Here is a 115095-nt window from a genome sequence, read left to right on the forward strand (position 1 = left end):
ATTTAGGTTTAGAGATCAAATTGAAAAATGTTGTCAGATTCTGAAATTAATGTGGATAAAATAGTTTAGGGACCTTGGGAAAAATCTTTAAATAATACATTTTGTTGAAATAAGTTCCTTTTTCTATATTTTTAGGCAAAATGTTTTCTTTTAATTAAATTTATTTTCATTTCATTAATACAGTAAACATAAATCAATTAAAATACAAAATTATGTAATACATTAGTAAAGTTTTTAAACTTATTTCTTGTTTAAAGTGCAATAAAAAAATAAAAATGATTAAAGATTTAAAACAATGGACATATGACTATCTTTAAAGTCTATTTGCCGAAATGAAATAGTGTCTCAACTTTTTTTTTCCAATAGAAATACATAAATATTTTCAAAAATTATAAAAATAAATTTAAAAATATTTTTTACAAAAAATAATATATAAATTTTAAAAATATATAAAAATAAATATTTTCAAAAAAATATAACAATAAATTTAAATTTTCTATTAATATTTATATTAATATTAAATAAATAAAATTATATTCATATTAAATAGAATAAAAATTCTCACCATTGTCCTCCCTTTCCCCCAACCATCCCCTTCTGGCTCTATACTGTTATTGTTGGTTTTCTAGTGAATGTTGCAATATACACCTTAGATGACAAATAACATGTTGAAAAATTTTGGTTTAGAAAATGATTTTTTGCGATAGGGGAAAATTAAAAAATTAAAAACTAAGTCGATTTGTAATATTTATAGTAATAATTTTTTTCTCAAAAATATATTTGTGCTTTATGCGAGACGTAACCTAAATGTTCCCAACTTTCAACTAGACTTTCTTCTCCGCTATTCTCTTCTCCTCTATTCTTGTACCACAAATTGCTTCGAATATGGATTCGAACAATCATGAACCAAACGCAAAATTAGAAACGATTTATTACTTTTAATAATAAAATAATTATCTCTCAATACAATTTGGTAGAATTGTAATTTCCATAAAATAATTATTCTAATAAAATAAATTCTCACTACTTTCTGGCAGAATAACAATATTTTAAACTTGACTATAAAGTAAATAGCTCTCTCAGTGCCATCTAATTATAGGGAGAGATAGAATAATCCTGATTAAATTAGTAAAATACAAATAATATTTGTTTAATAGAAAGTAATATTTTACTCTACGTAAAATAGGGTGGGCGACACACCCTTGTAAAACTATAAGGGTTGATGCCCTATTATCTTGTATGAGAGGATTTGGGTCTCTCTTGTAGTGGGTTCCGTTATATGTGTTTCATTAACCTTTGAACATATGTAATTAGGGCTGGTGGAGGAATCATTTGGACATATGTAATTAGGGCTTAAATAATTTATAATTAAGTTCCAGCTTTTCATTGATTAATTATAATATTATTTAGTCACGAAGTTATATCACTATAGTACCGTGACCGAGCTCTATTTAATTACATACCACTACAAAAGTTACTTAAACAATGCTCGTCCAATGACCTTTTCATCAGTGTGTTACCCTCGTGGGATAACATTAATCTCTTTGGGATAAATTTGTTCTCCCAATATGATCTTATTTTACCTCATGGTAATCATTACATCTTCATTTGTATAAAGTCAATTATTATCAAACAGTAATTAAATCATTTATCACAAAGACAAGCGCACCGTGACCACATATATTTTTCATCTATCATGTAATGCCGATGAGATGATATCATTTACCTATTAATTGGGTTATAAATTCCACTATTGTGAATGATGCTACATATTGCAAAAGTTGTATACCTAACGCTCAACTTTCGGTTCATTATGTATTTGAACTTAGGCTTTTACTTAAATTAAAGTATACGAGGTACACATACATAGTCCATCATCCACTAAATATTAAAGGATGATAAACTGTGAACATCACAAGTGAATAAATCTATAAACGAGTCTAGGATTTATTTTTTGAGAATCATTCGCTTTGATGCCCAAGACAAAACATCTCTCAAATTGGACTTAATAGATGATGTGTAAAAGTTGAGGGTTAAATTTGTTATATACCCATTTTTAACTGTTACATCAGCTTATTCTTTCTGATTTTAATGAGAGTGACCAAAATCACCAACCATGTAATGCGGATGCTTAAATTGCAAACATTTTATTTTGAGTACTTAAAATAAAATTTTTTGATAATTGGGTGACTATCTATGTGGTTTATTTTTTTTTTCAATTAGCAGTAAACAAGTTCAAACACAAAAAATCGAATTATGGGGCGTCATTTATTTGAAACACATCATAGCATGCCACGTGGTAGGTGGCGTGACGATGCTCTTTATAGCGCGAGTTGAGTTTAATGAAGTAACGTGTGGTGCATGCCCCACAGTGAGTTGGCTTTCTTACCCAACTAACCCCTAAAAATAAATATTTATGAAAATGACCCAACTTGAAAAACTATAAAGAGAATGGTCTAAAATCTACAGTGTCAACACCCCGATGGCCAGCACTCAACTCAATCACCCTATAATGATTGCCTATTGATTGGGTTGGGGTTTAAAAAATATTTTTTTGGTGTCGACACTGCAATGGCCGGCATCCGTATGTATTCTTTTTGAAAAATATGGGTATTTCTGGGTTCAAAACAATTTTTTTTAGGTGTCAGCATCTACGTGGCCGGCACCATAAAAGAAATTTAATTTTTTTCTGTATTTATTAGTGCCGGCACTGTGGTGGCTAGCACCTGTGCTAAATAGAAATACTTTTTTTTGTTCCCATGTTTCTTGTGGCCAAGACTTGAGTAAAAAAATTGGTGGCAGCCTTCACCATGCCGGCACTTGAGGATTTGTCAGAATTTTTTTTGGTGTCGGGCATCCCTATGTCAGCACTAGTGTTTAAAAAAAATCAATCCTGAATTTTTCTTTGTCGGCACCAATAGACTGTATATACCCGTGGTGGTTGAACATTGGTTTTGATAAAACAGGAAGGGAGAAAAAAATTATTGAGATTGTCATGATGAAGAGAATAAAATAGGAAGAGAGGTTGAAAAAATGTTTTATCTATTTGGAGTGTACCGTCAACTGGAGATTTCATTTATGTATTGGTAATTATATATTAACAGGGTTGAATTATATAATGTCACGAGAACCACAAAGGTTATACTATCAAAAGGCGGAGGTGTCGATTACGACTTACATGAGTAGATGGCAGTCTTTGCAGACCGAACCTTGCATCACGAAAACCCCAAAATTGGGGCGCAAGATTCTCTGTGGATCCCTTTTAAGCTCGAGTCAACGTTGTTTGTTCGAAAGCTTGAATAAGAGAAGTCATTACGTTAAGGGGCGGAGGTGTCGGTTACGGTTTACACGAGTATATGGCAGTCTTCGTGAACTGAACCTGGTATCATGAAAACCCCAAACTTTACGCATGAGATTCGTGATAAAGCCAATTGAAGCTCAGATTAGCATTGTTTGATCATAAGCTTAGATAAGCGAAGTCATTTCAATTTCTGTGAATTAATAATAAAATTAAGCAACATCAATGTATTTGATTGAGGTCAGTCGAACCTAATATTACTAAATGCACTGTTGGGTCATCAGATTCATAATGAAAGAAAATTAAGCAAGGCCAATTTTTACGAGATTGTCGATGGACCTGATTCAAGTAAAAGATGAATTAGCTGAAGAAAATACATTTGAAAATACATTAGCAACTGTGTAGTTTGATTGATCCGAAAAAATGGTTACTATTATTGCACCCAGAGAATTTTCATAAATTATGAAATTAGTTAGGTCAATTTTGTAAAAACAAAAACAGACAATAGTAGAGGTAAATATTTTTTGAGCAATTTTTAATGTAAATATTAGTATGATAAAAAGGAAAGGAAACTTTTTTTTTAAATTAGAAAAAAAAAAATATTGTTCTTAAGTTTGAAAATTTTATCCACAGTCGAACCGATATAAAATCAAGAATAACAAAAGAAACCTTCATGCAATGTTTTAAAATTAAAAAACGGTTTGAAAATTAATCATCCCCAAGTTTTTTATTCTTTATAAGTATGAGCCATAATCATAAAAACATATTCCAGTAATGAAAACGTATAATTAATAGAAAAATTTGTAACAATTTAGGAATAAAAACTTATAACAATTTAGGAATAAAAACTTATCTAAAAATGACTAAATTAAAATCTAATATTATAATAAAAGAATTCAATATTAAACAATGCTAAATCAATCAATTAAGTGAATTAAAGAAATTAGTGTTATGAACAAAATTAGAAGAAATAAAAAGGGAACAATTGCTTTGTGATCGTCGGGTCACATCAACATCAGCTGGCAGGTCAATGCCGGCAGTCTACTGGCGGCACCAACCTGCCATCTGACACCGATGTGACCCAATGATCACACAGCAGTTGTTCCTTTCTTTTTTTCTTTCCTCATTTTATATATGTCAATGGTCCCTCCCCATCCACCACCACACTACATCTGCCGGTCGACACATTCACCTGAAATTTGTGTGTGTATTAAGATTAAAGTTTTAAGGTAAGTTAGTATATTGTTAGTTTGAATTCTTTGTTCAACTATTTATTGTTATTTTGAATAGTGGTTGATAATTTAATTATTAACTATGCAGAAATCACAATGACTTCTCTTATCCGAGCTTCACTGACCACACAGCGCTAATGATTGACGAGCTGGTAAATGTTGTTTGAGTTAGTTTTTAAATAAAACCATATAATTTGTTTTTTTTAATGTTGTTGGAGTCAGTTTGTAAAAAAAATTCATTAGTTGTGAAAATTGAAGTTATCAAAATTAACAAATATCGGTTTTATTACGTGTATAGGATGAGTACTGGGTCTTGAGGCCTTAACTCCATGGTTCGGGATATATTCTCGACCATCAGATTATACCACAGTTGGATGCCATTGGATTTGGCACAACGACATTCATTCAGATGTTCGACTTAAAGTCGGACTTAATATCTACCATGATTGAACGACAATGCCTAGAGATCCAAACTTTTCATCTTTCATGTGGGGAGTGCACGATTACGTCGAATGACATATCGATTCAATTAGGGCTCTCGGTTGATGGACTTACAGTCATGGGGCCAAGTAAAGTGGCTGATCCTTGGTGCCTTTACTACTGCCCAGATGCGTCCCCGGTAATGGTGAAGTGATATTAACCAGTTTGAAATTTTCTTGGTTAAAAGAAAATTTTGAAATGTTATCAAGCAATGCCACTAAGTCTAAGGTCATTTGTGCTACTCAAGTGTATATTCTGCAGTTGGTAGATAGGGTACTAATGTCGGGCTTAAATCAAAATAGAGTCCACATTATTACTTGCCCTTATTGGAAGATCTTAACAATGCCTGGTCCCACAATTAAGGCTTAACAATTTTAGCGACATTGTACCACAAGCTTTCTCAAGCGACAAAGCATGAGATGCAAGACACAAGCGATTGCCTTATTCTGTTGCAATATTGGACTCTATACAAGATGTCATTTCTGGCATTAGTGAGTCACCAACCACCCATGTGGCCACTTGTTAATAGGTATTTTTTTGAAAACTTTGTTGCAATATAATTTTATTTTATGTGTGTGAACTAACTAAAAAATTGCGATTTATTTTTCAAATAGGCGATGACTACGGGTATAGAAAGGTCAAAGACAATGGTCATATACTACCAAATGATTGAGGCGTACTTTGGGGACAACGTAAAATATTAATCTGAATTTTACTTTCTTAAATTACAATATTTAAATATTACACATTTTCATTTAAGTACAATATTTCAAATGGATTTATTTAACTATATAAATTGCCAATATTGTGTAGCTTGAGTAAATGTAGTATTCGAGGAAAGACGTTGCGACAATCATTCCAACGTGGATCAACCAGCAACAACTTTTGTGGATCAACTAACACACTATTGATTAATTTTTCAACGGTGGAGTGGCACAATGATGTTCTTGTGCTGAGACAATTTGGGAGCATTCAACATGTCCCGGACGGTCCACAAATGTTTGACAATGTACAGCAAGAATTGGGCAGTCGAACATCGACGATATATCACATTGTAGAACGTTCAGCTTGAGAGGCGATCTCATATATAGTGTTGTATGTTCAACTTCATGCTTTCGATCGAGTACCAACGTTGGTACGTGGAGAACAGGAAGCCATATCTATTTGGTGGTCAGTTTATAAAGTTCTGCCATACATGTTGTTAAAGTTAAACGTCGATAATAACAATGAATTGTAAAGAAAGAGAGGAAAAAAAACAACACACAAAATTTTACATGAAAACCTTTTCGAGAAAAAACCACGGGTAGTGGAGAAGAAAAATCACTATGTCGAATTCGAATGATACAAGAGGATATACGATTATATCTATTTATAGGCTTAAAAACCTTATTCTAATCAAAGTCAAATAAAAGTAATGCAGTAAGATTAAAACACCTTATTCTAATCAACATCAAATAGAGGAAATAAACTTCTATACAGATTAAAACACCTTATTCTAATCAACATTAAATAGAAAATTCACTTTGCCCTTATAGATCCCCCTATTGTAACACCTCTAACCCGTATCCGTCATCGAATTAGGGTTAAGAGGCATTACTAATCAAAACAGAACTTAGAACAGACATTCAGTATAGTTCAATAATTTTAACGGTTACATATAAAATGCTAGGTCTAATATTAAACATGTAAAATTTTAAACTTCTCTTTAAAATTACAATCCAGTTAAAGCATAAGAATATAAGTAATTTTCGTATGACTATTAATTTCATATACGATATATCAAAGTACGATTTTCCAAAACATTTATCTAGCCTGTACATGCCACAATTAAAATTTAAACAGTTTAATACCGAGACAGTAGATAGAGTGATGATCTTGTTGACAATCCCCGAGCTTGAAGCTTAATCTTTAAGTATATAAAACATAAAGACATAAACAAACAAAGTAAGCTTTTATAGCTTAGTAAGTCTATTGCATAATGAAATATATATATAGAAATAATATAACTTTTTAATTTAATTTACTGAGATTGCTATTAACACATATAATTAATATTTATACATTTACTGTACTCAGACCATTTTATTTATAGTCAAATATATGTACCTGTCGAAATGCGTTCAATTGAATATATATATTTATACCAAACAACATTACAACCAAATGAATATAACCGAGCATATATGTATGTTATACACATATCATATCCAACTGTGTATGTATACTCATAATAAACTTATAACCAAATACAAATCTAATACATGTGACCAAATGCATTCATCTTCATCAAATAATTACAAATAGAGGTGTATACATTTCAAATGCATATGTAGATACTTATCAAATACATATACCGAATATTTATACGTATAAATTTATCGACTGCATAAATCGAAAGCATGTATGTATATTTTTACTAATGCATAGACCGAATATGTACATATTCATTAAACACACTTAGCCGAAGGTATATATGCTCATCAATTAAAGATAACCAAAATCATATAACTGTACACTTAATCACATTCTTTAAACAGATTCACTGGCACTTAGCCTGCTAGACTTAAAGCTTGATTCAGTACACTGGCATTTAGCCTGCTAGACATATAGTCTGAAATGTTTCACCGGCATTAAGCCTGCTAGACGTAAAGTCTGATATTGTTTCACCGGCATTAAGCCTGCTAGACGTAAAGTCTGAAATTATTTCACCGGCATTAAGCCTGCTAGACGTAAAGTTTGATATTGTTTCACCGGCATTAAGCCTGATAGGCACTGAGCCTAAAATCTCAATTCACAGAAGTTATATCTCATATTTGTATATATTATCCACATAAAATTCAACTCAATAATTTATAAACTATATCTTTAATCCACATAGGTATATAAAGTTCAGACATCAAATTCAGCTCAATAACTTAATTATACATCCGAACATATATATATAACTTAATACATTAAAGCCTACTACCTAATATCATGCATTCGAACACCTTATGATATTCCAAACTAATAATTTCATAACTTCAATTCCATTCAAGAATTTTTACATGAATATACATACATAATCGAACCTCCCTTATACATATATAAATTCCATACTTAAACTCATTACAGAACATATATATATGCATATTTGCATAATTGAACCTCATATAAACTCGTATAAATGGCATAGCTGAATTCAATACAAGGACATATACATGTATATTTGCATATTATAGATCCAATACAAAGTTTTATACCAATATAAACCTATGTTTATTTCCGAATCTTAAGTACACACACACACACACATAAATATATCCTTTTTATTAAACCAATACTTTATACTTGTATATACATGTATAAATTCAAAACTTGTACATATAAAAATATAAAACTTTTATACTCCAACTAAATTTGATAACATTTATAATTGTATATCCTTATATACCTTCATACTTTAACTAAATTCAAATGACCATATAAGTATATAACTATGATTCGAACATGTAACAATAATGCATATAATTCACTCATGCTTTTAATTATTTCAACCAACATATTTTGAATTATAATTCATCAAAATACATCACATATACATACCTATATACTGATTTTTATGACATTAAATAGCTAATAGACTTACCTCGGACAGTGTAAAATCGAAACCAGACGATTAGTCGACGACTTTAACTTTTCCTCGATCTAACTCCGATTTCTTTCGTTCTTGATCTAAATATATTCAAAATGAGATAAATTAAATATTATTACATTCAATTTAGTCCAAAAACACATAAATGGGAAAGTTACCATTTTACCCCTAATATTTACATTTTTTTGCAATTTAGTCCCTATTACATAAAACACAAAATACACAAAATTTGCCCATACTATACAAGGGCCGAATGTCCCTAGTGCTCATACAAGTCCACAAATTTCATTTATTTCAAATTTTAGTCCCTCAAAATTTTAATTTCACAATTTAGCCCTAATTACTCAATTTCACCAAAAATTCAAAGACAAAACACGTTAATCTTTCACATATCTTTCATATTTCATCATCAACTATCACAAAGCTCAAGCATTCATCAATGACATATCACAAAATCAACACCAAATTCTAAAATTAAAGCATGGGTCTTGTAGTACACAAAGCAACGATCTCAAAAACGTAAAAATTTTCAAAAACCGAACAAAAACGAACCTTTAATTAAGCAAGGATATGGCCGAACTTTAGAAAGCCATAGTTGAGCTTCTTTTTGCTTAACATTCGGCTTGGAGAAGATGATAAAATCATCTTTTCTTAAGTTATTTTAACTAATATATATTTTAATTACTTAATGACTACTTTAACCTTAGTTTAATTAATTATAAAACATATAACTTAAGGGTAATTTAGACCATTGCAGCCCACTAACTATTAAATGGCCTAATATCCATTTATAAACCTTATTTTTAAAAGACAACAACAATTGGGTGCTTTTAAATTTAACCCTTAAATTTTTATTTTACGCGATTAAGCCCTTTTTATCAAATTGTGCACTCAAACGATCAAATTTTTATAAAAAAATTTTACACATAGTAATTCACATACTGCAAATATCAAAATTAATTTTAAAATATTTTTTGATTTGGATTTGTGGTCCCGAAACCACTTTGTCTGATTAGGGTCAAGATCGGGTTATTACACCTATCTTGCCACTTGTATTTTATTTTTAACAGGAATTTGGATCACACAACTTCTAACGCATGCGCCGACAAGGGTCTCGACAAGGAGGCTCGACTCAAGTACGTCCTCATCAAGCTCAATCGTTTGGTGTAACCTAACCTATCTCGGTGCCTGATCCAAAGCCCCAACATTTGGCCTTTAGAACGTACTCATATCATCCAGAGATGAGCATTGAATTTTAGTTATCAAGAATAAAAACCACCTTCTTTCAAGGATTTCTTTGGCTCGATACCTCTGGCGTCGTAATACCCCACCACCCCTGATAATGGGAAATACAATTTTAGTAGTTTCTTTAGTATACCTCAAGGAACACCATATATAGAGTATGTCAGTCCAAGTGCATATGACTTGCACAACAAACATGCACCCCTCATTGACGGAGGCCGCCACAACCTTACATGTCGAGGACAACGCATGGGTCCCAATAATTTTGATTTTTGTGCAACTTTTTTTTGAACTTGTAAAATTTAGTGGAATGGAAAAAAATTCGGATGAGAATTTCAATATTTCGTAAGATGGTAAGCAAATAGCATATGAATAAAAAAATATTTTTTAACACGGTAAACAAATATTATACGAATAAAAAAAATATTCTTTAACATGGTAAACAAATATTATACCAATATTGAAGCAATATTTTATCAGATGATAAAAAAATAATTTGTAAGATGTTACGCAAATATTTTATGAATATCAAGTAAAAATTTGGTTAAAGACGTAACAAATATTATACGAGTAGAAAAAAATACAAGATTTATATTGTAAGCAGATATTACACGAAAAAATATGTTAGGAAAACTAATAAATAATAAATAATTCAGAGATACTAAATTAATCACAACGAATATTATATATTATCTTCCCTTCCCCTCGATCGAGATGATTGACCAACATGGTAGGTACGATGTAGACAAGTGGTCCAATTGTGGCCAATTGTTCTGCACACCCCACAATGCTTAGGTTCACCCATCTCTCTGACTTTCATGTCATCATGAATCCTCGTCACATGCGGTTGACTTTTAGGATGCCTACAGAGTCCCCGATCTTGTAACAACTCAAATGTAGGCGGAGGTACTTCATTATTTGAGACATCCGACAATACGAAAAATTCATTCCCCGAAATACGCAATGTGCGTTGAAGCGTGTAGACTTCATCTATGAATTTTTCAATATTCAGATTGGTGGTCACACATGCTGTGTGCATATGTGTACACAAATATCGAAGGGTCTGAAACTTCCTACAATCGCAGCATCTGTTTCGAAGATCAACTATGTAAGACTTCGACAGAACCCTTGCACGAGGGCAGATGTACTTTTGCACCTAGAAAGTTTTCATATCCCGGGAATACAGTTTTGTATTCATCAACCACGCCCTTTGAGTGTTGATTTCCATGGCCTTATTAATCTCCACACCGTACATGTTCATGGCCTCAATCTGCTCCGCTTGTCTCAACCTCATTCTAGGCATCAATATGGTTAGCTTATAGAACATTGCTGAGAAAACAACTGAAATTGGCAAATAATGTGTACGCTTCAAGACAGAGTTAACTGCTTATACAAGGTTGGTCGTCATATGACCATATCGATACCTCAAGAAAAATTCCCATGATTCGAAGTTCTCAGACTCTACAATGGTGAAAGCTATGACAGTACGTTCTGATTGTCATATTCTACAATCACAATCAATAGTATTTTCATATATTTACCATAAAGTTAGGTACCATCAACCTGTACTAACAGTTTGCAATGGGAAAAGGTCTTAACACAAGGATTGAACGTCCAAAATAATCGGTGGAAAACTCATCTCCCTAATTATAGTTCGTCGTCCGAACCTTTGTAAGACAATGTTTACAAATCAATCATGGTATTTGGCACATACTCATGTGTTGCGATTATCCACCCTTAAAGTTCTTTGTATGACGCATCCAAGACATCATAAAATTGCTCAATTGTCATCTGTTCTGCTCACCATGCTTTTCTACAGCATACCCTGTAGTTGAACCGAGTTTGCATGTTGGTAATAAGGACCAGTACATGAATGGTGGATTTGCCTTTTACCGGTGACATGATGCAGTTGTATTGTTTCTGCATCAAGTTTTTAGTGGTATTGCATCATACGTGCAACTATGTATGTATGAGGCCCTTTTAATTTTTTGATTGTCCACATTTGAGTCATCTACATTAATGCAGCCCAAACCCGCCAATTGCACCCACTATCAGCCCCCTAACATTCCCTAACACATAAAGTTTATGTAAACTTCGATACTTTGTAGTCCACTGACAACCTCGTGTTGTATTGCTTCATTGCATATATGTAGTCTTTCTTTTTATCGAACATATTGGCTTACGAACAACTCTTTAACCTCTGAATTTACCCCAATTAGGTGAACAATTACTATATCTGGGTATTCAGGAAACTCGCGTGCAAACACCGGATCAAGATCTACTTTCGACATGTGGGTCCCAGGATCATTTCATATAACTATACCAAATATTGTGTTCCCGATCAAAAAGGGTGTACATCTTGACCCTCCACCACGTCTTTATCGTCTATATCTTTTGGGACCTTATCTAAATCGGGGTCACTAAATTCTTCAAGACCATAGTGGGATTGATCTTCATTATTAGGCCCTTTTATCACCATTTGCTAAGGTGCCCAACACCTCTGGATATATCTCTAGACGAGGACCCGGGATTGGGTTGTTATACGAACATCTATCGTAGTTTTGATTTTTGGACGTTTGTGGTGTCCCTCTACAACCTGACTGATCTTCCCAACAGATATTAATATCAAAGTCAAATATGTGATATTGATTTACTAGAGGGACAATTTGAACAAGTTTGGGATCGATTAACTCTGCAAATAACTCAATCGGTCGGGGGTTCTCGATCTAAGGTGGGCAATAAAATTACGATCATTGTGGCCACATCATCATCATCATCATCTACAAGTTCCATATCAGAGAACTTCAACGAATTTATTGAAAATGAAAATTTGTAGAACAATCTTGACATCTGCTTCCCACAACGGGTAACTATTTTTGCACTGATCTTACGTTTCAATTCCGCCAATATTACATGCTTATTGAATCTCATTCCTATTTTTTGGCGACTTTGAAATGCACAACCTTCTTAACTTGTATTTACCATTTATCCATTGAAATGAACATATACTAACAACATCTAGTTATTCATCTTCAACAAAATTTGTTTCCTCCTCAATAAAACATTGGTATTTCTTTTTTTCTCTTAAACTGTTAAAGAAAAAAAAACAACCAAAACATAAAAAAATCAATATATAGCCTGTTTGTGCCGACAACGAGATAACCGACACCCAAAAAATATCATTTTTTTCGAACATGGGTGTCGAAAGATAAAGGTTGACACCAAAAAATTTATTTTATTCACAAAATATCAGTGCCAACAACTAAAAGGTCGAAACCGAAATTTTCTTTTAATTATTTTCCCCCACTGGTGTCGGCATGGGGAAGGTCAACACCAAAAAAAATATGTTTTACTTGACATAGGTGCTGACCACCATAGTGTCGGTACCAAAAAATACCAAAAAAATTGTAATTTATTTTGGTTGTGTCAGCTATGTAGATTTCGACACCTAATAAAAAATATACTTTTTGAACTGAAAATTACTCGTATTTTTGAAACAGTATAAAAATATATATACAGGTGCTGGCCATTGCAGTGCTGGCACCAAAAAATTATTTTTAAACCCCAAACTAATCAACAGAAAATTATTACAGGGTCATCGAGTTGGGTGCCAACTAGACCTGTCCATGGGCCGGGCGGCCCGGCCTGGCCCGAAATATGGGAAGGTTTGGGTAAAAATATAGGCCCGAAATATGGGCTTGGGCAAAAAAACGAGGCCTGTTTAAAAAATGGGCCGGGCCTCGGGCACCACTTTTTTGGCCCGGCCCGGCCCGAATATAATAAATAAATATTTTTTATTTTTATTTTTTAATTTTAAAATACTTTTAAAATATTTTTTATTTTTTTAATTTTAAAATAATTTTTAATGTTTATTTTAAAAATGGGCGGGGCTCGGGCTTATGATATTTTTCCTGGGTCGGGCCTGGGTAAAATTTCAGGCCCATATTTTGGGCCGGGCTTGGGCCTAGGAGGCAGGCCAAAAAATTTTCCGAGCCCGGCCCGGCCCATGGACAGGTCTAAGTGCCAACCATCGGGGTGTCGACACCATCCGACACGGTAGATTTTAGGTCATTTACACCATAATTTTTCAAATTGGGTCGTTTTCATAAATATTTACTTTTGGGGGTTAATTGGGTAAAAAAGCCTAGTGAGTCATATCATAACTCATAATTGCAACGGATGAATGAAAGTTTTATTTCCTTTTTCGAATCGGGGTTTTATCGCGATACTTTGAGTATCTCCGATCACGACATGATTTTATGTCTCCGCTTTTCTTTTCTTTTTTGTATTGTTTGCTTTTTTCTCACCGAATTCTCTTTTGGCTGACCAATGAGAAGTCGGCATGTCAACCTCAGTATGGAGGATTCAACATTGTTTTCTTTTTTTGGTTAACAAAATTTAATGTTTGGACACGATATAATTAAATTATATATATATATGAATAATAAAAATTAAAAATATAAAATGAAAGTGATTTAGATAGATATGAAATGAATATAACAATCATAATTACTTTGTTGACTCATATTATATTATATACACCAAATTAATTAATGTTTAAATAAAAATTTATTAAAAGTATTTTTAAGTAAATCAATATTATTTAGAGGGTTCATGTATTTTTTGTGTTTTTGATAAGTTTAGAAAAATAAATATATATAACTAGAATCGTTGATACAAAGTACAGTAAGGGTGAAGGACAAAGAGAAGATCACGGTGGTGTAAATAAGGTCGGTTCACCTAAAGAGGTAGAGAACAGGAATAAAGACAATAGGATATGGTGATTAGGGAGATAAGTGCTCAAAATAACTTTAGGGTGTTAGGAGATTATCCCTTTTTCATCGTTCTTTAGAGTATTTATAGAAAAGGTCTGCTTATCTACTGATATGACGTGATCAAATAAGCATTTAACCATGCTAAATGCGTAAAAGATGTTCATAAGCGTATATCATAAGACTTTATTAGTACGAGGTTATTGTGCATAAATGAACTCCTTATACAAATATGTTGAGGGTAGATGGTCTACCAAGACATTATTTTAAGATTATAATTTTGAGTCTTGCCTTATACAAATGCATGAATATTAGTGTAGTTAATTGTTGAGGTACTTATTTAAGTGAGAACTTGTAACTAAACATTGCTTTAGTTAAATGTGGATAAAAGTTTCATAGAAGCCTATATATTAAGAAGTAAATTGCATGTTGCCCCATTTATTAAAAAATAGATAAATTAGCTCTTGTATATTAAGAAAAAAGTGTAAATTGGTCTTCCCGTTAAAAATTTCATCAATATGTTAAGTGATTATTTGGAATTTTTAAAAGTTTTTTTTAGGTATAATGACTTATTTGACCCTTAAACTTTACAAAAAAATGACTTATTTGACCCTTCAACTTTACAAAAAAAAAGTTATTTTAGCTCTTCATTGAATTTGTCGTCTCTTTTAACCCTTAACCTTCTGTTTTTTTAATATTTTACTACACGAGCTGATTGCACATAATGAAAATTTTCAATTAATTTTCAATGAGAAATTTGATTTCTCTCCATAGGAAATTGATTTTTTTTTAGCTTTGGAAGAAAATAGAATTTATTCTATAAATAAATTGCGATTACTTTCTTACAAATTAACAATGCTCAACTGGTATGTCATTTATGTCATTCCATAATTAAAATAGGAAAAAGTTACAAGAGTTTTACTTTAACAATGAGTGTTTAAATAATATTTTAATTAAAAACATAGTTTCATTATTAGGAAACCTCAGGTGGCCGTCACAATCCTTAGTGTGTCATGTATTGGGATGGGCTCTAGAGGTGTCCATGGGCCGGGCGGCCCGGGAAATATGAGAGGATTCGGGTAAAAATATAGGCCCAAAATATGGGTTTGGGCAAAAAAATGAGACCCGTTTAGAAAATGGACCGGGCATTGGGCACCACTTTTTTGGCCCGGGCTCGGCCCGAATTTAATAAAAATATATTTTTATTTTTATTTTTAAAATATATTTAAAATACTTTTATTTTTATTTTTTATTTTTAAAATTATTTTTTGGTGTTTATTAAAAATGGGCCGGGCCGGGCTTAGGATTTTATTCCCGAGCCGGGCCTGGACAAAATTCCAGGCCCATATTTCGGGCCGAGTCGGGCCCGTGCCTAGGAGGCGGGCCGAAATTTTTATGGGTCTGGCCCGGCCCATGGACACCTCTAATGGGCTCTCGGGCTTGTCTCATATACTAGATATAATTATGTGTTATTTAAACTTTTAACTAACCCAATAATTATTTTTTATTTTCCAAAATATTAATTAATTTACCCAATTAAATTATTTTTCAATCAAATTCTAATTTCGTTAAAGTCATGACAACTTTATCATATTAGAATCTACAATTAAACATATTTAATCTTCTCGTTCAATAAAACTATGATGACTAATTAATTTAATTCACACTTTAAACTTTTATTTTTTAATTCATATAAATTAAATAATAATTCGAATAAATTAATTTAATCTCTAATTCATTTTTTGTACTTGGGAAAACGTGTTTACTACGAGTAGTGATAAATGCAATCTTTTTTTTATTTTAATTGTCGTTTTCATTCATTCTATAATTTCGGTTCTACATGAAATCTGTTGTGTGTTATATCAAGTTAGTGGAGGGACCGATTGGACATATAGAATTAGAGCTTAAATAATTTGTATTTAAGTTTTAACTCTTTGTCCGTTAATTATAATATTATTTAATCATGAATTCATTCCACTAAAGTACCATGATTGAACTCTCCCTTATTACATACCATTATAAAAGCAACTCAGTAAGTGTTTGTTCAATGACATTTTCATGAGTATGTTACTCTCATATGAAATTTTTTTATCTCATTGGGTTAAATCCATTCACCTAGTATGATCATATGTTATATCATGATAACCTTTACATTTCCCTTCATGGAAAATTCAATTACTAACAAATGATAATTCAATTATTTGCCCTGGACAAATAACCTATGACCACATTACTTTTCCATCTATCATGTAATGTTAATGAGATGACATCATTTACACTTTACTGGGCTATGAATTTCACTATTGTAAATGAAGCTATACCATGCATAAGTCGTATACCCAACGTACCAACTTTTGGCCATTTAGTTATTTGAACTTATGCTTTTAATATATTAAAGTATATATACATGTCATACATACATAGTCAGTCACTTACTTATGATCGAGGTAAGTCACACTATGAATGTCACAAGTAAATTAATCCATAAACGAATCTACGATTAATTCAACTTGGGTTCTGTCTGATGTATTAATGTCAATCCAAATAATTACATCAACATCTCTATCTTCTGGGAGTCAACTACTTCGATACCTAAGACAATATATCTCCCATTTGGACTTGATAGAAGACACAATAGTCCTTTAATCGATTTGTTCAATTTCGATTAATAAAACTATGAATTTTTTAAATTACCTACTAATACAAGTTGTCGTCTCGCATTACGATCCGACCACGTAATGCAACTTAGTATTAGTTAAACATTAGACAATCAATGAGCTAATATTTACTTATATTTTGTTTTGTGTGCAACAACCTTCGAGGGCATTATACATGACATTAATGAGAATAATGAAAATTTATTTAACCAATTTATTCAAAAATTAAAAAATATAAATAATGAATAAACTACACTTAGAACACTAATCCTAACAATATATACTTTAAAAAAATTACTTTATACTAAATAAATTGGTCATAATGGTTAATCATTGTATATTTGGATTATTATATGTGTCTCTTAGTAAAGACATTTTATTATATTAATTAAAGAATAATTAGAAAATTTAAATTAATTCATTCAGTAATATAACTGTCATTAAATAACCATGAAAACAAAATAGTAAAATTAAGAAAATAGAAGATTTTCTAAATAAAATCAATATATTTACCCATTACATCCGAACCTAAACCTACTATTTCATGACATTAAAATCAGAAGTACAAATAATATTTTGTAGAACACTCATAATGCAAACCGAAGAAATATCTTAATCAAGCTTTCAACAAGGTTACCCTAGTAAGAGGGTAAATCGCCTTATTAACTTGCCTACTAGTTCAATGGATGTACAATGATTGAAGACGTGATTTAATCTCAAAAAAAATGTGGAGTTAGAAAATGTTTTTAGGAGCCGAAATTAAATTATAATTTTTAATAGCTTAAATATTTATAATTTTTAAAGAATTAAATCAAAATTTTATTATCTTTAAGAAGGTTAAAGTCTAATTTTACCTTTACTAATTTAAAATTTTTAAATTTGTAAGTGACTAAATGTATAATTTTTCAAACCGCCCACCCCTAAATACGCCGCTGTCTCGTAGCAATCCGAATTTGGAATCATCAACCATATCAGTTTTCCACGCGTTAACAGTCTGATTCCACCATCATGTTATCGAATCTCATAACTTCAATCCACGACAAAACTTTCCACAAGGCCAGCACTTCAGCAATATGAGAATCCAACTCACTTGCTCGAAAATCAGATCAACAATGGACAAATCTGCCATTCCAGTCACGCACCACCGCTGCCCAAGCTGTCGCATTATCGCTGTCGAACACAGCCGCATCGATGTTACATTTCAATCTCCCCCTCAAGGGCTCCTCCACTGCTTCTCCTGGTCAGTGCCGACACCATTAGAAGTCACCAACTCACCAAAAAGCTGTCTAGTAGAGCTATGCCATTCCTGCAGATAAGAGTCGGCATTTCCAACAATGTAGATTTCGATGAAACCGAATCGACAAAACTCGCTCGTTCCTCCTAAAGTTACTTTGATCAAACAAGACCGACTCAATGCAACATTCAAACGATCCATGTCGTTAAAGCCTGCAAAAGCTGATGCCTCTCGAGCCTTAAGACAATTAAAGAACACATGCATTAAGTTTGGATCATACCGGATTAAATGAATTTTACTGCTAGTTTGATTATTAGTGTTATTTCCATTATTATTTTTGGTTATGTTTGATAATTTTAATTATATTTATCCTACTAATAATGGATACGATAATAGTTTTATTTAACATAAATTATTAATATTAGAAATCTTATCACACGTATATACGTGTGGAAACCATTGATTTAAAACGTAAATGTGTATTAAAAAATAACATACAATAAATAATGAAACATATTGTTTAAAACTAATTAATTATACTAGCACATAAATATTCATAATATTAAAATAAAAATTAAATTAAATTGTGAGTAAACGAAATTTTAACACATAAATACATCAAATAAATAATACTAATGCACTACAATTGTTTTATCTATGGTTTTATCAATAGTATAGATATACAAATAATAGAGATAATAGATTGTGCATGTTAAAATAAAAATGTTTAAAACACATTAAAATAAAGATTTAGTTGAGTGGTAAATTTAATATTTTATTAATCATAATTGTTGTGGGTTTAAATCCCACCATATATATTTTTATTATATTTTTTTGTTAAAATAAAAAGATTAAAAGTACCTTCAAATAATATAAATTATATTAAATGTGATTAGGGTTTGCACAAAAATATAGGCTTCAAAAAATAGGCTTAAACAAAAAATAAAATTTATTTTCTAAACGAGCCGAGTCTCAGGTAAATATTTTTAGCTCAAAAAGTGAGAGCTTAAATTTGATCCCAAACAATCTCGTTCCTTCTCCCAATTATTCAATTATTTAAAAAAAAAAAGAATAAAAAGATGTTATTAATTGCGTTTAAACTTTACATTAATTTATTACATATAATTTATGTTGGGCTAAGATATGTTCGTGCAATTTTTTATATCTAAAATTAATACCTCAAATTTTATTAGTTTTGTTTTATTGATGCATAAATAGTAAATACGAAGAAAATGACTTAAATACGACACCAATAAGACAAAGCCAATAAATGAGAATACTATAACCTGCAGTAAGCATAAGTCACACGACCTAGGTAAGGGTTTGAATTTTGGATAACATAATTTATTACCCCTATTAGTTGGTCGGTTTTAAATTATTATTATTAAATAATAAAACTTTTATTTAATTTTCCTGTCAAAAAATTTATTTAATTTTTATATTAAGATAAAATGATATTTTTAGTTCCTTTCAATTTCGATATTGAGCAAATTGACTACTCTAAAAAAAACCGTAACAATTTAATTTCTGTCAATTTCAATAGTGAGTAATTAATGACAATTAATCACATTGTTAATATTTTTCGTCAAATTTGATTGGTATAATAACAAATTTAGTGGTCGTAATTTACATGTTCCATCAATTTGGTCATGATTTAACAAATTTAGCCTGCAATATTCTTGTAAATGTGTAAATGTTAAGGCTAAATTTGTTAATTTTTTTTAGAATCAAAATCAAATTAATAGAATATGTAAATATTGGGGGCTAAATTTGTTATTATACCAATCAAAATCATGCACAATTGACAATAAATATTAATACTGTGATTAATTGTCCTTAATTGCTCACTTCCAAATTTGTCAGGGATTAAATTGCTCCAATTTTCTTGTGAGATATTAAATTGCTCAATTTCGAAATTGAGAGGGACTGGAATTTTTTTTACCATGATATTAATATTTTATTATTTTAAATAATAAAATTTTGGCATAATGTCAAATTTAACCTTCAATGTTTACATATTTTGTTAATTTGACAATTATTCTTATTTGGCTAAATTTGATCATTAACCTTTTAAAAATAGTTAAAATAATTTTTTTTAATGGAAATGCTAACTAAAATATTAAAATTTTAATGACGTTGGCATGACATACCGTGTGGTAGTTTATGCATACTTCATGCTAACATGACAATATTTATTTTATGTGCATGCCAACAAATAATTTAAAAATTATAAAAATACATTAAAAAAAACATATAAAAAGTTCAAAAACTTAAAACAAAAAATAGCATGAAGTGCATGTGCATCATCATGCGAGCTGCCTTATTTAAAAAATTAACATTTTAATCAGTATTTACATTAAAAAAGTAAATTGACTATTTTTTAAAGGTTGATGGTCAAAATTGACTCTTTTTAAAAAATAGAATGTCAAATTTAGCTTAAAAAAAAGAATAAGGGCTAAATGTGACCTTATGTCTAAAAGTTATTTGTCAAGATTTGTTTAGAGCAGTGATTAAAGTTCTTCTCTGATACTTAGATAACACAGATTCAAACCCCATCTTACTCTTCTTAAAAAATTATTTCTCAAACTAATTCGATCAAATAAATGAAAGATATTTAAAAAATTAGGATAAATATATGAACTTTGATCCAATATACAAATTGATAAATGAACTTTGATTTGGTTCAATTATACACATGAAGCTTGAGCTGTGATTCAATTTTATTTTGTTTAAATCGTACACATTTAAAGAAATGAATACATACATTTATTTCCATATCGAACTAATTTTATTATTTGTATATGCAATATATCAACGTAAAATGATGTTAACTCAATAACGTTGGTAGTGATTTGTGAAAATTGAATTAAATTAAAATTTTATATATAAAATCACACAAACATTATATATTAAATTAAAATTAATGTATATGGTAACGAGCTTGTGTTCAATTGTACAGGAAAATAATCCTAATTTTAATATTTATCCCTTCAAAAATGGAGATATTAACTAAGCTAAGGTCAGATTTTGGGCCGAAGCTTAAGCAAACAATATGTGGCCCAACCTAATTGGATTTCTAACTGGTTGAGGTTCACGAGGTGCTCGATAATTTGCCCGAGAAAGAACTCCCGCCAATTTTATTAAGGCTCCTTTGGATTCCACCGAACCCACGTTTCAGTCCGATTTCAATCTATTTTTGTGCAATCGCAGCAGGTGAATCTATTTGGATAGCAATATTACGGTGCGGTGGAAAGACTCTCATCACGCCCGTTAGCTTCTCGTCTTCAATAAGTTCAGTTATTAAACAAATTTATTTAATTTCGGTGGGTTTTCTTTTTATATTGCAGGGAGAGGCAGGGATTCAAGTTCGTTTTAATAGTGTTGGTGGTAATTTAATGGCAGGGATTCAAGTTGGTTACTTTACCAGAGCTTCAACTCTCTTCTGATTTTGATTAGGAGGCTTCACTAAGAGTAACCGGAAAGTAAGAATTCTGCTAACCTTTTCATGCACTATCCCTAATTTTATCAGCACACTTCACAAGACCTTGTTTCATCTTTTGAGAGAATATGACCCAATGTACAAAAACTTGGGGGGTTAGACTAGATGTAGTAGGTGATAATTACTTGTCGGCTGCTTGAATCATGTTATAGTGAAATGAAGGGTAAATATAGTGGCTGTGGTGCTTAGCTTGTGGTAGGTATTAGTGTTCAGATGAAGGTCTATTCAGAGTTGAAGCCAGAATTTTTTTAGGAGTCAAGGTTAAGTTTTATATTTTTAGCGGAGCTAAAATGTAATTCCACCATTTTATTAACTTATCTCTATATGATTTTCAAAAAGATTAAATTGAAATTTTATTAGGTTCTCGGAGATGCCTATGTTTCCAAAGGAAAGGTAAGCGTCAACCTAGGCAAGGCAGATAGAGAAAACAAAAACGAAAGCAATAAATTCACGAACATGTCTAGAGAACTTAATTAAAGGATTTTGCAGTTGCATGTGATTTATGGTCCAGTATTTCTTACAAATAATTGCACGTCAGGTATCATGGCCTATGATTTCTTACAATTACTAATTCATGTTATTCTCTTGTCTGGATTTCATTCATGTTATGATCTCTAGTAGCAGGACAGGTCACAAAGCAATAATCTGTTTCTTTATTTTCATCATATCATCTGCCTTCAAATTTCATGGAAAAACTTCAAAATTATTAAACATACTCATGCTGGACATATATCAATATCCGACACTTACATTTGAATCGGAGAACATAGGTCCAAATCATACCGGTTTCTTCCTATTCTTGATGATTCTTTCTATAAAATATTCTCATTTTTTGTAGATCATTTTGTCTAGGGATATGAAGGGGGGCACGCAGGGAAAAGCAATAAGAGGAAAAGCAGAGTTGCATTTATATTAGAATATGTAGAATTAAAGATGGTTTAGGTGCTAAGTTAGATTAATTGTTGGAAATACATCAAAGATTTTAAAAAATTATTGAATTACACTGGTTTCCTTGATCTGAGTGCTGGATGATTGCACCATGAGTATACTATTTTTATTTGTTTCGTTGATTCTTGTGAGGTGATGTAATATCCATATAAAAAATGGTTTATTGCAGGCAATATTGCAAGCACATACTGGTAGGAATGTTGATGGTATTGCTAGTAAGACAGTTCCAAGCTGAGTGCATGTACAATGCAACCACTTAATGAAGTTTTGGATTTGAACACACTTGCTTGGGGATTTCAAGGTACTTAACTCACTACTAAACTCGTATCTGCCCTAAATAGAAAGAGACCATTTTCGGTTATTTGAATCTACGTTGTTCCAACTCTTCATTTCGTTCACGTATAGTGATACCTTAAAAATAGAGCCAAAAACTTGAGAAAAATTCAACACTCTTTTTAAGGCACATGTTTTAATAACATGACTTCCAGTCAGATAAAAGTACCATGGAGGCCTCTATACCAGGAATCAAATTACATTTTGCCCCTTACTAAAAAAATGGGCAAATTAGTCCCTATATATTAGATAAAAGAGCAAATTAGTACTTTTACCCTAGTATAGGAGCTCCATGGTACTTTTACCTTAATACAAAGGCCTCTATGGTAATTTTACCCTTCCAGCTGTGATATAGTATTTTGTCCAAAATTATGGTTAGCCCTTGTTGTAGCTTGTGTTCAAGACCTTACATCGAAACTCTCAAGGCATGGCCATCTTTTTCTTCATGCCATGAAAATACAATAGAGTAGGGTGGCTAGCACATTAATAGCCATTTCGTGTCGATTGAAGCGGCGCATGGTTTTTATTCTGCATTTTTATAGAAAATGTTTTATGTCCAACTTGTTTGATTGCCATTGGGGCTTTAGTGCTACAATCTATTAAATAAAACTACCAAACAAATAGCTTTTATATTCGAGGGCTATTCCGATGAGATCGGAACTGAGTTCAACCTTTGATTAAATTCATTTTAGGGTCAACTCCAGTCAAAGGAGCATAAGTTACCCATTAACCATTGAGACCCCAAGAATTCTTTTTTATTCCTGACGTTTCTTCATGTTCATGGTCTGAGTTTATAATATTTAATTTACTCTTTGGCCTGTATTATGAAAATTATTCAGATCTCCATGTCAGAAATGAAAAAGGGCTTCTTCTATTTTCTTCCCCAATCATCCATTGCGTTACATAAGGGGAAGTTTCTGTGAAGAAAGAGCCACAACAACCCAACTTAACTTTTCTAAGTAATCTGTTGATACAAGGCTGGAGTTTTGTGGTGGTTTATGGGTTTATCTGGCGGGCGGAGAGCAGTAGGTAATGATAGTGGCCAGAGTTTGACTTCCTTGAGGGGCCGGAGCATGAGATAGTTGAAGAGTGTGACTGTTTGAGTCTAGAGCGAGAGAAGAGAGAGTTGCCCTGTTTTGGTGTCCGTGGATTTTAAAAGGAACTCTTCTGATCATTTTCAAAGTCTCGTGTCATTTTGGTATTGATTTTCTATTGTTTGGAGTCCAATCGACCTACATATATCCCATCACACGTGATTGAGAATACATGGAAGCTCCAAACGATCAATTGGAACTATCAGTGACTATGCTTACGAGGTTATGGGTAGCAAGGTTTTGACTATGCTACGTTTAAGTTGGTAAGAGTATTTTGGATGAGTAGTTCGTTTATTTTTAGTAATATTAAAAATAATAATAACAATGATATTAATTACTGTAACTGTGAGTATTACCGTCCATCCAAAGGGGTACTTAGTTCGTAATCTTGTTTAGCGAGATGTGTAGAGTATGATGCCAACTTACGAGTCATAAGTATAACGTAATTTAATTTGTAACCATACTGCCTTCCTTGGGAAAATAAAGATGCCACATTTTCAAGCTTCAATGGATGTGGTTGCTGAATAGTCTCATGTTAGCTTTTATTGTAAAGAAGCCAATCAAGAAGCGAAAACACTACATTTTCTTCTAACAAAATCCAATAATACCCTTAAAACAGGTAGTTCAAAACTTTCACCGTCCACGCTTACCCAACAAACCAAACCAGACCAGATACAGAAAGTAAAATAAAACGGAGCAGGGGTCTATCTTTGGGTGGTGCGCCGCCATCACATGTGATCGGTGAGATCATTACGTGTGCCCTCCTGATTAGATGGAACTTACAGCTCTGTGGTGGGACCACTTGATCGTTCCAATTAGCCCACCGACTTTTCCAATCACGTGGTCTTACAGTGACACCTTTCTAACAACAATCTTTGCGTCACTTGGTAACAAGCTCATTTTCCATGTGATTTGCTAATCATACCCATACTGACCAAATCCATGGTCTTTAATCGTTTGTTTGGTAGTACATCATGATCTTCATCCATGGTGGGAAATCGTTTCTCAAATATCTCTTCATGTTTCTTTAATACCCTAATCCCCCATAAAATTGGCATGAATTTTATTAATATACTTTTTAATTTAAATATTTTCTTCAATTTGTTTAATTTTTTTATAATTAATGATTTAGATTATGAATTGTGATATAAACATTATGCCAAATTTATAAAAAAAATAAATATGGTTTTAGTTAAAATGAGATTTTTTTTAGATTTTTTAAAATATAAAAAAATATAAACATTTTTTTGTAAACTAAATAAATTTTTAATAAATTTACAATTAAATTAAGACTTGACAGAATCTAATATCAACTCAATCATATGCTTTGTATATAATATACATGAACCCAAATAATGTAATTATTATATTGCTTTCATTATATGTGAAAAAAAATTTATGTATGGGTTTATCAGTTGTATTTAATTAATTTAAATTAAATTATTTAATCCAGTAATTATAATAATTTATTTTAATTGAAATTGTGGATACATATATTAATTTAAATATATAATATTTTTTTAATTAGTGACAAATTCAAATACTATGATGTGAAGTTTTTTAAAAGGTTGGGTATTTGTCACAAAAACTCCAATATTCCGACACGTAATTAGGGATGGGGATTCAATGCCCAATGTTTTGACATAGCCGTGAAAGACATGTTATGACCGACACGAATCCAATGTATTGTAAGATTTTTTTTGGGGGGGTGGGGGGTAAGTGTGGATTGGGGCCTCTCGCTGCCCCCAAAAAAGAAGGTGATCAGTCATGCAATGTATTTTTATAGTGTGACAATTAATGGTGAATTAGCCACCACATTGCGTAGTTGGGAACGAATGGAGGACCACCATGCCTTTTTCTCACCTCCACACACTTCTTTGACCATGCCTTTTTCTCACCTCCACACACTTCTTTGACTTCCTCCCTTTCTTCTGAAAGATTTTTGTGTGTTTTCCTAGGATGCTATGCTTGAATTCTTTTTTAAAAAGAAAATTATAATTTATGTATTCGTTTCTTGGGTTTATAATTTTTTTTGTCATTAATATAATTTTTAATATAAATTTTTATCATATTTATTTTTTTAATATAATATTTAAAATTATTCATAGTTTATCGAATAATGCACTTCAACATAGTCGAACTTACATTTTTGTGGTATCTTGAGATATTTGTTGAATGGAAAGGTACATGTTTTCTACCTGACAAATTTGGTCCTTGAGAATTTGATATCCGCCTATATATTTATATATGTATGCATAATATGTAAATTTGATTGAAAAACTTGAATATAATTTTTAAATAATTATATATAAATATTACATATATTTAATATGATAATAATTTTTGTGTGGAATTAAAAATATTTCTTCTACTATCTTATAATTACTTCTCTCAATAATATCTTTTTTAAAATCTAAATTTAAATTTTCATTTTATTCTAAGACTTTTCCTAATGACTGCCGGAGTCCTCATTTGATTCTGTGGTTGGTTCCCATTTGTGATAAGCGTTATACTGTTTTACCCAACTTACTGATATCTTTATGATTTCTATTAAACTTCACGATAAGTCTTGAAAAATAAGTAAATTCCTATTCTTTCATATTCGCCATGCAACCAAACCAAATAGAGTAGTCCAAAGTCAATCCTGGACACTCACTCATAATTTTCTAAATTTGTCCCAATTCCTGAAAAAGAATTGGGTGTGCAAAATTGTAGTCACAAGGTTTAACAATGTTTGATAAATGCATTTGTAATTAATATAAGAAGCCTGGTGTTAGGTAAGGTCAAGTCTTGCCTTTTGGCACATAAACAAAAAGTCTTGCCTTTTGCATTTATTTAATTTTCTAGGCTAGCCTACCCTACATTCAATTTGCAACATTTAGATTATTAGTAGTATTGTTTAACGAATTATTGCATGGGTTAGTCGGACATATTTTCTCATGCCACTACCCAAATGGGAACTAACTAAATACTCTAAATATTAATTCATTTGACTTAATTATTTTAAAAAAAATGGTGTCCGAATATAATAATTTATAAAAATTACTTAGAAAATATGATTGTTTTTTTCTTTTCAGAAAATGACCACATCATGTTAAATTGTGGGTTTACTATGTTTTTTTAAATGAGTTGGAATATGACGTGTCAAATGCTTATAAAATTATAAAATTAGCATACGACACTCCGACCTGATATTATTATTTTTAAAATTTAAATTGTAGTATTTATAATAAACCCACCTTGTATACGTGGAATTTAATTGATTTATATATAAAAATAATAAAGGAAGCAAGCTTTTGATGGTGGGGGCATCGGATGGGATATACTTTAGCTATTTCCTAATTAATTTCCACAAGTCTTTATTTAATGATTTTCTCAAATATAGTTAATTAATTGGTTTTTTTTTTTAAGCTTTGAGTGCATTCACTATCATATCGTCCTTTGATTTAATTGGAAAGGCAATTTCAACATTCAAAGTACACATCAAATAGACCTCATGCTTCTTTCCAAAATTCCCCAAGTAAGATAGATTTTCAATACCACCCAACCACCAAAATATAATAATATTATATATGTTACCCTAAAATTCAATCCAATCCAACTAAAACTTTACTTTCGCTTTAATCATCACCATTGTTCATGAAAATTAACCAAATGCATGAAAAACACCATTTTATAAAATCAATATGTTCAATATTATTTATTTTTGTAAAAATTCAAGAAAATTGTTATACATTAGTAACCGCCGACCCGAATCATAGAAAAGATTTAGGCCTCCAACCCACGACCCGAACGGGTCCCGTAGCAAGGCGAGTTTGTAGGTACAGTTCGCAAGGAGAGTTTGTGGATACAGTTTGCTGAGGGGGTTCGCAGGAACAACCTGTAAGATAAGGTCGCAAATCTAGCTCGCAGGAATCTAGAGAAGGCCACAGTAGTCTCAGTTTGCATGCGTCTAAGGGATTCGCAGAGAGGACCGTGTGCCTTGCAGGCCACCAAGACACGTGTCCAGCAGGTACTGAGCTCGCTCAGGGTATCAACCCCAGGAGCAGAAAGGACCGCGTGCTCCGTAGACACGTGTCCAACAGGTCTGGAGCTCACAGAATGTCAGTACCAAGAGCAGGGAATGCCAATAGAGGCAATGGAGCCAATACAAAGTAGATGGTCCCTGTTATAAGTTGTAATAGTACAAGTGACGACATATATAAATACCCCGACATTCCCATCATCAATAAGACAGTGAGCAAAATATTACTCAACAAAAACCAATACATTAATTTTATTTTTCTTAAAATGCACTTAAAATATTAATAATTTAGAGTGCAGCCAAAAGAAAAACTTTACATAGGGGATAAAAAATTTTAAAAAAATATAATAAAACATCAAACCAATAGGTGAAGTATATGACCGGATTTTATTTTATTTTAATTTTTAATTTATCGCACCAACTTCTTTTAATCACTTAATTAAATATGAAAATACATAATAATAAAAAATGCAATCATAATGATTATTTAATGATGTTTGGTCTTTGAAGAAGCCATGTGTATGGCACAGCATTATAGGCAAATTAATATGTACCCAAAAAATTAAATTATATATATCTTAAAAAAAATTCACCAAAGAAGAATTTTGTAATTATATGTTATTTTTATACATTTTAAAATACATAAAATTTAAATTTTATGTTGATCACCTTAATTGATATCATTGAATATTGATTAATATATATATTATTTTTTAATAAAACCTTTTAGATTTGGACAACAAGAGTGAACTGATTAAAATAATAAGATGACATGCTTTGCTTATCTGTTAATGAATTACTATTATTTAATTTAGCGTAAGAAATAAATTTTTATTTCATCTCAATTATACAAAAATATTTGGATGTTACCAATAATTAGGATTTCAGAATATAATTAATTAATTAATTAATCATATTCCAAGCACATTATTGTCTATGGACATGCTTAAATGCTGCCTTTAATTATAGGAGCTAAATGATTGATGAATAATATTAAAATATAAAAAAATTGCATATATGTAGCATTTGAGAACATTTTTTATATTAATATGAAAAAAAATAAAAAGTGAAACTACTTTTTTTTTTTTATAATCTTAAGAGTAAACTATAAAAATAGTCATTTTTATTTGTTTCAGATTACATTTTAGTCACTTATGTTTGAAATGTTACGTTTTAGTCACTTACATATTGTTCTGTTACGAAGTGGTCACTTTACCGTTAAGTTTCGTTACCTCCTTAACGGTGGTCCTACGTGGCAGTCCAAATGAGTTTTAAATGCCAACTTGAATGTCCTATGTGGCAATCCAAATTAAATTTATTTAATTAAAAATCTATTTTCATCCTAGTAACTGGACATCCAAATTGACATTTAAAATCTTTTTTTTACTGCCACATAGGACTACCGTTAATGAGGTAACGGAGTTTAACAATAGAGTGACCACTTCGTAACAAAACGATAACGTAAGTGACTAAAACGTAACATTTCAAATATAAGCAACTAAAATGTAATCCGAGGCAAATAAAAATGACAATTTTTATAGCTTACCCTAATTTTAAATATATAGTTTAAAAAATTGGAAATTATTTAATCGTTGTGTCTACCCATGTATAAAATTTTGTGCCTTAAATTAGCTAATTTCAAGTATTTAAACTTTAAAGCCTTGTTAAAGTAATTAAATAAAATTTAAGTTTCTGTTAACACTAATTTTTTATTAAATTTATTGATACAACATTTGAAAAAAAAATTTAATTGATAATAATATAATTAAAAAAATGACGCCTTAATAAATCTAAATTTAATAAAATATTTTTAATAATGTTATCTGGAAAGTATATATATTAAATTCTTAAAAATAAAAATATAGAAATTAAATTTTAAATTTAAAAAAGTATAGAGACTTATGACATATTTTAACCTTTCATAATTTATAAATCCAATAAATGAATTTTTTTATATTAAAAAATTCATAAAATAGCTAACTTGTTTAATATAGTAAAAAAAAAGGGGGAAAATAGGAAGCTAAACCAATCTTATAAAGTTTTGACAAAAATGGCAAAAGCAAAACAAATTAAAAAAAAGAAAGAAAAAGGTTGAGTTCAGTTGTAAAAGTCTTACACAAAAAGAAAGAAAAAAAGAAAAAGAGAAAGTGCTTGCTTGTAATAATCATTATAGATTTGTTGTTTGCATGTAATTACATGGACAAAACATGCTTATGCTTTCTTTGTTATCTTCTCCATAGATGAAAAGAGCTTAAAAAAACCATAACCAAGCAAAACAAAATCGAAGGGAAGTGTGTACTGCTTTCAAACTATGGGTTCTTTTTCTGATCCATCCTCATTTTCTTTCTCTCGGTTTCTCAGCTTTTCTTTTAAGGATCACATCATCACATTCCGGCTGCTTACATCAACTTCACGGCAAACCATTTACTGTTAAAAGGTCACCATCTGTACTTTTGAAGGGTTGGTCTTGCTGAGTTTTTTCTGGAATGGCCTGTTTGGTTTCTGAGAAAGTTTTTTAGGTTTTCTGTTTTAGTTTGATTTGTAGGTATTAAACTAAATTGAGCTGCCTTGTTTCTCTTTTAAAAAAGTGTGAATTTCTTTTCTTCTTTGAAGATCAAATTTTGATTCATTTTAATGGTACTTTTTATAGTAACCTGAGATTAATCTTTAGTTTTTTTGAGGTCTTATGTTCAGAAACATGTTTAAAATTGGAAAATCTGTTAAATTTTTTTCTTTACTTTTCATCTAATAAAAGAAACTGAGTAACTTTGCACATTAAATTTTGTTTATTTTTCTTAAAATATCTATCTATCTATCTATATGTATATATTATATTTCAGGCGGTTTCTTTGGTATTCTGGAAAACAGGCCCCTAGTGAACAGAAGAAATTAGCAAAGGAAAACCCAACACTCTATTTCCTTCCATTTTTTTCCTTTTACTATAAAGGGAAATTCTAGATTTTCGTCTTTTTTACTTTTCAAGTTGCCACTTGCCATTTATTTCATGTTCTCTTTTTTCTGTTATCCTTTTCTCAGCAACCAAACAGACCCTTTGATGGGGTTTGTTTGGTAGCCAGCTAAGTCTAAAAATGTTGAGAGCTTTTTTATCCATTTTCTATCTAGTACATGTTTACCTCCTTCCCTAGATGGGGAGGCTAATGGTAATGGAATTCCATGTCATGATGAATATTCTCTGTAATACCCTTTCAGATTCACAGGTTCCTATATTTGCTGATATGTATATATTATATTGTTAGATTCCTATCTTTCTGAGTCAGATCATGTCTTTTCTTGGTTAACAGTATCACTCAAATTCAATATGCTTTAACCAAGCATTTGTACAAACAAATATATATGTATTTGTATACTTAAATGTATGTATATGTGTAGAAGGCTTCCTTGCTTGACAAATTTTATACTGTTTCCTTTACTTAAGTGGCTATATTTATTTATTTTTTCATTAGGCAAAAAACTTTGGATCTATAAGAAGGGAACAAACAAGTTGTGTTTTGATAGTGGGTTTTGGATTATAGAGGCAATGAGGCATTTTTCCTCCATGTTCAATGGGTTGGCGAGGTCGTTTTCGATGCGAAGAGGGAAGAATTCGAGCAATGGTGATGGAAGAGAAGCTGCTGAGACAATGGCAAAAGATGCAAAGAAACATGACATGATTTTGAGGTCTTCTGGTTTTGTAAATGTTGATGGTTCTAACAATTTGGCCTCAGTTTGTTCCAAGAGAGGCAGGAAAGGAGTGAACCAGGATTGTGCTATTGTATGGGAGGTAAGGCCCTTACCATATTTTTTCCGTTAGAAGATTTGATCATTTTTGTATTTGATAAATGTGGCTTCTGTTTTGGAATAGGGATTTGGAAGTCAAGCAGACATGTTGTTTTGTGGCATATTTGATGGTCATGGTCCATGGGGTCATTTCGTAGCGAAAAAGGTTCGAGAATCGATGCCTTCGTCCTTGCTTTGCAATTGGCAAGAGACTCTAGCTCAGACATCGCTCGACCCGGATTTGGAATCTGATAAAAAGCATCAGAGGTTTCATATATGGAAGCATTCTTATCTGAAGACTTGTGCTGCTGTCGATCACGAGCTCGAACAATATCGAAAGATCGATTCGTTTTACAGTGGAACAACCGCCTTGACAATTGTCAGACAGGTAACTCAAGCTTTTACTTCTTATTATGGCACACTACTGATGAAAGCTAGTGAGAATAATTCACACTTTCATATTGGGCAGGGAGACATCATATACGTAGCCAATGTCGGTGATTCTCGGGCTGTTTTGGCAACGAATTCCGATGATGGAAACTTGGTTCCCGTTCAGCTTACTGTTGATTTCAAACCAAATTTACCTCGTGAGTAATCTGTAACAACAATCTCTGAAAATGTTAAAAACATAAACAGATTATACCATCAAGAATTCTTACGTTTTTCCGGTTGATTTGTGTTTGAAGAGGAGAGTGAGCGGATAATTCAGTGCAAAGGTCGCGTTTTCTGCATGCACGATGAACCAGGGGTACACAGAGTTTGGCTGCCTAATGAAGAGTCACCAGGACTAGCAATGTCTAGAGCTTTTGGCGATTACTGCATTAAGGACTACGGTCTTATTTCGGTTCCTGAAGTCACACACAGACATATAACCAACAAAGACCAATTCGTCGTGCTCGCCACCGATGGGGTACGCATGCATTCCAAGGTTTCAATGCAACTTAAAATGTCAAACAACACTAACAATTGCAGATAACTTGTTAACTACCTGCAGGTATGGGATGTAGTTTCCAATCAGGAAGCAATTCAAATAGTATCTTCGACACCAGACAAGGCGAAGGCAGCGAAGCGTTTAGTCGAGTTCGCGGCCTGTGCTTGGAAGAAGAAAAGGAAAGGCATTGCAATGGATGATATTTCCGCTATCTGCCTCTTCTTCCACTCATCTCACCATGAAGTTAATCTTGTAACAACTTCAAAATAGTGTGTACTTAAATGAGCAAATGGTGGCTGCTCTTAAAGTTTATTACAACTATATTATATATTTAGTTAATCAGAAAGTATTCATTTCATGCTCATACATTGCTACGCATCCAAAATTTTTCCATGAAAACGGGACAATTCCTGGTTGTCAATTTGTCATATGTAAACATAGTTAAGTAAAGCCCACATGGGCCACATTCTCACACAAGATTGATTAGCATAGACTTTAGCTTAGCTTAAAGGTGAGTGCATTTGGTTAACTGAAAAAGTGGAAGGAAGGAAAGATTGAGAGAAAAAATGAAAATAAATAAATAAATAAATAAATTTTGAGTGCATGTGATTGGGAGGAAAAGTAAGAGAAGAAAAGATAAAGAGAAAAATATTTTTCATCTTAATGCATAAAAATTAATCGTTCTAAATTGGGATAATACATTTTTGAAAGTTTTATTTTATGAAAAAAAAAACATAATTTTGAACTAACATGCACCTCTCTTAAAATGATCATCTTTTCTATTTTCTTTCCTCCCACTTTTTTTTTCCATACTAAGTATACTTAAAATTTATTTTCTTTCTATTTTTACACTTTCTTCTTTTATCCTTTCACTTTTCCTCTCAAATTAATCACTTTTAAGAATAGAAAAGAAAAGAAAAGAAAAGAAAAGAAAAAAACTACCGCACAAAAAAGAAACAAAGTAACTTTGATGGGGTAACATGAGTCTTTTTGAGGCGTCTCTTTCTTTGATTCTCTTTATTTCGATATTGGATACTGTTGAGTAATATTTTCTCATATTGTATTAAGGGAAACACAATGATATTTATACACATTCTTACCGCTACTATTACAGCTCACAACAGGGCCCACTGTTTTGTCTCGGCCTTTGGGTCGAGGGTACTAACATTTCCTGTCCCTGGTGCTGACATTCTTTGGGCCTCCTTCGGCTGATTGAACGCTTGCCTATGGAGCACGCGGTCCTTTCTGACCCAGTAATTGACTCCCCTAGCAAACCTCGCACTTGCCAATCACGAGCGAGGGTCCTCTTCGCGGACATGGCTCGCGACCTTGTCCCTACGAGGCTTACGCAAGCTCTCCTCTTACGACCTCATCCCTGTGAGGCTTACACGAGCACCCACCCGCGGGCTTCCCGTGCGAGCTATCTTTGCGAACATCTTGCATTCTCGCAAGGTCCTCAGCTGACTATGCCTGTAGGCGAACATTCTTCTTCCGAGTCAAGTTCATCCTGGTCGGAGGTCCAGATCCTATCGGTCACTTAAACTATCAGTTCCCAAATCCTAACAGATACGTTAAGCGTATGTTATAAATATAATCAGAATTTCATGCTTAAAATCATATTCGAATAAAAAGAAAACACATTCAAATAACAAAAAACTTTATATATATATTCCTATTAATTTTATTTTCTAATAAAATATTTGTAAATTGTTGTAAATTTGTTGGATGTGTTTTTCAAATTTTCGTTCCATATCGAATTGACTAACAATTAGAAACTAAGAGGTGGACAACAAAGTTTGGTTACATAGTTCGAAGGCTTCTTAGTGTTTACATGACCTTATCTAGAGAGTAATGCATTGTATATCAACAAGTATAAGGCGCAGTTTAAGTTCAATGCATTTAGCAAAGTTCCTATCACTCTCCCACTAAAATTTTCCTCGTAAAACTTAGATTTAAAATGAAGAACAGAAACAATATATTTATAAATATGCATTAAGTATCAGATCTCATCTAAACCTAAAACAAGCTCTCTATTAAATAATAAATAAATGTTTAAAAGGCATGTTAAAATATAATAAATCTAAATCTCTAATTCTTCAAAAGTAACCTTTGAATGTCTTCAATAATGAATAAATTGATAGAGATTTTTTAAGTATAAATATTATTATAGATAAAATATCCTCAATAAGAGAACTTTGGATAGTATTGAATGGGTTGTTAAGAATTTTTTTCTTATTTCTCAATATATCTATTGGAGCGAGTCCATTAATTAATTCTCCGCGTTTTGTAGGTCCATTAGGTGGGTAGATGTTGGCCACAAGTTTTAAAGCTACTCTATACTTAGGACGATGATCGAACTCTTGACCACTGATTAAAGTAGAAAAGACCCTTACCATTTCATCTAACTCCCATAATCAAAATAGGTCAATCAAATATAGCAAATTCCAATGCCCTCCTAATGCATGTTGAGTTGCAATTGATGTTATATTTCGTTCTTATATTTACTTTCAAGATAGGTACTCTCATTGTTTGGAAAATATAAAGAATTTTTTTAGTAAATAATTAACCCAAATTCATTTTAGGGCTATACATATTATTTTAAATTTTTTTGAAATTTTTTATTACTTTTAATTTAATATATTTTAATTTATTAAATATATATAAATTAATATTTTTTAATATTTACATTATATAATCATATATTACTATGAATTAATTTTTATGCATTATAATATGCATAAAAGCAGATAACATATATTACAAATTTAAAAATGAATAGAGTTAGACTCGAACTTTCTTTTAATATCTGAGTCTGAATCTAATTTATATTTTAAATAAGACTAATTTTTTCTCTAATTTTTGAACAAACCTTCGAATTTAGATAAATATATTAATCAGAACAAGTCTTCCTAGCATCGTCTTCCTCTTCTGACCCAAGCCCAAAGCTAATTGTTGAAGGTAGACTAATAGGCCGCAAATTAAAAGACCCAACATTTTCTTTTTCGCTCGAATATTTATATTATTCTCTTTTATCAAAGGTTTAATGTTTGCTGAGCAAAAAACCTGAAACCTAAGGAAAAATCATAGAAGAAAAAAAATGCACCCATTGTCTTCAATTCGACAGCTTCGCCATTCCTCTACTTCAGCCTTGCTTCAACGCTTTAGCAACTTCAATTGGGTGTGTCGAGCTTCTTCCAACCGCCCTGCTTTTCTCGGTAAGTTTTCCAACAGCTCTGCTTTTCTCGTTAAGTTTTTACCTTCGCTTCCAAATTTGAGTGTGTTAAGTTCTGGATTTATTATCCAATCCTATAAATGATATAATTTGATGAATGTTAGAAACTAAACTTCGCAAACTTTGGAATTCTCATCGTGTACTTTTTGCAAACATTTGGTGGGCAGAACATAAAGCAGCGAAATAGAAATTTTTTTAATCATTATAGTTACTGTATTCAATTTCTTGGATCTAAATATAGATTTGGAAACGAAGTTGAATTTTCACCTGGGCTGATTTTACTTCAGAGGAATACAAATTCTTGTAAACATAGGGTCATTTTAGGGTTGTGAATTTTCAGTGAAATAATTTGTCTTAGTCAACAGAATTGATCAAAATTGTTATAGATTTAAGGGCATAGCATTGAGCCATATATCCCCTAGAAATTTTTTTCATTTTTCATTTGGGGTTGTGAATGAAGTATAAGCTGAAAGGCCTTTTTTACTTTGAACATTCATTGGATATATATAACCATAAGAATAAGTTGAGCAACTCTGAGTAAACAAACTTGGGATGAACTGGTCTGAATGTTGTGTGTACAGTAAGTGCGAAATTAGGGCTAAAGTGGTATATAGGTACTTGGTTTGCAATCAGTGAAGGACTCCATAGTTGAAAATATTTGTTAATAGTCTTTTCCGATTGGTATAACTGATTTTAGTTTACAGGAGGTTTAAAGAGTTTCAGTGCCGGTGCACATTCTTCTGAGAATGTTGGAACTCCGGAGAAGAATTTTGATCAACAGACAATGAAGGATAATGTCTCTGCTACATATGCTTCGACTTTCCAGAATTTTTTTCGTCCTTTAGGTGAACAATCTACTGAGAATGTTGGAAATCTAGGGAGGAATTTGGATCAACAGGCAGTGAAAGAGAATGTCTCCGCTAGATATGCTTCGGCTTTCCGGGATTTTACTCGTCCTTCAGGTCAAACAGAATTCAGGTCAGGCGGGAATTACAGGTCCATGGATGTTGTGATGGAAGCAATAGATGGAGATAGAAGGGCAAACTATAGGGGTTCTCAATTTCGGCAAGACCATATCGAGCAAAACGAACATTTTGCGCACATAAAGATCATGCGCAACAATACCTTCGTCACCGTGACAGATTCCAATGGAAATAAAAAATGTGGAGCCTCGGCTGGAATGTCAGGACTTTTAGGAGGCACGAAAGTATCTAAGTATGCTACTGAAGCAGTGGCAGAATATGCTGGGCGCAAGGCAAGGAAAATGGGGATTAAATCGGTTGTGGTAAGAGTGAAAGGCTTTACCCATTTTAAGAAGAAAAAACAAGCAATTCTTAGCTTTCGTGAGGGCTTTAAGAATCCTATTGTCTTCATTGAGGATGTCACTCGTCATCCACATAATGGATGCCGGCTTCCAAAGAAGAGACGAATCTAACTTCCTTGCCTTCTCTATCTAGAGGGCTTGATAGTGGCCGTGACGGCATATTGGTTAGGGTGTTGCCATGGTATGCTGTTATATCAACTCAAACATATTCATGTTTTTCTATTATCAGTTACTTCAAATCATCCATAAATTTACTGGTTTGTCTGATACACTGTTTGCTTGCCATCTGATTTTGATGAATTATTTGTTGGGATTATCTCTCTTATTTTAATATCTTACAAAATGGTTAATGCTTCATATGCAGAAGAGTTCTGTTCTTTATATGTCTTGTTTATGATTTTGATTTGTTGAACCATTGCCAGGTCTTTAAAGAACAATTTGGGCCTCTGATCTTTTTTCTTTTCCTTTACTTCTTCAAATTGCCATGTAAAGTAGAAGATTGAATAAAGGATAAAAAAGTAATTTTATTGAAAAACATTTTTTCAAAAATTAAAAGCTAGAAATTTTGATTTTTTTTGGCTTGAGCTAAAATTTCAATTTAAAATTAACGTCTAATTTGAAAAGCTATTTATTTACGAATTAGACAAATACGAAAATGATTAAACTCAATCTTTAAAAAAGGATTGAACAATTGGAATTAAAGTGCTACAGAGCAAGAGAAGAAAAGAAAAGTGGAAGAGTTGAATATCGCTTCCGACATAAGTACAGACTATGATACTGATACTGACTAAAGGCTGAGTATAAATTAGGTTACGTTACATTCATGATATTATCTCACTAAAAAATTTAAATAATAAGATAGACTTAATAAAAATATAATTATATTTTTAAAATGCATAATAATAAATTGAAGATTTAACATTTATATCTTTTATCAATTTGGTTTTTATCTTTTTTTAGTTAAATTGGATTTAATCTTTTAAAAAAAGTCGAATTTGACTATCAACTTTAATTTTTTTAAATTTTTTAATAGAAATATTTACTAAAATGTTAAAATTCCAAACATGATAGCTCACGTAGTTTATGTGTACTTTATGTTGTTTTTTTATATATTTTTTTGAAATTTGAGTTTATTTTTTAAAATATTTTTTTATAAAATTTAAATTATTTTTTGATGTGGTATAATAAAACAAATAGTATCATATCAACATAAAATATAAATAAACTGCTATTAAATTGTCATGCCACATCGTTAAAAAAAGTTTAATATTTTAATTAAAATTTTTGTTAAGAAAACAAAAGTTAAAAGAGATTTTCACTAAATTTATTCTTTTAGAATTCAACCTTTTGTCATCTAACATTGGGGTAAAAATGTAATTAAAACGAAAGTGGAAGGGTAATTCTGCAAAACGAAAAACCAATCGGCCAGTTTAAAATTGAATCCTAACCCTAATCCATAACCCTCATCGTCCCCTTTAAAAACGCTCTCTGCTCTTCCTCTATCGCCTCGCCTCTTTCATCTACGATACTTCAATCTTTCTCTCTCTAATTTTCGCCCCCATTTTCTCTTCTACTTTCTCTAAAATAGACATTCATTTTTTGATCTCTTTCCTTCTGTTTCTCCTTCATGTTTTTCTTTTCGCTTAAAAGTTTGCCGATGATGATAAATGTATTATCCCAGCTCATTATGAGACCTTTTTGTAGGGTCTGGGAATTGAATCTTAATCCAACATTTATCTGAGTCTAAACAAACCTTTTTCAGATTTTTAAAAATTCCTTTTTGTTGAAGTGTTAAATCTTTAATTGTTTGTGCTTTATTTCTTTTACTCATTCTAAAATTTCCAATTTTTTAAAATTTTAATTTAGAACGCATACATATATTTAATTCAATTTCTTTTCTGGTCTTTTCTTGTGATTGTTAAAAGTTCCCAATGATGTTTGAAATGAAACCATGCTAATGCTGATTGTTCAGTGATTAAAAATAATTTATTTGATTTATTTTGAGGGAACTTATTTTCATAAATGTTTATATTTTCCTATTTACGAGAACCGATTTCTGGTTAACTTGTAAAGTTGTAATTTGCCAATAAAAGAGACAAATATCAATATTATTGTGTTATCAGTACGCTTACATTGGGCAAAAAAAAATTGTTTTTGGGGATTTTTTTGGATTGGGTTTTAGGTTGTTTTGGTTTATATATTTTTACTTTCAAACTTGGTTGGGCCTTAAATGTATAGTATTATCATCATTTTATTTAATTTTTCAAAATTTTAATCAAAATAAATTTAGATGAAGATTATGATTATGATTTAAATTCAAATGGTTTGAAATTATCTATAATTATTTTTTAATTTTTAAATAAGAAAATAATGTGATACAGTGTATTCTTGACACGTTTTTCTGATCTTAATCGAGCTAGATTCAATATTCAATCTACGTTAAAATGTGGATCAAATTTATGGTTTGATAGATGGGGGAGTGTGTTTGTAAATAAATATTATGGCCCTCACTTAAATCGTGGGGGCCGATTAAGGCTTAGATTTTCATTGAAAGGAAAATGACAATGGCTTGGCTTAAGCACAATTATTGGACAGTTTCGTTTTTGTTTCTTTTATTTTTTGAAACTATATATTTCGAAATAATTACCAACCTCATGAGCTTGGCAATGGAAGACAAACTCAAAGCAAAGCAACAGATAAAGGAAAAACGAACGAGGAATGATAAACAAGAAGCTTAGGGTTATGAGATAAACATCAAGAACAAAATGAATGATCTAAGGGGTTGAGATGTTCATTTGACCTTCCTTGAATGAATGGTGAAGAACATCATACATGAAACTGAGATCGATCTGACGGCAGATGACGACGGTTCGAGTTTCTTTTTATTCGATTTTTTTTTAAAAATTTGTTCGAAAGTTTTGACCGGAGTTGGAGGAAATCTAAATCACGAAACGTGAGTGGAAAGACAAGGAGCGTCACTTTAGGGATAAGGAGGGACAGGAAAAGAGAAAAAAGAATAAAACATTATTTAATTATAACAAATTTTAAAGGGTAAATTGCAAAAATAGGTTCTTTTGTTTGCCTCATATTATATTTTAGTCACTTATGTTTAAAATGTTATGTTTTAGTCATTTACGTTATTATTTTGTTATAAAGTGGTCATTCTACTGTTAAGGTCTGTTACCTCCCTAACGACGATTTTATGTGGTTGTCCAAATGGGTTTTAAATGCCAACTTGAGTGTTTTATGTGACAGTTCAAATTAAATTTATTTAATTAAAAATCTATTTTTATCCTAGCAACTAGACATCTAAGTTGACATTTAAAATCTATTTAGACTGACATGTAGGATTATTGTTAGGGAGGTAACGGTAGAGTGACCTCTTCCTAATAAAATGATAACGTAAATGACTAAAATGTAACATTTCATATATAAATGACTAAAATGTAATTCGAGATAAATAAAAGTGATCATTTTTGTAGTTTACCCATTTTTAAAAGAGTATTATTTTTTATACTTATTTTTATTTAATATTTAGATGAAAACAAATTCTGGAAAAATTAAAATAATTAAAAATATTTTAAAAAATATATAATAGTTTTTTAAAAAAATAAAAATTTTAAAAATTTTGGTTTAAAAACATTCCATCGGAACTGAAGCCAATAAATATGTTTGATTGACACGTGGTCATTGTGTGCAAACACACGTCATCATTTGGTAGCAGCTGCTTCACATGGACAACTAGGGATGGTTTTCACCACCAATCCAATCAATTACGTATCTTAATTTTTATTAATAATCACATTTCCCTTCAATTTATAATATAAAATTTGATTTTAATTGGATAAAAATAAATTTAAAAAAATTTAAAAAGTTGAAGTTAATTTTATGTATAAAATAAACATTTAATTAGATAAACATAAACTTAAAATTTTACAATATTTATTATAACTTACAACTAATTAGCATAAATAAAATTTATATTTATCATCAGAATTAATTAAGCAATTAACTAAATAATTAAATCAACTCACAACTAACTTACAACTATATAAATATTTAAGTTAATATTTTTTAATTTTTATATTTAAAATAAATAGTTAACTAATTAAATAAAAAATTTAAAAATAAATTGTCTATTTAATTTAAATTATTTTTATATGGACGCTTTTTTACTATTGTTAATACAATTAATAATTCATACTTAAAAGCTATAAGAAATGGAATAATTGTCTTAAAAGCCCCTCTGTGTTCAGTTTTAGTTTATTCGGTCTTCGTTTTTTTCTAATTAACGTTAATGGTCTTTCAAATGTTACAACCTAACAAAAATACCCAATTTAATAATAGTTTTTTAAATTTAGCTTTTTATTTATTGTAATTTATTTATGTTTTTTCTCCGCCATCTTCCTTTTAATACCCTTTATATTTTATTAGAAGTTGGAAACAATTGTATATATTTGTATTATTTAAAACATCACACGCATACGGGTCAATTGAGTCTTAACTCGATTAGTATAGGTATTGTTACCAATGCAATAGGATATAGGTATTGTTACAAAATCAGAATGAAATATTAGATTTTATAAGATTTCATAATTCTAATATATAAAATATGATAAATGTTTAAAATTTTCTTTAAAAATGTTAAATTTTATACAAAATATTAAAAAGTAAATTATATTCATAATATTATAAATAAATTATATTTTAAAAATTTATACATATAGTCCGTGGCGGAACGTAATAGAGACCTAAGAGATCATGGTCTCCCCTAAAAAGTAAAAATTTAATTTAGTCCCTTTATAATTTATAAAATTTTAAATAAGTAATGGTAAAATTACACTGACCTCAAAAATGATAAAAATTTAATTTAACCTTTTAAAATTTAGAAAGATATAAACTATTAAAATGATAAAATTATATTTTTACCATCGTAAAAATATATAATTTAATTCTGTCTCAAAAAATTTTCACACTCCATCACTGCCTGTAATAAACCCGTGCACCAGATAAAAAAACTAATTAAATTATAAAAAAATATCATAAATTTAACCAACTACATTTAATATAAGATTAGGATAAAAGGTATTTCCACCATCATTAATTTATTACAACTATAAGACAAAAAGCATCATTATTAAAGTAAACGAATCATCCAAGTTCTTCCACACTACCCCGACACATACCCACCTTCTACCTCACCACCTTTTGCCACGTGGCTAAAATACATTTTCTTTTAAGGTTAGTATAACTTTTGTCTTTCAATCTAACAATGACATATATATATTTCACTTTAATACTTAAATTTAGTAAATAAATTTATTTTGAATTTAAAAAAAATTAAACTCGAATGATTTAAATAAATTTTTTTGAATAATTTAAGAGTTATTTTATAATTTTTTTAAAATTAAGTGACTTAATCGTAAACCTATTAATAGTTTAGTGATTTTTAGTGTAGTTTGCCCTATATTTTTTTGTCTTTTTTATACCTTAACTAAATAATTAAGTCCATTTTGATCCTGAACTTGAAAAAATATATAATTTGATGGCATGACACTCTAAAATTGCATCATATTATCACTTAAAAATAGTTGACCTAATAACATTGTATAACCTGAAAGTGCCATGTCATCAAAATTGTTACATATTTCCAGATTTAGGGACTAAAATAGACCTAGTTACTAAGTTTAGGTATTAAAATGAACATGCTTCCCAAGTATAAGGGCCAAAAATTGCATTAACCCAATTCTTTACCACCCTCCACAGCATTGTATAGAAAAACTTTCAACTACTGTTCTTCACACACTTTTATTTATTTAAATTACGGTATTATTACATTTACATGTGATGTTACTTGCAAAAAAGAAAAAACTGAAAACTCCTTTTCCTTTTCATCCATGTTTCAAGCAAAGAACAACTCTGCCATATGTCTTAATCAAAGTACCTTAAACGATGTCTCGTCGGTGCTGTCGCCGTCGATAATAAGGTGTCTCAGCGATATATCGGAGATGGACACGGTTCATCTCAGTGTCGATCTAGTGTCGGCGGCGAGACGAACTGTTGGGTTCTTGAGAAGTGTTAATGAATGTCAGTGGCTTCATCAGAGACCAACTATTATTGAAGCAATAAGGAGGTCAGCTTCTTTTTTTTTTTTTAATTTTGTTTTGCTAATTGAAGAGAAGTAATATGATCAGATGGTTGAGGTTGAATACTTGAATGTGATGATGGGAGTTATTATTATTATTTTTGATTATTTGGTTATAGGTATGATAAGGTATGGATGCCATTGATTTCTAATCTGACGGTGGTGGGGTCAACGCCTCCTTTGGTTTTGCCACCTTTTGATGTTGAATGGGTTTGGTTTTGTCACACCTTGAATCCAGTAAGTTTTCACTGTTAATTCTGTTTGGTTGACGGGAAAATGCGAGAAAATGGTTTACTTGAAACTTGAAAGAAGGAAAAAAGAGAGAGGCTTTTTTCTGTATTTTCTTTGACTCTTTTATGATCTGTAAATCAATGGTTTTACTTGTATTTTTCACTGTAAACTCTGTTTGGTTGATAGGAAAGCTTGAATTTGTTTGTTCATATTTTTTCAGGTTGGTTACAAGAAATATTGCGAGTCAAGGTTCTCAAAACTAATAGGAAAACCATCGATTTTCAATGAGGAAAATGAAGAATATGCATTGATGAGATGTAAAGAAATTTGGGTTCAAAGATATCCGGCTGAACCTTTTGAGAATGAAGTAGAATCAGATTCTCAAGACCCACCATTACTAAATGAAGATCTTTTCAATGAAGTTCAAAAGCACAAGCTTTTATACTCAAAATTTTCACAACCATATTTGTATGAGTTAGTGTATTTGATAGCTGCTAGACAAAGATACAAAGGATTTCTATATATGATCCAAAGATTTGGAGATGGGTGCTTTAGGTTTGTGCCTGCTTTTGATATTCTCCTAATGCTGCTTACACACCAGGTAGATTTTTCTTTTCAACAATTATCGTATTATTCGGATTTGGGTGAATATCTAATACGAGTATGATGAACAATGAAGCAGAGCTATCCAACAGCATATGCAGATGATTTGAAGGACATGTGGGAAAACATGGCGAAGGTGGTGGGGTTATGGGAGACAGTGCAAGAAAAAGAAGTGGAAGAAACAAACAAGATCTGGGAAAGAACCTTCGATGAACCTTATGAAAAAGCTGGAGGTGAGATAGCTATGGCCAAGCGACCAATCTATTGGGAGATTTCAGATGTTGATGTCAACACTAAATATAAGTCCATGATCCCAAGATTCCTACTTGAGGTAATTTAGTATCTTACTCGGGTATTCAAATATGTGTCAACAACGGGTACTTATAGATTGATTTAGTGGCATAACAATGCAGGTATGCATTTTTGTGAGGCTCAATGCTCGGATGAAGGCAACGAATGGGGACATGAAACACAATTTCCTCCGTCTCCGGATGGTAAGATGTCACAGGGAGTTGAAGCTTGATAAATCGATCCCCGATTTTTCGTATGATTCATGGCGGAAAGCTTGGCATTTGTACTGTGAGTTTGGAACTCGAGGATTGATCGTTGAGTTTCGTGGCCGTGGCGGTCACTGCTTCAAAGGAAGTAAATTGGTGAACTCAATGTCATTTTCCTGGAATGATTTGCTAAGGGCACCTTCTATTACTTTGACAAGAGAAATTGATCAAGTAAGAGTTCTTGCTTCTGTAACTCCCCCAGTTCAAGCACCATACCTATTGAAATGTGTCCCGGATAGAGTTACGGATGATTCTGGAGCAATGATATCCGATGTGATCCTAAAATTAAACAATTACCGGCCCCAGAAAGGTCGTTGGTTGTCTCGCACGGTTCTAGACCATGCTGGGAGAGAGTGTTTTGTTGTTAGAATAAGGTATGTTTTATCATATCCGGATAAAATAAAGCACATTTGTTCTGTCTATTTGATGCAAATTTTTGAATGCTGTGTGGCAGAGTGGGAGAAGGGTTTTGGAGAAGAGGAGCTGAAACTCCTTCTGCCGTAAATCGGGAGGATCGAATAATTGAGATTCGTGAAGGTTCTTGGTCTTATGTTGCCGGCTCTATCGGTAGAGCTCCCGGTATGTTTCTTCATCCGATTTTGTAGTATGCTCAACAAAGAAGCATGTTAGTTGTTGATTTTCTTTTGTTAACATCGATGACTCAGACTTTTCCAGTTACTTATGGCATTTTTTTCATGCTGCGGAATCTAATTTAAGCATTTGTTGCTCTTATTGTTGCCATCTAGTACAGAGAAAGTTGTAGGAACAGCAACACCGAAGGAATCTCCGGATCAGTGGCAAGCAGCATGGCAGTTTTCAACAGGAGATGAGTTACTGATAAATTGCGGATCTTCGACATCGAGTTCCAGCCTAAGTTTTAGCATGAAAAGTAGAGAATCATCGGATTCATTTGTAAGTTCCAACTTTTAGTTTCTTTGAACACCTTCTGAGATGTTCATAGTTTAAATTAGCATTATTTTGTAGGTGATGTTGTTGAGGGGCAGGAAAATGCAATATCAAGATAAAGAAACCGAAAGCAAAGTAGCAGAAGACGAACAGGAAGATGATGATGGATTCGTGACTCTCGTAAGGTTTACCGAAGAGAATCCGACAGGAAGAGCAACAGCACTGCTTAATTGGAGGCTGTTAGTGGTAGAATTATCGCCCGAAGAAGATGCCATTTTGGTCCTTCTACTTTGTATCTCGATATTACGTACGGTATCAGAGATGTCCAAGGAAGATGCCGGGGGTTTATTGGTAAGACAGAGGTTGAAGGAAGCGAAGCTCGGCGCTAGAGACTGGGGATCCATCGTACTCCATCCTTCTTCATTATCCTCCTCCAATACTTCACCTTATCTACAACCTTGGTATTGGAATGCTAGCCAAGTAATGGCACAACATGAAGATACCGGTTACACAAGGAAACCGGCACCGGTCGAGGGCGGTGATATGTTGTACAGGCGAGGGATCATTACATAAGAAATACTTGAGAAAGGATTTTAATACCCTTTTCTTTAATTTTTTTATTATTATTTGCAGATACTACCATTAAAATATAACATGAGTTATAAAATTATAGTAATTAAATTGAATCCAGGAAAAACCGATACATTGAATTCCCAAGGTTTTTAATGAACTTCTTAACTAATTAATACTTTCATATGTATATATAGGTGTAATATAGAAGCTTGTTTCATCACCAACCTCTTAATAATCTTCATGGCCATGGAAATGAAGGTTTCAGCCCTTTGTATCATATTTCTTCTCACCATTCTCTTCTCTGAATCTGTTGCTAGCTTTCCTTCTTCATCCCTTAACACAGACTCCATTTGCAAACACACCCCACATGCAGATTTCTGCAAATACCTTTTTTCTTCTAACAAGTTGTTCAACACCCTCGACTATGGCAGGGTCTCGATCCATCATTCCTTGTTGAATGCTCGTACTTTCCTCGATTCAATCAATCAACATTTCCTCGCACACCCTTCGAATTCGACGTCAAAACAAGCCCTAGAGGATTGCCGGTTTCTAGCCGATCAGAATGTTGATTTCTTGTCACAAATATCAGACAGAATCAATTCTTCTACCGACAGTTTAGACAGCGTCGAGGCTGATGATTTGCACGCTTTGCTTAGCGCTGCTTTGACTAACGTAGAAACATGTCTCGAAGCACTCGAATCGACACCGTCAGCATCGAGAATTAAGGACCGGTTTTTACAATCAAATGGAACAAAGAGCTTCAGTGTTTCTCTTGCAGTTTCAAAGCATTGGGTTCATAGCTCGACCAATCCAGAAAGAAACCATGTTTTTCACAAGTTGATTGATGATACCTACACTCCTTTATCTGTGTTTATGTCTTCTAACGATAAACAAACAATTTATGAATATGCAACTGGGAAAAGGGATGTTAAGACATTAACAAATGGGAAAATTACAGTGAAACAAGTAGTGATGGTAAGTCATAATGGAGATGGCCAATTCAAAACCATCAACGATGCCATCACAGCCATGCCGAACGTTACCGGTTACAGCAACGAATACTATGTGATTTACATACCTACCGGTGTCTACGAAGAGTACATTTCGATACCAAAGTATAAACAGAACTTGGTTTTGGTAGGCGGTCTCAGCACCAACCCCACGATAATCTCCGGAAATCGCAGCGTTGGCGATGGCTCAACCACATTCAGTTCAGCAACACTCGGTAAAAATCATAATTTAGCTTTTAAAACTTTCACATTTTATTGACTCATGTAATGTATAACTTCTCTGTACCTGCAGCTGTCTTTGGGAAGAAATTTATTGCAGTGGACATAACATTTCGAAACACAGCTGGACCGAGCAAGTACCAAGCCGTCGCTGTCCTAAACGGAGCCGATCAATCCATATTTAATAGATGCACGTTCGAGGGATACCGGAATACCTTATACGTCCACTCTTTCAGACAATTCTACGTAAACTGCCATATTTTAGGCACCGTTGATTTCATATTCGGCAATGCGGCCGCTGTGATACAAGAATCTTACATACACGCTCGACTACCGTTGCCAACACAAGACGATGTCATCACTGCTCAAGGAAGGACCGATCCGAGCCAAAACACGGGCATATCGATCATAAGTTCCTTCATTAGAGCCAATGATGATTTAATCTCAAACATGGGATTGACGAAAATATATTTGGGAAGACCATGGAAGGATTATTCGAGGACGGTTTATGTGAGTAGTAGCTTGGATGGATTGGTTGCAGATGAGGGTTGGAAAAAAAGGGATGGAGATTTTGGACTAAGTACAGTTTATTTTGGTGAATATGATAACTATGGTTTAGGAAGAGATACGGGTGATAGAGTGGATTGGCCTGGCTTCCATAATATGACTAAAACTGAAGCTCTTAACTTCACTGTTGCAAGATTCATTGGAGGTAATAAATGGTTGCCTGCAACTGGTGTTCATTATTTTGGGGGATTACGTGATTGAAACCTTTCTGCTTTAACTACGGAATTCATGTTAATAAATGATGAGTTGGGTGCCTAAAAATAAAGAGTTATTTTATTTTATTTTATAAATGAAAATAAATAGTTAATTATTTAATTGACTCTCTTGCATTGTTTTTCTTGAATTTATTTTATCTTGGATTATCATTCAATGAATAACTTTAAAAAATCGGATAATTGACTAATATTGGTAAGTAAATTATGGAAGTTTTTTTACTAGAAATCAGATTCTATTTTATTTTATTTTTGCTTAAAAATAAGTAAATTAGTTAATATATATTAAATTAAAAAATAAATTGGTCATTTTTCTTAAAAAGTTCATCCATTTATATTAAAAATTACCATGGTTATTGACTAACAAAATAACCAGACAATGATACGTGGCATGTCACGCGTACCTCCTACTGACGAACAGAGAGCAATTTTTAACAGTAAAAAAGGATAAAATTTTTAATAAAATGACTAGTTTACTTTTTGATATAATGTACATGAATTAATTTGTCCATTTTTTGAATATAGGGAACAAAATGCAATATGACTTCTAGTATATGGACCTCCATGATACTGTTACCGGCTAATATTAGAATGATAGTTCCAATAATTTAAAACCTTACATGGTGGTTTGCTAATGCAAATAATTCAAATTTAAATCCTATCATAAGCATATTTTTATTAGTTTTTTAAATAAAAAACCAAATTATCCTCGAATATATAAATTAATGTATAATAAATATTTAAATGTATAAAAATATCAAAATAAATGTTTAGCTGAGAGATAACTTAAAGTTTTACTAATGCAATTAGTTCAGGTTTAAATCCCTCCATAAGTATATTTTTATTGGTTTTTTAAATAAAAAATTAAATTATTCTCGAATAATATTACTTAATTTAATTATGAAAAGATATTTTGTAATTTTTTAATTGAGTTGGTCACCTAGTTAAAGGGTGACACTAACTTAATAAAACACTTAATAAATAATATATATAATTGATGGAAGTAATAAAATACGCATAATAAAAATTGAGATGCATATCATAAATATTTACCCGTCCGTCTTATAAAGTTTGAGGCTAAACTTACATTCTTAACACGTTTTTGGCTTGATGATAATCAGTGTTTTCAAAATCAGCCTGTATTGATCGGTCATATTAGTTGGATCGGGAATTAGGTGATATACTAGTTTAATTTTTTTTAAATTTTTTTATTAATACCAGTTAAACTAGGTTAAAAATCGATTGAACTGAATTTTAAAAAAAAATATTATATTTTCTAATAATTTATTTAATTTGAAATGCTGACAACCATTTATACGATGATTTGAATCCTGAGTGAAAAGTTTTGATAATTACCTCCAGCTGTTAAGCTGGTATAACTAAAAGTATCTTAGTTTACGCCATAATTATCTCAAAATAAATTAAAGTGCAAGACCGATTCACGATTGGTGATTTTTTATACTAAGATTAAAATAGCTTTATGGTTTTGGAGTAAAAACAAATAAAATAAAATTGGTAAAATTATTAAAATATTTAAAAAATAAATAAATCAATTTGTATATATTATATCAAAAAGTAAATCGGTCTTTTTATTAAAATTTTTATTCATTTATGTCGTGCTATGTCATATATTACTGTCTGTTAATCCTATCAATTATGTTAGATTTTAGCAATACAGATAGATAAAAGCTTTTAATAAAAAAGACTAAATTATTATTTAATTTTATTTTTTATAAAAAAATAACAACATTAATAAGAATAAATTGGTAACTAAAAAATCATTGGAGTTTGCGAAGTGGTAGGGGAACCTCAAGTTATAATACTAAAAATAACCAAAATCCAATATATAAAAGGCAAGGCTTCATCTCCAATGGAAACATGATCTTTTAAGTAAGAATCATCAAAAAAGAAAAAAAGCCAACCACACTTCGAAGGGGCTTCATTACCTTCGAAGGAGTTGGCAGTTGAATTTGCTGCCCCTCCAATTTTGTTTTCATTTTTAATAAAAAAAATTTACGATTATGTCGAGCTCGGATGACTCTGAGAGGAAGAAGCGGATCGCTATAATCGTGGTCTCCTCTTTCCTCTTGGTGGCCGTAGTGGTGGCGGTGACAGTCGGGGTTACCATCCAAGAAGAGGACAGCGACTACGACGACGGAACCACAGATGGGAATAAACACGCTCAGGTTACTTCCTCCAAGAAGGCTATCAAAATGATTTGTCAACCAACCACTTTCAAGAAAACATGTGAAGAGCAGCTCCAACATGAAGCTGGGAACAAGACCGATGTTAAAGACCTGATTCAAGCGGCGTTTAAGGCGGCCATGAAGTACGTGGAGCAAGCTCAGGCGAATTCCACCCTTTTGAGGGATCTGGAGAAAGATGAAGGGACTAGAAGTGCTTTAGATGCCTGCAAGATTTTGTTGAATTCTACCATGAGCGAATTTAACAAGTCACTTGAACTTGTTGACAAGATAGAAGTTAATACGGTGAATAAATTGTTGGGTGATATGAAGATTTGGTTGAGTGCTACCATTAGTAACCAACAAGCTTGTATAGATGGGTTCGAAAAAACCAAATCAAAAACGGAAGCTGGGGAGAAAATGAAGAAGTTCTTGAACATCACGATGCAACTCAGTAGGAATGGTCTTGCCATCGCCTGTGAGTTATCGGAGCAACTTAAACAGTTGGAGCTTGCCGGACTGTTTGAACGTCGCCGTCTTCTCCAAGATGAAGATCAACTTCCGGTTGTCGGCCATTCTGATTGGACTTCTTTTTTAGAACGAAACAAGGAATGGAATCGTCGCCGTCTTCTCCAAGACGAAGATCAAGTTCCGGTTGTCGGCCATTCTGATTGGACTTCTTTTTTAGAACGAAACAAGGAATGGAATCGTCGCCGTCTTCTCCAAGACGAAGATCAACTTCCGGTTGTCGGCCATTCTGATTGGACTTCTTTTTTAGAACGAAACAAGGAATGGAATCGTCGCCGTCTTCTCCAAGACGAAGATGGACTTCCGGTTATTGGCCATTCCGACTGGACATCCTTTTTAGAACGAAACAAGGAATGGAATCGTCGCCGTCTTCTCCAAGACGAAGATGGACTTCCGGTTATTGGCCATTCCGACTGGACATCCTTTTTAGAACGAAACAGGGAATGGAATCGTCGCCGTCTTCTCCAAGACGAAGATGGACTTCCGGTTGTCGGCCATTCCGATTGGACATCATTTTTAGAACGGAACAAGGATTGGAACCGCCGCCGGATGCTCCAAGAAGGCGAAGACCTCTCCGTTATTGGGCATAGGGACATTGATCTCGAAATTCCAGCAGGAGCTAGGAGATTGATGTCGACTGATTTGAAGCCTGATCTTATTGTGGCCCAGGACGGTAGTGGAGACTGCAAAACCCTTAATGAAGCCAAACAAAGAATCCCCTCCGGATCCACCAAGCCTTTCGTCATTTATGTCAAGGCCGGAGTTTACGCTGAGAATGTTGATTTCACCTCCGATTTGACCCATGTTGCGCTGGTTGGAGATGGCAAAGAAAAAACCAAAATCACCGGTAATATCAGTACCGGTCCTGATGGAAAACCCACTACCTACTTCACTGCTACCGTCGGTAATTATTATAAATTTATAGACTACTACAACCCTATCTCTATTTATATTTATGTATATTGTAATTGTGGTTGCATATGTTGTGTTGCTTGCAGGTGTCGATGGAGACCACTTTTTTGCCAAGAACATTGCGTTCGAGAACTCGGCCGGGCCATTGAAAGCACAAGCGGTGGCGTTAAGGTTACAGTCAGATTTTGGAGTGTTCTACAACTGCTCGATAGATGGTTACCAAGACACACTTTACGTATTCAGCAAACGCCAATTCTTCCGTGAATGCACCATCTCTGGAACAATCGATTTCGTATTCGGCGATTCGGCGGCGGTCTTCCAAAAATGCAAATTCCTTGTCCGGAAGCCACAATCAGGACAACAAAACGTTGTTACGGCACAAAAAAGATTGGACCATAATCAGCCCACAGCTTTTGTGATCATGGACAGTGAAATCATCCCAGATGCTGAGCTTGCACCAGCGAAGAACGAATTCCCAGCATTCCTTGGTCGTCCATGGGGTAAGCTATCCAGAGCTATCATCATGCAAACTTACATTGACGATATGGTACACCCCGAAGGTTGGACTAGTTGGGATCCCAAAGAACCGACAAATCTTTGCCAATACGCCGAGTTCAATAACACTGGCCCTGGTGCTTCCACTTCCCTTCGTGTTAAATGGGCCGGAGTTAGGTTGCTTAACGAGGCAGAGGCCATTAACTACACTCCACCCAAGTTCTTCGACGTCGGCGATGCCTGGATTAAGGAGTCCGGAGTCCCTTACACCCCAGATCTCTCCATTGGTAAAGCTGAAGACAAAGGGTTGATCCCTACGTCCCCAGATGTTCCCGCTAGTAAACCCGAAAACAATGGGTTGATCCCTACCTCCCCAGATGTTCCCGCTAGTAAACCCGAAAACAGTGGGTTGATCCCTATCTCCCCAGATCTTTCCGCTAGTAAACCTGAAAATAATGGGGTGATGCCTATCTCCCCAGATCTTTCCGCTAGTAAACCTGAAAATAATGGGGTGATGCCTATCTCCCCAGATCTTTCCGCTAGTAAACCTGAAAATAATGGGGTGATCCCTATCTCCCCAGATCTTTCGGCTAGTAAACCTGAAAATAATGGGGTGATCCCTATCTCCCCAAATCTTTCCGCTAGTAAAGCCGCACACAAAGGGGAGATAAAGCTGAAGAAACATAAACACAAGAAAAAGAAGCACCATGGAAAAGGGAAGAAGCACCGTGGGAAAGGGAAGAAGAAAGGGAAGAAATCCAAGAAGCACCATGGAAAAGTTGAGTTGAAATCAATAATCCAGGCTTAATTTCTAAATTATATTATACATTTCTATAATATTTTTATATATTATATATTAATTTACTGATGCAGCAAAGGTATCAGCTCCTTCCAGGGACAACTATCTCATTTTGTTTTTTTTTTTTGTTTTTGGTTAATATATAAATTAATTAATTAAAATAATTTGGTAGATAAAAGATCAACCTTTCTATGATCTTTTTTTCTATTTAATTAATTCTTTTTTAATTCAGGCTTCCAAATTCTAAAGCATTATTTTATTCATCAAATATCTCTCACAAAGGATTGTAAATTATAATATGGCACTCCAAATTTTTTATTTAGTTGTTTTATAATTTATAAAATTTTAATTCAGTAATAATAAATTGTATTTTAATTCTCTTAAAAATAATAAAAAATATTTAATAATTTAAAAAATATAAAATATAAACTATTAAAATAATAAAATTATATTTTTATTACCGTAAAAAGATACAATCTAATTTCGACTCCGCCACTTACCTACCATTAGGTAATTCAGCTTTCCTTTTTCAATTAGGGTAAAATTAGGTGAAAATTAAGGAAATGAAGTACGGCTTGCACAAACATTTTAAAAAATAATCTTATTGGACCAAAAGTTACAAATTTTATTGCCTCAAACACTAATACTATATAAACCCTTCACCTTATCATCTTTTTCCATTCAATTTCGTCCATCTTTTCTAATTTTCATCCTCAATCTCTTTTTCTCTAGATTTTCTAATCTCTAAACCTCTAAAAAAAATCCATCTTTTTTTCTTTGCAGTTACAAGTTATTAGTAATTTCTTCCTTTTTATTTTCATATTTCAAAGATCTTTAGTAATATAAGGTAATTTATTTTATTTTCATAGTTTTTATGTTAAATAAATTGTTAATTTAGAGAAAATCTAATAATATTATAAATTTTTAATCTATTTTGTTTTTTAAATTAATTAATCATATTTAATATGATAAAGTTACAAAATTTAAAAATATCAACGCCATTGATTCGTTTGGATCATCAATACATAGTCGCCTCCTAATTACAAATGATAAAAAAATATGATCATATTTTTTGTTTTAGTTAATATCATTGTTAAGTTGTTGATAATTATTATATATATTTTTTAATTTTTCATGTTTATATCATGTTAATATTATTTATTTTATTTTTAATATCATTACTAAATTGATAGTAATTATTGTATTTTTTAAAATTTTTTATGTTTATATAATTAGGACGAATATCGAATTATTGAAATATATATACACAATTTAAGTTCAAGAACACCATGTGTTATGAAATAGTACTTAAATAAGGCGAGATCCGTACACATTTTGTATGCTCGATGAGACTAAATTGGAGCTCGCACTTATTAGTGCTTTAAAGAGATGGAAAATTGAAACACATACATTATCTTTTGTGCGGTGAGTGTACAATTAAGTATGTAGGGCGGAGGTTCATACGTCATAAAATCTGGTTGGGTTCCTTCAACATTGTCCAGACCTTTACTATCAAAATCACTCCCCTCTGGTCTGATAGGAACAATGTTTGGTTTAGAAAATAATGCAATTTTCGAACCGTTGGGTCTAGGCTCCTTGATTATATATATCATTATCAGTTTCAACTTCTTCTTCGTTATCAACCCAAGTTGTTGAATCATGTATTGGATTGGATGTCCCTTCACTAGTGCAGGCGGTTGGCATGACTGTGTAACTTGATGCATACCCCCGTAAGTGTTTCTAGCATAGGGCATCAACATTTCGATGTTCAAATTAAAGGCACTCACAGAATGTCGTGTTAAAACCTTTGCTTTCTATTTACCAGCTAACCCTGAATGTATGCTAAAATTGTAATCGAAGCTTGAAAATTAGGAATGTTTTTCCATTGATGATTTCAATGTTTCCTGATATAAGCTTTACAATAAGGTCGTGAAATCACCGCACAACAGTGTGGTTGGACCTTCTACTTCCTGTTCCCGAAATAAATTAATTGAAACTATGTCAAACTCGAACCACATTTCTCTATATTGACAAACTTGACATATAACTATAATATATATGTTAAGTAATCATACATTTCAATTACCTTACTATCATAACTAATTTTACTTTTCATGTTTGTTAATGTGAATCTATAATTTTGATGTCTAAAATTCCAAAGAAACTATAGTGGTTAAGAGCTTTGTGCTGGCTTTTGAAATCTAGAGTTGAAGTCTTGGCAATTACATCTTCCTCCTCAATTTGTTATGTATTTTTTTTATCATTAAAATATAAAATTATTTCAATCTTACAATAGTGTAAATGGATTTCTCCATATATATATATAATACATAGAAATATATGAATAAATAACTTGAAAGATTTTTTTCTTTTTTATTATTCAAAGAGATGGTTTATATTGCTCCAATTCACTTACGTCGGTGTAAGTGATTTTTTGTTGTTGTAATTTTTGCTGAGAGAGATTAATTTGCTTATTTAAATTATTCGAATCTTAAAATTGAATCAGAATAAATAAACTTGGAAATCCAAAAATTTTTCAAATTGAATCGAGTTTTGCTCCCAAAAACATTTGTAAGTTAAAAATAAAAATAAAAATAAATCTAAAGAGTTTGAAATTTCGGCTTATTCCCAATTTTCGAACTTGGAATTTTGAGTTTAATTGCAGGCCCTTTGTAATTCAAAGGAGGAGCAGAATTGACATTACAATTTCATCATCCAACCCAGTAAGAACACTACACCATCTTCATGCTCACTGAATTCCAAAACCCCACAATGGGAAATTTTCCCTTTCGATAAGTTTTGAATCTCGAATCGTAACTGAATGTCAAAACCACATAATTTCAAATAGTTATGAATCCGAAATTGTAAAGACAAGGGAGTTTGATTTTCCACTATAAGTTCAAGAGCTATGCAGAGCGTAATAATTCTATTTCCAACTTCTAAATCAGTGTTTTGTCTAGACAATAAGAGACATGATAATCTCCTTTGAACAAAGTGTGATTATCAAAGCAATCCATCTTAAATTGGTGATCATTGAAGTAATCTTTGTCATTACCATCTATCATAATCTTCTTCTTTTAAAAGATTATTATTGTCGCCGTCTTCGATTTTGATTAAATGCTAAAGTTACATATTTTATGTAATTAAATTGGTTAATTTATGAGAATGCACCACTAACTTTGCCATATTTATTGAATTTTGTGTAGGAATGCAATTTGGGGGCTAAATAGAAGAAAAAGGGAACAATTGGACCAAATTAAAGAAAGAAGCAAAGAAGGAGGGCCAAAGTAGAATTTTTCCTATTTTAATTAGCTGAAAATTTTGTTGATTTAGTGGGGGAGATTATTTTGGGATATTTTTGGTCATGGAATATTTTTTTTCCTTAATTTCCTATGACTAGTTGGTTCCTAATTTAGTAAATCCTCTAGTATAAATAGTGCTTGTATTGTTCATCATTTCATCAATCAAAAAATATTTAGCTTTTATCTTTCAATTCTCTCCTTTCTCACGTAGCCTTTGTTATTTCTTAGCTAGCTTTCCTTCAATTTTCATTAGTTCTAGTAGCCTACCATCCATTTCACCTTTATTTTCAACTTTTCACAAATTTATTTATTGTCTTTAGTTTCTTTAACTTTTAATTCCTAAAAACTTCCAGCTTTTACTACTTTCCAATTACAACACCTTTTTCAAATTCCTTTTTTCAACCACCCCACTTTAATATATTCCAACTCCCATACTCAATCACATCACCCACCTTTTCACCCATTTACCTTAATTAATTTATCAAATACCAACATGTCCCAAACCTTAGCCAACTAAACCCATTTTTAGCTTTAGGCCGAAATTAACCTCGTCAAAACCCGTGAGTTACTAACCCGAGCCCATTTAACTCCTAAAATTCCAGTACTTATTACTTCTCCGGATTAAGAGTATGATTTTGTCAGCTCATAAAGTCAGATAAACACTAAGTCAAAAAAGACGTCGTTTGATTTAGTGTGATTAGACGTACAGTTGGAATTCTGAAAGGAACGTTTCTAATCGGTTTTCTGTGAACACATTGGCGTGCCAAGTGGAGATAGCTGTTTGGCTCCATCAAGGGAAGTAGTAACCGGATTTGAATGCCCCACGCGGTTGAGGGCACTGGTTCGAGCTAGGCTCTTTTAGAACGCAAAGCTGCCGGAGTTCTAAATCACGAACGTTTCGTGGTTGTTCGATCGGTAAGAGTTAGTTATTGGACGTTCCATAACTAATTTACACAAGGAAGAGTTGGTGTCCGAGGCGTCCTTGGTAGCTATAACTAGCTTATTGGAAAAGAGGAGTTCATCCAATTTCGAGGATCGGTTCAAAGACGAGGAAAATTCGTGCCTAAAGCTGAGCTTATTCTAATTAAATTTTTCTTAATATTTATTTCACAGTTTTTATTATTCTGTTTTCAACTTTTACTTTTGACGTTATTTTTCTGTTAATTTTAGGTTTTCGAATTTTTATCCCCCCGAACGTCTTGGGCACGACAGCTGCCCCGACATAAATCTGGTCAAGAGAGCAACAATTTACAGTAAACCAGTCTCTGAGGGATCGACCCTACTCCCTATACTGCATAATTTGCAAACTAAGGCATAGGTTTATATTGGTGGATTCGACACCCTTCAGATTTCTTCTGAAAAATCATCTATACTAATAGTATTATTATCTACGGATAATATAGAGAAATTTAATTAAAATTATCGGGTGATTTGGATCGTGAGATGTTTCCATTGTAACAGCTTAAAAACATTATTTTTGTAGAGAGATTTAAAAAGTTAAACTTGATTCTAGAGGGTTTATATGCTTAGATGGTCGAAAGAATATGAATGCAAGGAGAATACGATTTTCCAAATCATAGGAGGAAGGTGATTACTTTGAATTTTATTTGGACATTAGTCGTGATAGGTGAGGACAAAGTGAAATTGGTAACTTACTTATTGTACAAGGACTAAATTGGTATTAAGCCAAAAAGAAATTAGTGGAAAATATTTAAAAAATAAAGCAAAGGGGAATGGCTTGCGGATTGCCCTTTGCCTCCCAAAAGTCTCCCAAATCTGAAAACCCTGAAAATTATTCTCTTTTCTTTTTTTGGTGCGTCAATGGCGGCCTCGTCGTCCTCAGCCACCTCGTACTCTTCCTCGGATTCCTTGTTGACACGTCATCCTCACACGGCAAAAGACGTCGTCATCGCTCTAACCGCCGCGACAGAGACAGAGATTCTCTCAAGATCCGAAAGAAGAGTCGTTCGCTCGGTAAACGACGTCGGAAGAAGCATAGCCGTCATTCTTCCGATTCTTACTCTTCTTCCGATTCTGATTCCTCCAGGTAAAAAAGAATAAAAATATATATTTTTAACATTATTTGTTATTAATCGCTGTTTTGGGTTAGGTGTTATATCTACGAACTAAGATAGTTGGAAATTTTCTTGAGGAACCTTTTCGTGGTTTTAAACTATATATTTTGTGTTAAGATCGTAATGAATTGTTTACTCTCGTTTCTAACTTTAATTTTGACGGGTTAAGGTAAGATTAGGAGAGGCTTGAACCTTGAAAACTAATCCAAGTTATAGCTTCTCTTGTATATCTAATGTGGGTGATCATGAATCAAAGGATAGAATTGCCTATTCTTATTGCCATCGAATGGAATTTGTTTATAGTACATTGGATAGATTTGTCCAACATGTATTTTATACCAATGGAATTGAAGGTATTTGAATTAGCCAAAAAATTTTGAAAACATTTGGAGTTTCCAAGTGAAGCACCTTATATTAGGCAATTCTGGGCAAGAACAAGTTACCATTCTTTTTAAAGATTTTGTTTAAGCACCTTTTATGCTATACATGGATGTTTGTAAAATTATATGAAACTGTTTTTTCTTTATTAGTTTGCCTACTAGTAACCTTCACACAGATAGGTTTCTTGATATTCTAAGACTGCTTAATTATAGCAGGAGTAACAGTTCTTCGGATAGTGATAATGAGTCCAGCCATTCAAAGAGGCACAAGAAGAGTGAAAGGCAAAAGAAGGTGAGTTTTTGGTGCTCCATTTGTGCTTCTCGTTTTAATGCAGTCACCTATAAGGCTCACTTTGTTACTGTTTTGCCTTTAGTCAAAGGAAAAAGAACGGAGCAAGAGTTATCGACATAGACGTCAGAAGAACAAACTTAAAGAGGTAGGCCACTATTCACTATGTTTGCATCCATGCATCTTTCCCTCCACAAAGTGTGTAATAATGAATGGTATATCTAAGTTGTGATTCTTCGAACTGTTGCTTTTCTGGTGATTTGGTTTGTTTTCCTTGCATATCATCTGGTGGGACTGTGCTGAAGTTTTTAATATTTTGGTTCATTAGTTTATTCTTATGGATATTGATTTGAAATTTCCAGTATTAATTTACCTTTGAGAATGCTTATAACATGACATTTCCGAGGTGCTTATAATACGTTTGCCTGTTCTATGGATTGGCTCTTTGAAATTGGAGCTGGGGTCTGTGACATGATGACTGGGTGCAATTGACTTGGATTATTGTTCTGGGTCTGGTTTGTCCTGGCAATTGGAGTTATATATAGAAGCAGCAGGATGAACAAAGTAGCAGTCCCGTACAGCTTTCTAAGGTCCTTCTTTGCTGTCTAGTGGTTCATGATATTGTTCCCCCTCCCCGGCTCTCTCTCTCTGTGGCCCATACTAAGCTTCATATGCTTTATACAGTTTCTTGGGCGTGACAAGGATGATGGTACCCGTCGCAGTGTGGTCTCTGGCAAAAAGGTAACCCGATCTTGCTGCGGATGCAGAAAGGATTTGTTTGTAGTCTCAATGTAACGTGCAGATGTAATGATACAGGCACTCATGGTAATTCATACTCTACTATTGTTCTTGTTATATCATTCTAGATTCTCTTGAAACTCGACAAGTCTAAGGAAGATAAAGCGGCCGAGAGTAAAAGAAATGAGTTGTTGAAGTTCTTAAATGCTAGTTTTGATTGACTTGGTAGAGCCCAAATTTCAAACTGCATCATGAATGTAAGATCAGCGGAACTATCATTTTGGAGAACATGTTATCATGCTTCGCAGTCACATTGAAAGGTCGAATTTTCCTCAGTCCTGAGGGAATGTAGGGTATTGGTCACTTCAGCTTGAAGCCGTGTGATAAATACGGTCAATTCATCAGAATTTGGTGTGTTGTATTTTATGGGTTTGGTGTTTTCTTTCATATTTGAGATGTTTATTTGATGGTTGATTATAGGTTATAGTTTTTGTCAGTGTTGAAAAAACAAGATTCAATTGTCTGGTCTTTCTTTTATATTTGATGGTTGATTATAGGTTATAGTTTTTTTCAGTGTAGAATTTTAATCGGAAGCTGGTAGTTTTTATGGTCGAGAAAGGATTGTATGAAATAAGGATATTATTTTTTTAATAATTTAATGCCACATCAGCAATTTTATCCTTAATTTCATGATTTTCATTTGGATTTTATTTTTTTAGGGATGAAAATCCTAAATTTAGGATGAAAATGTCGATGTGATATTAAACTATTGGGAAAGAGTTATAGATCATCCGGCATCATTGTTTCATACAATGCTTTCTTTTATGGTTTGACGCATTTTCATGAATGAATAAGAAACCGGTACAAAGTATAAGGTTGTGTTCATTTTTTACTATATTTGGATTTGGTATTTGAGGTTTTTACCTCATATTCATGTATTGAAGACCATACTATTAAGCAAAATATATGTTCTTTTAACTAATTATAATTACTTATTTAATATTAATAAAGTTTTAAATATTTGTATTTTAATTGAATAAATTGATTTAATAGCTACAATTAGTTGAATTCATGAATCATGATTCGTAGGTCCCATTTGGTTATGGAAATGTACATTTTGTTCTTCAAATTCTTCAAATGTGGGAAGAAAATATTCAAATTCACTAGCAATAAAAAAATTATTTATTCTAAAAAAATGATATTTATGATTTTACTTCTATTATTTAAATTTTCCATTTTCTTACTATGCTTAAAAAAATTCATTTTTTATCTTTGTATCCTTATTTTTCTTTTTCTTTATTTTCCCCTTTTTTCTATCAAATATAATGTAAATAAAAAAATATTATTACTTCAAATTAGAACCAGTGACAAGTTATTGTTTGCAAGAATATATTTTTCAGTTACCTCAAATATATAATGGATTAATTGAGCCAAAAAATATATAAAATTGATTGATGAATTAAATATTTAAAAAAAAGGATAAATAAGAAGTTGGCAACGAGGGTATTATCGTCATTGAAATTGTATCGCTGTATCTATTTAAACGCGGTCAGTCCGTCTGTTCCAGGCCATTGGGGTAGGGTTTTCACAAAATCTGTTGAGAATCTAGGCGCCGCTATCCATGTTCGCTACATAATTCGATCTTTCTTTTTTGAAAAATTGATTAATGTTTATTGATCGCACATAGTTCTTCCTGGGAATCCACTGTTGCAGTGAATGGTTCTTAGGATTTTATCTGTGCGTAAAGCGATGCTTTAAGTTGATCCTTTCTGCTTGAGCTTTCTCCCTGTTTATTTTTCCATGGAGATGTGCTCCAATGTTACTGGATTACATATTTCTCTTTGAAAAATAGGTTGTTTTATTTATTTTAGTTTCTTGGTTTCTGGAGTTACTGAAATTATTTTCCAGGGAAAATGGATTATTGTTGTCAAAATGCCCAACCGATATGCTTGGAAATGCCAGAAAGTATAAACAGATAAAGAAGTAAAGTAGGGGAAGATTGATGGCAATTAAAAGACTCTCATAGCTCAAAACTCAACCTGATTTTGTGATGGTTTGAGCTCCATTTTGAGGTAAATGAAGTCGGCAGCTTTTGACATATAGAAGGACTGAACTGTTAATCTTTAACGCAGTCCCTCTCGCATTGAAATTTATGGGGTTTTACGCGGTGGTAAAGCATCATCAAAGACATGGATTATGGTGCTTTACTGCAACAATCATTTATACATAATGTTATTCAACTTCAATCGGATTGATTGATGAACCGATAACCGGTTGATTCATTGGTCTAAAAAAGATTTCGAATTCCTTTCCAATGAAACTGTTTAAAATTGCTTTTGAATTGTTTTCGACCAAAAGAACCGGAGCTGATTTTTTTGCCCAACTAGAACCAATTGAATCGGTCCAAAAACCACCAAATTTGCGTTTATTAAATTCTTTTTTAGTCTAATTTTTAACCCAAAAACTCCAATGATCCAATATGAATGAAAATAATTAAAAATACTAGAAAATTATAAATTTCATTCTAATCCCTAAATTACTTGTTTGTGTTTAGAATTTTTTTTTTGAACTTTTTTTTTATATTTATTCCATGTATACATTTTTTTGAATTTTAGATAATTTCATTGAGTTCAAATAAGTTAAGATTATTTCAGAAAAATCATTTTAGGTTCAAATAATTTGAGGTTAAAATCAACTCTACGTTTGAGTCTAATTAAACAGATTCTTGTGCTTTTTTAAGATCAAATAAAATAGGATCAAATTTGCATTGAAATAGATGAACTCAAAATTTGAATCAAAATTGAATGCTCAAACATGCTCCACTTTATACCATAAATACGAAAGATGTTCACACCAGAAGTGAACAATCCATGCACACGTAACAAAAGCCAGTAAGCATCTGCAGGAGAAACCCTAAATCCAGTAAGCAAGATTTGTTTGCAGTAATAAAATGGCAGACAGGACTCATTATCAACTACAAAGCCTATGCTTAAACCCTAAATCCCTTGCTATTCCTTCTTCCTCTAGCCCTCTCGAACTTCCTCCCCTTTGACCGCACATAAGGCTTAGAATGGCTGTGAGGCACACCAGGTGCTGGACCAAAGTGTTTAACTGCTTCACGAGCGTTCTTTGGACCTCGCAGTAGCGCCTGCAGTTCCATCCAAACTAACTGAAATAAATCCAGACGCCATTTTCTTCTTTCACAAGACATAATATAAGCCGAAGGATCGGCCTTACGGGAAACATTTGACAATGCATAACTTATTTCATTTCCAGTCAAAGGGTGTATTTGATTTCTCTGTATACCGAGAGACACTCGGTATCGAGAAAAGTTTAACCAATCCGGACTACATTTCAAAAGAATGAATAAATACATTAAACTTAATCAAGTTATATAGAAAAGAGCACCAATATCCTTAACAAGTAAACTTAACAAACTAGTACATTCACATTGTAAAGAGACAAACTTCGGGCACATTATGTTTTCGAGAAATCATCCCTGTAACGTTTTTAATAGTGCATGGAAGTAAAACCGGCATTTCAACTCCTAAGAGTTTCAATAAATGAACAAATAAGCAATAAAAATTTCAAAAAAATAGGACTCAAAAATGTCAACTGAATCAACATACATACATTTGAACTAACTAATGTAGCATAACAACTCGAAACAAAATGCAAGAGAAAGATTGATATCGTGTTCTGACCCAAAGGAGCCCTCAAAGCAAGCTGATCAAAAGTCAAGCATTCCCCACCAGCCTTCTCAATCCTAGCTCTAGCAGTCTCAGTAAACCTAAGAGCTGTAACCGTCAAAGCTGGAACCTCATAAACCCTAATATCATCTGTCACAGTCCCCACTACAACACCAATCTTATCCTCCTACAATTTATTTATGTACAAAAAGGTATTAAACCCCAAACCAACAATAATTTAAAGATCCTAAAAAACCCAGAACCACAAATAAAATACCTTTCAATTCATGAATTGAATAAGCCTAGACAGAGATAGTGGAGGCTTGTTAACTTTGCGCATAAACAAGCGTTTCAATATCACAGCATTGAAGTTGCTCCCGGCTCTTCTTACAAGGAAACGATAAAGCTATAACCCAAAACAAAAATCAGATCATTTATTCCAAAAAAAAGAGTAGACATTTTTCTATACAGAGAGTGGAAGATAAAAGGTAAGACCTTGACGAGAAGTTTAAGGTAAATATCATCGGATTTGGGAGCTGTCCTTTTGGACTTCTTGCTCTTACCTCCTGCAACCAAATCAATCCCCTGTTAATGAAAAGACGAAGAAAACAAGAGAAATATTAGAACTTTTTTTTTCCATATTTTTAAGTAAAAAAGATGAAACTGGGAAAAGAGGGAAAGAGACCATTGCTGGAGCTTTCACGGTGGTGGTGAAGTGGAAGAAGCGCCGGGTCTGACTGAGTAGCAAGGGTTAAGGTTTTTGAATTTGTATTTTGTGAAATTGGGCAATTAGGTAGAGTTGGGTTTATTGATTTGGATCATGGTCCTTTATTGATAAACGGGCTTTCTTTTAATAGGGGATTCAAGATTCATAGATCTGATATCCGGCCCAATTTCAGGTTTTGGTGGATATTGATTTAGTAAAGGTTAAAATATGCCATAAGTCTCTCTACTCTTCATAAATTTAGAATTTAGTCCCTATATTTTTCGGATTTCAAAATTCAAGTCCAATTGTCAGTAGTTGATCCTGAATTTCATTTTATTTTTGCTAAACTTGTTAACGTGACATTTTTAACACTTTGAAGCAATGTAACTAAAAAAATGATATTGTAATGAATCTGATTTTTAACAAAATAATTTTAACAATGTTAATAGTTGGATTTGATTTTTTGAAATAAAGTAGAAGGATTAAATTCATAAAATTAAAAGGTTTTAGAAATAATTTAATAAAATTTTAAAATAGAGAAATAGGGTTTAGTGCCATTTATTTTTATTTTCTTTTCAAGAAATAAAAAAGAGTTTTGGTGGTTTCCTAATTCTAGAGACAACTTTTGGGAGAAGGTGAATTCAATGGCGGAGTCAAAAAAAAATTTCGGGGGTTAGACTAAATTGTATATTTTTGCAGTAGTAAAAATGTAATTTCACCATTTTAATAATTTATCTCTTCATAATTTTTAAAAGATTAAATCAAATTTTTATTATTTTTGGAGGGATCAAAGTGCAATTTTACCATTACTAATTAAAATTTTATAAATTATAAAGAGTCAATGAAAAAAAATTTCAGGAGCCCGAGCGCATAAAGCCACTGGAATATTAAACCTCAAATTAAGTGTAATATAAGAACTTAAATTTATCAATTATCATATAATTTAATAAAGTAGAGATTTTTTTTTTCAAGAATTTAGAGGTAGAGTTCATTCTTGTGGTTCTGGATTTTTATACTTTTTCTGGTATAGTTATGACTTTAATTTGAGTGAAAATAGATGAAATAAACGGCATGGGAAGGTTCCTTCTTAAGGTTCCTTCGGCTGAACATAATAGTACTTTTCAAGCTCCAAAATGAAACAGATACTCTTTAATGCTACACTGTTTTGCAGAATCTTGTTGATGAAGGAAAATACTTGGCCAGTTTCCTCTTTGTCTACATGTCTTCAAGTACTGTTTTCTTGATTGAAAAAGAACACCCCATAGCTTGGATTGCAAGATTTCTATATATGTAAACATATGTGGAACAGCAATGGAAGAAACAAGGGAAGGAAGTGAAAAGAGAAGGTGAGAAAAATGGGTTGTTTCTTCATATGTTCACCAAAATTTCTCTTCTTTTACCTTTTAATTGTTCAATCGTTTGTCTCAGAGACAATCTCCTTTGAAGACAATAAGCCAACAGCCTATGAAGTTCTCAGGGATTTCAACTTCCCTGCTGGTCTTCTCCCAGCAGGTGTTACTGGCTATGATCTAGACCCTATAACAGGTGAATTCTCAGCTTTCTTGAATGGTACTTGTACCTTTACTCTTCAAAGGACTTATAAATTGAGATACAAGAATACCATTAGAGGGTATATTTCAAATGGGAAGCTTGCAAGATTGGAAGGTATAAGTGTGAAGTTCCTTTTCTTCTGGGTTAATGTTGTTGAAGTGTCAAGGAATGGGGATGAGCTTGAATTCTCAGTAGGGATTGCTGGTGCTGGTTTTCCTATGGATAGTTTTGAAGACAGCCCTCAGTGTGAATGTAAGCTTATATGCAATGATCAGAAAGTAAGGAAGATTAGGGAAATCCCTTTTGTTTCTGCTTGATTAGAACCCAAGTTTGAAATGAGGGGATAATTTGATGTATTCAACTCTGTCACATGAATTTTATTGGTGTTCTTGCTCAATGGAATGAATGAATGATGGCTTATTTTGTTAAATTGTTTGCTTTTTGATGTTTGCTTATAATTTTGCTTGATTTATTTTGTTAAATTGTTTGCTTTTTGATGTTTGCTTATAATTTTGCTTGATTTGGTCTTCAGGTTTGTTTGTTCATAATGTTTATTAACTCCATTGTTTTAACATCATGATTACATCTAACCATGCACACAGAAAGGGTTTTCCCCCCTTCAATTATAATGTTAATGCAGGCTGGTTACTTCTAAAGTTTAGTATAGCTATGTCATAAAATGGGATGGCACTGTGAAAAATGTGGAGAGCCACTACTTATGAAGGTTGGGGGATAATCAAATAGTTAGAATTTGAGCAGAATAGGGGTGGGTTTGGATGGGCGATTGAGTGCGGTGCGGTACGTTTACCTTACTTTTTGTCTCACGCTACAGTATCGCTATAATATATAATCTCACCGCCACCACTGTTTTTACACTAACCACAGGTAAACGCACCTCTAAACTCACATTAGGATTATATTCTTCTTGCCTTCATTTACCATTTGTCCTGGAAGGTATTCATAGGGAGCGGAAAGGTTAGCTATAGCCTATGGGTCCTCTTTTTGGTCCTTAGATACCAGGGTAGTTTAGCAAGTGTCAGCTCAGAATGTTGTAGGACTTGAACGACTTAACAAGAGGATGATGGATGTGTGCGAGGGGTTTTCCTTAGATCGAGGGTCTCAGGGGAATCATATAGACCTGTTAAAGGGTTGAGTTACTTGTCTAGATTCGAAGGTTCACTTGAAATTTGAAAAGTTTTGGGTAAAAATATTAAGTTCGAAAAATAAACTTGGACAAAAAAATTAAACTCATTTAAAATATGGGCCAGAATCAGGCGTTAAGCTTGAACCCGATCCAGCCTGACTTGTTATTGAGTTTATAATACTTTATATTATGTTAGTTTTATATATTATGTAATTTAGAACACATTAAAAAAAATATCATACTAAATATATAATATTATTCTAATGTAAATATTAAAATAATGTTAAGAGGCTTATATAAAAATAATAATAAATAAAAAGTATATAAAATTATTAAATATTTAAATAATATAACATAAATATTTTTTAAAACAAATTAAAAATTAATATGGACGGACCTAAAATGGGCTTCGGTTAGTCTTTTGCACGGATTTAGACAAAATTTTAAGATCATATTTCGGGCCAAACCAAACTTAAGGTGGGTTTGGATGGGCGATTGAGTGCGGTGCGGTGCGTTTAGCTTACTTTTTGTCTAATGCTACAGTATCTAATCTCACTGCCACTGCTATTTTTACACTAACCACAGGTAGAAGCACCGCCCATTCAAACCCACCCTTAGACAAGCATAAAGTATTTTAATAGATAAATGTCAAAGTTATATATAAATTTTCATCGTAAAATGGTAGTAATTCAATAGTGTTGTTAGTAATTTGTGAAAATTGAATCAAAATTAAAATTTCATATATAAAATCGCACAAAATCAAAGTTTATGTATGACATTGTACATTAGATCAAACTTCATGTACAGTTTTGATATTTATCTCATATAAGAATAAAGCCCAATTGGTAATTTTGTTAATTATATTATATTAAATTTATAATGTCATATATTCAAAGTTCATTAATAGTGTTATAATTGCAGTTTAATTATTAAATCAAACTAAATCACTGGGATTAAAAGTAAATGGATTAAATTTAAAAAATCTAAAGAGTACAGGGACTGATGGCAAAACTAAACCAAATCCTTTCAGGTTTTTGGAAGCTTGAGACAACCAAATTTCACCAGGTCTTTTGCATAAAGCTGAGAAAATATAATATAATAGAGGTAAGTTCTTACATCTTAAGCAAGTTTTAGATAAATACTAAACAACTTAAAGTAAATATAAAGTTACAAGCAATCAAAACCTTAAATCTGGGATTATTAATTTGTTGGCAAATAACATATGTATGTATGTATATATATATTGTCAAGATTGTTTTTCATTTTCCAGTTTATAAAAAACAAAACCCAAAATCTGACAGAAAACTAACAATTTCTGATACCTAATGTACTTGATTAAAATTATGAAGAACTATTATGACCAAACAGCTATAGTTGGAGCCATTTCCATGTTTTCTCTTTAAAGATGGCATAACTCTAATGGCTACCGCCTACCAACGACCCCATTTAGTGGACCCCATCTCTCTACAAGGTTAAATAATCTATGGTTTGATCTTGGGTTAATTTTCTTTCTCTTTATAACTACAAAGGAAGTGTCTCCATTGTATATCTTTTACCTTTTCTGGTGTTTCCTTTTACATCCAAATACCCTTTGCCTTTGAAGTTTGAAGCTTTCAAACTGTTGGCAATGTTGAATCTTTTTTTTTTTTTTTCAAAATATTTGACAGCCAACATCCATGAATTATTGTCTTTCTTCATCAATTTCTTTCCTTTTTGTAAAGGTTGATCCTTTTTATTCTACTCAATTACATAAATTTCTACCCTTTCCTTTTAAAGATTTTATTTTGTCCTTTTTGTTGACCTTTACTTATCTCCCTTTGTTCATGTAAAAAGGGTTTTTTTTTCTTTTTGTGTGTGTTTATTTGTTGAAGTTTCAAACAATACCCTTTTCTTTCTATATATGAATTAAGTCTTTTTTTGGTTCATTTCTTCTTCCTTTCTGTCGATACCCTTTCTTTATAGTATCTCCCAATAAAAAAATTGAAGGGAATTGAGTAGGTGTTTTTATCTCTAAGACTTTGAAGCATAAAAATGATGATGATGACAATGGAAGGAATGATGGATCAGGGTGTATTGGACGATATAATAAGAAGGTTGTTGGAAGGTAAAGGAAGCAAACAGGTTCAGCTTTCTGAAGGAGAGATCCGTCAGCTTTGTGTTAATGCTCGTCAAATCTTCCTTTCACAGCCTAACCTACTTCAGATTCATGCCCCCATTAGAATCTGTGGTCAGCTCTCTCTCTTCTTCTCTCTCTCTTTTCTATCTATTTATGAAATTGCTTATGTTTTTGGCTGTTGTTATTTGAGGAATTGATTGTTTTCCCTGCTAACACTTTGATAGCATCAACTTTTGAAGAGAATTTGAGATAAATTTGTATATTTAGTTCATTTGGATATGGCTTGGTTCTAAACAGTTTGTTTTGAAAGTTCATGGAATGAGAGTTTATTTAGGTTTTTTGGATAAGTCCAATTTGTGTTGAAAATGGTTGTAATGAAGTATATAGCTTGGTTGAATTAGATGAACTTTGTATCCAATTGGGGATTTTTCTTTGGTAATTTGGGAACTAATCTCTTTCCTAAGGAGTTGAGCAGCAAATATTTTGACTCCTATGTTGTTGATGTTGTTATAATGGGATATTTTGTCTTGAACTTCATGCGTATTATGAAAGCAAGCCTGAACTGACCGACTTAACCGACCTTCCGCTCGATAAATTCTAACATATAGGCCTTATACAGGTGATATTCATGGACAATACCAAGATCTCTTAAGACTCTTTGAGTTTGGTGGCTATCCTCCTGCGACAAACTACCTGTTCCTTGGGGACTATGTAGATCGAGGCAAGCAAAGTTTGGAGACGATTTGTTTGCTTTTGGCCTATAAGATACGGTATCCCGACAAAGTTTTTCTCTTAAGGGGAAACCATGAAGATGCGAAGATCAATCGAATTTACGGATTTTATGATGAGTGTAAAAGGCGATTCAATGTTAGGCTTTGGAAAATATTTACAGATTGCTTCAACAGTTTACCAGTGGCTGCACTCGTTGATGAGAAGATACTTTGTATGCACGGAGGGTTGTCTCCAGAGTTGGAAAATTTGGATCAAATAAAGGAAATTCAAAGGCCAACGGAGGTTCCTGATAATGGTCTTCTCTGCGATCTACTTTGGTCCGATCCTGATCCGAAGATCGAGGGCTGGGCAGACAGCGATAGAGGAATTTCATCTACTTTTGGAGCTGATGTAGTTGCTGAATTTTTGGACAAGAGTGACCTTGATCTCATTTGTCGAGGCCATCAGGTAAGCGCGGTTTCTTTCGAGCTAGAACTTTTATGAATGGTTGTAGGTTTGTGTATGCAATGGAACCTTTAAGTTCAAGCTAGAACACTAACCAATCTAGTTTTTGCCTGCATCTATTGCTTAGAAACTCCTATCGAGTTGACCTTCCCCAGAGATTGTTTACAAACTCCGGTCGAGTTAAATGATCTAGCATCTCTTGTCTTTGGTTGCATGGAAATGCTTTTACAATAAAATTTCTTAGCATCAGTATTGCTAAAAGTTTACTTGTCGGAAAAGGCTAGACGATAACATGCATTTCGATATCTAAGATACCACCAGACATTCTTTTGCGACACATGCTCCTGGATTAGCCGTCAAAATATGACCAATATGGTCATTATTAGTTATTTCATTCAATTTGTTTAGATTGAGATTTTTCTAAGTTTTGAATTGCAGGTTGTGGAGGACGGCTACGAGTTCTTTGCTAGCCGAAGATTAGTAACAATATTTTCAGCTCCAAACTATGGTGGAGAGTTTGACAATGCTGGTGCTTTATTGAGTGTTAATGAAGATCTTGTGTGCTCCTTTGAGATACTGAAACCGGCTGATAATAAATCGTTACCAAGCGGTTCTAAGCCCCTGAAGAAGGTACGTATGTCCACCTGAGCAATGCTATCATATGTTGCAGGTTCAGAGAAACATTTAATTGATTATAGTTTCTGTTGTTGTATCTGTATTCTCAACAGCCACCAAAGATGGGGAAGGTTTGATGTTCCATGAATAGGGATTGCTAGGGATGTCATTCTGCTCAAACCCGAAATATGACGAGCTGAATTGAAAAAAAGTTCCGATTACTTCATTGTACGAGTAAACTTCCATAAGATTGCTACTCGCAAACGAAGTCGTCGGAAGAGTCTGTAAATTAACCACCCATTTTCTCTTCTGTGCAGTAACAAATTTGTTTTTGCATTGGACATAGTTTTCTAATCACTATCAGTGTGCAATCTATGGATGGATCTGCCTTGATTTGTGTTGAATATACTTCGTAATCACCCTATTTCTGGTTTCCTTAGGAATCATATACCTTGTTTAACTGCGGTAAAATCAATTGTTCTATGAAAACACCATCTATGAAAACTGTGCTTGAAAGCTACAAATTACGCCTCTTATTGCCTCCCTAAACAAGTTCTTAAAACATCACAAATCATTAAAAGACAGTTATTTCTAAATCTACCCATATCAAGGACAATGATTAACAATATCTAAGTAACTACAACGGAGGATTCAAAGTTTTGGGAAACAGCAAAGACAAACTTTTATTTTTGCTATGATTTCACAATGGAACTGCAAAATTAGGCTTATACTAATGTATAACTTTTGATATATTTGTCTGGTACAAATGGAGGAGGGTTCACAAAAATATTGATCAGTCTAGCATTCGAGCGGAGAAGTGAACTTCGTAGATATGCCAACCTGAAAAAATACCAAAAAGAAATGAAGAAACGCGTAAACAACAGTGGCGGGGAATGAAAACCATTGAAGATTTTAAGTACTGAATACTTACAGATTTCAATATGACATTTCCAAAAACCGCAGAAACGTTCATCTTCGATTCCCTTTCCTATTTCCTTGACTTGAAGTGGGTGTCGGGTTCATCTTGACTTCTAGTCTCCTAGCAGCGCGTTGAATAGCTGCAAGCTTTTGGCGTTGGTTATAGCTCTTTCTTTTGCTGCTCGGTCAATAATATTACGAAAGTAGTAGATGATTATAAGATTTTAATGCAAAAAAGTATCTGAAAAAACTAGACAACCTACAAACAGATTAAATACACTGTGAAGTGAAGTCCACTTAGCATTGAATACTTTTCCAGACATGGATATCCTTCTAGGAAACTTAATAAAACTTGAAAAAAAAAAATTGGATTCCTGGAGGAAAACTTAATGATTCACAAGAAGGAAGTAACAGAACCTTATAAAAAGTAGGCCCGCCGTAAGAACAAGGCCTCCTACTGCCCAAGAAACTCTTTCATTAGATGGCATATCCTGGAGCCACTGCTGGAAATCTTCTAAGAGCCCAGAGTTCCCAGTTTTGTGGGGTTTCTCAGATCGTGAAGCTCCCCATGAATCAGCAATTGAATCAAGACTCGCTTTGCCACCATAACAGGACATTTCTTCAATACCACCATGCATGCCAACGGATTGTTCAACACGGAAACCTGCAGCAAGGCATAATTCTGTTCCATTGGATGCCCATTCAGATGCTCTACCACAAACAAAGTCATTTGCTCCACATGGTGCTAGAACCTGACAGAAAGTTTCTTCATTTGAATTAGATGGGGAATATCTAAATTGAGATACTAAACCAGTATGACACAAAGCAAAACTAAATAAAGCTCCAACGCTCAAACACATTAATGTACAACAGAGAAGATATCCGACTTCATTGAATGATGGGAAGCACCATGAAAGTAACCATCCTAGCTATCAAATTATTACAACCTAAGTGTCGATAGCTCTTCAGAGGATATATTAAAACTTTATAAACACACAACCCTCCCCCGACCCCATTAGTATATGATCTTTACATGGTGACTTAAAAGTCTACCTGTGTCTTTGCATCCATTGAGAAGTAAGCATTAGAGCAGGCCTGAAATACTCTATCACAGAAGGATGTGCATATAAGTGGGGGTCCAGGCTGAACTCCGACTCGTGGATCGCATATGGAACATTCCAGCAATTCCCACAAATGCAAACACTCTTCACTGGCTTCACCTGTTAAAGCCAGCCTCCTAATAGAAAGCAAAGCAGGATGTGTCTGGGCAGCATCACAGCAAGTCTTTTTCCGAAACACCCTACAGAGTGTCAAATCCTTGTGTCCCTTCCCCACCCTTTTAGGAGGTTTCCCCTCAGAAGAGAAGGGCGGAAAGCGACCACCTTGAGATACACAAAGACCACCGGCTTCTCCTGGTAGATAAAAACAAATGAATCTAACATGCTGCAGCTTTGTAGGCAAAATTTAGAACCATAAATTGTTGTATTTAAGGAAGACCATTAAATGAGAAGCTCTTCAAAGTAAAAACACAACATGCTTAAAAGAAATATCTGCAATCTACAGAGTAATCTAACACATACACATGGGTAAATCAGCTAACTTTGAAGCTTAAAATTAACAAACTAAAAAGAAAAAGAAACAAAATACCCCATTATCTAAACCCAAATAAAAGAAACAAAGCCTTGCTAACATCACGGTTCAATTGATTGAGGCCAAAAGAAACCTCCTTTTATCAAAACAACAACAATTAATGCCTAATCTCCAACCCTAAGTCAAGAATGAATAACTTGAAACAAAACCCATAACAGTATCAATAAAAGAAAGAAACCCAATGAAAGAATTTTTGAAGCTAAACGAACACTAATAAAAACAAGAGAAAAAAAAGAAGAGGAAAGAATATATTGTTTGTTACCATAGGAAAAGGGCAGAAGAAGGTTGAAAAGGAGAAGAAATATAAGAAACCCAAGTTCAATGTTATTCATTGCTTTTACTTGTACTCTGATTTTTGAGCTGTGAATCATTGAGAAAACCCAGAGAGGTGGCGGGGATCCTGCATTTACAGTGGTGGAAGAACTGAAAGAAGAAGAAACTGGAAGAGTGGAAGAGATCAATGAGCAGAGACTAAAACAACGTTAGTACTACGCTTGATGTCAAAATAATCTGGTAAGTCGTCCTGGGTTTTCGGGTATTCGTTTGCCCAAGTTTGTATATTTGACCCGTTCAATTAACTGGGCTTTGTCCCACTCCCACCATGCAATACAAACAAACCCGTTTGGAACCCATTTTGACAGGAACGAGATTAAGGTCCCGCTATGGGTTTAGAACATGTTCGGCCTTTTAAGATTAAATTCGACTGAAAGCAGAGCAATAAATATTAAACAACTATATTTACCTGTGTTTGGATTGCATTAAAACAAAAGAAAGAAGAGAAGTTGCAAAAGGAAAAAAAGAAAGGAAAGGAGAGTAACACTCTATTGATGCACAAAGTGAGAGTCGGTGATTCTGGTCGGTTAACTTATTTTAGTACTAGGTGGAGAGTCGCATGTGGGCATAGAGATCCCAGCTTGGTTGATCTAGAGAGGAAGGAGAGGCCTTTGATGAGGAAGAAGATTGGAGAAGAAAAATCCCCTCCCTCCTAAAAGCGAAGCCTGGAAATTTTTTAGACGAAATTAAATTGTATATTTTTATAATAATAAAAATATAATTTTATTATTTTAATAGTTTATATATTTACAATTTTTTAAGGATTGAATTAAATTTTTATCATTTTAAGGGTCAAAGTGTAATTTTACCATTACTAATTTAAAATTTTATAAATTATAAATGAGTCTAAATGTAAAATTTTTCCTTTTAGAGAGGATCGAGCCCCTGCCAACCCCTTAGATTCACCACTGCTCCCTCTCTCGTCTTAAACCCTTTTAGAGGAAAAATAAGAGATTGTCTTTTGTGTCGATCCATTGTAATGATAGTTTATTCATTTAAAGGGCCATAATGTATAAAAGATGTAACAAGTGAACCCTTGATGAGATTTAATAATATTTATATGCATAACAATTGTCCCTCAGTCAAGGGAAAAGTTATAAAGTTACTTTTCTTAAGCTCGTTTTTTCTTTTAGAGGTGTCCTTTTTGGTAAGGACAATCTAATAGTGGAACATTTTTTGAAATATTGTGTAACACCCCAGACACTTGTCTGGTCCGGTCACTGGGCCTAAGCTGTAGGAGGCTACCATACAAAACTTAGATAACATTTTATGTACTTTAAACATGCATGACAGGCCATGCCGTGGACTAGTAAATGATGGATCACTACAATGGATCGATCAGCTATACATAGTATTTTTTAAAGCTAAATTGAGAATTTTTTTCCACATACAACTTTTTCAAAAAGTATGGTGGATTGTTTCGCAAATACCTCTACAATACAATAAGTACTGCGGAAATTGCTAATGTTCATTAAAAACAAAACTTGCATTCATTTTATTTACAAACATCAAGAGAGGACAAGGATAGCCCTTTAAACTCTAACTTGGCTTATTACAAAATAACAATTGCCACTTAGAACAATTATTCAAAATCAAAGGCCTACCATAACATCTAGCGGATAGTGTGACCTTCTTGTTGTTCCGATCTATGAGTTCTGAATGTTCCAAAATCTACAATGTAAAAGTAATTTTGGTGTAAGTATTGAGAATACTTTGTAAGCTCATACAAATTCAATAATCACTTACATCTCGTAATAATTATATAATAAAATAATACGAAATTATAGTTTCCCTATCCACTAACATAGTTCGCCAACAAGGTAAATGCATATATTTTATTAACTATAATATATCGAGTAAGCAACACGATATAATGTCACTCTTCCTGTCAAATTCAATCTCATACCTTTCGTTGATACGGACTTCAACAATATTAATTAATTCTTTCATTTCCCCTCATTTCTTAACTTTCTAACTTCACATTTCACATGTTTTATATTACTCGATGAACATCGTAAAAGAATTCAAAACACAAGTACGCTTCAGTGCAAAGGCTCATTCGAGCTAATCACATACAGAGGTATAAGGTTACCCGTTGTGCTAAATCTTCATCGACACAATAAAAGACTAACCAGGGCTATATGCATGTAAGGTTACCAATCCAGACTAAACCTTTAAAACGACATCAGATTACCCGTCCAAGTTAGATCTGTGTCACATGTATCTTCGAATTTGCAACAAATGTTGGATCTCGGAATCATCAGGAAATAACATGTATCCATGTGTATGAATCTTTTACTAAGTTTATCGGAACACTGTCATTTTGTAATTCCATTCACATTCTTTCATAATAGAATTTAGTATTTTTCTCCTCTCTAAATATACTTAGCAATCAAATCTACTTGCTAAATTTTTAATTGTATAATTTAAAAACAAAAGGAAAGAAAGTTAAATAATGTTCATATTGCATGAACTTACTTGACGGAATGGTAACATACCATGATAAATCCTACTCAACAACCTTTCCTTTTCCACGGTCTTCTCTTTACAAATTCAAATCTTGATCTATAACATAATTTAATTCAATTCTTATCATCCAAATATCATTCATCGTCTTACTGTATTTATAAGTCAATTCAATTCTATCACTTGAAATTCTAAATACTATTCATCAGCTTACAATGCATCTAAACCCTTTTGGACATTCATACTTGAATCTTTATAAATTAAGAATAACAATTCTTCACTTTACCAAGCAAATCTTTTTATATCTAAATTTCTAATCAAATCAATTAACATCAACACCTCAAGCAAGTAACAATGGTAACACTTCAAAACTTCAACAGTTTTGAAAATAGATACACGGGTTAGCTAAATTGAGTTATTACGTTCACAAAAACATAAAACTTATGAGAATCAGACTACAATTTACTTATCATGCAAGGTCGAAAGCTAAGGAGATTCTTAAAGCTTTTCTTTCCTCCTACTATGGTGAGATTTCGAAGAAGAATATGAGAATGAAAATCATTCTCTTTCCTTCCACTGAAATGCTTACTCTCACAATTATCAAAGTGTTATTTTACTAACATTCTAATAGGTGTTCATCCAAATCCACGCATCAACCATCCACTAACATTGAAAGTGGACAATTGCTATATAAAATCTTTTAACTCTTAAAGGTCAAAGATGACTAACTATTACCTTCATTACAATTTAGTCATTAAACTAAAATTTATTATCAAATCAACCAAATTATTAAATCAGATTTTCTCATAATAATATAATAGACTAGTAATCATGAAATATGAAAACTTACAAACTCACCCATCAATAAACGAGGTTCCGAAATCATCGTTTTCAATACCACTGAAATTGAAACGTTACATATTGAAAGCCTAAAAAAGGCAAAAAATCTTATATGAGGATGCAATACATATAGTTCAGGATGGTTAACTCTTTTAATACAGAGCAAAGAGTTGCACCACTTAATTCTTATGCCATGTAACACCCCCTAACCCTAAACTGTCGCCGGAACAGGGTTACGGAGTATTACCGGACAAATCGGATATCTTATAACTATTTCACAAATAAATTACATACATAGCATCCTTGTATCAAATATGTCATATTAGTTCCATTTCATACTTGTAACCAATTTAAACATCATTATACAACTATAATCGCAAGATTATTATTTTTAACCTATACATCACCTTGATACATGCCACATTATCAAAAAAAAGGTTCATCACTAAAATTTTTCTGAGGTCGGGATTGCTCTGGATGCTGGACCGGACACTGGCTTTCTACTAACCTGCGCACGGAAACAACCGTACGCTGAGTATAGGTATACTCAGTGGTATTACCATAATTCAAATTTATAACATTAATAAATAAATTATATACATTCAATAAGCAATATTTCACTATCTCAATTTTATTGGATTTTTCACATCTCATTCCAATAGTTCATTTCAATTCATATACAATTCATTCAATTTATCACTATATTCAATATCAACTCTATTGCAATTTTTACTCATTAATATCATATAACAAAAATTTACTCTTAATTAAATCATGAACTTTGGGTTCATGTCTTCAAATCTCATATCTCGATTTCCAATTCACATATCAATTCACAATTTCACTTTCTCATTTCTTTCCATATCTCAATCAATCACACTTATTCAAATTTTCTCATTTCAATTATTTACCCCTATTAACTTGACTCGGACCTTGGCGGATATACGGATCCAACTAAACACACAAAAATGGCACCTAGTGCCTCATCGGATAGTTCGAAGCAATAAAGTGACATCCACTGTCTCATCGGCAGAGCTGAAGAAAGTTGGTACCCAGTACCTCATCGAAACTATCCGAAGAAATATAGTGACACCCAGTGTCTCGTCGACTCGAGGTCGAAGTATCCCTGAACACTTCCAATCCTATGGCATGCCAACTATATCCGACTCAGTCCGACTAGTTAATAGGGTATTCAAATCATTTTTCTATTTCAAATTCAATTTCGATACAATCACAATTCAATTCAAATTCACTTTCCACTTTCTAATCAATATATAATTCAATACTAATACATTTTCCACTTTTCAATCAATGTACCATCAAATGCTCATATATATTCATACTTCGTTTCAATTTCATTCAATTCGCAATTTCTCAATAAATTTCTCAATCCAATATGCATTTCAATACCACATTAATTCTTTTAATTCAAATCATATCACTAGTAATTTCCATTCAATTCACATACAATTCAATATCATTAAATTCAATATCGATTTTCACCTTATTTTTATTTACTAAACATATTATTCAAAATTCAACAATTGCTATTAATAAATTCAATACCAATACGTATTTATCATTCAATTCAACCTTGATACTTATCTCAATTTGCTTATCATGTATATTAATTTAAATTTTAACAATTAATAATTAAATTTGAATTATGGTAATACTAACCGAAATTTCTCTTGAATCACTCCTTGTCCACCTTCTCATTTCCTTTCTTGGTCAACGACTCTTGCGCGATATTAGCTACGTAATTAAACAATTAAAAATCATTAATACACAATTTCATTTAAATATTTTCATTTATTCCTAAACTTTACCTAAATTTTAATTTAAACCCTTACCAATACTAATTTTATTTTTCCAATCGAACTCCATATTCTCTCTTAATTCTCACTATAAACTCATTTTAACTCTTCAATTTCACCATAAATCCCTAATTTTGAGATTCTTTTAATCCTAACTATTCAAAACTTACACTTTATTTTACAATTAAATCATTTACTAACTTCTAACTTGAAATTAAATCAATTTAACCCCTAATTCATCATCTTTCACAACATGAACCATGTCTTAAAAAAATCTAATATCTTACAAAATTTCAACATAAATCCAAAAATACTTTGTTCTAGGATTCCAAAAAATCAAAATTACAAGAAAAGGGATTAAATTAACTTACCAAATTAACTTTGAACCTTGACACCCCAAATTTTCCTTTTCTCTTCTGAAGTGCTTCTTCTTCTTTGTTGGGCAATAACATGACTTGTCTTCTTTGCCACATTTGATTTTAAGATGCGAGTCAGTACAGGCTTTGTCTATTCTTCTATTACCATGAAGATAGTCCTTGAAGACTTTTCTTCTGTTGCAGATGTCTTCAAGAGCAATAAACGTCTCTTGCTGGATTTCTCCCATGGTCAAATTGAGGATATTTTTATTTTGCCTGTAGAGGTTCTGGTTAATCGCAACTTGAATAGGATCTGGAAGAGATGCGACAACAGCTTGCTTCAAACTTAGTTCTGATCCAAGAGCATAGTAAAGCTTTATCATAGCATAAAAATGCTTAGACAAATCTTTTTTTTTATAGGAGCAACATTTCCTTTTGAAGAATTCTCGCCTTTTGAGTGTCAGCAGATCATCAGGATTACCAATAAAATAACTATGGATAATCCTTATGGCTTGAGAAAAATCTGTTAACACCAAAAACTGTAATTGATCCGCCTGAGTAACTGAGTTCCACCAATCTTTCAACATTCCTGTGAATCTTGAAACAAATTCAGACAGGATGTTATAATGGCTTTCTTCTGTTAGCCTTCTCGTATCAAGCAATGCATGGAACTCTTGTAATCTTTCAGGCCATTTGTTAATTGGAATATCATCCAGCGTGAAAACCATCTTTGTTGTAGAGACATGCGGTGTTGATCTTGCATTTGATGGTTCTCCAGCTTCAGTCATCTCTTCATCTGATGGTTCTTCAACTTTCACACCAGGTGTGGCCATTACTTCTGGCAAATCCTCTATTCCTTCTTCTAAGGAATTATTGGTTTTTTCAATTGATTTTGAATCATAAGGATCTGCTGATCTTTCTGATTCCCCTGAAGAAGATACTGAATCATCTTCTTTTGTAACTGGGGTTGTTTCTGATTCATGTCATTCGGCTATAGATATTTTTGGTAGTATTTTCTGGCTGTAATCCTTTAAAAACCCTATTAAGGGATTAGAAGGATTTTTCTCATTTTGTACCATGAGAGACTTTGACATTAGCTTTGGTGGTGGAGATGTTGGTGGTGAAGAGAATTGACTTTCTTCATCTTCCTGTTTCTCCACTGGCCTTTTGCCTCTAGCCTTTTCTCTTTTCCTTTTTTCTTCCTCCTTTTGTGCTTTGATTTGTTGACACAATTCATAAACTGTGGCCTTCTTCTTTGGCTCTGGTGGAGGGAAAATGATTAGCTGTGTTCCACTTTGTCGAGGACTATCTGTCTGTCTTATAGATGGGAAAAGTTCAATCCTATTTTTCTCCGGTTGTCGTGGTGGCAGCTTCCCGTTTTCTTTCAGGTACTTTATCTGTTCTTTAATATTCTGGATTTCTTTTTCTCTTTGTGCCAGATGAGCGGGACCATGCTATTCTCCTCAACAAGTTCCAGCAAATTATTTTTCATTTTGGAATAATGCTTTCTGAAAAGAAGATGTAGATCAACAAGCAGGAGATTGAGTTTCTTGGAATGATCATCAAAGATGGAAGATATCAGCCAAATCCAAACATTGCAGAAGAATTGAAGAAATTTCCTGACAAAAACCTCACCCAGAAATAAGTCCAACAATTTCTTGGGATAGTTAATTATCTTAGGGATTTTGTTCCCAAGATAGCCAAATTAACAAATCCTTTGAGAAAGATGCTCAAAAAAGATCCACCTCCCTAGAAGTCCAAACAAACAAAAGCTGTCCGACAGATCAAGGAGAAAACAGCATGTTTGCCACCACTACAGATCCCATTCAGTGATAAAAGAATTTTGCAGACTGATGCAAGTGACAGATACTGGGGAGCAATACTCTTTGAAGAAAAAAATGGAAAAATATGACTTTGCGGATACAAGAGTGGAAGATTTAGAGATGCAGAAATCCATTATCACTCTACCTTTAAGGAAATTCTTGCTGTGAAATATGGAATTACTAAATTCCAATTTCATTTAACAGGATATCATTTCCTTGTTGAGATGGATGTGTCATCTTTTCCAAAAATGCTCAAGTTTAAATAGAAGGAAGTTCCACATTCTCAACTTCTTAGATGGGCAGAATGGTTTTCCAGATTCTCCTTTGAGGTTGTACACATTAAAGGCAAGGATAAGGTTCTTGCAGATATCCTTACTAGATTACCTGAAAATGAAACCCAAACTCCAAAACCCATTGAAGTCTTCATGTTTCAACCTTCCTCTTCCTCAAAAGGAAAAAAGAAACAATTTCAACAAACACCTTCACCTTTTTCCCTTCCTTGTAAACCAAATTCCCATCCAGAACACCCTCTAGAAGTTTTAAGTCTAATCCTAGAAAAGAAATTCCATAAAGAAGCCATGAACATGATGCTTTCTTATCAATTAGACGTCTTTAGGAATTTCGGATGATTATTTCTTAAGCCTTTAGGCCTACATCCTGATTACCCATTTATAAACCCAATCAAGTTCCAGTTTGGTGAGTTTCCTGAAGAATTAAAATGGATGTTCTGGTATTTAACTTATCTCTTTCACATAGGGATTGAGTTCTTTATGCCTGACCTCCAACACTTCTTAACAATGGCAGTCCGCAATGAAGAAGCTCCTGAGATGAAAAACCTGGCCACATTTTTAAAATGGTTCTATCCTTTAAAATATTGGGTAGATATACTCATGTTTGAGTTTCTCAAAAATACCCGTATCCAGTGGATAGTAATCATTTTCTATAAACCTCAATACTTCACGCAAAATGGACCAGCAACACAATTAGTCTCTCTTCCTAGCTCCTGGATCCATAAAACATACTTTGAAGAAGTTTATGAGAATCCTTTTGATCTCAAGAAGCTACAAAAATATCTGTGTCATATTAACAAGATTATTCCTTCAGAAATATGGCCCTCGGGAGAGTCATCAGCACCATGGGATGTTCAAAGGAATCCACCGACACCCTATCAGAACCAATTGAAAGAAGCCCTGAATGAATATTGGTCCAACATACCAGATCCAAAAGAATGGTCTCAAGATTATCCCATGCATTGCAGCCAGATAATTCAAGACACACATATCTGAAAGATATACATGAAGAGGGACCAAGTGAAAAAGGACCAAGTGTTTCAAAAGCTCCACTTCCCAAAAGCAATAATGATGATGGGCAGGTGAGTAAGAAGCAAGAGATCAGCAATTAACGATTTATAACAGCAGGTATGCTATGCCAAAACACAGGCCTTTCATCTCTTTTTTGGCCATCAACAAGGCACTGCCTTTTAGCTGTTAAAATTCTTTAATCACTGAACTCCTTCTTCAAACTCAACTGAACTTAATAGTATCTTCTATCAGGTTTAATTTCTGATGTGCAAGATCCATAAGTATGGCAAGCACAGAGCATACTCTTAAACTCATGAGATATTTTCCTTCATAGAAATTCTATTTTTAAGTAAGAAGAGATGAGAGAGGTTTAGAAAGCCATAGATTTATGAAACTCGTCTGGGTTTTATTTCAAAGGTAGTTCTTGTGTTACAACTGACACTTCTCCATCCTTATATAGAGGAGGATATAGATAAGCAGATAAGAAGGAATCTGCTTTTACACCACTCATTAAAGCAAAAAACATGGCTCAGCATATTTTACAAAAGTAAAGAGACACAACTAGAAGTAGATAAGGAGGAATCTGCTTTATCTACTTTTATACTATTGACACGTCTGTATCCGTGTCATAATCTGTGTCAATATCAGAAGTAATATTGAGTTCCTCTATTTTCTGTCTTTTCTTTTCACGGGCTCTGTAACTCCTAAGCTCCAACCTTTCAATTCTTCTTTCCAGGTCATCTGGTGGTATCACATCATCATTATTGCTTTTGGGAAGTGGAGCTTTTGAAACACTTGGTCCTTTTTCACTTGGTCCCTCTTCATGTATATCTTTCCAGATATGTGTGCCTTGAATTATCTGGCTGCAATGCATGGGATAATCTTGAGACCATTCTTTTGGATCTGGTATGTTGGACCAATATTCATTCAGGGCTTCTTTCAATTGGTTCTGATAGGGTGTCGGTGGATTCCTTTGAACATTCCATGGTGCTGATGACTCTCTCGAGGGCCATATTTCTGAAGGAATAATCTTGTTGATCTAACACAGATATTTTTGTAGGTTCTTGAGATCAAAAGGATTCTCATAAACCTCTTCAAAGTATGTTTTATGGATCCAGGAGCTAGGAAGGGAGGCTAATTGTGTTGCTAGTCCATTTTGCATAAAGTATTGAGGTTTATAGAAAATGATTACTATCCACTGGATACGGGTATTTTTTAGAAACTCAAACATGAGCATATCTACCCAATATTCTAAAGGATAGAACCATTTTAAAAATGTGGCCAGGTTTTTCATCTCAGGAGCTTCTTCATTGCGGACTGCCATTGTTAAGAAGTGTTGGAGGTCAGGCATAAAGAACTCAATCCCTATGTGAAAGAAATGAGTTAAATACCAGAACATCCATTTTAATTCTTCAGGAAACTCACCAAACTGGAACTTGATTGCGTTTATAAATGGGTAATCAGGATGTAGGCCTAAAGGCTTAAGAAATAATCCTCCGAAATTCCTAAAGACGTCTAATTGATAAGAAAGCATCATGTTCATGGCTTCTTTATGGAATTTCTTTTCTAGGATTAGACTTAAAACTTCTGGAGGGTGTTCTGGATGGGAATTTGGTTTACAGGGAAGGGAAAAAGGTGAAGGTGTTTGTTGAAATTGTTTCTTTTTTCCTTTTGAGGAAGAGGAAGGTTGAAACATGAAGACTTCAATGGGTTTTGGAGTTTGGGTTTCATTTTTAGGTAATCTAGTAAGGATATCTGCAAGAACATTATCCTTGCCTTTAATGTGTACAACCTCAAAGGAGAATCTGGAAAACCATTCTGCCCATCTAAGAAGTTGTGAATGTGGAACTTCCTTCTGTTTAAACTTGAGCATTTTTGGAAAAGATGACATATCCATCTCAACAAGGAAATGATATCCTGTTAAATGAAATTGGAATTTAGTAATTCCATATTTCACAGCAAGAATTTCCTTAAAGGTAGAGTGATAATGGATTTCTGCATCTGTAAATCTTCCACTCTTATATCCACAAAGTCGTATTTTTCCATTTTTTTCTTCAAAGAGTATTGCTCCCCAGTATCTGTCACTTGCATCAGTCTGCAAAATTCTTTTGTCACTGAATGGGATCTGTAGTGGTGGCAAACATGCTGTTTTCTCCTTGATCTGTCGGACAGCTTTTGTTTGTTTGGACTTCCAAGCAGGTGGATCTTTTTTTAGCATCTTTCTCAAAGGATTTGTTAATTTGGCTATCTTGGGAACAAAATCCCTAAGATAATTAACTATCCCAAGAAATTGTTGGACTTGTTTCTGGGTGAGGTTTTTGTCAGGAAATTTCTTCAATTCTTCTGCAATGTTTGGATTTGGCTGATATCTTCCATCTTTGATAATCATTCCAAGAAACTCAATCTCCTGCTTGTTGATCTACATCTTCTTTTCAGAAAGCATTATTCCAAAATTAAGAATAATTTGCTGGAACTTGTTGAGGAGAATAGCATTATTCCACTCTTATATCCGCAAAGTCGTCTTTTTCCATTTTTTATTTCAAAGGTAGTTCTTGTGTTGCAACTGACACTTCTCCATCCTTATATAGAGGAGGGTTGAGATAAGCAGATAAGAAAGAATATGCTTTTACACCACTCATTAAAGCAAACAACTTGACTCAGCATATTTTACCAAAGTAAAGAGACACAACTAGAAGTAGATAAGGAGGAATCAGATTTATCTACTTTTATACTATTGACACGTCTGTATCTGTGTCATAATCTGTGTCAATATCAGAAGTATTATTGAGTTCCTCTATTTTCTGTCTTTTCTTTTCACGGGCTCTCTAACTCCTAAGCTCCAACCTTTCAATTCTTCTTTCCAGGTCATCTGGTGGTATCACATCATCATTATTGCTTTTGGGAAGTGGAGCTTTTGAAACACTTGGTCCTTTTTCACTTGGTCCCTCTTCATGTATATCTTTCCAGATATGTGTGCCTTAAATTATCTGGCTGCAATGCATGGGATAATCTTGAGACCATTCTTTTGGATCTGGTATGTTGGACCAATATTCATTCAGGGCTTCTTTCAATTGGTTCTGATAGGGTGTCGGTGGATTCCTTTGAACATCCCATGGTGCTGATAACTCTCCCGAGAGCCATATTTCTGAAGGAATAATCTTGTTGATCTGACACAGATATTTTTGTAGCTTCTTGAGATCAAAAGGATTCTCATAAACCTCTTCAAAGTATGTTTTATGGATCCAGGAGCTAGGAAGGGAGGCTAATTGTGTTGCTGGTCCATTTTGCATGAAGTATTGAGGTTTATAGAAAATGATTACTATCCACTGGATACGGGTATTTTTTAGAAACTCAAACATGAGCATATCTACCCAATATTCTAAAGGATAGAACCATTTTAAAAATGTGGCCAAGTTTTTCATCTCAGGAGCTTCTTCATTGCGAACTGCCATTGTTAAGAAGTGTTGGAGGTCAGGCATAAAGAACTCAATCCCTATGTGAAAGATATGAGTTAAATACTAGAACATCCATTTTAATTCTTCAGGAAACTCACCAAACTGGAACTTGATTGCGTTTATAAATGGGTAATCAGGATGTAGGCTTAAAGGCTTAAGAAATAATCCTCCGAAATTCCTAAAGACGTCTAATTGATAAGAAAGCATCATGTTTATGGCTTCTTTATGGAATTTCTTTTCTAGGATTAGACTTAAAACTTCTGGAGGGTGTTCTGGATGGGAATTTGGTTTACAGAGAAGGGAAAAAGGTGAAGGTGTTTGTTGAAATTGTTTCTTTTTTCCTTTTGAGGAAGAGGAAGGTTGAAACATGAAGACTTCAATGGGTTTTGGAGTTTGGGTTTCATTTTCAGGTAATCTAATAAGGATATCTGCAAGAACATTATCCTTGCCTTTAATGTGTACAACCTCAAAGGAGAATCTGGAAAACCATTCTGCCCATTTAAGAAGTTGTGAATGTGGAACTTCCTTCTGTTTAAACTTGAGCATTTTTGGAAAAGATGACATATCCATCTCAACAAGGAAATGATATCCTGTTAAATGAAATTGGAATTTAGTAATTCCATATTTCACAGCAAGAATTTCCTTAAAGGTAGAGTGATAATGGATTTCTGCATCTCTAAATCTTCCACTCTTATATCCGCAAAGTCGTATTTTTCCATTTTTTTCTTCAAAGAGTATTGCTCCCCAGTATCTGTCACTTGCATCAGTCTGTAAAATTCTTTTGTCACTGAATGGGATCTGTAGTGGTGGCAAACATGCTATTTTCTCCTTGATCTGTCGGACAGCTTTTGTTTGTTTGGACTTCCAGGGAGGTGGATCTTTTTTTAGCATCTTTCTCAAAGGATTTGTTAATTTGGCTATCTTGGGAACAAAATCCCTAAGATAATTAACTATCCCAAGAAATTGTTGGACTTGTTTCTGGGTGAGGTTTTTGTCGGGAAATTTCTTCAATTCTTCTGCAATGTTTGGATTTGGTTGATATCTTCCATCTTTGATGATCATTCCAAGAAATTCAATCTCCTGCTTGTTGATCTGTATCTTCTTTTCAGAAAGCATTATTCCAAAATTAAGAATAATTTGCTGGAACTTGTTGAGGAGAATAGCATTATTCCACTCTTATATCCGCAAAGTCGTCTTTTTCCATTTTTTATTTCAAAGGTAGTTCTTGTGTTACAACTGACACTTCTCCATCCTTATATAGAGGAGGATTGAGATAAGCAGATAAGAATGAATATGCTTTTACACCACTCATTAAAGCAAACAACATGACTCAGCATATTTTACCAAAGTAAAGAGACACAACTAGAAGTAGATTAGGAGGAATCAGATTTATCTACTTTTATACTATTGACACGTCTGTATCTGTGTCATAATCTGTGTCAATATCAGAAGTAATATTGAGTTCCTCTATTTTCTGTCTTTTCTTTTCACGGGCTCTGTAACTCCTAAGCTCCAACCTTTCAATTCTTCTTTCCAGGTCATCTGGTGGTATCACATCATCATTATTGCTTTTGAGAAGTGGAGCTTTTGAAACACTTGGTCCTTTTTCACTTGGTCCCTCTTCATGTATATCTTTCCAGATATGTGTGCCTTGAATTATCTGGCTGCAATGCATGGGATAATCTTGAGACCATTCTTTTGGATCTGGTATGTTGGACCAATATTCATTCAGGGCTTCTTTCAATTGGTTCTGATAGGGTGTCGGTGGATTCCTTTGAACATCCCATGGTGCTGATGACTCTCCCGAGAGCCATATTTCTGAAGGAATAATCTTGTTGATCTGACACAGATATTTTTGTAGCTTCTTGAGATCAAAAGGATTCTCATAAACCTCTTCAAAGTATGTTTTATGGATCCAGGAGCTAGGAAGGGAGGCTAATTGTGTTGCTGGTCCATTTTGCATAAAGTATTGAGGTTTATAGAAAATGATTACTATCCACTGGATACGGGTATTTTTTAAAAACTCAAACATGAGCATATCTACCCAATATTCTAAAGGATAGAACCATTTTAAAAATGTGGCCAGGTTTTTCATCTCAGGAGCTTCTTCATTGCGGACTGCCATTGTTAAGAAGTGTTGAGGTCAGGCATAAAGAACTCAATCCCTATGTGAAAGAGATGAGTTAAATACCAGAACATCCATTTTAATTCTTCAGGAAACTCACCAAACTGGAACTTGATTGCGTTTATAAATGGGTAATCAGGATGTAGGCCTAAAGGCTTAAGAAATAATCCTCCGAAATTCCTAAAGACGTCTAATTGATAAGAAAGCATCATGTTCATGGCTTCTTTATAGAATTTCTTTTCTAGGATTAGACTTAAAACTTCTGGAGGGTGTTCTGGATGGGAATTTGGTTTACAGGGAAGGGAAAAAGGTGAAGGTGTTTGTTGAAATTGTTTCTTTTTTCCTTTTGAGGAAGAGGAAGGTTGAAACATGAAGACTTCAATGGGTTTTGGAGTTTGGGTTTCATTTTCAGGTAATCTAGTAAGGATATCTGCAAGAACATTATCCTTGCCTTTAATGTGTACAACCTCAAAGGAGAATCTGGAAAACCATTCTGCCCATCTAAGAAGTTGTGAATGTAGAACTTTCTTCTGTTTAAACTTGAGCATTTTTGGAAAAGATGACACATCCATCTCAAAAAGGAAATGATATCCTGTTAAATGAAATTGGAATTTAGTAATTCCATATTTCACAGTAAGAATTTCCTTAAAGGTAGAGTGATAATGGATGTCTGCATCTGTAAATCTTCCACTCTTATATCCGCAAAGTCGTATTTTTCCATTTTTTTTCTTCAAAGAGTATTGCTCCCCAGTATCTGTCACTTGCATCAGTCTGCAAAATTCTTTTGTCACCGAATGGGATCTGTAGTGGTGGCAAACATGCTGTTTTCTCCTTGATCTGTCGGACAGCTTTTGTTTGTTTGGACTTCCAGGGAGGTGGATCTTTTTTTAGCATCTTTCTCAAAGGATTTGTTAATTTGGCTATCTTGGGAACAAAATCCCTAAGATAATTAACTATCCCAAGAAATTGTTGGACTTGTTTCTAGGTGAGGTTTTTGTCAGGAAATTTCTTCAATTCTTTTGCAATGTTTAGATTTGGCTGATATCTTCCATCTTTGATGATCATTCCAAGAAACTCAATCTCCTGCTTGTTGATCTGCATCTTCTTTTCAGAAAGCATTATTCCAAAATTAAGAATAATTTGCTGGAACTTGTTGAGGAGAATAGCATGGTCCCGCTCATCAGGGCTGTAAAGAAGGATATCATCAATGTAAATCAAGGCTTGATCCATAATAGGCTGGAAGATTCTGATCATGGCCTTTTGAAATTTTTAAGGGGCCGTTTTGAGTCCAAAGGGCATTACAGTCCACTGGTAATGTTTGTTTGGAATGCAAAAACCAGTTTTGGGCCTGTCTTCAGGATCTATACCCCATTGCCAAAATCCTTCTTTTAAGTCAAATTTTGAAAAAATCTGGGCCTTCGCAAGACTTGAAAATATGCAATTTCTATTGGGTAAAGGGAATTTATCGTCTTGGAGAAAATGATTGAGAGGTTGGTAATTTATTACCAATCTTAGCTTTCCATTAGCTTGCTCGGATCTCTTGTTGACATAGAATGCTTCACATGCCCATTGTGAATCTGAGTCTTCTATCAATCCTTTTGTCTGCAATTGTTGACATTCTTGTTCAGCTAATTTGAGATGATCTGGATTCATCCCAACATGACTAGCTTTAGTAGGATTAATGTCTTCATTTTTCTTGAAAGGAAGTTTGATGAAGAATTCTGAATTTTTCCATAGAGGATGGTCGCATTTTTTCAGAAAATCTGAATGCGAGTCTGCACGTGCTTTTTGTCTTAATTCTTCAACAACTTCTTGAATTTTGTCAGCATTAATTGAGAACAACCTGGGAATTGGTACATAAGGTTTAAACATTTGCTTGTACCTTATACCATCTGGGAGAATTCTTAATTGTTTGGCTTTGAGATATAAATCAAAACCAACAATAAGATTTTTTCCAGGAAGCTTTGATCCCAGTATTGTTGTGGTAATGGAACAAGTAGGAAAGAACTGGATCTTGATAGACTTGCTTCTCAGGTTTGTTGTGAAAACCTTTCCTGATGCTGAGCTAAAATATCTGGTATGGGGCTCCCAGTATTCTTCTGGCAGAATTTCTGGATTCATGATGGATTCTGCGGCTCCAGTATCAATGAAGGCAATTACAGTAATAGGTTTACTGTATTTGCTCATATAGATAGAAACTGGAATGTGGGGAGCTGTAATCTCTGTGGAGGCAACAACTTGAGAGATGTCTGAGAGAGAGTAACAATCCCTTGATGGTTGTATCATTAATGATGAATCTAATGAGGAGAATTCTGAGTCTTTTGAATCACTGGTTGCAAAGCTTTGAATAGCACATATTGACAGATCATTTGGCTCATCATCAATAGAAAATAAAGACTCTATATCATCTTGATCAGTTATTTTGATTCCCGATCTTTGCTGGATTTGTCTGATCATCTTTGCTCCTTTCTTGTTTTTTGGACAGTCTTTTGCAAAGTGACCTTTTCTGTTGCAGATGTAACATCTTATGGATTTGGCTTTCTTAGAGAACTTCTTTTTTTTTCTTGAGATATCTCCATCTAAATTTCTTTTGAGATTTCAGTTTTCTGGCTCCCTTTTCTCTTCTGAAGTGCTTCTTCTTCTTTGTTGGGCAATAACATGACTTGTCTTCTTTGCCACATTTGATTTTAATATGCGAGTCAGTACAGGCTTTGTCTATTCTTCTATCACCATGAAGATAGTCCTTGAAGACTTTTCTTCTGTTGCAGATGTCTTCAAGAGCAATAAACGTCTCTTGCTGGATTTCTCCCATGGTCAAATTGAGGATATTTTTATTTTGCTTGTAGAGGTTCTGGTTAATCGCAACTTGAATAGGATCTGGAAGAGATGCGACAACAGCTTGCTTCAAACTTGGTTCTGATCCAAGAGCTTAGTAAAGCTTCATCATAGCATATAAATGCTTAGACAAATCTTTTTTCTGATAGGAGCAACATTTTCTTTTGAAGAATTCTCGCCTTTTGAGTGTCAGCAGATCATCAGGATTACCAATAAAATAACTATGGATAATCCTTATGGCTTGAGAAAAATCTGTTAACACCAAAAACTGTAATTGATCCGCCTGAGTAACTGAGTTCCACCAATCTTTCAACATTCCTGTGAATCTTGAAACAAATTCAGACAGTATGTTATAATGGCTTTCTTCTGTTAGCCTTCTCGTATCAAGCCATGCATGGAACTCTTGTAATCTTTCAGGCCATTTGTTCATTGGATTATCATCCAGCGTGAAGACCATCTTTGTTGTAGAGACATGCGGTGCTGATCTTGCATTTGATGGTTCTCCAACTTCAGTCATCTCTTCATCTGATGGTTCTTCAACTTTCACACCAGGTGTGGCCATTACTTCTGGCAAATCCCCAATTCCTTCTTCTGAGGAATTATTGGTTTTTTCAATTGATTCTGAATCACAAGGATCTGCTGATCTTTCTGATTCCCCTGAAGAGGCTTAAAGAAGTTGCTCATGAGCCAGCAGTGCCAGGACAAGATTTATTTTCTCATCTGGCACAAAGAGAAAAAGAAATCCAGAATCTTAAAGAACAGATAAAGTACCTGAAAGAAAATGGAAAGTTGCCACCACGACAACCGAAGAAAAATGGGATTGAACTTTTCCCATCTATAAGACAGATAGATAGTCCTCGACAAAGTGAAACACAACCAATCATTTTCCCTCCACCAGAGCCAAAGAAGAAGGCCACAGTTTATGAATTGTGTCAACAAATCAAAGCACAAAAGGAGGAAGAAAAAAAAAGTTGCAGAAGAAAAAAGGAAAAGAGAAAAGGCTAGAGGCAAAAGACCAGTGGAGAAACAGGAAGATGAAGAAAGCCAATTCTCTTCACCACCAACATCTCCACCACCTCTTTCTCCCCTGTTTCTTTTCTATTTCGTCCATTGCTATTATTTCTTTTCTTTTAGTTTCTGTTTCTTTCTTTTACTTAGTTATTTAAGTTATACATATATATATAATATATAATATAATTAATATAATACTTATTTATTAAGTAAATAAATATAATATATATTAACTAAAATATCTCATATATTTCTTCTGTTATGTCGCGTCAATTTAGGCTGATGGCATAATTCCCTATTTGGTCCTTTTAACTTTTCTTTAATCTATTATTCAACTTTCACCCCTACTTCAATTTAGTCTTTTTTCACAATAACTCTCAATTAAGTCAAATTCACTTAACCAAAACTTAATTAATCACACAACTAACTTCGTAAATATTTTTAATAAATATTTACGAACCAGTTTCACTAAATAGGAGGCCCGATAATTCACTTTCCAATACCTGCACTTTTTAGATCGTTACAATTCTCCCCCCTAAAAAAATTTCATCCACGAAATTTCTCACCTGATACAAGTTATTTAGTCAAATATTTTCTTCTACCTTTTTAATTGAAGTCCATAAAATTCAATGATAATTCATATAATTTCCGGACTCTTGTCAAAACTCTTTTTAGAACTTGATACTATGCTTCACACAATACCATTAGTTTGAGGATGAAATGCAGTGTTACAGTATAATCTCACACCCAAAATTTACTGTAATTTCCTCAAAATCACAATATAACTTCGGATCTCCATTCACATCAATGAAGACTGGCTCTCTACGTAAACTAACAATCTCAGAAATGCATAACTCACTAATCTATCAAAAGAGAAATTTGTACGTATTGAGATAAAACGCATAGACTTCTTCAAACAGTCAACAATAGTTCAGATAACATCTATCTTCTGCGATGATAAGAATAATCCTGATACAAAATTCATCGAAATTCTATTTCGTTTCTACTCAAATATCAACACATAATATAACAATCCCTAAGACACTTGAAGATCAGTTTTAACCTGTTGAAGGATAAAAAAAATTTGAATATAAAGTCAGAAATATCGCGTTTTATACCCATAGACCATTACTTTGTCATTCTTCATCAAAATACAGTCTATTCCATTTAATGATGTAACACTGTAATAATAAATTTCTTACCCGATTCAGACTGCACCAGAACTAATGCTAAGCTTTAAATTATTCCGAGGCCATTGTCATCAAATAAATTAAAGCCATAGTACTATAGCAGATCTAACGTCTCAACAATATAAATGGATCAATACTTCAACTTCAATAATATTTTTCAAATAGAAGAGAAAAATCGAGGATGGCTCCAATATGAACCAGTGCAATAATACAGTTTCTATAATATGTGATCATACTCTCAAATTCCCATGATCAAGTCAAAATTCATAACAATAATAAGTATAAGTACCACTGACCAACGGATATCTCTTCCAGTCAGACCATAAAATAACAAGAAAACCAAGACAACGAAATCCAACTTGCAAAGCTGTACTGAATTTCCTAGATGATAATCCATGTTTCATAATAAAAAATATTGATGATATTCCAAAGAAAGTCCAGAAAAGCAATATTGTACATTCACACTATAACAATCATAATAGAGACACTGTAACTTGCACATTTATTATTCAGAGCTTCAATCAACTGAGGTAAAAAATAATATCATACGAATCTTATCATCAAGTCTTCTATCACTTATAATAGCTTGGGAGAACCAAAGAAAAGATAAAACAATACCACTCATGAATCAATCAAACTTGAAATCATTTCCATCTATTACCATATTTCGCCAACCTTTTCATATAATGATTATAGCATTCGAACATGAACAGTTACATATATCTCCAAGAATAACAATACATATAGAATGCCCAAATAAAATATTTAGAAAAGATTACTGTAATATACTCGATTATAACAGTTGTATTCAAATATTTTTGCAATTTCATCACTAATTCACTAACATATATAGTCATCAACAGCCCCATATCATCCAATTCACTCACGAATCTTACTCGGAAGAAATTTTCAGATCACTAATTCACTAACATATATAGTCATCAACAGCCCCATATCATCCAATTCACTCACAAATCTTATTCGGAAGAAATTTTCAGTTAACTCATTCTGTAGATACCATATCTAAATAAATCGATTTCTCATAAATAACTTCTTTCTTTAATAGTAGCATTGTGTATCCCAAATAGTTTTTTTTTTAAAAACTCTGATATCTCTCTTCAAAACTCATCTTTATTTACTAACCCATTCTCAGTTTTAACTGTTTTATTTATCATTCCATCGCTGAACTCTTCAGTTCCACACCTTTGAACTAGATCAATATAAATCTTATGAATTTCATTATAAATAACTGTACCAATAATGGGTGGAGATCGTAAGGCCTCACATTTTAACTTCATGTTTATACTCATATAACATAACATTTATCATTTCGTATGTACTATAAAACATTTATCCATAGCTTTTTCAATTTATATATTATCATAAGTACCATTTTACTTAGATACTTGAGTATCACTTTCGAAATCATCGAATAGCTGCGCGTTGAATAGCTGCAAGCTTTTGGCGTTGGTTATGGCTCTTTCTTTTGCTGCTCGGTCAATAATATTACGAAAGTAGTAGATGATTATAAGATTTTAATGCAAAAAAGTATCTGAAAAAACTAGACAACCTACAAACAAATTAAATACACTGCGAAGTGAAGTCTACTTAGCATTGAATACTGTTCCAGACATGGATATCCTTCTAGGAAACTTAATAAAACTTGAAAAAAAAAATTGGATTCCTGGAGGAAAACTTAATGATTCACAAGAAGGAAGTAACAGAACCTTATAAAAAGTAGGCCCGCTGTAAGAACAAGGCCTCCTACTGCCCAAGAAACTCTTTCATTAGATGGCATATCCTGGAGCCACTGCTGGAAATCTTCTAAGAGCCCAGAGTTCCCAGTTTTGTGGGGTTTCTCAGATCGTGAAGCTCCCCATGAATCAGCAATTGAATCAAGACTCGCTTTGCCACCATAACAGGACACTTCTTCAATACCACCATGCATGCCAACGGATTGTTCAACACGGAAACCTGCAGCAAGGCATAATTCTGTTCCATTGGATGCCCATTCAGATGCTCTACCACAAACAAAGTCATTTGCTCCACATGGTGCTAGAACCTGACAGAAAGTTTCTTCATTTGAATTAGATCTAGGGGAATATCTAAATTGAGAAGATACTAAAGCAGTATGACACAAAGCAAAACTAAATAAAGCTCCAACGCTCAAACACATTAATGTACAACAGAGAAGATATCCGACTTCATTGAATGATGGGAAGCACCATGAAAGTAACCATCCTAGCTATCAAATTATTACAACCTAAGTGTCGATAGCTCTTCAGAGGATATATTAAAACTTTATAAACACGCAACCCTCCCCCGACCCCATTAGTATATGATCTTTACATGGTGACTTAGAAGTCTACCTGTGTCTTTGCATCCATTGAGAAGTAAGCATTAGAGCAGGCCCGAAATACTCTATCACAGAAGGATGTGCATATAAGTGGGGGTCCAGGCTGAACTCCGACTCGTGGATCGCATATGGAACATTCCAGCAATTCTCACAAATGCAAACACTCTTCACTGGCTTCACCTGTTAAAGCCAGCCTCCTAATAGAAAGCAAAGCAGGATGTGCCTGGGCAGCATCACAGCAAGTCTTTTTCCGAAACACCCTACAGAGTGTCAAATCCTTGTGTCCCTTCCCCACCCTTTTAGGAGGTTTCCCCTCAGAAGAGAAGGGCGGAAAGCGACCACCTTGAGATACACAAAGACCACCGGCTTCTCCTGGTAGATAAAAACAAATGAATCTAACATGCTGCAGCTTTGTAGGCAAAATTTAGAACCATAAATTGTTGTATTTAAGGAAGACCATTAAATGAGAAGCTCTTCAAAGTAAAAACACAACATGCTTAAAAGAAATATCTGCAATCTACAGAGTAATCTAACACATACACATGGGTAAATCAGCTAACTTTGAAGCTTAAAATTAACAACTAAAAAGAAAAAGAAACAAAATACCCCATTATCTAAACCCAAATAAAAGAAACAAAGCCCTGCTAACATCACGGTTCAATTGATTGAGGCCAAAAGAAACCTCCTTTTATCAAAACAACAACAATTAATGCCTAATCTCCAACCCTATGTCAAGAATGAAAAACTTGAAACAAAACGCATAACAGTATCAATAAAAGAAAGAAACCCAATGAAAGAATTTTTGAAGCTAAACGAACACTAATAAAAACAAGAAAAAAAGAAGAAGAGGAAAGCATATATTGTTTGTTACCATAGGAAAAGGGCAAAAGAAGGTTGAAAAGGAGAAGAAATATAAGAAACCCAAGTTCAATGTTATTCATTGCTTTTACTTGTACTCTGATTTTTGAGCTGTGAATCATTGAGAAAACCCAGAAAGGTGGCGGGGATCCTGCATTTACAGTGGTGGAAGAACTGAAAGAAGAAGAAACTGGAAGAGTGGAAGAGATCAATGAGCAGAGACTAAAACAACGTTAGTACTACGCTTGATGTCAAAATAATCTGGTAAGTCGTCCTGGGTTTTCGGGTATTCGTTTGCCCAAGTTTATATATTTGACCCGTTCAATTAACTGAGGTTTGTCCCACTCCCACCATGCAATACAAACTAAAACAACGTTAGTACTACGCTATTAGCTTAGCGAGCAGTACTCTCAAGTGTGTTCTCAAATAATTGACCAAGTGCTTTAGAAGGCTAGCAGTGATTCTACTATTAACTTCAGCAAGTAGGACGCCCGAACAATGTGTGCTCAAATAATTGGTTCAGTGTCTTAAAAGGCTAACAGTGGTTATGCTATTAACTTTGGCAAGTACTACCCTCAAACATCGTGAACTCAAATAATTGACTAATTGTCTTGGATGGCTAGCAATGGTTTTACTATTAACTTAGTGAGCAGTGCCTTCAAATAGTGTGCCTTTTCGATTATACTTTATAACATAATATTTAAAATAGACATTTTATTTTCTCGAAATTATTTTTTGGTAACAATAGATCAAATTTTTTAAAAATAATTTCTACGACACTCTTCAAAAGTATTTTTCAACCATAATGGTAAATTAGCTCTTAATCTTAGTTTAATTAATATTATTGTTGTTGCAACTACCTAGAGGTTGTAGATAGTTTAAGCATTATACAAAAATATATAAAAATATTTGATGTAATGATAAAGCATAAAATTATGTATTGTCATATATTATCAAATATTAACCTATATATTTTGTTTGGCTAATATATTAAGAAAACCCTTTAGTAATTATACCTTGTTTAAACAAGCCCTTCTATTATTTTTATAGTTAAATAAACCCCTAACATATTATTTTTAAGCATGAAAGTCCTTGATTTTAATATTAAATAGAAAATATTTGAAATTTCTAAACTAATTCACATTTAGTGTTGATGTGAATTTGATGAGAATATAAAAATAAAATAACATTTTTTAAAAGTAAAAGAAAACTATATTTTAAATTTTTTTTGAAGTGTTTAATTAAATGCATAACACATTTAATTGCTCTTTTGAAAAACTTCAATCCATCTTTTAAATTTTATGTTGATGCTAAAATGCATAGAATTTCTATTGCATCAGTTCAAAATATATCTAAGGGCTTGTTCAAATAAAGTGTAGTAGTTTAAGGGCTTTTTAAATATATTAGCCATTTTGTTTCTAAGTAATTCAATCAGGGCAATTATTCACATGTTGCTGCTTGCTGGTTCGTAGGGGTAGGAGTAAATCTTGTCTCGAGCCTCAAAGCTGTCGATCTCATTTACATTGAGCCATTTGAATCCACCCCACAATTAAGGTCGATCAGATCAGAATGATACAAAGAATCCAAACCAAATAGTCCTCACAAAACTACAACGACCAAACAATGACATTATAGGCAAATTGTTTTGGTGCAAGCAATGACATTTCTCAACCAAGCATTCAAACCATAATCGAAGAACGAATTCATCCTTGGATCTAGAGCAGTTCGCATTCATAAACAATGACAAATTACTATGAAACATGAGTTCAGGAAGCTATTCCGGTATAACCACATTAGAGGCTTATTTGATTTGGAGCAAGTAGTGGTCTTTCACAACCTAACTAAAACCGAAAAGCATCATACAAAGCATAAAATGACAATGTATTCTTCCTTGGATCTAGTTCACTTATCATTTCCAGGACAAAGATGAATCGTTAAGAAGCACAGATTAAGAAAAGTAAACAATGTTTTGAAATTGTTCTAAATTTAAAGCAACTTGACACCTGCTTCCGTAAGAGAATCAATGACAGCCTTGACTTTACCATGATACTTCTGTTCTCGCTTTAAGGAAACGGAAACGGCAGGGATCTCTTTGAGCAGCAAGCGTTCCGCAAGTATCTTCCCAATCTTGGCAGCAGCCGCCACGTCCCGAGTAGATTCCATGCTCGACCTGAGGGCCTTCTCCTGTGAGCTTGCTGCTGAAGCCACAGTTGCAGTGGGAGAATGGATAACTTGAGCACTAACGTACTTGTTTGTGAAATGCATCTTCAGGACATAGGGCTTTAGGAATTTTAGAATTCTTGGTGGTCTAACAGGTGGAGGGATAACCATCTCTGTCCCACACAAGGGAAAAAAATATAGATTTAACTCCATAAATACAATCATGAATCATGATTGTTTAAGAACAACATTCCACTGAAACTTGATTGTAAAGGATCGCAACAGTAAAGAAGAACCAAAAGCTGAGTTAATCATATGAAGGAAAAAGAAAAAAACATGGGTCAGTATGATCCTGAGATTTGCTTCTTCGACGCTTGTTCCAAGCTGAAACTGACCCGAAAGGCATTGCTTTATAATTTCGATGATTTGAGCTCCTTTTCGATTATATTACATGGAACAGGCAATTTGTCGAACAGTTGATGTGCATGACAATAGTGATGATGAAGAACACATGAATATTGATCAATTTTTCGTTTAGCCTAAAGCTTTAAAAAATATTAAGAAGTGAGGGATTCGGATCCTAACATCTACAACTATTTTGTATCAAAAAGAACATTAAAGAAGAATATCTTTAATGGGGAAAAAATACATGCTACTCACCCATCAATTTTATTCCAATTTTTTTCTTTTTCACTCTTAACATGTCATACAATTACGAATGAATTTAATAAATTCAAATGCGGGTCTACGAAATCATGAAAAAGTTAACTGATTCATGAATAAGATGTTTCAATCAAACCAATTATCTTTTTTTTTCCCCGAAAAAAGCTTAATAGCCACTATTTCGCAGTAGCGGCGGCGTGCGCCACCGCGAAAGACCCCAATAGCAGCGTAACGGAAAACAGCAGCGATAAGGGTCCAACATTTCCGCTAAATCGATAGCTTTAAAAGAATAACAAGCGGAAAAATCGAAAACAGAAGATCAAGTATAGCAGAGTGATGCAGATAACTCAAACATCTCCCTTATATCTCAAATAGAAATCAATCTGCAAGAAAAGTTTAGGGTTTCAAAAATTACCTTATGTAATTTCCTAGTACGTCGGAAACGGCAGAAGAAAAGGTGAGACTGGGACAGAGTGGGCGGCGGGGAAGTGTGAAGAGAAACGAGCGTCTAGGTACGTGAATTTTAAGATGAAATTTTAGAAAAACTTCTTTATTTTTTCTCAAATGGAATTAGAAGTAACACTTTTTGGGTAAATTCTTAGATAGTCACCCAAGGTTTCATGCTTTACTATTTTGGTCATTCATTTCAAAATTTTATTATTTTAGTGGCTCGATTTCATTTTGTAGACACCCCATCGTTAAAATGCCTTCAATTATCGATGGAATGCTGACATGATCATATCTTGATCACTATAATAATAATTTTAGCTCTTAATATTTTATAAAATACGTCAATTTGATCTTAATTCTAAAAAGTTAAACAAATTTTTCTTTCAATATTTGCATATTTTGTCAATTTGGTTATAATACTCAATGACTAACAATTCAAGTGCCTCGGATAAAGAATTGTCACAATTTTGACTTGAGGTTACTAATGAAGCACCTTTTAACTTCAGTTACTAATGAAAAACAAAATAACCACAAAACACGTCTCCTAAAGTAATATTGAACGATTACATGTCTCCTAAAGTAATATCACACATGTTGATATCTCCGCACTAACATCGTTAGTTTGTGCTGATGTGGCACTGGTAGTCAATCATATAATGACACGTGACAACATCTCAGTATGACATGTGGGAAACATAAATTAAAAAAAATAAAAATCTTATGAAAAATGTAAATTAAATAGATATATGTATAGATTTAAAGGTAATACATATAAGTTGATATTAGAATATCTAAAATGAAAAATGAATGGATTCTATTTTTGTGTGTAGTAAATTATATGATAGATAATTGTATAATATTTTAAAAAAATACAAAAATATAATACTTTTATCAGCTTTTATGATAAAATAAGTTTTATTAATAATCTCTTTTTAAGTATTTTAAACTAATTTACTATAATATAATAATACTATAAAATTTAATTTCATAAATGAAAAAAAACTAAAAAGAATCTCATATATAATTTTTTTGTCTAACATTATATAAAATAAAAAAATGTTGTATACATAAAAAATAATATATACATATATATTTACCAAATTAAATTAATTGTTTGAAATAAATTTAAATTAAAAGACCGAAGTACCCTATTAATTCCATAAACTCCCAAAGGAACTGGAAATATATAGTATATATAGGTATAGCTGGTTAAAAATAAAAAATAATTAATTAGACAAAAAATGAAACTTTTAGACATTCAATAATAATTAAAATGTAATAATAAAATTTAAAATCACAAGAAAAAACTGATTAACTTTAAAAAAATTCAAAATATTTAAATTTTAAAATCATAAAAAAACCAATTAACTTTTAAAATTATTTTTTTTCAAAAGGCTTAAATTGCTTTTATTAAATCTTAATACTAAATTGTCCCTATTATTTTTTTGTAATATCTACTTTACCCCTATTAACTCTAAATGATACTTATTTTAACCCAATTAACTCCTAATGACTCAGAGCAACTAGTTTTATCATATAGAGAGAGATTTGCAATTTCATTATATAAGTTGTATAACCATGTCCACAAGGGCAGATCTTTATAGGGGCCTAGGAGGGCTTTGGTGTACAAATTTTTGGAAAATTTTAAAGTTGGTTTTAAAAAAGTTTTGAGAGAATATGTCAATTTCTGAAATATTTATCGGAATAAGCCGATTTTGGAGAGATGATGAAAACACGTCTAGTTAGGTGTGTTTTCACTTTGACTATGTAAGAAAGTTTCACTCACTCTCTCCAAAATCGACCTATTCACTCAAATATGTTTTTTTTAAACAAGCTTTTTTGAGTAATTCAACTCAAGCTACAATATAACAAATTTTATATAAATATAAAATATCTTAAATATGATTAAAATACAATATGAATACACATGTTATGGTATTTAGTTTTTGAGATAATTGAATAAAAACATGCATCCTTTATATATAGCTATTTGAAAAAGTACTAGAGATTCAAACTTTTAACCAAAAAGGAAAGAGGAAAAAGATTGAAGGAACAAAGTAAAAACTAGAAAGCAAGACATTAGAGGGACCCCTTTGAAATAAAAGTTTTGTTTGTTTTAAAGGGGACCATTGGACATGGAGGGACCCATCATTAATTTATTCATATACCAACCATTTCTTTACAACATGTCATTCCCATTTAAACAATTCACTCTTCCATTACAACCTCTTGGAGTAAAATTAATTGCAATACTAACTCTGTGTTTTGTCCTTAAATCATTCAACCATATGCTTCATCATGCCCATAGTCTACCTGTTTTTATTGTGCCTTTTCCTTCTCTATTTCACTATTTTATTTCCTATTTTGTATCTTCTAATTATCCAACATGTACCAATGTTAATTAAATCAACAAGTTGAGTATCATATAAACACAACATGAATATAAAAATAATGTGATTAAACATGTAAATAATTACATGCGGTTGACATATTAATATAATAAATTCGATACATCTGTCATATCATTTGTACTATATTAAGAACTCTTAATTGTGTTGGTGTCACGAACTAATTAACTATCAATTCAATTAAAAAAATATTTTTTTACAAAATAAATTGCATTATTTAAATAATCAAAATACAATATTAAAAACATAAAGAAATAATGTATTAAGTCAATAAAAGTGCAAAAATAATATTAATAAATACCATAAAAATATGTGAATTATCAAATTGAATTTCACTAATTTAATAAATTATTATTCTATATTATATTAAATACACAAACTCATGATGATATAGGTTTAATTCCTGCTCTATAGAAATTTTATTTATAAATATAAAAAATTGCTTATAGCAATATTTGTTATTTCTAAAAAAAATTAAAATAAATTTTCATTAAGTTGATAAATGTTAAGTCTTCACAATTTATTTAATCAAGGTCTTAATATATAATTGTACATGAATTGCCTATAACTTACCACCATATAAAAAGTTACCATTAAAAATAATAAGTATAAGCCTAAAATTATTTAAATAATTGAACTCATTAATTCCTGGTTAAATAGGTTCCATTTGAAAAAAAAAATTGTTAATCGATTAAATAGGTCGATTTTTTTAAAAATTTAAGAAAATAAGTTGTTTATAGAAAAAGTATGTAAAAGTTCGTCTAACTAAACGAGCTTTTTGTTAATATGTTGAAAAAGAGCTTCTAACTAAAATCGTACAGGCTTTCCCTGACCTATCGGTAAAAAGCTCACCCAGCTGAACGAGCTTTCTTACCAATTGTGCACATACTTTCACACCCTTTTCTCTGAAAATGACGAATTAACTTTTCTTTTTCCTAATTTAGTCTTAATTCCCACCCAAAATATGAAAATTAAAACATTTTATAACTTTAAAGCAAGGTGTTATTCGCCGTTCATCAATGTTTTGGTGAAAGAGTAATACAGAAAATTACATTTTAGTGGACAATTTAAAATTAAATTTCTTTTTCTTTAACCATTAAAAAAAAAAAGAAAGAAAGAGAAAGCTAAAGATCTTGTGAGGAACAAAAAAAAGTATATAAGAATAACAATAATCTTTTACAGAGACATTAAAAAAATTAAAAATACTAAAAACATGACTACAATCGATCTCTCCATGTATAACAATCAAAAAGTAAGAAAAAGAAATGGAAATCTGAAAAGGAAATTATTTATTTCGAAAGAGGAAAAAAAAAAGCTCAGCCCCTGCACCTTGTGATACGGCTGCATCCACGGTTGTAAGGGTTAGCCTGAGCTCCAGGCTGGCAATTGTAATAGGAAGCACCACGGCGGGAGCAGGGAACGGTGTTCCTTTGAAGAGCGCCGTAGCTTATGTACCTGGTGGTTTGCAAAACGCGGCGGCTGATCTCCGAGTCCAGCTCAAACTCTTCTTCCCCTCCTAAGCATTCTCCTATGGAACCATTGCAAGAAGATCTGGTGGGGGTCGGAATCCAACCCAGGATTTGCTGGTTGTGGTAGTGGTGGTCACCGCTCGCATCAACTGCCACCATCAACGCCGCCGCCACGATCACGGCGCAGATCCAAACAAGCTTACAAGAATTGAGCACTGCCATTGCAATCTCAAAACACTCTTTTGCAATTTCTGGGGTTTTGGCTATGATTTTATATCTCGATTCCTTCTTTCTCTTTGTATTGTGAGGTGCGGTGCCGTAGTTGTTTCTTCTTTGCTTTCTACCTTTCTTGTGAGCTGCTGCTTCTTTCTTCTTTTGTTTGGTGGGTTTGTTTTTTATTTCTTCACTCTGTTTTTTGAGTTTTTAAATTAAAGGGGAAACTCGAAAGAGCTAGTTGGCAATTTAATTATAAAAAATATGGTTAGTTTAAACGACACTCATTCCGCTGATTTTACAGATATGCCATTATGTGTGGTTTTATTTTTATTTTTTGGAAAATTAATTATTAAATAAATATGGTAATGCATTTTTGTGCTTGAAAATTACAGATATTAACTTCAAATTTTATTCAATATTATAAATTATATATGAATTCTTAATCTAAATTTTACTTGAATGAATCTTATTTGGATATATTTTTATTATAATTATAATTTTTTTTAAATCTAAGATTCTTAATTTTGGAAATGATTTGATTATATAATATAAAATATGATATGATAAGTAAAAAAATGCAAATATGAGTGAATAAATTTACTTTAAATATTAATTTTAAGCTTAGTGTTTGTTACGTTAGCACTGTATTTTTTTTATTTCATAAGCAGTTTTAAAAAATTTATCATGTGTCTTTTCTTTTTAAATATTTATTTTTTTAATATTTTACTATACATCTATAAGATAATTATCAATATTTTGACTCTGCTTATAAAGTCTAAAAACTCTACTGATAATGTATCAAATATTTTGCCTAATTTTAAATATTATATTTATTGAGTAATTATTTTATTAATGGGAACATTTGGGTATTTATACATACTATTACTGTTCAATCCCAAGTAGGATTCGAGTCACCTACCCATGACTTGGATAGGTCCCACCAAATGATTGAGTGTGATGCGAACCGTGAGAGGATAATAAAGGAAGCTCACGGACCTAGCTCGCAAAGGGAGCTCATGGATCTAACTCGCAAGGAGAGCTCGCACGAACCAAGGGAAGGCTGTTGTTTCAGTTCGCATATACCCAATGAGCTCGCAGAAGGGAGGCCACGTTGTCTGGTAGGCAATCCAGAGTGAAACACGTGTCTTGCATATCTGAAGTCCGCTCAGAATGTCAATTCTAGGAATAGTGGGGTCAAATTTTTAAATATAATAATTAAACACGTTATATTATTTAAAAATTTTAAATTCAAACTTTAAAGATGATATTATTAAAAACCATAGTTATAAACTATAAATAAAGTTATCTTACTTCTTTTTGGTGATACCAGAAGAAAATTTTAAAAAATAACACAATGGCAATTTTGGAGATAAAGTGAAAACTACGGGCAAAAAGCAAAAGAACAAACCCTCCTCTTAGGTTGACTGATTATCTCTTTGCTTTTTAGGTATCGCACCAACCCAAAGAAAATGAAAAACAAACAAATAATAATAAATAAATAAATAAGAAAGAAAGAAAGACGGCATCTATTCTCTATTTCCAAAATTCATCCAATAATCCGTTAACCGAAACACGTTATCTTTCCGAATCCCTACCTGATTTCCGTTACCCCTACCGTTTGTTTCCTTATGACTCCAACTAATTTTTTAATAAAGAAAGAAATATATAAAAATAGCAGCATTTTCAGTTATTATGATTTCACAACATGTCTGGCACTTCTCAATAATCATTGTACAACTAAAACTTTTTTTTCATTTATTTATATGAATTATTCCGGTCATCATCTAAGGGTCCGTTCTTCAACCCGGCTGAGATGAGCTTTTAGTTAAAAAAGCGCTTTTCATTAAAAAGCAAAGGAGAACGCATTTCATTTTGAGAGCAAAAGGACAGCTTCTTAAAAGGACTTCTCAGCAGATGAGAAGTAGATTTTTTTAGCTTTTCAGCCAAAAAGTCCTTTTGCCTGGTTACTTTACCATTTTAGCCACACCGACGCTAGTTCCCTCTGCTGCTAAACTTCTCTCTGCTCTTTGCTCTTTGCTGGTTCCCTCTGCTGCTACACTGTTCTCTGCCCTCTGCTGCTACACTGCCCTTTGCTGGTGAGTTTATCTTTTTCTTCTCTTCTTCTCTTCTTTTAATTTGTTAAGTTTATGTTTTCTATGTTATGTTAATATCTAATATGAGTTATATATTCAAATACATTTTAAAATAAAATAATACAAATGTGTTAAAAACATTAATTAAAAATAAAAAATAATTTTTATAATAATACAATCATGTCAATATCTAATTATAAATATTTAATTTTTATATTTAAATATTTAAATATAGTTTATATATTCTAATTAAATTTTATAAATAATTAATATTAATTACTTAGAAATATTTAAAATTAATATTATATATTAAAATATTAACAATAAGTTATAATAATTTATTTTTTTATATTTTTGCTAAAATATCATAAAATTAACTAATTTGAACATTATTTAAATACATATTTGTTACTTTATAATATCATGTCTAAAATGGACATTTTATTCTTCAAAAGCACTTTTTGACAGCAATGCCAAACACTCAAAATTCTCAAAAGCACTTCTCAAAAGCACTTCTCAAAAGCAATGAAGAACTGGCCCTAACTATGCTCAATTTCTTTTAGTTATTCAATTATAAAAAATTAAAATCAATTGATTGTGTTTTTTCTTTCAATATTTTCCTTTGGTTAAGTTTTTAATGAGAATGTGAGGTGAAAATTTATAAATTGGTTTAGTAGTAAATTTAGTTTTTAATTTTTATATATTATTAATTCAATTATAATTTTAAAAGTTTAACTCTCGACGTTTTCATATTATTTCAATTTGGTCTTAACTCTAAAAAAATTTAAAAATAAATAATAAATAATTTCAAAAATCTAAAAAATTATAAAAATTATAAATATATAAAACAAAATATTAAAAAAACAAAACTAGTTTACTTTTAAACCCAAAAAACATGTCTTCTAATAAATTCTAAACATAGAAACATTCTCCTTCGCTAGACTACCAAACTTGACCTCCACCTAATGGTGGATCCAGAAATACGACTTAGGGGTAGGGGTAAAGTTAGAATTTTGTTTTTAGGGGGGACAAAATTAAATTATAGATTTCTATGATAGTAAAAATACAATTTTGTCATTTTATTAACCTATATCTTTATAATTTTTAGAGGATTAAACCATATCATTTTTTGGGAGGCCAAAGTGTAATTTTACCATTATTAATTTAAATTTTTATAATTATAAATAGCCTAAATGGAAAATTTTCTATTTTAGGGGGGCGGGGCCTTTACCAACCCCACTAAATCCTCCTCTACCTTCACCCAACTTCGCAACTTAAGGATATGGACCTTTGGAGAACCACACCCCAAAAGCTAGCTATTGAGATTGGAAAGCCTACATCCATATAAACCCCACTAGGAACCCCCTTACTTTCCTATATGGGACCCAAGCCTCATACCTTGCAATTGGCACATAACAATCCACCACACTCCACAGTCTCGGTGTCCATGCGGGCTAGCTTTGCGCTAGCTTAATCTAACCCCGGGTGAACATTGCAATGTGGGTTTTTTTAGAACTTTTCGTTGATCCTTTCACCCCCTATTTCCCTCACTGCCAGTGACATTCGTATCGGTCTTGGACCCATCATTCTTGATCCCATAAATCAAGAGCCTAAACTCGAGTCTAAATCTAGGAAAAATATTCCCAAAAATTATTAAAGTCCGATAAAGTTGATGAAATGACTGAAGTCATGTTTTTTCAGTTGAAAATGCAAATGAGTTTTTGAATTTGAAGGTAAAATGCAAACATTTAAACAAGTTATCAAGTTTAAGGAAGAAAAAAGAAGATGTCGGGAATAAAATAAAGTGAGGTAGATATTGAAATTTTGAAGAAACAAATTAGGCCAATGGGAGGCTATCCTTTAAAGGAAATATAAAATTAAAAATGTGATAGAGAAAGTAAAAGAATCAAGTGAGAAAAAAAAATGGATGATGGTGATTCATATGCTAATTTTTTTGAAGAACGATAATTTAATAAACCTTAAACTGGTTTCTTTGTTTCTTTCTTTTACTCTCTTTGTTTTTTTTGGGGGGGGATTTTTCATTTTTTTGTTTGTAATTTACCAATGAGGTAACCGAATGGTTATTGATTAGCTTCAATTCGGTGATGGATTGCTGATCTGTCGTAATTTGATATGGAAAATTAGGCTTCCCCAATACACTTTAGAAGCTTGTTTTCAAGCATATTAGCGTATTTTCTCTAGTTTTTTTTGTAGTTTTTAAGTTTTGAGTTAATAAGTACAAATGCCTCATTTTTTCTTGTTTTTGAGACCCAAATTATCCAATAGTGTCATTAAGGGGCCTAACATATGATTGAATGTTGTAAGGACGCATTAGATGTTGGAATCAAGTGAAAACATCACCAAATGAGAGGTTATCGCAATATCCTACCCTTGGAATCGCGATACCTCCAACAAGCCCTAAGGATGGAGACCACCCACAGTGATATTACGATATCCACCCCACGGTATTACGATATTCATGTGCTTTGGCAACCTCCCATTTTAAGATTGTTGACACCATTTTTTGGATGAAAACGGGGTCGACTTGGGTTTTGAAAAATGAAACGAAAACGGGAGTCGCCACCAATCTTTTTTTATGAGGTGTGATTGGATCACCTCGAAAAGTGGTTGTTTTTAATAAACAGTTTGATTTTATTAAAACAATAAGTTTGGTCCACGAAATCTAGAAAAACGGGTTCGGGAGTCGACTACGTACGAGGAAGGATTAGCACCCTCGTAACGCCCAGAAATTGGTACCTAGTTGATTAGTCAATGTCTTAATGTCGAAAATTTGAAAATTTAAAAATTTAAAATACGATCCTTTGTCTTAAAATGACTTGTATAAAATAGGTTGCTTATATTAAAAAAAAACTCCTACGATAAAAATTAAAAGGATATTCAATTATTCGAGTCAGATGAGGAAATCGCAACCCAATACGTTAGGGCACCATTTCTCAACATTCCGAACATTGAATATTGCCTTGGTTGTTTTTAAGAAAATCCTCATCTCGAAAAAAACAACATGTCACATCCAATGCGTTAGGACACGACATATTGAATTCCCAATAATGAGCTTTTATTTATTTATTTTTTTTTTTAAAAAGTAACCTCGATTATTTAGATTCAACAAAGAAAATCGGAACCCAATACGTTAGGGCTCGATTCTCTCGAAGATCCCAAATACCGAATGTTGCTTTTATTTTGAAATTTTTGTTCTTGATAAATTCGAGTAAAATGGATGTAAAATAATGATAATGATGTCAATGTAAATAAAATGATACAAGTAAAACAATAAATAATAAAAACAATCATACGGGCAAGGTAACAAATAATTAGGAACTAAAGTAAGAAAACAAACAATAATAAACATGCAAATAAATGAGCAAAATTAACAACATGATGCAAATATAAAAATATATAAACACACATATATATATAAATAAAACAATGAGAATATGAAAAACATGTGTATGTGTACATATTTTGGAATTATTGCACATTAAAAATTATGTAAGTGTATGCACATACATATATACATATATAATAATCATTAAATATATAAAAGTATATATGTGTAAGTATATATTAGTCATAAAATGTAAAGAATATATACAAGGTATATTTCGAAAGTATAAAGTATATGTAAGTGTATATATAGATATATAGATGCTTTTATAAATTACGAAATAGATAAAATATGAGTATTTATATGTATTAAATAAATTATATAAGATATATATATATGCATTTATATAATAATAATGATAATATAATAGGAAATGTAGAAACAATAATAATAACAACATTAATAATAATAGCAATAAAACAATGAACTAAATAATAATAATAAGAAAAAAGGGACTAAGTCGAAAAGAAAACAAAATACTGGGCGAGAATGCAAAAATAAAAAAAAACTAAAAGGACCAAATTGTGCGCACACTGAAAGAGGGGGGACCAAAATAGTAAATAAACCGAAGCCATCAAAACGTAACGTAGCCATAGACTAAATTGAAGCAAAAATAAAACTTTGTGGCCAAATTAAAAATAAAAGGAAATAGCGAAATAGGACCAAATTAAAGCACGCCACAAATCGGAGGGACTGCGAGCGTAAATAGCCCAAATATTAAAAACACGCGGATCTTTCGGGTCGGATCGGGTCGACGCGTGGATCCCCTTACCCAAAACGGCGTCGTTTTAAAATTAATATAAATATTAAAAAAAACCTTAAAAAAGGTTTAAAAACCATTTTTCTAAAAAAAAAGCTGAGAGAAGCTCTCTCTACCTCATTCTCTCCGGCCAAGGGGCCGATCTAGGGCTGCAGCGAACCTCCGCCGAGGCGCCACCGCGTGTGGCGGCCGAAGGTTCAAAATGGAACCTTTCCGGTTACTTTTTGAAGCCGAAGGCCTCCTAAACACGGATCCAACACCGAATCTTGTGAAAGGTGAGCCCAACCCTGCCAAACGAGGAGTAACCGTCCGTCTCCTCCTCCTCCGGCGCGGCACAGGTAAGGCTTTCTTCTTCTTTTATTTTTTGTTTCCATTTATTTTTATTTATGTATGTACAAAAAAAGAAGATGAAAAAACGAAAATAAAAAATGAAAAGAATAAAAAGATTCACCTTAAATCTTTTTTTTTGTTTCTATATTTCTCTGCTAATATACGTTACAAAGGTCGAAAAAAAGAAAAGAAAAAAAAACCCCTTGGAATTACATATTGTTAGGTTTTTATAACCGATTGTGTCATCATTTCCATTGCTATGATTGTCCTTTCTTTCCTCTTTGCAGGCGTTTGAAGCAGGCGGCAGTGCGGCGCAGCAGTTGGTGGCTTGCGGCGCTGGTCAGAGGCAGGGTGGGTAGCTGGCGGCATCTAGGGTTTCAGAAAATGAAACCCTAGTTAGATATTTTTTAGGGAAATTGGGCCTGGCTATTGGGCTTCGGGTTTGGGTGTAAACGGGTAAATTTGGGCTTGGTTTTGCTGGGTTAGGTCTGTTAGGGGCTAAATTTGGGTTGTTGGGCTATTCGGGTTTTGTATTGTAATTGGGCCCGGGTTTTTTTTTAAAATTGGGCTTGTACAGCTGCCCCTCTTTGCTCGTTGTCATGTAACGATAACAGAGCAAAGACTAAGAAAGACCAATTTTTACCCGCCCTCTTTGCTCGTTGTCATGTAACGATAACAGAGCAAAGACTAAGAAAGACCAATTTTTACCCGGTCCTGTTGAGAAAATAAGATTCGCCGTTGCGGCTTCAATCTTCTAGCTGCAATGCCTGGAAAACAAGGTTCGCCATTGTAGTTTCAATCTGTTCCACTGTATCGCCAATGATGTGAGATTCGCTGTTGTAGCTTCAATCTATTTGACTGCAATGTTGGGGAAGCGAGATTCGCCATCGTAGCTTCAATCTGTTCCACTACACCGTAAGGAAATGAGATTCGCCGTTATGGCTTCAATCTTTTAATTGCAATGTCGGGGAAGTGAGACTCGCTGTTGTAGCTTCAATCTGTTCCGCTGCATCGCCTGGAAGAAAGATTCACCGTTGTGGCTTCAATCTATCGCAATGGGGAAGTGAGACTCGTCGTTGTAGCTTCAATCTGTTCCGCTGCATCGCTTGGAAATAAGATTCGCCGTTGTGGCTTCGATCTTTTAAATTGCAATGGGGAAGTGAGACTCGCCGTTGTAGCTTCAATCTGTTCCGCTGCATCGCCTGGAAGTAAGATTCGTCATTGTGGCTTCGATCTTTTAAATTGCAATCTATGGTTACTTCGATCTGCTTCTGTCAACTCAGGAAAGCAAGACCTGCCATCTTCATTGATCTGTTCTTTGGGGAACATGACCTCTATGAACCTATTTATGCCTAGTGATTATGATAAAAATGAATCAAAATACCCTGGCTAAATGCATATGCATGAATGCAAAATGATCTTTCAATGTTTGAGTTGTTATTGCTCATTGCTCAATAAGTCCTTAATGCCAACGCGCCCGAATGCTATCTTGTCCGGTTGGTAATGTTCATCTCTTACTTGGTCGGATTGCCCCCACTGTATTCTTCAAAGTTTAACTCATTGTGATTTTCAAGGTTAAGCCCATCGTAATTTGGGACATAAAATTTGTGATCTTTCAATGTTTCCCTTTATTTTTATTTATGTATGTACAAAAAAAGAAGATGAAAAAACAAAAATAAAAAACGAAAAGAATAAAAAGATTCACCTTAAATCTTTTTTTTTTTTGTTTCTATATTTCTCTGCTAATATACGTTACAAAGGTCGAAAAAAAGAAAAGAAAAAAAAACCCCTTGGAATTACATATTGTTGGGTTCTTATAACCGATTGTGTCATCATTTCCATTATTATGATTGTCCCTTCTTTCCTCTTTGCAAGCGTTTGAAGCAGGCGGCAGTAGGTGCGGCGCAGCAGTTGGTGGCTTGCGGCGCTGGTCAGAGGCAGGGTGGGTAGCTGGAGGCATCTAAGGTTTCAGAAAATGAAACCCTAGTTAGATATTTTTTAAGAAAATTGGGCCTGGCTATTGGGCTTCGGGTTTGGGTGTAAATGGGTAAATTTGGGCTTGGTTTTGCTGGGTTAGGTCTGTTAGGGGCTAAATTTGGGTTGTTGGGCTATTCGAGTTTTGTATTGTAATTGGGCCCGGGTTTTTTTTTTAAAAATGGGCTTGTACAAAGATTGTTGACGATGTTGCAACATCCACCCCATGGATATCGCGATATCTACATCGTGAGGGGACAAAAAATGACACAAAAGTAGTCTTTTCCAACTGAAGCACCAATCATTGAAGATTGATTCAAGGGTATTTAGGGCAACAAAAAAAGATGTGTTGAAGGTCAAAATCGAGCGAAAACATCACCAAATGAGAGGGTATCGTGATATCCTATCCTTGGAATCACGATACCTCCAACAGGCCCATAGTGATATTGCGGTATCCACCCCAGGGTATTGCGATATCCACATGCTTTAGCAACCTCCCATTTCAATATTGTCGACGATGTCGCAACATCCACCCTATGGGTATCGTGATATTTACATCGTGAGGGGACAAAAAATGACATAAAAGATAGTCTTTTCCAACCAAAGCACCAATCATTGAAGGTCCATTCAAGAGCATTTAGGGCAACAAAATTGGGTTAGAATAACTACATAAATCAACCAAAATTTGGTTGAGACGAAAAGAAGGCCACATTAGTGTAGTTTAACTTTAGTTTTCTTTTTAGGTTTTCTGTTAGTTTTTCTACATTTTTTTTAGGTTTTCTATTTTCTCTTCTTCTTTCATAGCTTTAGAGTTTATTTTATTGCACTTTCTTCTTTTTCTTAGTGTTATTGTAGTTAGTTAAGTTAGTTAACACTGTAGCTTAGATTTATTTGCATTTTCAATCCCTGTACCTTACTTGTGATGACATTTTTAGCTTTAGTTTAATGATTTCAGTTTCATTACTTTAAATTTGTTAAATTTTATTCCTTTTATGTTTCTTGCTTTCGATTTTCATGTTATATGCTTATTCTTACATTTCCTTTTAGTTTTCTTGCATAAAAATCCAAACTTTTACATTTTCCTTAAACTTCTCCTTAATGGCTTCTACATTATGCATTTTTATGTTCATTAGCTTTATTTTTAGTATGAGTAACTAAAATTTAAAGGGGATTGGTTGAAGGAAATGTGGTGAGCTTATTTTTGGATGAATGACCAAATCGTAATAAATTGGACTGATATGAATGAACTTAAAAACTTTGGGTTGACGACCCTAAGAAAATATCTAGGTAAGTGAGATCGAAATGAGATCTTGTTGGGCATTAATTCATTAGTCTCGGGTTAACCGGTGAGATTGAGAGATAATCTAGATTAATTTTTCTAACTTGGTAAAATTGAGACCGAGAGGTAAAATTGAGTCATTTTAGGAGTTTAAGCGATTTGGATCCCTAATTCAAATATTAGTAAACCACACTTAGATCAATTAACCACCGTTTGTTAATTGTTTATTTTTTTTTGTAATTTTTCATGTTTTGCAATTTAGTCATTGGTAGTTTACTCATAGATCAGGTTAATTTCTCTTGACTTTATGGTTTGTCATAATATAAGTTTTTACAACTAGTTGGTTAGACTTTTTATTTCGCACTCTTGTTGTTTAGAAATTGTTTAATCTCTGACTCTTTTAGGTTCAATCCTTGGAACACTCTAGTGTTCCATTGTAACACTACAAATGTTATAACTAACCTATCACACTTGCAGTAAACCGCGATAGTTATATTTGTATTAGTGTTGATTTCTCTCTTTCGTCGTTCGCGAAGGCAGTGAGAGAAATGATCATTTGTTAAGATTAGTGAGTAAACTAAGACGAAAGGTCATATAGGTTAATGGCTCGGTATAGGTATGTGTTGGATCTAGTGCTCTAAGTATAGTATTTTTGTCTATGTATACATATATTTTTTAAACAAATTGGTTTAATAAAATATCTATTGATTACATTAATATTCTTTGTATATTGTCCTCAACAGTTTTTACACGCAAAGCAAAATGAAAGCAAATATTGACTCACTAATTATAACATGTAAGTAATACTAAATAGTATTACATGGTTGGATCATAATAAGGAAAGATAAACTGTATTAGTAGATAATCTAAACATATACGTAGTCTAAAAAGAAATGAGCAAACCAATTGAAAGACTAATATGTTGTCTATCAAGTCCAATTTGAAAGATGTTTTGTCTTGAGCATCAGAGCGGATAAATCCTAGAAGATAGAGATATAGACGTGACTGATTGGACTGACAATACATCGGACAATACTTAAGTAGAATAGATCCTAGATTCATTTATGGATTTATTCACTCGTGATGTTCATAATATGACATACTTTAACCTGAGTGGATGA

The 115095-nt window shown here is 32.9% G+C and overlaps 12 protein-coding genes, 3 long non-coding RNA genes, 2 other non-coding genes and 1 pseudogene across 27 annotated transcripts; 12 read left to right on the forward strand and 6 right to left on the reverse strand.

Annotated features, from left to right (window-relative positions):
* Positions 1-5699: 5699 nt before the first annotated feature.
* On the reverse strand, positions 5700-9410 carry LOC107899072 (uncharacterized). Its single transcript, XR_001684565.2, has 3 exons — positions 9197-9410; positions 8639-8724; positions 5700-6196 (listed from the first exon to the last, which is right to left on the reverse strand). It is a non-coding gene; the product is annotated as an uncharacterized lncRNA (long non-coding RNA).
* A 12177-nt stretch (positions 9411-21587) lies between these two features.
* On the forward strand, positions 21588-24931 carry LOC107899073 (uncharacterized). Of its 2 annotated transcripts, none has more exons than XR_005917014.1 (4): positions 21588-21790; positions 21897-22031; positions 23166-23297; positions 24169-24931. It is a non-coding gene; the product is annotated as an uncharacterized lncRNA (long non-coding RNA). The 2 variants fall into 2 exon arrangements; XR_001684567.2 differs by having other exon boundaries at positions 21588-21762.
* Positions 24932-30470: 5539 nt separating this feature from the next.
* LOC107899074 (probable protein phosphatase 2C 34) lies at positions 30471-33519 on the forward strand. Of its 3 annotated transcripts, none has more exons than XM_016824686.2 (6): positions 30471-30884; positions 31981-32228; positions 32310-32612; positions 32694-32811; positions 32911-33134; positions 33219-33519. In XM_016824686.2, exons 2-6 carry the CDS (start codon positions 31986-31988, stop codon positions 33423-33425), a joined length of 1095 nt encoding a protein of 364 aa, XP_016680175.1. In that variant the 5' UTR covers positions 30471-30884; positions 31981-31985; the 3' UTR covers positions 33426-33519. The 3 variants fall into 3 exon arrangements, with proteins under 3 accessions (XP_016680175.1, XP_040954763.1, XP_040954762.1); XM_041098829.1 differs by having other exon boundaries at positions 30515-30907; positions 31912-32228; XM_041098828.1 differs by lacking the exon at positions 30471-30884 and adding an exon at positions 31261-31642 and having other exon boundaries at positions 31912-32228.
* A 2579-nt stretch (positions 33520-36098) lies between these two features.
* On the forward strand, positions 36099-38068 carry LOC107899075 (probable ribosomal protein S11, mitochondrial). The gene is made up of 2 exons (XM_016824687.2): positions 36099-36370; positions 37092-38068. Exons 1-2 carry the CDS (start codon positions 36253-36255, stop codon positions 37820-37822), a joined length of 849 nt encoding a protein of 282 aa, XP_016680176.1. The 5' UTR covers positions 36099-36252; the 3' UTR covers positions 37823-38068.
* Positions 38069-39360: 1292 nt separating this feature from the next.
* LOC121220663 (small nucleolar RNA snoR69Y) lies at positions 39361-39460 on the forward strand. The gene has a single exon (XR_005917882.1). It is a non-coding gene; the product is annotated as a small nucleolar RNA snoR69Y (small nucleolar RNA).
* Positions 39461-39635: 175 nt separating this feature from the next.
* Positions 39636-39722, forward strand: LOC121220665 (small nucleolar RNA snoR53Y). The gene has a single exon (XR_005917884.1). It is a non-coding gene; the product is annotated as a small nucleolar RNA snoR53Y (small nucleolar RNA).
* A 3801-nt stretch (positions 39723-43523) lies between these two features.
* LOC107899076 (uncharacterized) lies at positions 43524-46867 on the forward strand. 2 transcript variants are annotated; one of them, XM_016824688.2, is made up of 8 exons: positions 43524-43844; positions 43976-44093; positions 44308-44688; positions 44770-45021; positions 45104-45621; positions 45702-45826; positions 45999-46159; positions 46232-46867. In XM_016824688.2, the coding sequence occupies exons 1-8, from the start codon at positions 43609-43611 to the stop codon at positions 46724-46726; spliced, it is 2286 nt and encodes a 761-aa protein (XP_016680177.1). In that variant the 5' UTR covers positions 43524-43608; the 3' UTR covers positions 46727-46867. The 2 variants fall into 2 exon arrangements, with proteins under 2 accessions (XP_016680177.1, XP_040954764.1); XM_041098830.1 differs by having other exon boundaries at positions 43538-43844; positions 44767-45021.
* A 99-nt stretch (positions 46868-46966) lies between these two features.
* LOC107899077 (pectinesterase) lies at positions 46967-48779 on the forward strand. The gene is made up of 2 exons (XM_041098831.1): positions 46967-47951; positions 48029-48779. Exons 1-2 carry the CDS (start codon positions 46967-46969, stop codon positions 48721-48723), a joined length of 1680 nt encoding a protein of 559 aa, XP_040954765.1. The 3' UTR covers positions 48724-48779.
* Positions 48780-50611: 1832 nt separating this feature from the next.
* LOC107898134 (probable pectinesterase/pectinesterase inhibitor 21) lies at positions 50612-53878 on the forward strand. Of its 3 annotated transcripts, none has more exons than XM_041098833.1 (3): positions 50612-51470; positions 51651-52349; positions 52444-53878. In XM_041098833.1, the coding sequence occupies exons 1-3, from the start codon at positions 50756-50758 to the stop codon at positions 53658-53660; spliced, it is 2631 nt and encodes an 876-aa protein (XP_040954767.1). In that variant the 5' UTR covers positions 50612-50755; the 3' UTR covers positions 53661-53878. The 3 variants fall into 3 exon arrangements, with proteins under 3 accessions (XP_040954767.1, XP_040954766.1, XP_016679162.2); XM_041098832.1 differs by having other exon boundaries at positions 50612-51464; positions 51645-52349; XM_016823673.2 differs by having other exon boundaries at positions 50612-52349.
* A 4782-nt stretch (positions 53879-58660) lies between these two features.
* Positions 58661-61120, forward strand: LOC107899078 (splicing regulatory glutamine/lysine-rich protein 1). Of its 3 annotated transcripts, none has more exons than XM_041098835.1 (6): positions 58661-59000; positions 59622-59700; positions 59783-59845; positions 60243-60287; positions 60382-60438; positions 60514-61120. In XM_041098835.1, the coding sequence occupies exons 1-6, from the start codon at positions 58687-58689 to the stop codon at positions 60571-60573; spliced, it is 618 nt and encodes a 205-aa protein (XP_040954769.1). In that variant the 5' UTR covers positions 58661-58686; the 3' UTR covers positions 60574-61120. The 3 variants fall into 3 exon arrangements, with proteins under 3 accessions (XP_040954769.1, XP_040954768.1, XP_016680178.1); XM_041098834.1 differs by having other exon boundaries at positions 60564-61120; XM_016824689.1 differs by having other exon boundaries at positions 58672-59000; positions 59625-59700; positions 60564-61120.
* Positions 61121-63231: 2111 nt separating this feature from the next.
* On the reverse strand, positions 63232-64901 carry LOC107899081 (60S ribosomal protein L18-3-like; annotated as a pseudogene).
* A 1002-nt stretch (positions 64902-65903) lies between these two features.
* On the forward strand, positions 65904-66811 carry LOC107899079 (uncharacterized). Its single transcript, XM_016824690.2, has one exon. It carries the CDS (start codon positions 66186-66188, stop codon positions 66696-66698), a length of 513 nt encoding a protein of 170 aa, XP_016680179.1. The 5' UTR covers positions 65904-66185; the 3' UTR covers positions 66699-66811.
* A 2220-nt stretch (positions 66812-69031) lies between these two features.
* On the forward strand, positions 69032-71836 carry LOC107899082 (serine/threonine-protein phosphatase PP1 isozyme 9). Its single transcript, XM_016824692.2, has 4 exons — positions 69032-69752; positions 70261-70820; positions 71256-71447; positions 71546-71836. Exons 1-4 carry the CDS (start codon positions 69557-69559, stop codon positions 71567-71569), a joined length of 972 nt encoding a protein of 323 aa, XP_016680181.1. The 5' UTR covers positions 69032-69556; the 3' UTR covers positions 71570-71836.
* A 92-nt stretch (positions 71837-71928) lies between these two features.
* On the reverse strand, positions 71929-74528 carry LOC107899083 (uncharacterized). The gene is made up of 5 exons (XM_016824694.2): positions 74263-74528; positions 73404-73762; positions 72768-73102; positions 72364-72528; positions 71929-72272 (listed from the first exon to the last, which is right to left on the reverse strand). The coding sequence occupies exons 1-4, from the start codon at positions 74369-74371 to the stop codon at positions 72402-72404; spliced, it is 930 nt and encodes a 309-aa protein (XP_016680183.2). The 5' UTR covers positions 74372-74528; the 3' UTR covers positions 71929-72272; positions 72364-72401.
* Positions 74529-94962: 20434 nt separating this feature from the next.
* LOC107899084 (uncharacterized) lies at positions 94963-97246 on the reverse strand. The gene is made up of 4 exons (XM_041098836.1): positions 96780-97246; positions 95922-96280; positions 95280-95614; positions 94963-95041 (listed from the first exon to the last, which is right to left on the reverse strand). Exons 2-4 carry the CDS (start codon positions 95937-95939, stop codon positions 94978-94980), a joined length of 417 nt encoding a protein of 138 aa, XP_040954770.1. The 5' UTR covers positions 95940-96280; positions 96780-97246; the 3' UTR covers positions 94963-94977.
* Positions 97247-98468: 1222 nt separating this feature from the next.
* On the reverse strand, positions 98469-100314 carry LOC107899085 (50S ribosomal protein L18). 2 transcript variants are annotated; one of them, XM_016824696.2, is made up of 2 exons: positions 100005-100314; positions 98469-99099 (listed from the first exon to the last, which is right to left on the reverse strand). In XM_016824696.2, exon 2 carries the CDS (start codon positions 99095-99097, stop codon positions 98753-98755), a length of 345 nt encoding a protein of 114 aa, XP_016680185.1. In that variant the 5' UTR covers positions 99098-99099; positions 100005-100314; the 3' UTR covers positions 98469-98752. The 2 variants fall into 2 exon arrangements, with proteins under 2 accessions (XP_016680185.1, XP_016680184.1); XM_016824695.2 differs by having other exon boundaries at positions 98469-99228; positions 100005-100127.
* Positions 100315-103583: 3269 nt separating this feature from the next.
* On the reverse strand, positions 103584-104399 carry LOC107899086 (rapid alkalinization factor). Its single transcript, XM_016824697.2, has one exon. It carries the CDS (start codon positions 104136-104138, stop codon positions 103764-103766), a length of 375 nt encoding a protein of 124 aa, XP_016680186.1. The 5' UTR covers positions 104139-104399; the 3' UTR covers positions 103584-103763.
* A 1692-nt stretch (positions 104400-106091) lies between these two features.
* On the forward strand, positions 106092-112334 carry LOC107899087 (uncharacterized). 2 transcript variants are annotated; one of them, XR_001684569.2, is made up of 3 exons: positions 106092-106228; positions 110527-110729; positions 111009-112334. It is a non-coding gene; the product is annotated as an uncharacterized lncRNA (long non-coding RNA). The 2 variants fall into 2 exon arrangements; XR_005917015.1 differs by lacking the exon at positions 106092-106228 and having other exon boundaries at positions 109409-110729.
* Positions 112335-115095: the final 2761 nt, after the last annotated feature.

This window comes from Gossypium hirsutum, chromosome D08 (genome assembly GCF_007990345.1).
Source record: "Gossypium hirsutum isolate 1008001.06 chromosome D08, Gossypium_hirsutum_v2.1, whole genome shotgun sequence".
NCBI classification, from domain to species: domain Eukaryota; kingdom Viridiplantae; phylum Streptophyta; class Magnoliopsida; order Malvales; family Malvaceae; genus Gossypium; species Gossypium hirsutum.

Coding starts and splice junctions, on each gene's coding strand:
- LOC107899074 (XM_041098828.1), top strand. CDS start 31,594: ATGGGGAGGCTAATGGTAATGGAATTCCATGTCATGATGAATATTCTC. Junction 32,229..32,309: donor ATTGTGCTATTGTATGGGAG/GTAAGGCCCTTA, acceptor GTTTTGGAATAG/GGATTTGGAAGTCAAGCAGA. Junction 32,613..32,693: donor CCTTGACAATTGTCAGACAG/GTAACTCAAGCT, acceptor CATATTGGGCAG/GGAGACATCATATACGTAGC.
- LOC107899075 (XM_016824687.2), top strand. CDS start 36,253: ATGCACCCATTGTCTTCAATTCGACAGCTTCGCCATTCCTCTACTTCA. Junction 36,371..37,091: donor CAACCGCCCTGCTTTTCTCG/GTAAGTTTTCCA, acceptor TTTAGTTTACAG/GAGGTTTAAAGAGTTTCAGT.
- LOC107899076 (XM_041098830.1), top strand. CDS start 43,609: ATGTTTCAAGCAAAGAACAACTCTGCCATATGTCTTAATCAAAGTACC. Junction 45,022..45,103: donor TCCCAAGATTCCTACTTGAG/GTAATTTAGTAT, acceptor ATAACAATGCAG/GTATGCATTTTTGTGAGGCT. Junction 45,827..45,998: donor CTCTATCGGTAGAGCTCCCG/GTATGTTTCTTC, acceptor CATCTAGTACAG/AGAAAGTTGTAGGAACAGCA.
- LOC107899077 (XM_041098831.1), top strand. CDS start 46,967: ATGGCCATGGAAATGAAGGTTTCAGCCCTTTGTATCATATTTCTTCTC. Junction 47,952..48,028: donor ATTCAGTTCAGCAACACTCG/GTAAAAATCATA, acceptor CTGTACCTGCAG/CTGTCTTTGGGAAGAAATTT.
- LOC107898134 (XM_016823673.2), top strand. CDS start 50,756: ATGTCGAGCTCGGATGACTCTGAGAGGAAGAAGCGGATCGCTATAATC. Junction 52,350..52,443: donor CTACTTCACTGCTACCGTCG/GTAATTATTATA, acceptor TGTTGCTTGCAG/GTGTCGATGGAGACCACTTT.
- LOC107899078 (XM_041098834.1), top strand. CDS start 58,687: ATGGCTTGCGGATTGCCCTTTGCCTCCCAAAAGTCTCCCAAATCTGAA. Junction 59,001..59,621: donor TCCGATTCTGATTCCTCCAG/GTAAAAAAGAAT, acceptor GCTTAATTATAG/CAGGAGTAACAGTTCTTCGG. Junction 60,439..60,563: donor GTGTGGTCTCTGGCAAAAAG/GTAACCCGATCT, acceptor ATATCATTCTAG/ATTCTCTTGAAACTCGACAA.
- LOC107899079 (XM_016824690.2), top strand. CDS start 66,186: ATGGGTTGTTTCTTCATATGTTCACCAAAATTTCTCTTCTTTTACCTT.
- LOC107899082 (XM_016824692.2), top strand. CDS start 69,557: ATGATGATGATGACAATGGAAGGAATGATGGATCAGGGTGTATTGGAC. Junction 70,821..71,255: donor TCATTTGTCGAGGCCATCAG/GTAAGCGCGGTT, acceptor TTTGAATTGCAG/GTTGTGGAGGACGGCTACGA. Junction 71,448..71,545: donor GTTCTAAGCCCCTGAAGAAG/GTACGTATGTCC, acceptor TATTCTCAACAG/CCACCAAAGATGGGGAAGGT.
- LOC107899083 (XM_016824694.2), bottom strand. CDS start 74,371: ATGATTCACAGCTCAAAAATCAGAGTACAAGTAAAAGCAATGAATAAC. Junction 73,763..74,262: donor TCTTCTGCCCTTTTCCTATG/GTAACAAACAAT, acceptor TTTATCTACCAG/GAGAAGCCGGTGGTCTTTGT. Junction 73,103..73,403: donor CAATGGATGCAAAGACACAG/GTAGACTTTTAA, acceptor ACTTTCTGTCAG/GTTCTAGCACCATGTGGAGC.
- LOC107899084 (XM_041098836.1), bottom strand. Junction 95,042..95,279: donor GCGGGCCTACTTTTTATAAG/GTTCTGTTACTT, acceptor TTGACCGAGCAG/CAAAAGAAAGAGCCATAACC.
- LOC107899085 (XM_016824695.2), bottom strand. CDS start 99,151: ATGATTGTATTTATGGAGTTAAATCTATATTTTTTTCCCTTGTGTGGG.
- LOC107899086 (XM_016824697.2), bottom strand. CDS start 104,138: ATGGCAGTGCTCAATTCTTGTAAGCTTGTTTGGATCTGCGCCGTGATC.